General features: G+C 36.1%; 1 protein-coding gene across 3 annotated transcripts; it reads left to right on the top strand.

Moving 5' to 3' along the window:
• The first annotated feature begins 30,834 nt into the window (after nt 1-30,834).
• On the top strand, nt 30,835-135,009 carry ETV1 (ETS variant transcription factor 1). 3 transcript variants are annotated; one of them, XM_064290026.1, is made up of 15 exons: nt 30,835-32,803; nt 32,902-33,098; nt 33,234-33,365; nt 34,141-34,228; nt 35,640-35,687; nt 45,247-45,300; nt 90,053-90,182; nt 92,774-92,962; nt 97,292-97,539; nt 115,354-115,421; nt 116,708; nt 119,730-119,798; nt 122,932-123,101; nt 127,814-127,915; nt 133,296-135,009. In XM_064290026.1, the coding sequence occupies exons 3-15, from the start codon at nt 33,321-33,323 to the stop codon at nt 133,515-133,517; spliced, it is 1,434 nt and encodes a 477-aa protein (XP_064146096.1). In that variant the 5' UTR covers nt 30,835-32,803; nt 32,902-33,098; nt 33,234-33,320; the 3' UTR covers nt 133,518-135,009. The 3 variants fall into 3 exon arrangements, with proteins under 3 accessions (XP_064146096.1, XP_064146097.1, XP_064146098.1); XM_064290027.1 differs by lacking the exons at nt 30,835-32,803; nt 32,902-33,098; nt 33,234-33,365 and adding an exon at nt 33,429-33,695; XM_064290028.1 differs by lacking the exons at nt 30,835-32,803; nt 32,902-33,098; nt 33,234-33,365; nt 34,141-34,228; nt 35,640-35,687 and adding an exon at nt 35,721-36,208.
• The last annotated feature ends 9,170 nt before the right edge of the window (nt 135,010-144,179 follow it).

The raw sequence follows: 144,179 nt of genomic DNA, 5'->3' as shown, positions 1-144,179 counted from the left end.
TCAATGAAAGAGAGGAAGGCCCTCAACAAGATGGATTAACACAGTGGCTGCAACAAAGGGCTCGGGCAAACGATTGTGAGGATGACACAGGACCAGGGAGTGTGTTGTTCTGTTGTACAAAGGATCACTACGAGTTGGAAGTGACTGACTGCACCTAATGACTACAACATGATAAAAACCAAAAAACCAAATCCTTTGCCGTCAGTCAATTTCAACTTATAGCAACACTACAGAACAAAGCAGAACTGCCTCACGGGGTTTCCGAGGAGTGGCTGGTGGATTTGAACTGCTGATCATTTGGTTAGCAGCCAAATGCTTAACCACTGTGCCACTAGGGCCCCACAACATAATAAGAGAAAGTTAAATTGGGGAAAGAAAAGAAAAACTAGAGATGCTATTGTAATATTGACATTTTAAAAGTCTTATACATTTTCCACTAAGTTCTCTCTTACAAAGATAATGTCTGACTCCTACGGCCAAATAGATAAAATTTAGTTAATGGAATCTACTAAGATCCTTCAAGCTAAATGACCTCCACTTCCCTTGTGTTCCCTGGGATGCTGAACAGTTTGTCAATGCTGTGAATGTGTCCTGGTACAGTAATTTGGGAATTCTCTCCTACAAAATTGATGTGCATAGTCAATTCTTTGGAGTGGCCAGAAAATTTTTGCAGGCATGAGAAGTTATTTATTTTCTTAATTTTTCATCTGTTTCATTTTGCAGGACAGAGGAAATAATTTTAAAAGCAAATACTTTATTTTAGAAAATAAGAAAATTCAGATAAGCAAAAGGGAAAAAAAAAAGTATTACTGGTTTTCGTAAAACCAAAAGGTAAACACAATTAAACTTCCTATATATTTCCTTCAAGATACATGTATTTGTAAACATTAAAAATATACATATTTATATTTATGTACACATTTAAAATGTTATAAAACATTACAAATATTTTCACATAAAAATCAACATTTTAATCATCATTCTAAATAAATGGGTATATAATATTCCATTGCATAATTACATCATAACTTGTAAATCAAATTTCAACCTGTGGCTATTTAGTGGGTTCTAATTTTTCCCTATTTAAAAATATGTGAATTCCTATACATGAATAATTTCACACTTGCCCAATTTTTTTCTTAACAAACTCTCACAGGTTTAATACTTAGCCCATATGTGTATATTTTAAAGCTTCTAATACATTTCATCAAATTTTCTGCTCAAATTTTTTGACTAATATATATTTGCTATCACTCTTTTTACTCTTTGTCAGTCTGATATTAGAAAAAATAGTATCACATTGATTTAATATAAATTTAATCTATCTTAAATTTTTTTTGGTGTAAGTTACAAGGTTGTAACTATTTATGTATTTTTTTCTAAATAATTAACCTGTTATCTTAATACCAAATATTGAATTATATTCCCTACTAAGGGCTTCTTCATTATATTCTGAGTTATTACAGGTTCTATTTCTAGATTTTCTCTTCACTTGCAGTTATTTGTGTATTAATTCCATTGCCTAAACCACATTGCATTAATTAATAATGATAGAAAATACATTTTAAATTTTACTCCAAATATTCTTCTTAAGACAATTTTTTGGTCATAATCTTATTTGTTTACTTTTATAGGAAAAATCTAGTTGGGATATTGAATGAAATTGTGCTAAATTTGTAGATTCATTTGAAATGAACCGACATCTTTGCAATATTGAATATTCTCATTAGGAAGATGAAATATCTCTCCATTTATGCAAGCTAATTGCATAAAAAAAGATACAAATTTTCTAAAGCTTTTTCATATAAGTTCTGTCCATTTTTTTTTTAAGTTTACTACAGGGAATCTTATTTTATTTTTTGCTATTAAGAGTAGGATCTTCTTCCTTTTATTTTCAAACTAGTTTTTGATTATACGTAAGAAAATTATTGTTTTCTGTGTATTTATTTTGTGTTTACTTTTTATGCTTATGCATTACTTTTCAACTGTTTCAGTTAGTTCTCTTTGGTTTCCCAGTGAATAATCATATGTTAAGTAAATAATAATTTTGGCACTCTGCTCTCAATCTCTCATTTCTGTAAAAAGTTCCCAGGTTATATCTACCTCATCAAATAATTAAAAGAGTGTACTGGAGTTTAGATCAGAGGCTATTAGCCTAAGTGAGACCTTACGATGTATTTTCTGTCAGGGACGAATGTTCAGCACCTGTGATGAATGCCTTTTAAAAAACTACGGATATTCTGCAACTCGATCATTTGGTGTGTTTTTAAATATATATTCTTTATCATGTATCAATCTTTCTGCTCATCATACTGGGTAAGATTTGATTTTTTCCCAAGTCTTTGGGGATTAACAAAACCCTTGAGAATTTAGACACAAGCAAGCTGGAACCGTACAAATGGAAAAGGAAGCTGAGAAATCAGTGCCCTCAGGTGTACCATATTTAGTTTGTCATAGTGTATGGCACATAGTCGATTCTGAATAAACATAAAGCAAAAGTCACCTCCAAAGGCCTAGGAAAATAATTAGAATTTGATAAATTGACTTTGATTACTAAATCTGAAATTAAAAGAAACACTTCTAACAGCATTGTCTTCACTTCTGAGGGTCGGAGAAAAAAGCCACTACAGGTGGGAACATAACTGATAAGAAAGGCAAATAACTCTACTTCAGTTTAAAGTCACAACATACTACCACCACCTTTTCTTAGGTCACCATCTTGAAGAAAAAAATAAGATAACAAACAACTGTCAGATCTAAAGCTGGAAAATTACAACTGATAGTAGATATCAATTGCTACTCCACCTCATGAAAATTGTTGTTGTACATTTCTTCATAAGTTTTAAGGGGGAAAATTGATTAATAGTTCTCCTAGACCTGTTTTTCCAAGTGGGAAGAATTAACGTGTACTAGGTTGGGTGGACTTCAAATATGGCCCATAACATATTTTACCTCATTTCCTTTTCCTAAAACAACTTAAGCTACTCTTGCTTCCATTATGACAGAGAACATAAACAAAGGAATGGTCCTTCAGTCTAAATAGATATAACGATTTGGGCTTAAGAGAGAGTTAGGAAGAATAAAGTTGTACCTGACTTTTGTCATGTTTTATTGTGGACCATTCCTTTAGACAATTAGTGCATGGGCTTCAAGATCATGAATTTATTTTGAGATGTCAATTTTAAGACAGAAAGGAAAAAAATGTTCAAAGCAATGATAATGTCCCACTTTAAAGTTCTTGTGTTTGTGCTTAAGTGGTATAATAACACATGCTGTAGAAATTTTCTATATTTATTTTAGAATCACTGCTATGTGCATATGTATTATTCTTGGTAGGATGGGCATGTTCATATCTAGGGCATCCCACTATGATGACTGATTATGTTCCAGCTGGTCTTTCTCTACTTAGGAATGGAATTTTTTACTGGAGTAAATTTAATCAGGCAATCTTGTTAAATATGGCACTGGTCCCGATCAGTTGAAACTTTTGAAAAGAGAAAATACAAGAGGAATGACAAAAGCACAGTCTTTAATATCATTAACTTCTCCAGTGTGAGTTTTGAAGTCAAACAGTAGTAGGTGCATCACTTACTAGTTGTATGGATTGAACATGTCCCCCAAAAACATATGTTGAAGTTCTAACCCCTGCTACCTACAAACAAGATCTTGTTTGGAAGTAGGGCCTTTGAAGATACTATCAGTTACATTAACCTGAGATCATACTGGAGCAGATTGAGTCTTAATCCAATATGATATATCCTTTTAATAATATCCTCTTTTATAAAAGGAGAGATGACATACATAGACACAGAGAAGACAGCCACAGGACATCTGAGGCAGAGTTGGACTTATGTAGCAGCTGCAAGCCAAGGAATGCTTGAGGCTGTCAGAGAAGGGAGAGGGTCCGGCAGACATTTTGATTTGTACTTCTAGCCTCCAGGACTGTGAGGCAATAAACTTCTATTCTTATAAGCCGCCTAGTTTGTGGTATTTTTTTTTTTTATGGAAGCCCTAGAAAACTAATACACTAGTTCTATTACTTTTAAAGTGTTGTTTTACTCTGCTAATTCTTGGCTTTCAATAAATTGGGGGATAATATTAATAGCCACATCTTAGGCTTGCTATAAGAATATAATGAGATAATGTATGTATCGACTTGGCCAAGTACACGGCATATAGGAAGTGGGCAACAGATATTTCCTTTTATTATTACTATTATGTTTCCCAAACACTGTCAAAGTGATTTGCAGACCACCTGCATCGTTATCACTTGAGGTATGTATTAAAATAGAAATTTCTGAGTCTCTCTCAACATCTACTGTTTTAAGATTTCCAAGTTTGAAGCCCATAAATCTATATTTTTTTACAAGAATCCCAGGTGATTCTTATGTACATTAAAATTTGAAAACCATTATCCAAATACTTGAATTTCCTGTTTTTAAAATGCAGTTTTCTTATAACCTAGCAGAACCCTAATGACTCCATTTAGTAACTACATTATATTATCTTATCAATACACTGCTTTCCTGGAAGAAAATAAATGTAACTTGCTGGGGTTTTTTGTATAAATGCCCACTCCCACTTCCATCCCAGCTCAATACCATGCAAAAATGCTTCCATCCTGGAGCCATCTTCTCTTAAGTCTTCCACCTCTCTTTTCTCCCTATATATCACTAGTTGGATCTCTTTAAAACACTTATCAGACACTCTTCAAAATTTTTTGGTAATCACTACTACATGATAAAGTCTAAATTCATTGAGAGAGAGAGAGTTATGCAGCAGATTAAAGAGAGAGTCAGAGGAGTGGAGAAAGATGACTGGGAAGGGGCTCAGAAGTACCCAAGAGAGGAAGAGATGGCCTTAACTAGTAAGGAGATGGAAGTCACCAGGACCGTGATTAACAAGAATCCACGCCCCAGTCCTTGTCGAAACCCTAGAAGTCTGGAAGGACCTGGGGGAGGCTGATTGAGTACATGGGACTTCTAAGGAGGTTATTTTTGAGGACTTGGCAAAGATTTCTTTATCTGGCACTACATACCTTTAAAGGTGCCCTGGTGGTGCAGTGGTTAAGCACTTGGCTGTTAATCAAATGTCATCAGTTCAAACCCATCTAGTGGTTCCATGGGAGAAAGAACTGGTGATCTTCTCCTGTAAAAATTACAGCCTGGAAACCCTGTGGGGCAGTTCTACTCTGTCATCTGGGGTAGCTATAAGATGAAATTGACTCAACAGCACACAACAACAACAGCTACCTTCAAGTGGGAGGAGTGCTTGCATATTAAGCCTGTCATTATAGTTGTGCTTAAGGGAGGAGCCAAAGCCTTACTTCATTTTCCAGTCATCCTGTAAAACTCCTGGATCCCTGCGTAGCCTTTGAAAGGGGGTGGATATTGCCAAAATGATTGAGATTGTTATTTCACTAAGCAAGATGAGGCTTGGAGTCAGATACAACTTGATTTAATGAGAGTAAAGATAATATGACATTTCTTGCTCATGAGTTTAGGAACTGAAAATTATAATGGCTGCACGTATTGAGCAATAAAAATGCCTTTTGAAAATAAACTATAAGTGTAATTCTGAATAGTGGAATTAAAATTATTTTCCTCTGCTATAAACATCAAAATGCAAAGTTCAAAGTATATATATCAAATAAACACATATTCCAATACAGTAGAAATAGTATGTTATAATTTGTTAGAATGGATTACTGTAGATAAAAGTTCTCTAGGATTTTTCAGTGCACGGAAAAACTTGAATCTCTCAAATTTATTTTTATGAACCCAAAGGATGAAACTAAAAAAAAAAAAGCATTTTTTAGCACTTATCTGTGCATTCGATAGATGTTCTTCTATGAAACTCAATTATTTCAAGAGACAGTCAGTGAATTTGTCATTCACGACGCAGTGGTGGGCAGAAAGCTCCAGTGTGTCAAGTAGCCACACTCTAGTTCTGATTCTGATCTTAACTCCACGGACTTAGTCAAATCGCTCAACTTCTCTGATTCTCATGATCTGTAAATTTAAAAGATTTTAATGGGGGATTCTAATGCTTCAGCCAACTAGAATATTCTTTCACAGTGATAATTTTTCCAAATTCTTGATTTTCCTAGTCTTTAGCCAAATATCCTAAGAACTGCCATCTTCACTGCCACATGTAAAGGAATGTTGCCTGTTAAGATAGCCTCTACAATGCTTTCTTCATCAGTCAACAATCTCCAAATTCCCTTTTTTTGTCTTCAGAGTTTATTTGAGTTGCACAGCAAAGCAAATCTCAATGTTTCTATGTTAAGCTCACACCAAATATTCACATGATGCCCTCCTGTCTTAGGCTGGGTTCTCCAGAGAAGCAAAACCAATAAAGCGTACAAATATACATGTATAAAAGAGAGAGATTTATATCAAGGAAATGTCCCAAGTCTGTGGGTCAGGAAAGAGGCTTCTCTGGATTCACATAGCCACAGGGCCTGACAAACCCAAGATCGGCAGGCCGGAGAGCAGGGCTGTTGCTCACAAGCTGTGAAGATCAATGAATCCCAAGATCGGCAGGCAAGATCCCAGGCAAGTTGCTAGCTCAAGTCCCAAGAATTGGAGGTCAGGTGAACAGCGCCAGCTGCAGGATACAGAAACAGCAAAAGCCCCCAGCCCTGCCTGAATGTCTGCCCCCACTCAATGCAGTCCATATGCCTGGGGAAACTCCCCTTCAACTGATCGACTGCTTACAGCAGATCCCATCATGGGGGTGATCACGTATCAGATCTCAACAGGGAAGTGATCACAACATGATACGAGTACCAAAACACTGAGAATCATGGGCCAGCCAAGTTGACAGAAAATCTTAACAATCACACCCCCCTAAAATGGTTTATTTCAAAGAAGAAAATCCTCATTCAAAGTCTCTCAAAACCAAACAATACTTCAGCTTAACTAGTAAAGAATGCCTGAGCTCTGTGCCCTTTCAAAATTTATCTGTATGAGATTATATTGACAGCAGCAACTCGAAAAATTAGATAGGAAACTTAGGGGTCAGTGAGCTTATGTTAATGGGGCAAGAACAGCTCAGAAAAGGAGGGTGAGTATGGTTGCACAACTCAAAGAATATAATCAATGTCACTGAAGTGCACATATAGAAGCCGTTGAATTGGTGTAGTTTTGCTGTGTTTATTTTCAACAAGAGCAAAATAAATAAAAATTGTTTAAATATTCAATAGATTTAATAAGCATGTGCTGCCACCGTTGACGCCAGCTACAAAGAATGATATCTGAAAGTGTTTTAGGCAATACCAGCATCTTTTAAATAAGCATCATCCTTTAGTCTATGCATTTTATTCAATTCACTGAAAATAAGGAAATTATATTTGCTTTGTTTATAATTCTTTTAAAGAGATGGCCATTCCTGGAGGCATCTGTGACATGTGTGCCAACTGCTAAGCCAAGACCCATAATACCAAGGGTTATGGAGTGAATTGCGTCCGCCCAAAATATGTGTTGCAAATCCTAATCCCTACATTTGTTGTTGTAAACCCCATTTGGGAAAGGGTTTTCTTTATTATGATAACGAGGCTGTATTAGTGTAGGGTGTGTTTTGAGTCAATATCTTTTGAAGTATAAAAGGAGCAGAGTAGGCAAACAGAAACTGGGGAAGATAGAGAGCAAGGCACATGAAGATCTCTGAGGAACAGAAGCTCAAAAGAAACAAGGCCTTTCCCCAAGAGCCAACAGAGAGACAAAGACTTCTCCAAGAGCTGGCACCCTGAATTCAGACTTCTAGCCTGCTAAATTGTGACAAAACAAATGTCTGTTTACTACAGCCACCTACTATGGTATTTCTGTTATAGCAGCGCTGGAAAACTAAGACGACAAGGTATCAGAATACCTTTTAAATTAAAATTCAGGGATATGTGATGAAAACCATTCCAACAGTTGTATAATCACAACGCACATACTTTTTTTTTTTTTTGCACATTAGCCTTTAGCTGTGGGAATTGTTTGAAAAAATTTAATGAGACTAAAACAAAGGCAGTCACTTGAACTCTGAGTGCTGGAATTTGTCTATGTGCTTTCTGGCCAGGAAAGAAAGCACAGCATTCCATTTTAATGTTGGGAAAACTGAAGCAGAGAGATTATTAAGTGAGTTCCACAAAGTTAAAGAGTAAGCAAAGTTAAGTCTAGAACATAAAGAATTTTGTACCATTTATCTTTCATTTGAAGAAAACATATCATAGTTAAAGTCCGATGAATTAATTCTCACAGTAAAATTTTCTGGGTATGCTTTGAACTTACTCAAGTGCAAGAATATTTAGCCAATAAAATATGTTTTCACCGTTCTCTAAAGAAACAATAATGCAAATAGCTAAAACAATATAGATAGCACCACGGGGTAATGCAGCCTGTCTTAAGAAGCGTCTATAAAGTTTTTACATCTAAATACGAAAAAAATAAATAAATAAATAACATCTTTGGTTTTCTTACCCTCAGAAAATAGCTAAACAGCCATATTTAGGAAATATGGGAAAATACTATGTAAATAGCAAAATATGTCAGAAATCTTTTTTTTCTCTCTCATCTATATATTGAAAAATTTGTATTTACTTATTTATACACAGTTAAATTTACCCTAAAATACCCATGTTTTTAATACCTGGTTTAAAATTCTCAGCACTATCCAGAACTTATGTTCCTATGTTTGATTTCAATTGGGAAGCAAATCCTTGTCATGGTATATAATTCACCCCCTGAGTACATTGGCAGCCATTTCCTAAATCCTGTATACCATACTTTATCAAACAAGAAATGCAAATTTCCCTTCTTTGTAATTCTTCCATTAAAGATATGCCACTTCATTGAATTAGAGACTTTTGTTGAACACAAGCCAGCCATTAGAATGGGATTATGAATAGCAAATACATGTGTACACCCTACCCCCTTTTATTCTTAAAAGGGTGAGAAAATGGAAGAGAGAATTGTGAAACATCTAAGCAGTCCTGATCTTAGACCCAGACAAGAAGATCCTGCACTTTACAGAGCACCACGTGTGATACACATGGAAACACAGAAGCAATGTATTCATGTTGATTTGTACTGTTTATTTTGCTTTTTTTCAGTCACATAAGAAAGTTTTTTTGAAAATCTGGTGTCCTAATAGGAATTACAAAAGAGAACCAGGCCTGAGAGCTCAGTGGTGCATGCCGGAGAGGGCAAAATCACAGTTTTTCTCTGGAAAACACAAGAACAGTGGCAGTGTTTGTTTAAACTGGGCCATGCCAAATGACCCTGAGAGAGTGTCTAGACAGAACAGGTTCCCCAGATGACAACTGAGTTCCCTCTTTCCCGTCTCCTCACACGGTCTTACAGCTGCCTGCCTCAGTGGATGCTTACAGCAGCCTGCCTCGGTGGAAAAAGTGAGATAAAAGATTAGAGAACCTACCTGCTGGGCTACCAGGGAACTCCTTCCTGGGTTGAAGCAGGTCCAGTCTCTGCCTGTGTTCAGCTTCTACCCTGCCCTGCCTAGCTATGGCTCAGGCTGACAGATGGCGGTGCCCAGTTCTTCTGGTCTCCGGGATTCTATCAAGCATGGAATGAAAACTTATGTTGAGCTGTGAGCTTAGCTTAATTTGCTGCTTTTAAATATGCAGGCATGTGCATGAGCCTTCACTTGTATTTTTGTCCCACACCCAGAGAATATCAGGAATGGGCATGCATTTAAATATTGCTTCAGCCATTCTAAGTAATGGCCCTTCATCTGAGATTCTTCTTTAGAACCAATAATATATATAGCAAATGCAAGTAAAACTTGGGCCTAACATTTCTCTCTTGGATCCTCTCCGCTACCCTCTCCCCCTTTATTTTTAGTAATGGCCAAGGTCATAATGCACATTAACAAAGTATTTGTGCTTGTGGGAATTAGAAAGAAGATGGAGAAAAATAACTGTCTTAGTTATCTAGTGCTGCTATAACAGGAATACCACAAGTGGGTGGCTTTAACAAAGAGAGGTTTATTTTCTCACAGTAAAGTAGGCTAAAAGTCCGAATTAAGGGTGTCACGTCCAGGGGAAGGCTTTCTCTGTCAGCTCTGGAGGAAGGTCCTTGTCCTCAATCTTCCCCTGGTCAAGGAGCTTCTCATGCGCAGGGACCCTTGGTCCAAAGGATGCGTTCTACTCCTGGTGCTGCTTTCTTGGTGGTATGAGGTCCCCATTCTCTGCTTGCTTTTCTCTCCTTTTATCTATTGTGAGATAAAAGGTGGTGCAGGCCACATCCCAGGGAAACTCACTTTACTTTGGATCAGAGATGTGACTTGTTAAGGGTGTTACAATCCCACCCTAAATCTCTTTAACATAAAATTACAATAAAAAAATGGAGGATAACCACAGAACACTGGGAATCATGACCCAATCAAGTTGATACACATATTTTTAGGGGGACACAATTCAATTCATGACAATAATTTTCTAATGATAATTTTATTTATTTATTTATTTTCTAATTTATGCTGTAGGATTACCTTTGCTGCCCTGTGTGGCACAATGAGTTAAGCGCTGGGCTCCTAACCAAAAGGCTGGGGATTTGAACCCACCCAGAGGCTTCTCAGAAGAAAGGCTTGGCAATCCACTTCTGAAAGGTCACAACCATGAAAACCCTATGGAGTGCATTTCTACTCTGAAACATATGGGGTCGCCATGAGTTGAAATCGACTCTACAGCAACAAGTTTGGTTTCGTTTACCTTTTTTTTCAGTTTCATATTCCCTTACACACTTTGAATCAAGAGGAGAAAAAGAGACCACTACAGTCTCAACAGCTACAGCTGTCATTTCATTGAGTTGGAACTATGAGGCTACCACCTCTGGAATCCCCAAAAGTGGTGATAAGAAGGGAGAATTAAAGTCACTAAATGGAAACGCTGTTGGCTTAGTGGTTAAAAGTTATGGCTGCTAACCAAAAGGTCGGCAGTTCAAATCCACCAGGCTCTCCTTGTAAACCCTATGGGCAGTTTTACTCTGTCATATAGGGTCACTATGAGTCGGAATCAACTCGATGGCAATGGATTTGGTTTGGTTGGTTTTAAGTACAAAATCGGAGTCCCTGGGTGGTGCAAACATTAATGCACTCAGCTGCTAACTGAAAGGTTGGAAGTTTGAGTCCACCCAGACTCACCTTTGAAGAAAGGTCCGGAGACCTACTTCTGATAAATCAGCCCTTGAAAACGCCGTGGAGCACATTTCTATTCCGAAACACACGGTATCACCATGAATCAGAATAGACTTCATGGCAACTGGTTTAAAGTGCCAAACAACTAGGAGGAAGTTAGAAAGAAATAAAAATAACAGCTGACATTAATTTAGCCACTATTATTAAGTGTATCAGATATACTGTCCTATTTTAAACCAACTATAACCCTGTCAATTAGATGTCATTATTAGCAACATTTCAAAAATGTAGAATCAGGGCTTAGAGAGATTAAGCAACTTGCCCCCCATCCTCAAGATCACATGGCTGTTAAGTTGCAGGACCAAGTTTTGAAATCAGACAATGTGCACCAGGAGTATCTGTCTCCCTTCCCCAACCTAAGACTGCTTAATGCAACTTTTTTTTTTTTTTTTTTTTTTGTCTCCTTTCTACTCAAGAAACTTCTACTGTGACATCAGATATTTCAAAGCAAAGAAATGTGGGAGAAGGTGAATGTGCCAAAATGGATGTAAATGCTTTACAAAAGATTGTTCCAGGGTAAAAACATTACAAAGTTTAGTAAAACGAAAGAAAGGTTTTATTTGGCACACATTCAAAGAGGCAAAAGTAAGAAAATGGACAAGCATCTGCCATAGCCATGTCTGCCTGAGTCCAAGGAATATTATAGAACAGACAAAAATGGGAAAATGGACAGGCATGCTGCTACAGCCATGTCTGCCCCAGTCCAAGGAATATTACAGAATAAGCAAAAGTGGGAAAACAGACTAGCATGTTGCTAGAGACATGTCTGTCTGAGTCCAAGGATTACACAGTAGGTAGGAATAAGAAAACAGACAACCATGCTTGTAGAGCCATGTCTGTCTAAGTCTGAGAAAGGTTCCAGAATCACCTGTATATATTAACATTACAAAATGGGCAAAACCTTTTCACAGATTGGCTAAAAACTGCTGAATCAATGTGATTCTAATTTTTGAATTGTCTTTCTTAATAATCATTGGTACAGTTTTCAATAACAACAGTCAGGAGGGTCTTCATTGGTCCAATAAATCTAAGTGCTGATATAGAAAAAGATAAAAGTGGAAAGTATGTGGGTTATTTGTGCTGTGTTTCATGATTTGTTTATGTGAAAGGTTCCCTAAAAGATGTTTTCCAGATTTTCCTAGCTGTTGTTATTATCTTCTACTTCTACATCTTTGGCCCTAGTGGTTGGTGTGTAAATTTGAATAATAGTCGTTATTAACTGGTCTTCCTTGTAGGCGTATGGATATTATCCTATCACTGACAGTGTTGTATTTCAGGATAGATCTTGAAATGTTCTTTTTGTCAATGAATGCAACACCATTCCTCTTCAAGTTGTCATTCCCTGCATAGTAGACTATATGATTGTCTGATTCAAAATGGCCAATACCAGTACATTTCAGCTCACTAATGCCTAGGGTATCAATGTTTATGCGTTCCATTTCATTTTTGATGATTTCCAATTTTCCTAGATTCATACTTCTTACATTCCAGGTTCCGATTATTAATGAATGTTTGCAGCTGTTTCTTCTCATTTTGAGTCATGCCACATCAGCAAATGAAGGTTCTGAATACTTTACTCCTTCCACGTCTTTAAGGTTGACTCTACTTTGAAGAGGCAGCTCTTCTGCAGTCATCTTTTGAGTGCCTTCCAACCTGGGGGACTCATCTTCTAGCACTATATCAGACAATGTCCCACTGCTATTCATAAGGTTTTCACTGGCTAATGCTTTTCAGAAGTAGACTGCCGGGTCTTTCTTCCTAGTCTGTCTTAGTCTGAAAGCTCAGAGGAAACCTGTCCTCCATGAGTGACCCTGCTGGTTTCCGAATACTGGTGGCATAGCTTCCAGCATCATAGCAACACACAAACCCCCACAGTACAACAAACTGACAGACAGTGTATCAACAGGGAACTGCCAGAAGTTCAGGCCGGTTTCCAAAGAGGAGGTGGGACCAGGGATATCATTGCTGATGTCAGATGGATCCTGGCTGAAAGCAGAGAATGCCAGAAGGAGGTTTACCTCTGTTTTATTGATTACGCAAGGGCATTCAACTGTGTGGATCATAACAAATTACAGATAACATTGCGAAGAGTGGGAATTCCAGAACACTTTATTGTGCTCATAAGGAACCTTTACATAGATCAAGAGGCAGTTGTTTGGACAGAACAAGGGGATACTGATTGGTTTAAAGTCAGGAAAGGTGTGCATCAGGGTGGTATTCCTTCACCATACCTATTCAACCTGTATGTTAAGCAAATAATCTGAGAAGCTGGACTATGTGAAGAAGAACTGGGTATTAGGATTGGAGGAAGACTCATTAACAACCTGCTTTATGCAGATGACACAACCTTGCTTGCTGAAAGTGAAAAGGACTTGAAGCACTTAGTAATGAAGATCAAAGACTACAGCCTTCAGTATGGATTGCACCTCAACATAAAGAAATAAAAAATCCTCACAACTGGACCAATGAGCAACATCATGATAATGAAGATTGAATTTGTCAAGGATTTCATTTTACTTGGATCCACAATCAACAACCATGAAAGCAGCAGTCAAGATATCAAGAGACACATTTTATTAGGTAAATCTGCTGCAAAGGACCTCTTTAAAGTGTGGAAGAGCAAAGATGTCACCCTGAAGACTAAGGTGCGCCTGACCCAAGCCATGGTATTTTCAATCGCATCATATGCATGTGAAAGCTGGACAATGAATAAGGAAGACCGAAGAAGAATCGATGCCTTTGAATTGTGGTGTTGGTGAAGAGTATTGAGTATACCATGGACTGCCAAAAGAATGAACAAATCTGACTTAGAAGAAGTACAACTAGAATGCTCCTTAGAAGCAAGGATGGTGAGAGTGTGCCTTAGATACTTTGGACATGTTGTCAGGAGGGGTCAGTCCCTGGAAAAGGACATCAAGCTTGGCAAAGTACAGGGTCAGCAGAAAGGAGGAAGACCATCAACGAGGTGGATTAACACAGTGGCTGCAACAATGAGCTCAAGCATAACAACGATTGTAAGGATGGCGCTGGACCGGGCAGTGTTTCGTTCTGTTGTGCATAGGGTTGCTATGAGTTGGAACCAACTCCATGGCACCTAACGACAAAAAAAAATGTTGTTTTTATACCTCAGAGCCCAGTTGATGTGTCCTTGTAAGTCCTTGTGAGTCCTTGTGAGTCCAGCTCCTTCTGGGTCACATTTTAAGACAGGGAATAATGGCTCCAATATTATCTCCTAAATCAAGGTAATTCCTTTAATCCTCCTATCAACTCTGTGATATATTTTATTGTCCCCATTTTGCAAATGAGGGAAATTTGCCCAAGGCCACACAGTTGCTAAATAGTGAGAAACTGTTTTAATTCTCCTAGAATCAAGACTTCTGGGTCCATGAAGTTGAGGTGACCAACCGGGCCATTTGCCCTTGGGTGTCCTTTTGAACATTGAGCCTTGGAGAAACTGGTTCCTGGGGATGGGCTTTGAGTCAAACAATGGTCTAGATAAATCGGTAAGACCGCTTTGCCTTGGGAATTGCACTGTTTTGAAAAATTCAGTCAGTTTCAGGAAACAGACTCCAAGTGTCAGACTGAGAACTATGTTTAGGGTAAATCCATAATTGTTTTAATTGTTTTTCGAGACAATGCTGTATGAAAATTCTTCCTGACCACAGGTTGGTTTATCAAGTCTGTTCTACCCTTTTTTTGATGACAATGCCAGTAAGATTTGATATAAGAGTGCATAAGGTTCTCTCATATTCAGAACATTTTTGACTCTCTAGTCAAAATGTTACTCTGATTTGCAAATTGTATATTAGATAACTCATATAGGGTCACTATGAGTCAGAATCGACTCAACGGCACTGGGTTTGGGTTTTTTTTTTTGTTTATGTTAGATAAACTTCAATCAGTTCCTATTATTGGCTTAATATGATTTCTGTTTTAAAGGTAGAGAAGCTGGGATTTGTACCCTTGAGTCTGTGTTCTTAACCAGGGCGTACTTTTCCACTAGGCACATAGGTAAGTGCTGAGGGCCTATTATCATTTTAGGAGTCAACAAAAATGCTTTAATTTAATTTTTTTTAATTCAGAAGAAAAAATGAATAATAATAATAATGAATATATAGTAATGAATCCAGCATGTGTTATATACCCTTCTTCATGCCAATGTGTTCGTAGAGTTCTATTTATTTATTTAGGAGCCCTGGTGCTTGGCTGCTAAACAAAATGTTGATGGTTAAAACCCACCAGCAGCTCTGCGAGAGAAAGATGTGGCAGTCTGGTTCCATAAAGATTTACAGCCTTGGAAACCCTATGGGGCAGCTCTTCTCCATCCTATAAGGTCATTATAAGTCAGAATCAACTTGATGGAAACAGGTTTATTTATTTATTTATTTATTTTTATGGAGCAAGAGGCCCATGTGTCCAGGGCCCAAGAAGTCATGTGTACCTTGTTCTTAACCACTATGTTATGTTTCCCCTCATTAGTAAATAAAATTCATTATCAAACCATTCTTAAATTTAATTGTAGAGATAATTTTCCAAGTTATCTGCTATTATTTAGCATTCTTCCTATTCCCTGTGTAATCTCTATTATCTCTTCCCAACCAAAAGGAATTAAGAAATAGGAGTCCTCCTTACATGCAAATATCACCCATTACTGCTAAATCCCATAATCAGAATCATGAAGGAGAGTGCTGGCAGACAAAATAAACTATTGTTGTCATTAGGCACCCTGGAGTTGGTTCCAACTCATAGGAACCCTAGGTACAGCAGAAGGAAATAGTGTCCAGTCCTGCAACATCCTCAGAAACATTGCTATGTTTGAGCCGATTGTTGCAGTCACTGTGTCAGTCCCTTTCATTGAGGGTCCTCCTCTTTTTCGCTGTCCTTCTGCTTTACCAAGCATGGTGTTTTTCTCCAGGGACTGGTCCCTCCTGATGACATGTCCAAAGTATGTGAAACAAAGTCCCCCTATCGTCTGTTCTAATCAGCATTCAGGCTGTACTTCTTTCAGGACAGATGTGTTCCTTTTTCTGGGAGAATATTCAATATTCTTCACCAACACTGTAATTCAAATGCAGCAATTCTTCTTCAGTCTTCCTTAATAAAACGTACAAAAAGCCACTGTAGACTCCAACTCATAGTGACCCTGTAGGATAGAGTAGAACTGCTCCATAGGGTTTCCAAGGCTGTAAATCTTTACAGGAGCCAACTGTCACATCTTTCTCCCATGGAGTGGCTGGTGTGTTCCAGCCTCCAACTTTTTGGTCAGCAACCTAGGCTTTGAAAAAAAACATAGCGAGGTCAACTGCACAAAGCATAGGGCTGAAAACAAACTTTTTATTTGACCTGAGTAATTTCCTGGAGACCCAGATCTGGGTGTGTGCCTGTGGAGGGAAGGGAGGATGGCATAGGTCCCAAAAGGCTCTGAAAACCAAGAGTCTTTCTAGTTTCGCAAGTAATTTGATGGTGCATTCTGATCTGAACTGACACTAGGCTTTTTTTTTGTAATCTACATTTATTTAATTTTTTTGGTGGACACTTATTTTTACTGTCAAAGTATTACTGTATTAGAGCCCAGGGTACTATTCCAGATCCTTCCGTGTTATGCAATATACTTCCTTCCCACACTGAAAAATTCCAAGGATTTCTAAAAGATCATGAGCCTGTGCTTTGGTTTGGGGGTTCAGGTTAGGTGGAATAGTAGTTTCTTAATTTTAGTTCAGAGTCAAGTGTCAATACAGAAAGATGTTTTCGTAAATCTGAGGCAAAGTGAAGATGGAGTCACTTATGCTAAGCCCCATATCAGCAAACCAAAACTAACTAAGCCCATTTTTGATAAATGTCTGACCTTCCCAGAAGAGGAAACCTAAATGAACTAATTAGGAATTGCCTGCTCAATTTAACCTAGTTCAAAATTTCCCCTTAATCCCAAATAAGGAAAGAAAATGCCCACCAGCCAACACCAAATTACCCTGCTTCCTTCTTGCTGTGTGTCTGTGCCTATAAAACCCTGTAGCTTTGTACAGCTCTTGGAAATTCTTAACTGACTTTCAGACCAGACGCTTCCAAATTCGTGAATTGCAAATAAAATTTATGAGTTCGTACACAAATTTAATCTTGTGGAAATTTTATTTTTACCACTATATGTATCTCTATCTATGTATCTATCTATATACATACAAATCACATACACATGAGTTATGCAATTATTATAAAGTTTAATTTATAGAATTAATTCTATGTGTATGCTCTTTCTTCAACTTTTTGTCATTTTGGTGTCCTTACCTGACAGAATAAAAAGCTATTTGCTTTCTGTTGGCCCTTAAATAAAATTTTTTGAAATTTTGTTAATCCAAACCCTGAGTGAAAGAACCGATGAATTACTCAAGAACTTGAAATTTCTTGTGGAATAAGCAAAGGATACTTCCTGGCATTTTGAATGTGAAACGATTTCACTATTTTCATGAATGGGCTCATCAAGGCTATGGGTGCCTCTCACTAATCACTTAAGGTGCTGCAGAAATAAAAAAACAGAAGTGGAGATGGGAAAAAAAAAAGAAAGGCAGACAGAAATGTGTATCCAACAGTTGTTTCAAATAATGTTAATTAATACCAATTTGCTACAATTCACTAATACAGTTCTGCTATTATAACCTGGTTTTTGTTCGTCGTACCTAATTATAAGAGAATTTTACACATCCACATGGTGATATCGAATCAGTATAATGAACAGCCCTGGCAATAAACTCTCTCAAAATTGCTGCTTTGCTTTTGCTCTAATAATTTACACAAGAATTATACCAGCTATAATTCATAGAGCATTTGACTTTCAAGATGCTCTTTCTGGAGGACAAAAAAATGTTATACGAGCAAATAAATTCAGAAAGTGTAGTGTACTCTTTCTCCCTGCCACCACCACCACCATCATCCTCATCTCAAGGAGGCACCTTCCACACCAAACTACCCACACTGAGGTTTCATTCACAGGGAGGAATAGGATAATAAAGTCTCCAAATAGGTACTAGAGAGTTTTTTTGTTTTGTTCAATTTTTATTTTGTTTTAAATCTGTTTAATTGTGTTCAACCCAGGGTTTCTCAAACTCAGTCTGGAAAAACTCTTTTTCATTTCCAGATGACATCTATTAACATTCTGAGGTAATGTCCTCCCTTACATACTTTGGGAACTTCTGTTCTTCTGATTCTTGTGTAACAACAGTCATCCAGACTAGAGCAATGTAGAAAGCTTTTGAAATCAGTCTTGAGGTACACTGAAGTCAAATAAGCTCAGGTTTGTGACTCTTTTCCTCTGCTTCCCTGCTCTTCGACTTAGAGTAAATCCTTTCGCTCTTTTAGCATCAGTTTATTCAGCTGTAAATGGGCTGCTGTAAATGCCGGCACTAGTACTGCTGTTGAAGTGTTGTCCCAGGATCCAGTGAGAGAATGCATACAGTATATAAAGTGCCCACTGCACCATCTAAGTCAGAGTCTGTCTGTCTAGTTTTCTTTGATTCTGAGTTATGACACCATGTGTTTTAGAGTAGAACTGTGCTCCATAGGGTTTTCATGGCTTTGACCTTTCAGAAGCAGACAGCCAGGTCTTTCTTCCACATTTTGGCTGAGTAGGTTTGAATTGCACAAACTGAGACCTTAGGGCAGATTAGAATTCAATAAGTGTCTTTTTCCTTGTCCTTCTTATCCCACACATATTTGAAATGGACAGTTGAAAATTAACAAAAACCACAACTAATTTTCTTTGTAATCTCCTCCTATCCAAATTTTTATAAACTCCAAGGAAATGGTCTCTTTCACTCCTCTTGGTTTAGTGGGCTACCTGCTATTTCCAAGAATACTGAAAAATATTTTTACATGAGGCTAATTGCAAAACAATAGAATTTTAGAACAAATGTCCTTGAAAATGTGTCTTTAATTTCCATTTAATTTGAACAGACTCATTTGCAGTCCTTATTCATGCAAAGCTCCCATTGACATCATTTAGGTCTAAACTAAATTAACCTGTTGCTGTCGAGTTGATTTTGACTGGCAGTGACTCTCCCTCCAGGACAGAATAGAACTACCATAGCAATCTGCACAGAAGCAGACTGCCTCATATTTCTCCCACTAAGCGGTGGGTGGGTTCCAATAGCTGACCTTTCGTTTAGCAGCCAAGCACTTAACCACTGTACCACCAGGGCTCCTTAAACTAAATTAGGTAATATAAATTATAGAAGCAGGATCACTGAACAGACACAAGAACATTATGTTCATGCTGTGGCTCCACAATTTAAACACCTAGGGAGAAAGAGAGGAACTGAAGAAGAATCAAAATAATAGAATGTTGAGAGGCAGGACATGAAGTGAAAGGATAAATGAAACAAAGTAGAATTTTAAGCCTATCATGCACAGTCAGGAGACAAGATTGACAGAAAGTGTAATAAACTCCATTTTGCCTTGAACTTACCTCTAGATATCATTTTACCTTGAACATAAAAGTATTCATTCAATGTGTACTTACTGAGTTTAGGGTTCCTGGTGGTATACATGGTTAAGCACTTGACTATACCCAGAATCACTTTGAGAGACAGACCTGGTGAGCTGCTTCCAAAAGCTCACAACCCTGAAAACCGTATGGAGCAGTTCTACTCTGCACACAAGTCACCATAATTTGGAATCAAGTCGATGGAAACTAACAAGAGCAGTGAGTGCTTAGTGGGAGACAGTAGTCCCTGGGTCATGCAGATGGTTAATGTGCTCTGCTGCTAACAAAAGATGGACATTCGAGCCCACCCACAGGTGCCTCAGGAGAAAGTCATAGTGATCTATTTCCAAAACATCAGCACTTGAAAACCCTGTGGAGCACAGCTGTACTCTGACCCAGTGAGGTCGCCAGGAGTTGGAGCTCACTCAGTGGCAACAGTTTCATCTTGTTTAAGCAGGAGCCAAGTCCAGCTCCAGGCAAGCTTATAGACAGAATAATGAACAATCAACCCGGATCTACCCTACTTTCATGCAGCTTACATTTGGTGGCTGTGGTGGGGTAGAAGGATCAGGAAGCAAAAACCAGGGGAAAATATGTAAACTTGTATGAAATTTTCAAATAAGCTGAATCTTAGGAAGAAAATAAGACAGATTAATATGCTAATGAGTTAGGGTTAACATGTGAGTGGCCACGGAAGCTCCTCTGAAGAGGCGTTGGCAGTTATTATGTCTCTACTTCTAGTTTACGCTTTTCATTGGCAGGGCCGGATTAAGACATGTGAGGGTCCTAAACACTAATAATCTGTGGTGCCCTTTCCTCTGTTTGCTCACACATTCGAACGGGATATGTGAATTATATATGCATACATGTAGACATGTAGATATTCATATATGTATATATATACACACACATATATATAGCTGGCTCTCCGAGCTGGATTTGCTGGATGAGCAGACATGGATGTACACAAAAGTTCTCCCAAAATGAATCGGAGGCCTGTTATTTATTTATTTAACCTGTCCTTGCCCAGTAACTGCTCACTTTGGATCCAGTTGCATATTGGGTAAATGTACCAAGAGTTAGACTTGACAGCCCACCCCCACCTCTTGTTTTTTAGAAAGAAGTAGTATACCCCCAAGAGACTCACCGAGATAAGTAGTTTTAGTTACATGGGCGAAGACCGTAGGAGACAGATGTCAACAAAGGTGATGAAGTAAGGGGGTCTCATGGTTTAAACAACCTTGCCTGTGGGTGCCCTTGTGACTCTGCGTGAACATCTAGCCAACATATTCTCATGCACTGGAGTTGGTGTCAATTTAGTTTAGTGTCACTGCAGTGCTTGCTTTTCCTTGTGTCCTGTCTGCTTGGCCTCTATGGGTCCTTGCTTTGGATAACTGGTGCTCCTGTTTTGTTGAAGCCCTAAGCATGTGCTTAACTTGTTTATTGGGTAATCTGTCCCTGTTCATTGAAGTGGGTGCACATTATTTATCTCTGTATTGCTAATGTAAAACAATGCCTGGCACACAGTGGATAATGAATGCTGAACAGGGAATTTAATATGAGGAAATAAGTTCAAACTTCAGCATAAGGGATTTAGTTTTTACTTAACATATTACTACCCGAAGACTTTAATTCCCTAAAGGATATTAGAATTTGAACTTCTGGATTCCCTTAGCTTTAGCAGTTTTAAAAATAGGGTGTGTTTACGATACTAGGCATTTGGAAGAAAACTGAGCATTCCAATTAGAATTTAAGAGGTTGGCACAAGTCTTCAAATATTTAGATATTTGATTGTAAACAGGATTTTTCAATTTTAGGTGCAGGGTATTTAGTAGACAGTAACCTTTCATAAAAAGGTTTTTTTGCACAATTTTGTGAATTACTAATTCTTTACTCATTGGACGACTGATCTAAAGTGATATCATTTTAGCTGTAGTACATGATATCAAGTACTTCCTGAAGGAAATGACCAGTTTATTTGTTACTACCGGGGTCTCATAAAAATGTTAGTTCAACAAGGGAGAATGAAGAAAACCAAAGACACAAGAGAATGATTAGTCCAAAGGACTAATGATCCACAACTACCACAGCCTCCACCAGACTGTGTGCAGCACAACTAGGTGGTGCCTGGCTACCACCACTGACTACTCTGACAGGACCTCAATAGAGGGTCCTGGATAGAGCAGGAAAAAAATGTAGAACAAAATTCAAACTCACAAAAAAGACCAGACTTATTAGTCTGATAGAGACAGGAGAAACCCAGAGACTATGGCCCCAGAGAACCCTTTTAACTCAGTACCAAAGTCACTCCTGAAGTTCACCCTTCAGCAAAAGATTAGACAGGCCTATAAAACAAGCAATAACATACTTAGTTCAACCATGTGTATGAGACAAAATGTGCATACCAGCCAAGAGGTATGGATGAGAAGGCAGGAGGGGAGAGGAGAGAAGGAGAAATGGGGAACTCAAGGTCAGAAGGGGAGAGTGTTAATACATGGCAGGGTTGGCAACCAAAGTCACAAAACTATATGTGTATTAATTGTTTAATGAGAAACTATTTTGACCTGTAAACTTTCACCTGAAGCACAGTAAAAAAAAAAAAAAAAAAAAAGTTAGCTCAAGCTGAGAGTTGGACTGAGCAAAGTTTTGTCAGATGAGAATATGATGTTTGGCTCTCTAAGAATCTAACTATACCAGTCGAGCTTTGATTAGAAAAAAATATGGTGTGTTTCTTTACTAATAAGTGATGGTATATTACTTACAAGGTTAGGTCATAAAAGACGGTGGCCTCCATCTTAGACTCTCTCTTTTGAGTCACTTGCACGGGGAAGCCATTTTGTTAGTAGCTCTATGAAGAAATCCACATGGTGAAAAATTGAGCTCTGTGGCCAACAGTTAACAAGAAAATGAGGCTTCTCAACCACCTCATGAGTGAGCTTGGGGGCAGATTTCCCAGTCCCAGATGACTGTAGCCCTAGACAACATCTTGATTAATACCTCAAGAGAAATCCTAAGCCAGAAGCACCAGACTAAGTTCATCCTAGATTCTTGTCTCAAAGGGACAGTGAAAGAACAAATATGGATTAAGTTGCTACATTTTGGGATAGTTTGTTACTCAGCAATAGATAACTAATACAGGTCTTTCAGCATAGACAACTAATACAGGTCTTTCACTGCAGTTAGTATGAGAAAAAATAATCTAAAGTTTTTTTTGACCAGTGGCCAGATATGTAAGGCTGAAGTAAGAAATGTTATTGTTGTTGTATTCAGTCAAGTCAGAGTGACTCTATAAGAGTAGAGCTGTCCCCATAAGGTTTTCTAGGCTGTAAATCTTTATAGGAGCAGATTGCCAGATGCTATTCTCCTGCAGAGTGGCTGGTGGGTTCCAACCACAAACCTTTTGCTTAACAGACAAATGCTTAACAATTGCACCAACAGGGGTCCTTAAACTCATAAATAGCGAGTTCTTATTGATTATGATTCTAGGTGTTGGAAAATAAGAATAGCAGTTATGGTACCTACAAAAGTTAGATGAGCTATTGATGTCCAACTTGTTCTAAAGTTGAATTATCCAGATTTCAAGCACTGATATCCCTTATTATCCAGAATAAGTCAAATAATGAGCTATTTATAATAAATGTTATGGCCTTTCTCTCTATTTTAACTCATAACGTTTATTATTTTAAGTTGTCTGAGTAGATTCTGGTAACAGTCAGTGTGAGACGGTGCGTATGTGTAGGAAACATACCTTTGTTTTACTCCAAATGCAAAGATTATTTTTAGGTCCCATCCATAGGCTTGGCTGTAGTAATAATTGGTTCTGCTTCATGAACGCTTTTCCAATAATGATGCCTTCCTTTATTTACTCAAATGATGTCAAGAGTGTCAGATACAAATCTTAACAATGGTAAGAATTTCATCCATAAGTAACTTATTTTCTGTATGGACCATATTGCTTTCACAATATATTTGATAAACCAATGAGAGTTGATGTCATTTGACACAGTAGAAATGGAGAGTAATTTCAACTTAGACTACTATAAAAGAGAACCAGGAAAAAAATCTGAGTTTTATTTGGAGTGTGTCACACAGATACAAAGAAGATTTGTAGCTCTCTTTGATGTGCTCACATGAAATGCTTGTAGTCAAACGGCTATTTTTAAACTTGAGAAGAAATTCAGGACAAAAGGAACATTTTGAATATAAAAGGGAATTCAGGAAGATCACAAAGAAGTTAAATCACTATTACAAAGTTCAAAGACACATTGCTCTTCAAATACCAAGAAGCTGACTTAAGTATCATTGGTGACCTTTCTTTAGGGGAGACTTTCTGAGGTTCAAGAAAGTGATGGACATGAGGCCATTCTTTTGCCCCCTTTTCAGAAGCTGCTTGATTTTGGACCACTCTTAAGTTTTACTTTCTTGAAACTAATTTGCATGGTGTGCATTCTCATCAAGTATTTTCCCACTCCTTCAACTACTCTTCTGAACTTTTTGAACTCAGTAAAGAGATCTTATTTGTAACATAATTGGTGTTGGCATGCTGTGTTAGGCATCTAGTCAGCTAACAACCAGGCTAGAGAACGGATTCTACTGTGTCAATCTTCTGAGCAGGGTAAGTATTCAAGACCAGGAATCGGCCCCCACATAATGGAAAGCTGGAAAATTGTTTTAAACACAGACAGAAATTCAGGTTGACTATTTCCAGGTGTAAAGGACAGTCCTGAAAGCCATCCTTTTGGTAAATCAGTGGTAGCAGGGCAATGTGGCTGATTCAGAGAAGAGAGGCCTGCTGCCATAATATGTTAGAGAAAAGCTGTAATGGACAAGAACAATTACTTTCATGGAGCATGAACTCTGCTAAACCAAACCAGAAAACACTTTGCCATTGAGTTGATTCCAACTCATAGCGACCCTATAGGACAGAGTAGAACTGCCCCATAGGGTTTCCAAGTAGCAGCTAGTGGTTTCAAATTGCTGACCTTTTGGTTACCAGCTGAGTTCTTAGCTACTGGGTTGCCAGGGCTCCCTGAACTCTGCTAGACAGTTTAAATATATTAGCTTATTTCTTCCTCACAACAATTTTTAAAATAGGTTTTATGTCCATTTTCAAGATGTGGAAACTATGGTTCAGAGAATTTGTGTAATTTAGACCATGTTAGTGCAGCATTCAAAACCATGCTTGTCTGATGTTAAAATCCTATTTCCCCTACATTATGTTTTTGCTGAAGTAAGTTAAGCACAGCTGTTGATTAAAAATAAGAAAATCATGGAGTTTTCTTCTATAGAGATCTCAAGGACATCTAGGGCAAATCCTTCATTTAATAATTTTTTAAAGAGAAGTTACACGGTACAAGCTATGATTCTGAATTATGTACTTCAGTTACTTTGCTATTGGTCACAAAAATATCACATCCTTAGAAATCAGAGAGAATGTGTTTCTGTGTTTACGAAAGAAAGAAAGAAGCCTATACATTAGAGAAATATATTTAGCTCGGTGCAGCATTTAGTTTTCTTTCCAATAATAATTTTCATAGCAAACTTTTATCTAAAGCTTTTTGTACATAGATACCATCCCTTTTTATTGTCCTGACCTGTTTTGTTTCTTTGTTGCAAACAATCATTGCTTACAACATATCTTAGGTTAGTATTTCAAATTTGTTTATGTTTGTAAAGAAAGGCAGTTCAAAAACATGCTATCCAGTCATTACTTCATTCTTCCAATAACATGCATTAAACACATTTTACGTGCTAGAGTGAGTCTCTGGCTGGTGCAAACTTGATGGGCTCAGCTGTTAACAGAACCATTGGAGGTTCAAGTCTACCAGGAGTCACCTCAGAAGAAAGCTTGGCAATCTACTTCTGAAAACCCAGACATTGAAAATCGTTTGGAGCGCAGTTGTTCTCTGAGACACATGGGGTCACCATGGGTCAGAATCGACTTGATAGCAAGTGGTTTTATATGCTAGTAACTAAGGTCAAAATTGTGACCAAGGTCTTAAGGAGTTTATTTAAAAGACACAGTAATAAATAGTTACATGGAAGTTAGAACTATGGGGAATTTCCAGCTTTGAGATCCCACGAGAAGGGGTTTCCCTAAAGTTTCTTTGGGGTTCAGAACTGGGAAAAACAAATGATTTCCAGGAAGACATCACAGGGAGGTACTTTGGGAAGCCAGCCTGGAAATAAGCATTGCTTTCAATGTCTATTACACATAAAAAATTAACTTTATTGTTAGTGCTTCAAATTGTTTTAAATCAAGCTGTAATCCAGGAGAATAAAATTCTAAGTCTAATACGGACCTTTGGGAGCCTTTTTTTGCCTTTTGTTGCTACCTGTCTTTTAGTTTTGAGGAAAGCACAGCAACCACACCTGCAACTCTTACTGTTTTCTAGAAAGCAAGTACAAGAAGTGGAGATTCATGAACTCTGTTGTTTTGCTATTTATTTTAAAGTCACCAATGTCATACCTTTAATTTTAAATGAAATGCAAATGGTCCTCTTTCTAAAGGGAGGTAGAGGATTCATATTTTTTCCTTGCTTGTCGTTTATTCCAAACTTCATGCACCACTCAAAAATTAAGACCCATGACCACTAAGAGATATTGCTGTTATTGTTGTTAGCTGCTGTTGAGTTGGCCCCCAACTCATGGCGAGCCCATGCACCACAGAACAAAACACTCCCCAGCCCTGTGCCATTCCCAGGATGGGTTGCAGATCAGACCCATTGTGATTCATAGAGGTTTCATAGGCTGATTTTTGGAAGTACATCGTCAGACATTTGTTCCTAGTCCATTTTAATGTGAAAAGCTCTGTTGAAACCGAATCAGTATCGTAGCAACATGCAAGCCTCCACTGACAGACTGGCAGTGGCTGTGCGTGCGGGGCATTGACTGGGAATCAAACCTGGGTCTCCCACATGGAAGGTAAGAATTCTACCATTGAACCACCAAGGCCTTGTATCTGGATGTATAGCTGTTTTTTAAAAATGAAAATGTCTTTTGTCTTTAGAAAACTAACCCTAATTTAAACTGATTTATCCCTTTATTAAAAAAAAAATTGCAACTAGGATACGTGCATATAGTAACAAACCATTCCAAGTACTAGAAGAAAAAATTAATAAGCTTTTACTTCCTATCTTCAATCATTCCTACTAAGGTAAAAACTTAACTTATGGTAACAGATGGGTGTGTACCCTTCCATAACTTTTTTTTTTAAATCCTAAAAATGTTCATATTTATAGGTAAATATAGTATCTATTATAAAAAGTATAGGCATATATCATGTGTTTTCAATGGGAGTGATATTGCCCCCAAAGAAAGAAAATTATGTTTTGTGAGGGGGGCATCTTAAATATTACAATGGCTCACTATCATCCAGAAGACTATAAGGCATGAACAAATATACAGTATACTTGTGGTATTAAAATTTAATAGATGAGGACTTTTCAAAAAAACTAATGTCTAAATAGCCCCTTAAAACAAACAAACAAAAACCTGTTGGCTTGAGTAGATTCTGACTCATTGCAACCCTGACGGACAGAGTAGAACTGTCCCATAGAGTTTCTAAGGAGCGGCTGGTAGATCCGAACTGCCAGCCTTTCAGTCAGCAGCTGAGCTCTTAACCACTGCATCACTAGGGCTCTAAGGGTTGAGAAACAACCATATATTTGTGTGTGTGTGTGTGTATACACACTTTTCCCCCCTTTTTAACAAAAACAGGGTAAGAGGTACTATATACCCTGTCTCTTGCTTTTTTCACTTAAGATGCTATGTCACAAGTAAGTCATGGCCAACATACTCAAATGCTTACAGGGGTCACATGGGTAACATAAATGAGAAAAACAGAATGAGAAAGAGTGTGGACCATGGCAAAATTGAGAGAGCCCACGCTTCCTTATAACTCAGCTGTAGATGATGATGTGGGAATTTGGGCCCACCGTTATCATATTCTCTGATTTTCAAGCAATACTGGAAATGTGGATTTTATTAAGTGAAATCTGAATTTTAAATGTTGACAATGAATTCAGCATGAGGGTCAGCATCATGTGGTTCCAGCAAAACATGTCTGCCATTAGCACATGTTGCAGGCCTCCCTTTGGACTTCCAGTAGACGTCCAACCCAGGGTTCCTCAAAGAAAGGTTCCCAGACCAGTGTAACACAATCCTCTAGGACAGGATTACTACATGATGTGCATACTGGGCCCCAGGTCAGGTCTGCTGAATGAGAAACTCTATGGATCCATCCAGGAATCTGGATTCTTAACAAGAAAAAAATTGAGAACCAAGGAGGTAGTATACTTTTTTTAAACAACTATATAATCATAATATGGATTCCCAAGTATCAGAGAATCATACTTTATTAAAACCATCGTTTTATTGATGGCCGTTCAACTTGCTTCCAGATTTTTCCCTCTACAAATACTAGTTCAATAAACATCCTTCTGCATTAAAAAAAAAAAAAAAAAGACTACTTTTTCTAGGATACCAAACTGATAGACTTCTCAAATTAGAAATATTTGGTCTAACTTTAGGATCTACTATTTATTGTAAACTTATTTTTCAAAGATTACAGGAAGTCACTTTCTAACCAGCAATGTATGAGTGCCTGCATCCCAACAGCCACGTCTCTAGGTAATAGAATTTTTTTTTTACCAACTTGATGGGTTAAAAATTCTCTATTTTTTAAATGTACAATATCCTGATTTCTAGCGCAGTTAAGCATTTTCCATCACTTGTTTGGAAGCTGTTTTTATTCCCTCTACTTGAGAGAGTTTGCAGATATTCACTAGCTGACAATTGCAGTGCTGAGAGTGGGAGGCAGGACACTTTCTACAGTGTCAATTTCCCTGATAAAAACCCTTACCTTCTTCCTAGGCCCTGTTCTGCTCCCAAATCCCTGCTTGGCTTCCCACAGGAAGCCTACTAAAGCCATTAATTATTTTTCCTCATTCCTTTAAGGTCTATATTTCTCTTCAGAACTACTTTCACCTGCCAATTTTCCCTTGCTCATTTTGCTATTTAGTAGTGTATCTTCTCCATATCCATTTGATGCAGCGTGTGAAGTAGGCCATTAACAATTTGTCCTACATAGTATTTTAATTTTTTAAAAGTACACAAGTTATTATTTTACTTAATGATCCATACCATTTTGAACAAAATTCATTTGGTTTTAATCATATCAACCATTTAAAACAAGCTGCACCATTTTAGTTTAAATTTTTATTTTTCTGCTGCTTTTAGAAATTCACCTTTTTAATTTAGCAACATGCATTTCAGTATAAACCAAAAACAAACAAACAAACGCAGTGCCCTCAAGTCGATTCCGACTCATAGCAACCCTGTAGAACAGAGTAGAACTGCCCCATAGAGTTTCCAAGGAGCACCTGGAGGATTCGATCTGGCGACCCTTTTGGTTAGCAGCCGTAGCACTTAACCACTGCACCACCAAGGTTTCCCATTTCAGTATGGTGCTATAATAATTGCAGAAAAGCCATTTAATGAATGCTGTTTTACTTTTTTTTGTTTTACTTTATTAAACACCAGCAAAGGAGCTATAAAGATTTAAATAGTTTTTTACACAAGTCAAAAAATTTTCAAACTCATAAATGGACTTTTTTTTTTTTTTCTTTACATTTGGGAAAAACTTTCTCTCAAGAGCTCCTGTTTCAAAACCCAAATGGGATTTCAAAATACAAGTAAAGAAATGTCAAACCTCTTGGCCTCTATTCTGCCATTCAGTGCCTGAAATCCTGCCAAAATGAAATCTTCCATTCAAGAAGGACTGGCATTTACTAAGCTGATTTTTTTTTTAAGACTCATTTTCAAAAGTAGTGGAAACTTTGTGCAACCCTTGACGTTCCCCTCTGTGGAGAGAACAGCTGCCTCTGTAGACATTTTCCACAATCGTTGCATTTTCTGAAAAACAAAACTTGAGCGCTTCCAATGTCTGTAGCCACTGGGTCTGTTGGTTTTCTCCAGTGCCAAGCATTGAAGATAAACAGCCACCAAACTAAAAGCCAGTGTTTCAGAGAGCATCAAGGCACAAAAAGGACAGAAGAGAAAGTGGGAAAGAGAAAGTATGATGGTTCAACCGTTCGCTTGCAAGAATGGCACATTTGTCTCAAAATTTAAAGTTGTTTCAACAAAACTGTGCTGTAGGGGAAGTGACTGCTTATTCACATTTTCAATTAAAAAGTGCATTGGGTTTTTTTTTTGGTAAGATCAAATAGTTAAATGCTATGAGTCTGTTTAAAGAATTCAAAAGGGAAAACACGGAGCTCCGAAGTAAAATCGAAGGATTATCTAAAAGTTTGGGTATGTGGGTCCAGCAGTAGGAGGGTCGGGATGGGGACCTGTGAAGGAAAGTTCTTGATAAATAGATACTAAAACTGCCAGCCGGCTGAAACCTGTAATATTCCTAAAAGAAACTTAAAAAAAAAAAAAAAATAGCAAGGAATTTGTGGGACGAATCAAAGGTAAAAATGAAAATTACAGAACCTTCAGTGAGAAAAAAGAAATCTCTCTACAGTATCGAACTGTTTGCACTTCTAAAAACAATGGCATGACGAAGCAGCAAACTAAACGCTCTCTCCTCACTTTCTTTAATTCTCTTCCTTTGCTCTGGCGCAGTTTTTCTTGTAGGCAATGCACCCCGCAATTGTCCCCTCATGAACCTTCCTTTAATTTTGGACTTAATTTTTTTTCCCCTCTTGTTATGCTCTCAAAGCACTTTTTTTTTTTTTTTTTCCATCTCCTAGAATTTGTTTCGGAATCGGGACATAGAGAGGGAGCGAGGCAGAAATCAAAGTTTTGTGATTTAGGAAACTTGGGCCTTTGTTGTGTTCCCCAGCCACGCCCCCAACCACGTGACCAGGAGAGGCCGGAATTTTGTGAATGGAGCTGAAAGGTGGCTGCGGGGGCGTATGAGGCTCCGCCCCCTTCCCTTAGGCGGCCAATCCTCTAGCGGAGCGCTGAGGGGTCAGCAATAAACAACAATGGGCTGGGAACATACGGTGCGTTATTGGCTGCGAGGAGAACCTCGCGGGGACCTAAGCCGAAGCTCCTCCCTCTCCCGGTTACCCTGGATACGGGTCGGGCTCCAGCAGCAGTGAAGGTCTTTGGAAACTGTTGCTCAGATTACAGTGGGTGAGTTATCCCGGGAGTGCAAGGCGGCGGCACACTCTTGCTATTGGCCTCCCCCCGCCCGCCGCCTGGTTGCACTCGCAGTCAAGTACCCAAGAGCCTTACAGGCCTTTAGCCTCGGGCCAAGCTGCTCCCAGAACCGGTCCCTTGGTGGAGTTAAAGCGCAGTTCCCGCTCAAAATGCTTGTAGGTGCGCAAGTTGTCACAGGCTACTCTGATTTTTGTTCGACTTTCAGTGAATGCACAGTGTGTTCCTTGCTGCCCGTAATTATCGGTTGTTTTCCCAGTAATAAGTGTTTTCTTTCTCTCTCTCTCTTTTTTTTTTGCCTTGACATACACCTTTCCCTTCCCGGTTCCCCCATGGGTCCGGAATTGAGTATTATGTGCTCACACTCCATTTTAAAGCGTCTCCACAACGTTCCATTTAAGGAAGGGAACTTTCAAATAGAAATTGAGAACTGCAGCACGTTTCCCAACTGGCGGAACAGCTGCCGGAAACGTCCTTTGGTCACTAGCTCTGCTCTAGTCGCCACCAGGATTACAAGTCAATGTCAACAACACTAAGCCTCTGGTCCTAGCGACCTTACAGGACAGAGCAGAACTGCCCCAAAGGTTTTCCAAGGCTGTAAATCATAACGGAAGTGGTCTGCCACTTCTTTCTCCAGCAGAGAGGCTGGGGGGTTCCAACCACTGCCTTTTTGGTTAGCAGCCCAGCCGGAATTCACTCGTTGGCAGTGGGTTTGGTTTAAGCCCCTGGACCCATCCCCTCGGCCTCCCAGCCCTTGATGGGTCGTGACTCTTTACTGCTCCAAGCCCCGTAGGAGGGGAACGGCAAGTGGCTCCAGATATGTAGCCCTCACTTTTCAACGTCCTAGCCATTGTCCTTCAAACCCAAGCCCCCTCACGGCTCTTCCCCCAGCTCCGGGCTCCGGCTGTTTAAAGAGCTCGAGAGGAAGTGAAAGCATCAAGTACAGTAAGTGACACCCTCGCCTCCGTGTATACATAACAAAAGCTCAGGAAACGTGCTGGTCGCCTGGATATCCAAGCCACCCCATTCTCTCTCCTGTTCGTCCCCACCTCCACAGTGGGCTGAAAGCACCTTTCTCCAAGGCACACGTAGGTACATATTTGATTTTTATACACTTTTCATCACCTAGATTGCCCTATAGCCCCCCCTCCCTGGTTCTCCCTACGCGCTTCTCACTTCCTCTCCTAATAAGCATTTCCTCTGCTTCTCCCAGAAGCTTTCGCCATAAGATACTTTATTTTTCTGTCTCACCAACGACAGGATCTAGTCTTTCTTAAGAATAGCTCTTACAAAAATTACCTCAATAAGCCATAATGCTGGTAGTGGTAGGAGGGTGTTGAAAAAAGGGAAAATAACTTGGGCTAAAAGCTTAGTGGGAACGCGGCTAGGGAGCGAAGTGGGCTCCTCGTCAGGTCAAGAGTAGGGAGTCTGGAGATCTTGGGGGGGTTGAGAGAGGTTTTTGGATCGAGCCTCAAAGTATTTACACCTGAAGAGAACAAAAGTGCTTTAAGAAAATCTGCCCAGTAGGGCACCAACACACCAGTAACGAGAACTGACGACAAGATACACTTGGCAGCAGTGTCCCCGGGCGTCTTAGCAATAAGCTGCAGATAGGAGGGGAGCCGATTCCCACCGGCTTTTCCAGGCTGCGAATTCCGCACATCCCGGCCTGGCATCGGCTCCGGCAGAGGGGCGCACGAGACCCGCGAGAGGGGGCAGCCAGCCGCCTGATTGACAACCCGAAATCTGATCTTGTGAAAGAGACGCGGAGCCAATGGGAGGCAGCGATCCATCAGTTTGGATTGGAGGCCCCTGGAGGAGAAGTAGAGGAAAAACCACTGAATTGAGCTCTGTCAGAGGCGCTTTCAGCTTCCAAGGGGGAAGTGCTGGGCAATAATTAATGTTTTTATTAAATTTGGAGGGAATTTTTTGCAGCCGTTCGCCTAGCGTGGCCTTCAGGTGGGTCTTTCCAACAACTTTTTATGTCTCTCCAGATAATTGCATGGTTGTGGGTTGCAAAAACTATCCTTACGAAAGAGGTGTCTCCGTCTCTTTAGTCCCGTTAGGTGCAAAGCAAGTCTCGTTGATCGCCATTGCTAGTTTTGCACACGTTTGCGAATCAGCGCTGCCCGGGGTACACTGACCGCGCAGGGAAACATCGAGAGTGTAAATAAATGCATCGCCTCTTGTTCGGATTTTTGCTACTGCCGAAAATATGTAAATTGTGAACTCTCTTGGCTCTCTTTGGATCCAGGTGAAGGAGGCGGTGTAGGGAGGGTTATTTTTGTGAATGGGACTGTCGGAGGGTAATTAGCTATGCAAATTCAAGAGCTTCATTCATGATTTTTTTTTTTTTTTTAAGCCTAAAAGCCATCTTGTTCCCCTCTAGGTTGATAGAAGTCCAGATCCCGAGGAAATCTCCAGCTAAATGCTCAAAATATAAAATACTCAGCTGAGATTTGCGAAGAGCAGCAGAATGGATGGATTTTATGACCAGCAAGTGCCTTACATGGTCACCAATGTGAGTGATCAGTTCGAAAGTTGCTGTTTATAAACTTGACTCCGGAGGGGGGAGGGCGGGAGGGATGGGGGAGGGAGAGGATGAGAAGGGGGTTGGGATTGCAGATACTTTATCTGCTTTGTTGCCACTGTAGGGCGACTCTGCTTCTAGAAGCCCAATCTTCAAAATGAGCTTACCTTTCAGTGATTTGGATAAGGCATAGTTTTGTTTTTAAGACCCCTTTTTCTGATTAAAGTGTCCAAGATGAGTGGAAGAGGAGATGGAGGGCAGCAGCAGCTGCTGCACTCAAAGTTTCTGGCTGGGTTTGTCTGCCACATTGAAAAGAATGAAGTTGAGACAAATGCTGACACTTTTTGTTTACATGGGGTGTTTTTGTTTCTTTTTGCAGTGACTTTCTTAGTTTTCCAATTTCTCCACTCTCTTTTAGCTGCCTTTTTTTGTGGGTACCTGAGAAACTAATATTCACTGTGTTTTGATCCAGCCTAAAAACGACTTTAAGTGAAATGGCTTGATATTGTTTTGATGCTGAGATGCCATGAATATATGACTGATAAATAGCAGAGTGTTAGGATCGGCATAGGGCAGCAACTCTCCCTTGGCTGTTGAAGTGTCAACACTGTCATGAATGCAGAAAATGAATATTAGAATTGATACTACGGAATTTATTTTTATTGAGAGAGAGGACCCAGCAGACTTTCATGTTATTTATGCATGTTTTTTGTGTGTGACATCTGAAGTTTACATTCTTTTAAAGGATTTTATCTTTCCCTTTTAGAGTCAGCGTGGGAGACATTGTAACGAGAAACCAACAAATGTCAGGAAAAGAAAATTCATTAACAGAGATCTGGCTCATGATTCCGAAGGTGAGGTTTGATTTTGGGCTGAATTCCCCTTCTTTATCTCTTCCCCTCACCCTCCTAAAGAAGAGGAATGCTTCAATCTTATCTTAAAAAATAGTAAACTTTGAAATTACTGAATTTACCTAATACTTATATTTGGAGCAATTTACATAACGTGGCAGTTTGCATTGGAGAATGTTTTGTGGTCTTGTCACAGAACTAATGAAAATAGGTAAATAAAAATTAGAAGTGACATCCTTCTTTTAGTCATTCTTTTATGTTTAAATACACTTGTCCATCTGACATATAACTAATATGATACACTAAGGTAGGAATTCTAGAGTAGTCAACACAAGGGACACATGAAGCAGCTATGTGCACTGTGTACACTGCTGGATTTTTTTTCTTCCTACATTATGCAATTGTTTGATTTCTCATCCCCTTTACATTAAAATCATATACTATTATCAAAATTTCCAGGAAAGATTTTAATGACTGTAACGTGGAATCAGAATACTTTAATTTTAGGCCTTAAAAGTGTTCACTGAATCATAATGAAGGCCTAATTAATAATTACATTACCTAATTGAGAAGTTAGGCTACAGATTCTTTTCATGAACTATTGGTAGGAGGTCAACATATTATAAATGATTTCAGTCATATGGGGCATTCATAATAAACTTAATGTATTTACATCTAGTTATCAAAGTCCAGTTTTCAATTTAGATTAGATATGCTGAATTATGAGACTTCTTCAAACCCTTATACTTATTGAACACCTCCCTACCCCCCAAAAACAGAACAGAATGCACAGTTTTGGACTCGGTAATTCACAAATGCCAGGGAATTATTTCTCTCTGATTTTGTAAATCTTTTAAGGTACAAATTTTCCTCAAAAAAAACTTTTATTTAAAAGGTGTCCCTTTTAGTATTATGGTATTAAATCTGACAACATATAGTACTTTGAGGGTTATCTCAAGTACTGTTGTATCATTTATATAAGATTCAGAAGGTATAAATAAAATGCTTTTCAGCCTTTCTATTCTTTCTCTCACCACTGTTTTAGCAAGAGTTGAATACATTTGGGAAAGACTCCCAGGGATAGACACACCTTCACCACAGCCTTTTTTGTGAATCCTACTATGTGTGTGTTTGATGTTCCTAAGCTTGTTTATTCTTTCCTGGGGGCGGGGGGAGGAAGACTATTATTATTTAGTGTTTCGACTATAAGAACTTCTTAAAAACATTGCTTATTAGGCATAAAAAATGTGCAGGATTGTTGAGATATGATTCCTATTTTTTTGTTATATTGACCTCCCCACAAGTCAAATTGACATTTAATACCAATTTTACGACGATGAACATTTCTATTTAATGAAGCCTTAAAGGTTTGCAAATCTTATGTTTTGTCCTTCGACTTTTTTTTTTTTTTTAGAACTCTTTCAAGATCTAAGTCAATTACAAGAAACATGGCTTGCAGAAGGTAAGGCAAAAAATTGCTGTAAATGGGGAGAAAACAACTCTAGAAGGGGAAAAAAAAAAAAAAATCCTGAACTTGCCGTCTTAATGTTCAGCCCAATTAATTGAGCTCTAAAAGAGCCACCTCATGTGTCATGCATACATTAGAGCCTCTGATGAGTTTGTCTTTGGGGACTCTGGGGCTGCACTACCCAGTGTCATCACAAATTACCAGGAGAAATTGCTTCCAGCTCACAATCACATCTGCTTTTGGCAAGAACTAATGCACCAAGACTTCAAGTTCTAAGCCTCTGTTCAGATTTTAATTGCAATTGATCAGGTTTATATTATTGTACCTCGAGAGACCTCCTAGAGCCAGAACCCGGCTTGCTGCTTCCTTTAGAGCAGCGCATATCATTATTTGTGTTCTGGTGGAGGACTTCTCTGATGGCAGAAATTAGTTTCTCTGGGTTCATCAGGACGGGATGCTTCAAGATTTAAGTGCAAGTGTCTTCTTTCCACCTTGTTCACAACACAGAACGTTAGGTGTGTATCTTATACTTAGAAAATCTATGCATTTAAAGTAAATCTTTGGGGGATTTGACGATTTTAAAAATGTTTTCTACTTGTTACTATACATGTGATGTTTGTTGAAATTGACCTTTGCTATTTCGTCACTTTTATTGGGATTTATTGACTATAGCAAGGAGACATTTAAAGACACTGCTTTGATTTTGGATTATTTTTTGATAAAATTTTGCATTTAATCTCTTATTCTTTGATTGTGTGAAACTTCATTTTATAGGAACAATGAGATATTGCTTCAGTAAAGCTTTATAGAACTTCAGAAATGCCTAATGTTGAAGGATCTTGTGATCATTCATAATTTGAAATTTTTATCTTGCATTTGGTATAATGAATGTGAAATTTCAATTTTATCCTGTGATGTGTTTTGTTGGAAACAGAAAGAAAATTATAGATATTTAAGCCTGTAGTATGATTGTATTATTTTTGTCTTCACATTGTATGAGAAACACACAATTTCTTGAACAGATTTTGAAGATGGTGAGGAGAGAAAGGGTCTCTTTAAGTTGAACCCAAGTACTGCTGCAGGTACTTGGAGGCTGACTGACTTGTTTTATCCGGTGGTCTTGCAAACAGTTGATCCAGTTGCTGTTAGTATGTAAAATAAGTTTCTTTGTTTTGCTGGTATTCCACTTCTCCAAAGAGCTCTTGCAATCTTTATGAATCTTTTAAGTTAAATAGATTTCCTGGTATTCTTTTGAAAGGGCAATTGTTTTTGTGTGTTAATGAAAGGTAAGTATTTATGAAAGTTTTAGTTACATTTAAAGGTCATTTTTCGTGTCTCTGTAAATGAAACTTATTGCAATAGATTACTTATTATTGCAACATAAGCCATACATTCAACCGTAACTTTTTCAAGAAAAAAAACTCCATAGAGGTTCTTATGTTGATTTGTTTCTATTAATTTTGTAAAGTTGAAGGTTGTGAGGTCATTAAATTTATGAGGAAATTTATTCCCTTGTCCAAAAGAACTTAAAATATCTATTTTAACTGTTCTGGAAGGTTTGTTGCTCCTTAAGATTTTAAAATCTCATTGATTCCAAGTCAGTGCACTTGCTGGCAGATTTTGAACGTGCATAGCAATTCTGTTACTGGAATTTTAAAATGTAGAATCTGTGACAGACTCTTAACATTTTATAATCACTTTCAGTACCTTTTTTTTTTTTTTTTACTTTTGTCTTGTTTTGTTTCTTGTAGCTTGAATAAGTGGCTTGAATAATCTGTCCAAGTTTATCTTTTAAAGCTCTTCACTGAATATTCTTACTAATGATTTCTTAACATTCCTGTAAATCAAATCTGAAGATTTAGCTTTATAGAAAATAAACCTAGAAAATGACCGATGTATTTGAGGAACATGGACTTTTTCTTAGAAAAGAATGCATAAACTTAATAAGTTCAGGAATGAATCCTCAGAGTGTTTTATTAAATACCCAGGTGAGCTACTATTCACAAACTAAGGATACTATTGCATTTAGAAGAATTTAAATATTTATCAGAATAGTTTCATGTATTCAATCATGATATAAGCAAAAGTTGTTAACATGTTTTTTTTTCACCTAATAGTGAGAAGAGTTTTTTAAACCATTGATTAATAGACTTCACATTTATTTTTGTTTGATTAATTAAACACAATTTAAGTATTTTGCATTAAAGTTTTAACTTGACTTATTCCATGACTTGACTAATTAGTTAAAATGAGATCTCAAAAATCATTCTACTTTATTTATAGCTAGATTTGTTCATTTATGTCCTTCTGAACATCCAAAAATTAGAACATTGCCAAATTGGCAGACTGACACCGTTTACATATTTCTTTTCTTAATGACTTGTAGCCAAGAAAGTGACCATGGAATTTTAAGGCATCTTGACCCTTTTAAAAAAGATCTTTGTCAATTAACCAAGTTTCTCTCATGAGTTAGAATCCCAGTGGGAAATTAAACAGGTCTAAAAATCGTTTTTATTTTTTTTTTTAAATCGTAGTAGACATGAGTCAAGTTACTTGTAATGTGTTATATAAAAAGCATGCTTTTAAAAAACAATCATAGTCTCTAAATACATGGGATATGATGTATCTTAGCACACTTAATCTGTTCTTTCCTTTAAGAATTTTTCTAAGTTAGACCCAAAACTCAACATATGGATTAGTAACTGGGTAAATTAGTATGGGTTATGAAATATGAATTTACTTCTAAGAGGAAGTTCGGGTAGATTAGGCAGGATTATGTGAGGGTGAGGATGAAACCAGCATTTTTAAGTTTACTAAAATCATCTCTAAATACACTTCCATGCTCCCCCCAAAAATAATTTCTGTATAGGGATCAAAAATATGTTTGTGAGGAATGTAACTTTATATTAATACCACTTTCCGTATAACACTGCAGTTGAAAGGTCTTTAACATATATATCACAATTTAAAATAATCACATCTTCTTCTGAATTTAAGAAAATTAAAGCACTAGTATTTTCAGCAACTATAGCAGTAGTTAAAAAAAAAAAATCAGAATGTCTATTTTATATTTGCTCCAGAGGTACTTCATATTGTAATTTTGCTATGTACAATTCCTTATGGATTATTTATCTTTTGAACAAGATTGCTACTGACAGAAAGGCAATTGCAATTATTTGATCCCATCAAATAATGAGTTCAAATATCAATCTTATCAATATCATGGTAATGTCTTATTCTTTAACAACCTGTTTTAAGTTATGCCTTAGGGACTGATGTCCTAGAAATTCACAGTTAAAACTGAATCTTTTGTGTGAGTGGAACAGAAAGAGAAGGATGCAAACTTGAATTAAAAAAAAAAAAAAAAAAAAACTTGCTTACTAAAGCTTACCTACTAACACAATTTAAAGAAAATAATAAACTTCAGTATATACACAATGCAATCACCTAGCTACTTCTGAGGGTAGTTTTTGGTGTTGGTCCAGAAGTTCTTGAGGTGGCCTTTCCTTAGTAATATTAAAGAAAAAAGTCAGCGGATATTCGCTACCATCAGGGTAAAATCTTTTTCAAGCACTTTGCATTAGTGAAGTTTTATGCTCCCACCATGCATCCAAGTCAAAGTTTTATCTCCAAGAACAACCTTTCCACACCAAAGGTTGTTACCTCCTGGAGATACCTTTTTTTTTTTTTTGGTTTTATGTGACCATCAAATAGTTGGGTTGACTTAAAAGTAGAAATGCCATTATTATCATCTCAATTTGCTTTGATGGCTGATTCCAAATTCATATCCCAAATAATTTTTATGAAGTTCCTTAAATAATATGTGCTATTGTTATTTGCTGTACAGAATGTCACCCATGATATATTGTAGTTATAATGTACTCATTTTTGTATATCAAAGATTGTACTTTTTTTTTTAATGGCACATACAATTAGATAAGTGTTCACGAACTTTTTTTTTTTTTCTCCTGTGACACAGAGGGTGTTTTTTGGGGTGACACAGAAAGGAATAAAGGCTTTCAAAGCTACACTATTTTATTTGGTTTACATAAAAAAAGGAATTACAAATTAAGCATTAAATTACAGAAGCCCCAAAATTTCTTAGCGTAGAGCAAGGGTCATTTGATTTGTGTGTTTGCGTGTGTGTGTGTGTGTGTGTGTGTTTGTGTGTGTAGTGAAGGGGCTACCACCCTCTTTCTGTTGCATCAGGAAGTACTTTAAAATACAAAAGAATGACTTCTTAATTGCACTCGATTTAAAGATAGCAGGTAGAGTAAATGTATTTTATATCTAAGTATTCATTGGACTTGTAGAAAGGTTTTCTTATCTAGGATCTATATGTAAAAAAGAAAAGTGCTTTAAAAAAGAAGAAACATTGAATCTGGTGTTGCATACGTAGTATAGTTTTTCTCAAAGCGTTCTCGTAAATGTTAATGAGTGTTGCTGAGCTTTTCTCGTTCAGTTACAGGAAACCTGTAATTTTTGCATTTCATAATATGTCTTTATTCCATTTGACCTGTGCACAATTTTGTAATAATAATAAAATGACAATATTGTCAATACCTCTGTAGCATTAGACAAAATATTTGTCTAGAAACACCTACTTGGATGTGAACTATCCTTCAAATTTTCAAGTCACTGCTGGTCAATTTAGAGTTAAGAAATGAAGCTGAGTTGACACACAAGACATTTAAAACTTACCCTTTTCTTTCATTTACTTTTAGAATATATAGAAACCGTGTCTTTATCAAATATTAAAGATGTTTCTGTCATGGGGAAATAGCCCCCATTTTTGTGTGTGTTTAAGTATGTTTATACTTCTTGCATTAATTAATGCTTATACATCGGTACAATGATTTTAATGTTAAAAGCGGATGTGGTATAAAACCAGGCTTAGTGGACTTATGATTATTTTGTTCCATGGCCTGAAGCTTTATTTTAGGATTAAACAGAATACCACTGTTCAAAGGCTGATTTTCTTACTGTTTCATTTAAAAAAACATTTTAAATTTCTTCAGAGAAGCTGATTTTCTAACCCTTTGAATCAAAGTGGAATGCTATACCATTCAGCAAAAGTCCATTATAATCTTATGATAAAGAAAATTTGAATAATAGAGAAGAAAAAGAAAACATTTCTTTAATGACTTTTCCTCTTACTTCCTTTCCTTCTTTCTTTCTTTCCCCGCCCCCGCCCCCTTTCCTTCCCTCTTACTTCTATATATTCAACTTTCTTGACAAGGTACCCTATAAAGCAGGATGGGTTATCTACCACATCATCTATCTATCTGTGTATCTATCTATCTATCTATCTATCTATCTATCTATCTATCTATCTATCTATCTATCTATCTATCTATCTATCTATCTATCTATCTATCTATCAATCATCTATCTGTCTATCTATCATCTGTCTATCTACCTAAACAGTAAATTTTTGTAAGCGGGTAATTTCTCTAAATATCTTCCTTAATGGGTTCGAGCTGTATTTGAGACAGAGCAATAAAACTGGTGTGTTTATATTGCAAGTTCAAGTTTACTTGCTTTAGCTCTTCGGAAGGGTGTGACATGAAAAGATTTGCGGTTGGGCCACATGGCTCATGCTGGACTGTGTTTTTGTGAATGGAGGCAGAACTCCAGAACTGCCTGCTTGTCTTGAGGAATTGCTGAGAAGATCAGCTGTCTCATTCACGGGCAGAAAGAATGACTCATACATCTTCCGCCTTGTTTGGCTCCAGGTCATTGTTGCAGTGGATAGAACTGGTTTTAATTAAATATTAACCCCTTTTATACTTGACATTTGTTTTATTTGCAATTTTTCATTTTTTTTCCTAGCTTTAAAAAAGAAAACCTCACAGGCCCCTAGTTTGTGAGAAAAAGAGGTTTTTACTTGCCTGCACCCAGCCCTGTAAAATATTAAATGTTCACCTTAAGTAACGATTACTAATTTGAAAGCTAAAAAAAAGCAGGCTTAAAATAAAAGCAAGCTATATTTAAAAATTGCCCAGTTCTACTCCCCAAAAAATGTTAGTGAAAAAAAGATATGAAAATTAAAAATGAGGCTTGAGAATCCTGTGACATGTATATCACAATTAATATTTTTATGGATTTCTTTCCCATGATATGTAGTAAAAACAAAACAAAAAAACCCAGAAAACCAAAAAATCCTTTGGATAATAATCTAGGTAAAGCAAATAGCTGAGTACAGATACTACCCTTTTAAAGCCAAGATCCAGAGACTTGATGGCAACTTGTCTATTAATGTGCAATGAATTGATAGAGCTGCTCCAGCTATTACCAATAAAATCCACATGCTTAATCTTCTTGAAAGCCTTTTATTGGTCTTTTGGTATATACTTTACCCCCTTGTCCTTCTTTTCCTCTTTAATTGCTTAGTGGGAGGAAAAGGTTTTCATTTCTAAAGGTGCTCATTTCAAGCATAGTTTTACAACACAGTAGTGAAAAAAAATTTCTTTTCGGTTGACTTCTACTGTTAATTTTCAACTTTGGAGTTGGTATGGCTTGCCACAGATTTTCAGGCCGCTGTAGTCTGCTGCTTCACGGAATTATTGTCCATTGATGAAAAAAAGGAAATGTATGATACAAGTGTGGCAATAGTTTGTCATATTTTCCTTGCCTAGATCCAACTTATGTTTTTAGTTAACTGCTTTCCTTTTAGTCTAACTTGAAATTAGAGGTATACTTAAGCCTTTGTCTATTTAAATAGTATGCCGCTTCATTTGGTCTATTCAGTTTTTTTAAGATTAGCTTCTGTGAAAATGTGAGTCATATGTTTTTTGGTAAAATTCTGTAATATGTTCAGACATAAGTGTGAAGTATTTATTCAGTATGTTAAGGATTTAGAACAGAAATAGCAATTCTTATTCTTACTCTTTTTACGAATTGTTGGTATGCAGCTATTTTCTTTATATTTGTGAGGTATAACTTCTAGATTCTTTGGCTTCTAAAGTTTTGCCTTTTTTTCCACACATATCCCAGCACACGCCACACATCCATCAGTGATTTTTATGCTTTCTTGCAGTGATATATATTGTGGAATTCCAAATTTGTCTTGTAATAGTAAAAAAAAAAATCTGGCCTTTAGGACATTCATACCAGCATATTCAGTTACAAATATATTTTTGTTACTCACCAGCTATTTTTAAACTATTCCTGTAAAGGATATTACATTTTTATTAGATTCTTGTAAATGTTGGCCTTTTAAAAGTATAGTAATTGCTGTGGCTGATAATTTTGCATCTCAATATTTATATCTGTTTAGCTGTTAAGTTAGAGAAGAACCAAAACTTGTGTAGGTATGATGGAAAAAAAAAAAAAAGTGCAGACTTTGATTCTGTTTGTCCATTGCTGCTTATTAAATATATAAAACCATTTTTGTAATTTTTTAATGTGAAAATTTATTGTAAAGGGTACCACAAGGTCCCTGGGTGGCACAAACAGTACTACTCCGTTTATTTATAAATCTAAGAAAAACTCAATACAATGTCAAAAATTACATTGTGTTATTAATTTCTAAGAAAATGCTAATGCATGAATTTTAGCTATTATTTTTATTCCCTTCCATATAGTTCATTAGAAGTGAAGACTTTAATTTTGTGTTATAATGATTGAAGTATTTTCTTTTTTTTGTAAGTTGAAAGAAAGGGATTGATAGTGGAGGACCGGAAAAAAGAACATACGTAACATTTGTTGAGTACCTGTCATTGTGTCTGACATTGTGTTTAGCCTGTTTTATTTAATCCTCACAGAAAAACTTGCATTATCACTATTAAACTTGTGAGTAAAATTAAGTTCAGTGAACGTAAATAACTTGCCCAAAGTTAAATAACCAGCAAGTGGTGAAATTATGATTTGAAGTTTGCCAGACTTGATAAGTTTTTACCCACAGTATCAGTGGAATAGGATGAGGAAAAAAATCTCCTTATACTAAGTAAAAAAAAAAACCAAACCCAGTGCCATCGAGTTGATCCTGACTCATAGCAACCCTATAGGACAGAGTAGAACTGCCCCATAGAGTTTCCAAGGACCTACTATAGGCTCATTAAATAGACATGAGTTATAACTTGAAAATGTTCTTAATTTGTTTGGTTTTATTGGGTGGCAGGACGTGGAGTGTGTCTTTAATAAGCTTAAGTTTTGATGTGTAGGAAAAAGTTGTTAAAAAACAGTTGAAAGTCAAACTGCATATAATAGACAATCCGATATGAAATCATTAGATACTTACATTCTGTTAGTAATATAGCATAAATAGTATTCAGCCACATAGTTCTGATTTTTGAAATACTTTTTTTTATTATATAAACAACAACAAAACAAGCTAATCCTATGTGTGCTATATTCAGTAAGCTAATTCCTTTTTATATAGTTTTTTTTAACCCTGTCAGTTGCCTATCTGAAACGTTTTTAAGACACAATTTTAAAAAGAATTCTCATACAGAATAGGCCCATTTTGGGGGGTGGGGTTAACTGACATCCATTTTACTATAACTTGATTGGGTAAAAAAGTTTTAGTACAATACAATGCTAGAAAATTAATACTAATCAGATGAAAGCTGAAGCTAATTAGGATGATAACGTGTTTTTACATATTAAAAGTAACCTAACATTGATTTTATGTAGTTTTTGTGTGCTTATATGGTGTGTGCATGCAAAAACTCACTTTAGTAATATTATGTCAATTAGGTTTTTGTGAGGCCTCAATCAACCATGATGAAAACATTTCAGAGTGAAAAATCTCACTTCTGTTTTGATTGCAGCCGAATGCATTAAGTCCTGCTATTTTTTTTTTTTATTCAGTACTTTTCCTTTACTGAAAATAGGGAAGTCATTTGACATTAGAACTGATGAAGTAAAGATATTCTTTTTATTAGTGCTGAATTGTCACCAGGAAAATATTTTGCATGACAAGATGCAGTTTATTAGTTATTATTTTTATTGTATTTGGCCATAATCACTGAAAACAGTTTTTATTTTAAAAACTTTGTAGAGTATTTCAGTCAAATTTAGAGAAAATGTTTTTAGTTACAGTAGTCTAATTTGCAGTACGAAAAGCAGACATTTCTAAAGAAGCAGAGGGGTGTGTGTGATAACTGCGCGTCATTTAAAATAATCATGTAGGTAATTTAGATGAACTGCTTAAGCACTGGCAGTGGGTGAATTGAAGTATCTTTTTGCTCCATTCTTGCTAAAAGAAACCCTGCAGCTAGTAGAAATCTTGTAGCTTCCTTTTTTTTTTTTTTTAATTTTGTGTATTCCTTTTATTTCTAACTGGTAGGTGAAATTCAGAGGGACTATGACTACCACTGTTATATTTTACACACGTACACGAAGGCACATTTTCTGCCATCAGTGATCCCCTTTATTTCTCTTTCCAAGAATTGCTGTCAATACCATTTTAAACAGGAACTCATTGCCAAATAATCGTAGGTTTGATCTCAACCGACCAAGATCTTACTTGAGATTCCTTATTCCTTAACAGTTTCTCTCTTAATCTTAAAAAAAAAAAAAAAAATTTTTTTTTTTTTTCTTTCTTCAGCTCAGGTACCTGACAATGACGAGCAGTTCGTACCAGACTATCAGGCTGAAAGTTGTAAGTACAGTATAACTCGTCTCTTGTATTTGTCTTTCTGTTTTGCTTTTTAGTTGATTTTCACCTCTAGTGTCTGTTTTTTGCGTTGTGCCAGTGCCTTTTTTGCCTACAGTCATGGGTGACTTTATTTGGCAGAGTCTGACATCAGCAGAATCCCTATATGGTATTAGCCAAGCTCTAAATAGTAGCCAAGGAAAACTGATCTGATTAAAAGATGATCCTGTTCTCTATATTTGGTAAATATCCCTGGGGAGGAAACAGAGTGTAGACCATGAGTGTGTGAGTGTTTACTTCCAGTTTGCCATGATGTTTACAAGGAAAATCTGGATGCTGTTGGGGGACATGGTGTGGTGCTGCTTTGCTGTCAGTAGTTAAAATCCATGTGACATTATTTATTGTATAACCTGTAAATGATCCTGGACCCAACATTATTTGGCTTATTGTACTATTTTACATTAAATCACAAACTGTCACCTGCTTTAATTTTTAGCCTTGAATTTTCTGTTTCTCAGTTGTATTAACCCAAAGGGAAGTACCCACTGGCTTCTCTTAAGGTCCCTTCAGCGTTCCTTTCCCTGAGCCTTGCTCCAGGTCCTAACTATCACAGAATGCATGATAAGTGATTCACAGGGTACTCACTCGCCCTTAATTGCAGAGTGAGTGTTTTGCCTGTACAAACATGGTTGCTTCAGGGTTTGCTTCTGATATTTATGCTTTGCCATTCTACCAACTAAGTGCAGCTATTGACCTCAGTTGCAAATAGTGAAGAAAAATATATAAATGCCATCTTGATTGTAAAACTGGCTTAATACATTTTTGCTCATTTAGCAACTTTGGAAACTCTTAACTGGTTCATTTTCTCAGACCATCGATGAGTTTCACAGAAGGCAACAAGAGATGCTTAATGTATTACAGCTTATCAAACCCATGTTTTCTCACCTTAACATCTTAAATCTAATACAAATTCATTACTTCGAGTAACAGATATTTGAAAGCAATGTTTTCTTCTTTGATATTTGGTGTCTTAAATTTCCCAGGTTTCAAGGGGAGTGTGGTTTCTTCCAGATTCTGTCCCATGTTACATGTTTTAGTTCAGCTCGATATTTGATTTGGGAAGGGAATTTCATTTACTCTTTGATGTTTGAATACAGTTTTTTGATACACACTTTCAAGAAATCTATTTAGCAATGATATAGACCTTAATTAGAGACTCTTAGAATCTCTCACAGAAGGAAGATGGCTATGCAAGGCCTCGCCTTCTTGATTAAAGAGTGGGAAGAGAATGGTCACATTTCCAATGTTGTCCTTTCTGCGCAGCACTTGCGTTCTTTCTAAAAGCTAAACCTGTCATTTGAGTGGGAGAATTAGTCTAGCTCAGTCATTTTACATCTGAAGAAACTGTTAACAATTCCAGTGCTATGCAAATGGCAGGGTAAAATAAACTACCTAAAGGTAATTTTGTACTCCTTTTTTTTTTTTTTTTTTCCTTATTTGACCTCTTTTCAGCTTTTCTTATTCTTGACCATTTCATCTTGAAATCTCTCTTCTCTTGGTCACAGTGAACTGATTTTTTTCCTTACCCTTTTACTTCTTTGATTACTCCCTCTCACTGCACTCCCGTTCTCTTCATGTGTGTCTTCTTTCACCAGGATTACGTTCCCAAACTTTTCCTCTTTACTTACATGCTCTATACCAGTGAAATTTCTATGACGATGTAAATGCCCTCTCTCTGTCCCATCTGTTACAGTGATTACTAACTGCATTGGCCTTTGAGCATTTGAAATGTAGCTAGTAGAACCGAAGGGCTATTGACTACTGTATTAGTCAGTGCAGCTGTATACAGTGATGTTTCCTGCATTGCCCTTTCCAGTTGGGTCTCCCCTCTGCAGCTGTCTCTTGGACATCTTCAGCTGGACCACCGCAGGGTTTATGTATAAATTAGAAAAAGACAACACCCTCCCTGGTCTGAGCCCCTCAGCCTCAGCTGTGCATCGTGTAAAACAGCATTTATACGACAACCCTGAGCTTCAACATGGCGCTCTGCAAACAAGGCATGCTTAGCAAGTCCAATGCCGAAGTCATTAGTTTTCCTGACCAACGTTTCTCTTTTCTTCTTGCTGCCTTTCTAAGTTAATGGCATCATCGTTAAAGCCTAAAACCTGAGATTTAATCTTAATCTCATTCAGTTCTCTACCATATACTTCCAGTTACTTACCAAATTATTGGTTCTGTCTTTAAAAAATACCTTATTTTCATCACCTCTGCTCCATCTTTGTATTCTTATCACATTCTATCTTGACTGAATTTATGAATCAGCCTTTTGATTGCTGTTCTTGCCTTCAGTTTCCCTCCTTCCTTTCTACCCTCTCCAGTGGCACTGGGCACTAATGCAAAGCTACCTGACCATGTTCATTTTCTCCTTAAGCTTCCTTTAGGACAAAGTCCTAATTCTTCAGCTGTGCAGAAAACTGTACTATAACCTGGGCCTTGCCTACCTTTTCAGCTTTAACTCTTGTCATTCTAGCACCTTCCCATTTTCTGTGCTTTAGCCATTCTAAATTACTTGCAATTCTTCAAGCTGATTGAGCTCTTTTGTGCTTCTTTGATGTTGCACACCTTCATTTTATGCTCACCTCTGCTTTGCAGCCTGGTGAATCTCCTACTCCAGACTCAGCTTACATTTTATGTCACTGGAGTCTTTCTTGACCCTTTCTTGCCACCTCTACCCTGAAGAGTTAGTTGGAGTCCTAATTTCCTTCTTAAGGTTGAAGCATATAAAATCATGCCTTAAAACAATACACATAAATATGCAATACACACACACACACACACACACATACACACAGAGCCCTGGTGGTGCAGTGATTAAGTGCTTGACTGCTAACTGGAAGGTCTGTGGTTCAAATCTACTAGCCACTCTGTGGTAGAAAGATGTGGCAGTTTGCCTCCATGTAGATTAAAAAAAAAAAGTCGATTCTGATTCATAGTGACCGTATAAGACAGAGTAGAACTGCCCCATAGGGTTTCCAAGGAGTGGCTAGTGGATTTGAACTGCTGACCTTTTGGTTAGCAGCTGACTGCTTAACCACTGCACTATCAGGGCTCCTCCATAAAGATTAATCCCTCTGGGGCAGTTCTACTCTGTCCTGCAGGGTTTCTATGAGTTAAAATTGACTTGATGACAGTGGGTTTAGTTTGATTTTACATATATACATAGTCTCATTCTGGAGAAAACATGCTAAAACCATGAAAATTTAACCAAACATTTCCAGAATGATAAAGTTTTTATTTTACTTAAATTACTGAAAAATTAGGAATCCCTGGGTGGTGCAAATGGTTAAGCACTCGACTACTCTTCGAAAGATTGTAGGTTTGAGCCCACCCAGAGAGGCCTCAGGAGACAGGCCTTGTGATATGCTCCTTAGAGAACTCAAAGAGTGTTTAGAAAGCCGTATGGAGCAGTGCTACTCTGGACACATGGGGTTGCCATAAGTTGAAATTGACTCAAGGGGAACTAACTACGGTGAAAATTTTAAAATATGGCTTTAAGACTTGCGAATAAAGCACCCTAATTATAAAGGAAATCTATAAACAAAGGTAAAAATAAACTTGAAATAGCCTAATAAAAAAAATGGAAGGGTGCTTTATCTCAGGTTTTCACAGACATAAAGGACTACTGCTCAGGTGATGGCGACCAGCTAATTTCAGTGTTCACTGAGGAAAGAGCAAGAGGAAAGTGGTTTAAAAAAAAGGAATAGGATATTTATGTGGATTTGATTCTAAGGAGCATTTCTGAATGGAGAGGGTTCTCAAATACTGGGACTGAGAGGTTGTGTTGTCTTCTATGTGCATTTTACAAATGTTGGTTTCTAATCTGTCTGGGGATGCTTAGTGTGTCAGAGGGATACTATCTCGAGACATAGAAAGAAACTCCATCCCCCCGTGTGACCCTTCTATAAATTCTATGAAGTTCTTTTTTTTCAAATGTGAATAATTGGAGTTCCTTACATACATCAATCAAATAAGATGCTTCTTTTTTTTTTTTTTCCTTTAGCCCTTATGTAAATGCAGGTTGGGGGAATGAACAGCAAAATTCTGTCCAACATTGAATTCCAGAATATACATTTGACTGTAAAGTGTATAAACATATGCATATGAGTAGAGAACCCAACATTAAAAAAATTGTGAAAAATGAGATTAAACCACAATACTTGAGTATTTTCTAAAAATTGTCCTGAACATACTTTGCCTTTATTTACAAAATATTTCAAATGGGAATATGGAATCCAATGACGTTACACTATAACTTGCTAACCTTTGAAGGATGCTAAGCTTAGAAGCAACCAAAACCCCTTGCCATCCAGTCGATTCTGACTCATAGTGACACTATAGGAGAGATTAGAACTACCCCATAGGGTTTCCAAAGAGTGAGCGGTGGATTTGAACTGCGAACCTTTTGGTTAGCAGCTGAGCCCTTAACCACTGCACCACCAACTGTAGACATTAAAAACAAATGAAAACAAGCAAACCAATAAAAAACTCCTTAAAGGTATATCTTAAGAAATGAGTGAAGGCTAAAAAAAATGACTACATAGTTCTAATGGTTGTTGTGTCTTACAAAGAAATCTTTTCATAACTTAGACACCGCTGAAAACAAATATAGAATTATTTTTGGATGCAACTTAGTCCAGAGAATTGTATTTCTTAGAGAATTCAAAGTGTATTTAGAATATAGATGAGCCTTATCTTTCCAAATAGATACAAGTATGTTTATAAACAGAATTTTTGTAAATTATGTATTATGAATTTAATTATATCATTAATCTTATATTTTAAATCATATACTTTAAATTAAATAGCTAATCTTTTTAAATCTACCACCTTCCATTTTCTTCTTCGTTATAAAATTATGTATTATTTTTATAACCAGTTTGTTTTCATTTGGTTTACACCGGTACATTTCAGTCTTTACATTGATTCACAGGATTAATGATGTTGACATTTACATTTCACTTTCTCTCAGAAAACTCCCAGGGGTGTGCCAGGGTTATTCAAAATTCCCAGCAGGATAGATTCTTATAACTGTACTCCTTTCTCTAAACATTCAAGAAAGCACACTGGAATGCAGGTCAATTAGAATGATGTTGTTATGTTAAAGAAATATAACCTTGACTCCTCTCTAATATATTTATGAAAGTAATCTTTTGCAAACTTCTATATTTTAACTGATATTTGTAATACAATCCAAGTGACTTGTCTCAAAATAATCAAGACAAACTACTGTGCGTGTGGGGGGGGGGGTGGAACTCAACTATTTAAAGCCACTATTACTTGGGAAACACCTTCTTCAAGTAAATTTTTTTTTTTTTTTTTTTTAAGTACAGTACTTTGACTATCCTTTTGCAATGAAGTGGGGGAAGAATAAACCTTAACAGATTACTATTACAAACCTGGTTTGTAAAAAACAAGTGAGACAGGTCTATGCAGATCTGACTGAATAATTTATTTTATGTCAACATACTGTGCTTGTCCAGGATAGGAAAGTTAAATATATGATTTTCATTTTGTGCTTTTCTGCCTTTCTACTAAGCTACCTTATTGTATTTTGTTTTTCCACACATCAAGTGAGTACTTCATAAAGCTTTACTTTTTATTATTCATTTTGAAAACTTTACTGCCTGATTACATTTTTGGGTATGACTGGCCAAGAAGATTTTGTTTTCTTTCATTCCTCTGTCTGCTTTTACTAGAAGGAGAGCACACACTCGGAGGAATTCCATTTCTAGGATTTGAGAATATGAATATGCTACTTAGCTTTTTTTTTTTTTTTTTGAGGCTTATTTAAACACATAATTAGACTCAAACTATCCATTTCTAGAATGGATAGTCTCATGTTTTTCTTATATCTAAGCAACAGTTAGCTCTTGAAAGTTCTAAGTTTCCTTGTGTGTATGTGTGTGCTTTGTGGTTGTCGTTGGTTTGTTTGTTGCTTTGTTTTTTGCTTTTCTAGTTTTTACAGTTTAAATATTTTATCAAAGTAATACATTCAAAGAGTAGGAAAAAACAAAAACACAAAATCATTCCATATTCCTGCAGCTCTGCATTTCAAAGTCCTACTCCCTAGAAACAATCATTTTTTTAGTTGTCCCACATACTAAATAGCATGCTTGTACTGCAGTTTCTTGATTCATCGATTTTATACTATCTGTTGACCTACTAAGGCAGATAAACTCTCTGGATAAGTTTTAATTATTTTGCTGCTCGTACTCAGCTGTGTAAGTAGTCCAGGTGACTCAAGTGGTTTGCAATCGGCTACTAACCGAAAGGTTAGTGGATCAAGCCCACCCAGTGGCTCTGTGGAAGAAAAGGCCTGGCAATCTGCTTCCATAAAGTTTACAACCAAGAAAACCTTACTCTGTAACATGTGGGGTCGAAATGAGTCAGAGGCTGACCTGAGAGCAGCTCACAACAGTAACAACAACAACAATCAGCTATATAATTCTACTTGAATTCAGTAATCTTTTTATTTGCACTTGTGTATGAATAAGAATCATTTAGGGAAGTTCATTCGAATACAGCTGCATGTGCCCTGTCCTGAGAGAGTCTGACTCAGACATTTGCCTATGCTGTCATTTACTTGTTTGTAAAAAGAGCACTGTCAGTCTTTTGCAATCAAGTTATAAGATGGAACCTGCTATTCATACACATATACAACTAATTACATAATAGATAAGTTCCTGAAAACTTTTATAGAAATAATATATTGTCATTTTATTATTTAAAATATACTAGAGAATTAAAAACTAAAGTGCATAAAGAAGTGATATTTTTAGATTAAAAAAAAAAAAAAAAAAAAACCTGTTGCTGTCAAGTTGATTCTGACTCCTAGCGACCCTATAGGACAGAATAGAACTGCCCCATAGAGTTTCCAAGGAGCACCTGGTGGATTCGAACTTCTGACCGTTTGGTTAGCAGCTCTAGCTCTTAACCACTACACCACCAGAGTTTCCATTTTTTTTAGATAATTTCTGAGTTTTTATAATCTATGCTAGAGTTATTCGTATTTTTAATTCTGAAGACTACTTTATTACTTATTTTCTTTCACATTTAGGTGTGAGAAAGTTATCCCTGGTTGTAGATCCCTGTCATACTACAATCAGTTCTAATTTAAGAGGGCACCTAATAAGTTCTGAATGTTCACAGACATTTGTAACCCCACCTTGTTCAGATGCTTCCAAGGTATTTCTTGTCATCAGATGTTCTACTCTTACGTTGATAGCACTGCATACCTGCCCTATGCCTGTCACATTTTAGAACCCAGCAGCCACTTTTTCAGCAAGATGAAAGTTTAGTTTGATGTTTGATTATTTCGCAGAGAATACATTTCTGAACTCAAAATAGCAATTGTTTGGAAAATAGCTCCATCTTGCAAGAGTTTACGTTTCAGATAACCTCACAGAAACCCATCAATTTCAGTAAAAGAAGCAAGAGCTAAATCATAGACTTTGGGCATGTCACTTAACCTTTATTTACCTATCTGTAAGATGACAGGGAACCAAATAATCTCTCAAGTTCAGGCCACATATGATTCTGTGACACGTTTTACATACTCAAGGAGTAAGAAAGGATAACATCTAAATAAGGTGAGTGCTTATCTGAATTTAAAAGTGGGCATTAGAAAAAGCATAATTAATAGGAAAATACTATGTAAATAAGAATTTCTATAAAGAGTTACGAAGCCCTGGTGGCACAGAGCTTCGTGATAATTTATGGCTGTTAATCAAAAGGTCAGCTGTTTGAATCCGTCAGCCACTTCTTGGAAACTCTACTCTGTCCTATAGGGTCACTATGAGTCGGAATCAACTGGATGGCAACGGGTTTAAAGTATTATATACATATCTGCAAAATGTATCAGCCTTAATTTTAGTAAAGTCTGGTTTAGTAGATCCTTTTCAAAAATTTTGGTTTTACCATAGGTCACTCTTCCTAAGGTAGGTATTTTAGATTTAATGCCAAAGAAACTAAAAACAAACAGACAAAATCAAAACAAAACCTACCCCCAAAACAAACAACAACAAAAATACTTTTTTTGTTCCATTATTGCTGAAAATTAAAAGTATATATTTCAACCCAAGCCTTTAGCTTTTCCTTTCCCAATTGACCCATTTAACCTTCTTTAATTTTGCCTTTAGTATAGCAACATGTCCTAGAACTTGACTTGAGAAAGATACTCAAAGGAAGTATGTCAGTAAACATTCCCCATTCACCCTATAATTAGCAACAAATTAATTTGAGGCGAGTGATCTATGCCATCTTCAGTTGAACTTTGCTCAATATTAAATGAGTACATTGTTATGCAGTGACTGGACTTAATAGTTGAGAACCAAACACCATTTGTTGATCAATCCAGGTAAGGGTTGAGAGTGGAAGATTAATTACAGAACCAAATATTACCATCTTTGTTCCATTATTTTTAACAAATATACTTACATATGGTGATGCATAAGAAAGCTGACACAGCAGTTTGCCGAAGTAATCATGAAAAGAAGTATCTTTTTAGGGGGGCCACCAGTTCTTTGTTGTTGTTGGTTGTCATCGAGCCAGTTCAGCCTCATGGTGACCCCATGTGTGCAGAGTAAAACTATTTCACAGGGTTTTTAAGGTTATGACCTTTTAGAAGCAAGTGGCCAGGCCTGTCTTCTGAGGCGCCTGTGGGTGGGTTTGACTGCCAACTTTTTGGCTAGTGCAGTAGTTGAGCATTTAACTATTTGTGCCACCCAGGGACTCCTCAGCGTGTCAGAGAAAATGTACATTTCATGAAATCAAATATAGTACACAGGGACCTTTCGTCATAATTGTATGTTAGTGTTACACGTTTTTATTTGTATCATTTTTTATATTTTATTTTCTTTTATAATATTGAACGTCTACTTAAGATGCACAATGCATGCTTGCTTTTGTTTGTTATTGAATTTCCTCCTAATGAGAAATTGTGCTGTGTCTTACTAAGTAAAAATGGTTGGTTTGTTTTTGTTGGTTTTTTAGAATCTAATGAATTATACTCCAACCAGAACTAGTTGCATGTGGCAGTAGCTGAGGGTGATGTTAACTCAAGAACTCAGTTATTGACAATATATCATGAATGGCTATATTGAAAATTCTGCTCATACAATGTCTGATTGAGCTTTAAGATAAGAAAAAGTACTTTTCTTTAATGGTTTTGTATGCTGTCTTTTGCATCTTATTTAAATCTAGGGTTTAGCAAGAAAGTTCATTTTGCTGTATTAAAATATTCAGAGGTTTGTTTCACAGTTACTCCTAGTTATTGGCTTTACAATTCTGTTACGAATAATTTTTAGATCCTTCAGTAGGTCTTTCACTTGTGATAGTCCCTTTATATATCTCTTATTATGGAGAAATCTTATAAACATAAACTCATATTTCTGCTCATAAAACTGGAATGATCATACCCTTAAAAATGAGAACCATATCCATTGTCTTAATTTTTATGATTTTAAACATGAATAATAAACCTTAACAGTGCAGCAGTTTACTTCATATTTTACTTATGAGATTTTAATTTAGCTTTTTTATTGAATACGCATGTTTATGCAGTTGTATGGTTTTATTAAGCATGCTAAGTAGATTTTTAAGACCCTAAAGGTTTGTTCATTCGGCAAATATATTTTGAGCCCGATTACATACCATACACTGTTCCAGGTACTGGTGATATAAAAAAAAAAAAAAAAAAATTTTTTTTTTTTTATATAGTGGTGGGCAAACCAGAAAAATATGTATTTTATTTTTGCATGGAGCTTATATTTTTCTACATGGCTCACCGTCAGTGTCTGTGTTTGCATCTTTAGCCTATGGCAATATTCCTGTGATGGGGGACTAAGAAACATGGCTTACAGTTTTTTGAAAACAATGTACTCCAATATTAGTTATTATTATATCCACCCCTATTTAATTTTAATGTGAATAGAAGGTGTAATGTCTAAGTATATCGAAGTCCTGATTTAAAACAAAATGAAACAATACAGCAAATAGCCCTAATGTCTCTGTCATAGGACTGCCTCAAAGAAATAGCCATTCGCACCATCTTGGTGTGAGTAAGTCTGGACCAATTTCCTCTGGCACGTAACACTTTCTTTCAACCATTGGCCTTTGTACGTTAGTTCATACTATTGTCCAGATCTGATTGGTTGATGCCTGGGCTTTGTGGTTTGTTAAATATGTTGAATATCATACCTGATTTCAATAACTGATGTGTCCTGGGTATTTTGATGATGGAATGCAAAACATTTATACATATACACATATATGACCATTCCTTTGAGTGTGTGGAGCCCTGGTGGCTCAGTGGTGAAGAGCTTGGCTGCTAATCAAAAGGTTGGTGGTTTGAATCTACTAGCTGCTCTTTGGAAATCCTATGGGACAGTTCTACTCTGTCTTATAGTGTTGCTATGAGTCAGAATCAATTCAACAGCAATGGGGTTTGTTCATTTCTTTTCTTTTTTTTTTTTTGGTTTTTGAGTGTGTGTGTGTTTTGCATGTGTGTGAGAGACATATATAGGTAATTTCTGCTTAGCTTTCTCCGTAAATACGTGAGACAATCTCAAATTCAAAAATTGGAAACAAACTCAGGATATTTCCAATAACGCTATGTCTCTATCAGTATTCCTCAACCCAGTTAAAATTGTAAGCATTCACTCAGTTAAAGAATACATGAAGTCCTCTTTGACTTATCGCTTATTCCCTCATATCCAATTTTATTGATTTACTTCCAAAATGTTCCTAGAATATCTCTCCTCTTTTTTAATTCTCTTGATGCTGCCCTCATTCAGACACTTCAAATCCTCACCCAACATAGTTTTATCACTTTTGAACTGATCTCCTTGATGCCTGTCTCCTCCTACACCAAATCCAACCCATTCTTTGTTAATCTTAGATACAGTTTATTCATGTCGTTACGTTACCACCGTTTAAATCGTCAGTGATTGCCTATTGTCTACATAAAAACCCAGTGATACAGCATTCTAATCTGGGCCCATCCAACTTATTTTTAGGCCCCTTTTATCACAGCATGCCCGTGGGTTATCTATTTTCCTGCCATTCCAGGCTATGTTTTATGTCTTATTCACAACATATGTGTTTATACTTATACACTGTTGCTTAGGGTGCTCTTTGACCTACTCTGCTTTTGAGATCTTACTCGTTCTTTAAGATTCAGTTCAGGTGTCACTCCTTGATCACCCTAGTCAGAATTAACAACTCCTATGTGTTCATAGGAAAACCCTGGTGGTGCAGTGTTTAGGAGCTACGGCTGCTAACCAAAATGTCAGCAGTTCGAATTCACCAGGCCCTCCTTGGAAACCCTGTGGGGCAGTTCTACTCTGTCCTTTAGGGTCCCTTTGAGTCAGAATTGACTTGACTCCGATGGGTTTTTGGTATGTGTTCATATGAGTCGGAATCAACTTGATGGCAATGGATTTGGTTTTGGAGTTTATGTGTTCATAAGTGCTTTGTATACACCCCAGGTTTAATACTATTTCACCTGACTTTTAGAGGAAGGACCATGTCCTGTTCATCTTTGTGTAATTTTTACTTTGTAAGGGCTCAATGAGTATTGAATTTCATTGAATGGAAATCTTCTTATGTACTTAACACTTAGAAACATTTAAATATATGTATTATATATATATGTATATACACAAGGGAAACCCTGGTGGTGTAGTGGTTAAGTGCTATGACTGCTAACCAAATGCTTGGCAGTTCAAATACACCAGGTGCTCCTTGGAAACCCTGCGGGGCAGCTCTAGTCTGTCCTATAGGGTTGCTATGAGTTGGAATCAACTCAACGACAACGGGTTTTGGTTTTTTTTTTTTTTTTAATATACCCAAGTGGCTTAAGTTGTTACAATGGAATGCAAATATCTGATTTTATTTTCCTGTGTTTCATTTGTCTTTGCAGGATAATGGAACACTGCTCGCATTTATATAACATTAAAGTTAAGCCTCAGTTATCAGATTAAGCTCTCTAATGAATATTATTTGGTAGTCAAATGTAGCAATATGTTCCTCTGTTTAGCACAAATACTCTGAAATAACTTGGTATTGTTCCCTTTTATATAAAGACAAACCTAGAGCATAGAATAATCAAATAACTAATGCTTGTGATGATTAAAACCACACAGCTCAGGTCCCCAGCTCATGAGTGTATATCTGTAGAGAACTTCCTTCTCTGATAGCCAGAACTCAAGACACGTAAAGATTTCAAAATTGTTGATACTCTGAAAAAAATCTACATAGCTAACAAAGAATGTTCTTTATATAGGACATTGATATTATATGAAAATTCTTCTCATCAAGGTATGGTAGATAGAAAGGGACCAACTAAACCTCCTAACAGGAAACACCCAGGAAAGAAGTATTGTGAACTCATTTGAGCTCATAGATGTGGGAAAACAAGATGGGAGGACTTTGTATTTGGGAACTCTTTCAGTTCTCACCTAGACTACAGTGCTTGCAGTTCTCTGCCTCCAAGCTTTTCTCTTATTTATGCAGATTTTAGGAATGCTTACGATAACATCCTATATTTTCATGTTATTTACGCACAGATTTTGACCTCAGAAATGTTTCAGTTGTAACATATTCTCCTCCGTTTGGACAATGGAGGCAGTAGTAGTAGTTAGTGGCAGCAGAGTTAGAGCAGTACTACTAGTAGTCCTGGAATTCCCAAAGTAGTAGTAAACCCAGTCATAGAATTCCCACAGCTGCAGCTTGAAAGACATGATAGTTAACAAGATCAACACCCTTATTTAAAAAAAAGAAACACTGAAACTGAAGAAGGTTATTGACTCTCCGTGGTTTTAAGAGAATAGTGATTTTATGCCCTTAATTGTATGTGGGCAGAAGAGCAAATAAGAACAATATGAACTTTTACTTATTAGTATCTTTTTCTTTATCGAATTCTGTGTTTGTGACTGTGGAGTAGGAAATATTTGTTCACCCCCCTCCCACACACACACTTATTTTGATAAAGAAGGTATTTTTCAACTCTTATACCAAATTCGGAGAAATAGTTCTTTGTAGGATGAAAGAAAGACTTCAATTCAATATGTCCTTATTGAGCACCACTATGTTCCAGGCACCGTGTCAATTAATTTATCATATTTACTCATAATTCCTGGTTTACTGTTATTTAGGTTTTTCACATTAAATTATTATCAAGATCTAAAGACCAGGACAAAATTCTGGATATATTGAAGTTTAGTCCTAAATAATGACACTCTTAAATTTCTTTCCAACCACAGAGATGCCAAGAAAAGTCTATCAAATACCATTGAGGCCATAGAACTCTGTTAAAAATGACTCATTCCTACCAAGATGTATGGATGGTATTGAAGTAAGCCTCTCAATAGTGTTAATTTTTCCTTTGAAATTGTGGTCATGCTGTGAAGTGGAATGTTATTGCTGTTTGAGGTTGCTTTTCTACATCCTCATAGACACAATAGCCTTATTATGTTGATTTGGTTTGACTGTTTAGTCCTTGGCACTGGGGCCCAAATGTCAGGTGACCCAGTTGTCTCAACTCATGGTTCTGTAGGGAAAGCCAAGTAACTGGGTGTCACTGCTCTGTTTTTCTGGATGTTTTTGCCTTCCTGAGCCTCTCCATGTTCTTGTTTTCTTCCAGGATCATCAAACCCTATTTTCCTTTCTGAAAGCTCTACTTTCATTTACTGTTTTATTGCAGATTAAAGGCTTATGCATTAGAAGGTTATCAGCTAATCAATAAACTTCAGTCATCCCATTTCGTGATAAAGCTGTCCCATTGATCAAAGTGGAACGTTAGGCCTTTTGCTTTTAAATGGCAATTTCTGAAGGCTCGGGTAATGTGCTTATGGTATGTGGAGCTCTATCCTCTTATATACATTTAGAGGTAGCCATATGCATTTATGTGTGTGTGATATACACATAAGCAGACCTGTAGATACAAATGGCTCCATCTGTATTTTATTTAAAATTCCTCATTTTCGCTCTTCTAAAAAACTGTGTTAATTTTAATTGTCAGCAAACCTCTCAAAATGTGTGTGTATGTATTTTTAAATTATACTCTTCTTGCCTGTTATAATGTATGACCTTTTTTTTAGGTCTGATATTAAAATGTCTCCTAACCCCCTAATTTCAATGATTGTGCACATAGTAAAATACACACAAATGCTGTGATTACAAAATTGGAAAAGAATGTGCTCTTATTTTCATATTAATATAAAGGTAAATGGATAATAGTTTTAGGATTTTAAAATTTGACATCTTATTTTCATAAAATATACCTTGTCGTTTTGATTACATCCCCACCATTATTATTTTTTTTTTTTACAAAGAAAAATAAGTGAGGCCAACAAGCATTCATAGTACCAACTGTTTTGCTAGCTGGTGTGTGGTGGGAGATAACTAAAATACTGGCAATAACACTAATCTCCTTTATTTAGCAATTTCGAGTTTTTACGTCATTTCTATATCCCACATCCCATTTGCTTCTTAAAGTGACCCTGGATTATTGGCAGAGCAGAAAAGGCTCAGAAAGATTTAGTGTGGTTCCCAAAGTCTCATAGGTAGTGAATGACAGAACCAAGACCCATCTTGTAACATATTCTCTTGTATTCTTTTCAGCAAAATATGCTACCCTGTCATTCCTTGTATTGCTATGATTAAATGAGTGAATAAAATGCACATGTTTTTGTCCACGTGCATGTATGTATACATAAATATACATGTTTGTATAATACAATAAATCCAGGAAAAATGAAAACCTGTCAGAAAAGTTTCTTATTGTTATAGCATTCTCCAATATGCTTATAACCCATATAATCTATAATTTACAACACTGTGTATGAAATAATACGTATATGGAAAACAAGGGTGGAGTAGACAGCCCCCTGTTCCCTATCACTCTATGAAAATCTTCATCCTCGTGCTTTGAATTGGAGAAGTGTGGTTAAGTCCTATGTATACATAAGCCTTCAGCTTCAGGAATCCTGAATGTTTGCTTAACAAAATAATGATGCTCCCAAAAGAGCTTTTTAAAATTTTGGTTTGGCACACTGTTTATCTTTGGACAGTGTATAATCAGGCCCAAAACATTTGCAATATAATGCTGTAATTAATTGAAAATCACATTTGGCATTTTGTCTGTGTTACCTTTTTTTTAGTATTCATGTCATTTAGAGTATTGATGCTACTATAGATACTAAAGCTGTACAATATAACCGTGGTGTGATTCATTCAGGCAACTCAGTATATCTTACTGCCTAAGAGCAAGGCATTGGCTCCAAGGCACTTGAGTTTAAATCCCATGTCTCTGACTTACTAGATATGTGACCTGAAACAAGCTACTTTACTTAAGGTCATTGTATCTCAGTGTTCTCCTAGGGTGACTTGAATTTAAAGGAGTACATATGTGTGTGCATAACATTGTGTATGTTTACATGAAATAATAAGTAATATGTATTTATGGCATATAGTAAGCATTATAAGATCTTATTTTGTATATGCCAAAAATATGAAATATATACAATGCATAATGTATATTATGACACGTTACAAATATATCCATTTCTGATCAACTTATCTTTATGTGTTGATTTGTTTTTTTATTCTTTATTTTTACCATAATAAAAAATTACATGTGTAACTATAGCTGTGTGTATGCATACTATGAAATAGTCCTAAGAACAACTTCATCTTTTACTGCTGATTACATTAAGTCATTCAGGGCACATCCACAGTGATAATGTCAGAAGAAACTCAGAAGTGTTGTTTTTCCAAACCTGTTGTAACTTTGACTATAGGGATACATAAATGTTGAGCTGGAAACATTCTGGTACTTGCAATATAGGCCCAGTTATAAGATCAGTGAGTAAGTTATGTTTAAGATTATGAGTTATGAATTCTGGTTGATCAAGGACGTTCTAATTGGTGAGTCTAGCAAAACTGCATCTTCAATGTTTTTGTTGATTTTGAAGTTGATGTAGTCACTGAAACGGAAAAAAGTGTTGATTTTTTAATTAAGATGCAACCTTTACAATGCAAAGCAGTAATAATTGTAGTGTTCATTCAGCCTGAAGAAAAAAATTTGCTAGTAAAATAGCAATAATCAAAATGAGAACTACATTAAAAGGGGGCTAATTTTATGATCATGTTTGTTTAAATAATAAAAATGAATCCGCAGGACCCTTGCCGAATTGCTGCCTGCGATGAAGTGGTGTTCAACTTTAGATATGGCTTTCTTGAAGTCGATTTAAAAGTAATTGGCTGCTTAAATTGTGAATGACCAAAGCTCATCCTTATGAAATAGCTGCTCCTCCAGTGAATCAATTATTAGGCAGTGGCTGGACTTGTACAAGACCAGATGTGTTTGATTTGAAGCATTTTACAAATACCAGTATAATTATTCTTCTATGATGAAAGAGTCATATTATTTTCAGCTTGCAGGGAAAATCAGCAATCACAAGAAAACAAACTGGAATTTAAGTGTTTCAACAATTGGATATTAAAATTACAAAGAATAGATTCTAGTTTTATTTGAAAACAAAAAAAGGAACATCCTAACATCAGACTCTTGTTCAGAACTGATGTAAAGATCTTAAAGTAGCTTTTAGCTCAAAGGCTACTTGTGGGCTTTGGAGTCCCACATGCTTGAGTTCAAATCTTATTTTTATAATTTACTATGTTTGTGTTCTTGGACAAGTAACAGCCTCATAAGTAAAAGTGGAAAGTAAAAGGGTTGGTATGATGTTTAAATGTGATAATTTATGTCACGATTTTGTCATGTAGCTTAGTATTTAATAACTAAGTAGCTTTATAGAAGTCCCTATAAATATCTATTTAATACATGAACTGTTTGGAGGCTGTAGATTTAATAAGCAGTAATAAAGACTCAGAATAGTAATGCCAATTATACAGTTAAAAACAAAACAAAATAAAACAAGAGTGATGGCATTTGATTGATCTATCAATGAAGGAGTTTGGCTGTTGTGTGATTCCTGCTGCCAAATGCTTGTGGAATACCTTACCTAGATATATGGGATGAATAGGTTGTTCTCCAAAAAGTAAATCATCAGCCTCCTCTCCGTTACAGTCTACTACCAACTCAAAAGAAGGGAATACGACAGATGCAGCAACATACACATCACAAATTCATGAAAGGCCCTCATCTTTCTCTAGTTCGTGTGGTTGGTTTGGTTGTCTATGCACAGTGCTATAAGTATTTTCTTTAAGAAAGATAAATACTGTATACATGACTCACAATTGAAAAAAAAAAAAAAGATTTTATAGGCCAAAATATTTTTAAACCGTTCTTTAATCTGACAGTCATCCCATCTTGGAAATTATATGAGTTACTTACATAGTTATAATGCCAAGATGAAGGTAAACAGGTATTTATTTATTTACATAGGATAAAGTACTTATGCATTAAAAAAAATATGTTAAAAAATGATTCCTTTCTCCAAAAAGCCTATTGGGAAGAACAGGGGGTAACCTTACATACTGGGGATGGTTAAGGTGCAGTAGAGTAGGGAGTTAACATAGCAGCTATGAGTGCAAGTCCTGAGTCCTATTAGACACGAGACCCCCGTGTACTACTTTCTAGCTGAGCGACTGTGGTAAGTTACTTAATCTAATTCCATTTCCTCATCTTCCAGAGGATCTCACAATAATAAGGATGCCATAGGTGTGTAATGAGAATAAAAGGTGTGTAGTGAGAATAAAAGGTGTGTAATGAGAATAAAATAAGTCAGGACATTGTCACTAATGATTTTATTATATTACTAAGAATATGATAATGTTACATGGTGAAAAATTAAATGAGTTTTATAGACAGTAAGTTGTGTAGTTTTTTTTTCCAAAATTATTTTTAAGTAAGAGATCAACATAGACTAGAAGAGTTGAGAAAGACTTTATAGAGAAAATGGAACCTAGAACTAGAAACCTAGACCCCTAAAATATTGGACATAAAGGAACCTAGAGATCAGGCACCCAATCTCTATTCGGTGCATAATAATACTTCACAGTTGCAGAGTGTTCGCTATGTGCTGGGTATTCTTTCAAGCACTTTACATGTGCTTTAATGCATCCAGTTTTTACAACAATGGTGTTTAGTTTATTATTATCTTCCTTTTTTTTTTTTTTTTTGGTGAGAAAATTGTGGCACGGAGTAGCTGAATGATTTGTTGCTTGTCACAGAGCTACTAAGTTGCAGACAACAGGCTGCAGAGTTTACACCCCTAACCCTTATGGTACACTGCCTCTCAGACAGAGCTGTGTGTCCAAACTAAATCATCAGGAGCAGGGGTGGATTATCTAGCAAGCAAGGTATGCACAGGCTTACAGTAAGCAAGGTTTGCACAGATTTAATTGTGTTTACTTACTAATCTGCAATGCACAATTTCCCATGAGTTTCACCACATCTCTGATGTGGTAAAAAATAGGTGAAATTATGCACTACAGGTTAGTAAGTAAGCACAAGTAAGCCCATGCATACCTTGTTTATTGGGTAACCCATCCCTGAGAGTTTGCCCAAGGTGACAGTAGTTAGTGACAGAAATGGAACTTAATCCTAACCCTTGGGTACCCACCTGATTTTCAGTATATCTGTGCTTACCACACATTGATTGGCTTTTCAAGGTTTGTATAATTTACCCAGTGATGAAGTGAGGGCCTGTTAGCATGAAGACCGGGTGTTAATTTCTCTGATGTAGAAATGAACATTTTCTTTCCTTAGAGAGAAGGCAACAGTGTTTGGAGATAGAGGTGTGCATTGGGAAGGCATGGGTGTGAGGGCTGATAGGTCAACTAAGTCAAATCATGTGGGTCAGCAAAAGTCAGTATGTCTGGAGTTTTTCCTAAGAACAAATGGGCCAGCATGAGAATGAAATTCTATGTCTCGTTATAGGGTATGGGAAAACAGAGCAGAAGAAGAGCAAAAGAGCTTAATAGGTTTTGCTGTGAACATACTTTAGCATATAGGTACACTTGTAGTTAACCATATTTAGAACAAATATATACTCAGGGTAATGCGTGTTTATCAGAAATTTTATTATATGTCAGTGGAATCTAATGTGATTATTCAAAGAAATATCACTGGCTAAGAATTTAGGCAAGTATTTTAATGGATGAGAAGAATCAGGCTTTATCGAACTTAATCTTTATCCCTATACACATTCTCAATTTACAAAGCTCTTAGTTACTTCAAAGGGACGGGGAGGACAATGCAAACCAGGCCTATTATGTTTGTGATCACATGACTGTTTTGCAGGTGGTATCCATGTGTTTCTCAAAGCTCATCTTTTCTCCTCACACACTTGGAAGGAGAGCAGAGTGCTCTTTCATGTTCATATTTTTCTAGTTTCTTGGAACTATCAATTACAAAGGAGAACTGTATAAATCTTCTTTGTGTTTATAAGTGCTAATATAAGCTGCTGAATATATCAGCTGGCTACAGCATTTGATGCCCTTAATAGCCACTATACACGGGTTACAGCAGATGCATTGGTACAGCTCTGTGTTCTAAAGAATTAGATTATAATTCAGGAAATAAAGTAAAAAAAGAAATCCATTCTACACACGAGTCTCTGACATTGGGTTATGCTGGTAAAGCCATTATGTGGCTTGAAAAAATGCTGTTTATTTTCACTGACTGTCATCCTCTGGGCACTGAATTATAGAAAAACGATTACCTCTATAATTAATTTGTGATCTATAGCACACATTATAAATCTGTTCATTTACATGGTTATGCTGTTAACTTCTAAGAGTCGCAAAAGTTTAAATAGATACCGTGTTTAAATAGTTAACATTTCAAATAAATATAGTTTTCACAGTTTAAAGGAAGGCACTTAAATGGTGTGTTTCAATAGGCTACCTCATTTAAGAAGAGACATATTTTATAAATCTTACTGATAATCATATCTTAAATTTTACAAACTCAAAAAGATTAGTAACACCAGTATTTATTTAAGGTATAATTTCTGTGAAAATAAAATCATATGCGCAATTCATTTCCCAGTTACTGCACCTGTATATTATCAACAACGTAAGACTTAATTTGTGGAAGGATTAGTAATGATTTGCTATGTACTTTACAGTTGATATAGAATGCTCTGCCTGAGATAGAAGTAAAAAGATTTGTAATCTTGAACTATTTCTGATAACACCTGTACACCACTGCTACCTAGTTATGATCTACATTTTATGTTTAATGTGGTAATCTAATTTCCTCCTATTTAGCAAGTCAAATTTATATATCTATATGTCTCTATCTATCTGGAAACCCTGGTGGCATAGTAGTTAAGAGCTACAGCTGCTAACCAAAAGGTCAGCAGTTCGAATCCACCAGGCGTTCCTTGGAAACCCTATAAGGCAGCTCTACTCTATCCTATAGGGTCACTATGATTCGAAATCAACTTGATGGCAATGGGATTTTATATATATATATATAAAACAAACCACGCAGACATTAGAATGTTGTCATGACACTAAGTAGCCAAATTTAGTAACAGGTGAGATGTCTTGGTTCCCATCAGATAAGGCTTGGTTCTTGAAGGATCAGAATGATGTTATTATATGGCGTTTTCTCCTGTAATGTAACCTCAAGGATGAGCTTTGAGATAGTGTAATAGGAAGGCTCTAGAATAATAAGAAACAGAAATCCTTTAAACTAGCACCTGAGAAGTTGCCTCAACAACTCTGTAAGTATAATAAAAAATTAAAGATAACTTTCTACCCATTTAAGAAGCCCTTCTGGATGGCTGTAAGTAGAGTGGAAATTAGTAAAATTTCTTAGATTAGAAATGAATGTAATTAATGAATAGTGATATAATACTTGATTTTACATTTTCAGCTATTCTAACAATTGTCTATCACTAGATTATATCAAGGAGTCCTTAGGTGGCACAAATAAATTATTAGGTGCTGGACTGCTAACTGAAAGGTTGGTGGTTCAAACCCACCCAGAGGTGCCTTGGAAGTAGGGCGAGTTGCTTCTGAAAGGCCACGCTATGAGCAGTTCTACTCTGGATACTTGAGGTTGCCATGAGTTGAAATCCACTGGACAGCAACAAACAACAATAAAAACAGATCATACCAACTAAGTAAAATATACTTGGAATTTACTTTATATAAATACATCTTATTATAAATTTGGCTGCAGGGTATAGTAATCAGGAGATTCAATATGCTTTATATTCACGATTCAAGCACTTCTCAGTAATTTTTCATATTGAAGATTGTAAAGATGGACAAGGTTAATTTCTTAAACCGCTTATGAAACACTGTAATCTGACTTGATTCATTTATGACTCATGACTCCCAATTGGATCCCAATGAAAAATTAAAGATTGTTTCTGTTAAAAAAAAAAAAAAAACTGAATCTAAAGTGTAACACATTTTTAAAAAAGAAAGCTTATATTCAAAGGAAGCAAACCATTAAAAAATGAGTATATAAGAAGTCAGAAAACTTATAAAATGCTAGTTTAATTCTAAAACTCTTCATTCCAGTAAGTTTTCTTGGGATTATATCCTTTAGCTATGAAATGTGACCTGTGTATTCACTGATCATTTATATTTGGTTCCTGCAATACTTGCAAAGTAAATGCAGTTCTGTCCGTTCCTTATATCTTACATGGTATCTCTTGACTATTTATTTCATGGTCCTACCCAAGGTTCTCTTGCTTGGTTTCCTTTATCTGCTTTTGGCTTGTTTGGTACTTGCTTTACTGGTGAAGACTGGGCTTTTGTCTCTAGAGGCTATTTATAATTAACTATTTCTCATGTCATTTTTTGTGCTACAGATATTTTTAAGTTAATATTTATTGTTAGGAATTGACAAAAGGCTTGACTGACATCTGGTTGTACTGATGGAATTGCCACAGCTCAGGAACCAAACACTACTATTCAGCTGTGAGTCTTGTCAAGAAAGTCTCAGATTTTTATAAGGAAGTTTGCTTACATCAATATTTCCTGCTATCTGAAGAATAAAATATATTTTTGAAATGTTTCTACATAATAAAGATGCCTTTTTTTTTTTTTCTTGTGCAATGGATATTTTGAGGTTGAAAATGTGTTCCCAAAATTAATTTTTTTTTATTTTTCTATCTCACACATCTGCCTATTCCTTTTAGGATTCTTAATCTGATCTAAGGTTGCTGGGTGGCTCAAATGGTTTGCTCTAGGCTACTAACTGAAAGGTTGGCAGTTCAAACCCACCCAGGCATGCTGCGGGGGAAAAAAGGCCTGGTGATCTGCTTCCATAAGGTTACAGTCAAGAAAACCCTAAGGAGTAGTTCTACTCTGTAGCACATGAGGTGGCCAGGAGTTGGAATCAACTTGATGCAATGGATTTGGTTTTTGTTTAATTTGATATAGCTAAATGATGCTTGTTCAAGATGGGTGAAATACTTTGGGTAAAAGCTTTTCTGTAAGAGTAGTGATTTCTTATGGAAATTGCTTTAATATAGACTGAATTAAATATTACAAGGTATTTTTAAAAGAAAATTCCAAAAATTTATTTCAGGGTGGAAGTGATAAAAATGTTGTGCCAAATGAGTAGTTGGTTTAAATAAAATTTGTTCATAGACTTTACCCTAGTTAGTATTAACAGCTGTAACAATTGAGGCCAGGTGACAGATAATTTCTAAGAAGGTGTTTATTGTCAGGAAAATTGCAAAGTTTCCTTTGTAATTACTCTATCTTTGTTATTTTGGCAGCCTGTAAAGTTTTATTGGCATTTACTGAAAGGTACTTTTTTTGGCCCTCGCCAGCTGGCTTTCTTTTTTGGGCAAACTTTCCTAGCTCTGGTATTCAGAACATATTTTCAACTTTGATTGTCTACCAATGGGGTTTTTTTGAACAAGGAGCCAAGTGGCTAATAATGTCTGAATTGATCTCAATCATGCCTTCAGTAAGGTGACATCAGAATACTGCAGGTGTACTTCAACCTTTTGAGGTTTGCTTCCTACTTATCCAGTATATTATTTTGGTGCAAAAGTGGTCAATTTAAAACCATGCAAATTACAGGCTCTTTTCACGCACAGACTGGAGGAAAAGTGTGTGAAATTATAAATCAAAAGTGAAGATTTACTAACCGTAAAGTAAATGGAATTTTCCAAGCAGTAAAGGTCCACCAAATTGAAATTGAAGATTCCTTTCAAGGGGTAAATATAAAAACTAGTAATGCACACACATTTAAAAAATAGAACAATAAGCAATAACAGAATCTTTATTAAATTCATGGATATAGATTTGGAGTCTCAGTTGCCTTAGTGATGGTTCTCCACCCTGAGGGCTGTGTATTGTTTTTAACCCTGGACTTACTCTAAGACTTTCCCAGGTTATGCTAATGGCATTCTCAGACCCTGCTCTAGTTCTGAAGACCACAGTAATGAATTGATTTAAGCAAGTGTTTGCATCACTAATATCTTATTTCATTGCTCTAAAAATAATGCAGGTGAAAATGGTTGCGTTTTATTTCATAAAAGCTTACTTGACTACTTACTGTTAGTAAAACTTTTGAATCTCGTTTATAAACTACTGATCCTATAAACTCTTTTTAGGAATCTTATTCCAGTGTGATGACAGGCATATTGGTATTCGGCAGGCTTCTGTGGGAAAGCAACATTATCTTAATGTTTTGTATCTTAATATGGCCCATCAAGTAATTAATGTAAACCTTTGATTTGGAGCAGCCCTGTTTGTAAATTTAAAGAAAGGAAAGTTAAAGATCATGTTTAATTTTTAAGTAATATATCTTTAAATGCTACCACCTGCTTTGGGTATTGTGTCTTATCTGCATTCTTTTTTGTATCAGTGGATTTCAAAGAATAGATTGAGCCCTTTTTTTTCTTCCCCTGAACCATTTGTTAGAAATTCACATAGATACTCTACAGAGCGTAGCACTCTGGGATTTATTCTGGAGTGCCGGCGAAGAGGCAGTGCTGGATAGAAGGGAGCCCATCTTTTATATGTCCTTCCTGTAGCAGGAATTTGTTTTCATGTTCACTCAGTAGCTGGGACAGAACACCCTTAGTGTCAGGGCATTCTGCAGGGGCCCTCCTGTCATAGCACCTCTGCAGAACTTCTTAATGCTGGACTCAGAAACACCAGGAAGTGCTGGGATCTCCAAGTCTCTACTCAGCCAAGTATAATAGCAAATACTGTCCGGCCTTTTCCAAATAAATATTGTTGGTTATTTGAAAGAAATTACAGAATTACTGGGAGGAGAAGAAATTTTTATTTTTGGAACTTTGCAGGGCTTAAAGACTGCCCAAATGAATCCACAGTGGGACAGTTTCTGCAGAAGAGGTGTTTTCCATATTCATAAAGATCATAATTAGGTGATTCATTCAGTAGAGCACTTTTTAGGAGTCATGAAATTTGGTGGGCATTTGGGTGTGAATTTGATTCAGAACTTCATTTCAATTTATTAGATCTGTTTCTCAAATAGCTGCAGCTTGTTCAGGTTTTATTCCTGCCAGTTGGATCTGAAGTACTGTATGTTTGGGCTCACTGTAGAGAATTTGTTTCCAAAAAAATGGTGTCGTGCTGCTTTCCATCTACTGGACCAGTAGGGGTAAGAAGATCTGATTTGAAGCCAATGCAAAATGCAGAACTGATTAGATTTGGACTGTTCGTACATTAGGCCTTCCTCTCCCTTAGCTTACCCTTTCCAGATGGAAGAACCGTTTTCCTCCCGAGACACTTTCTTCTGGCAATTAGACGGTGAAGGTGAGGATTGTTTAGTACCACCTCCACTGAAATACTATTATGTTAAGTTTGTATTTCAAAATTTAGGGGAATGAATCAACACATTCTGCATTTGGTGTTTTTATTTTTCAATTAATGATGCTTTTAAAATTAGGAAGACAACTTTCTGTGTTTCGATTGTGCTTTTTGTTTTATTACTATAGCATCTCACTTTCCCACATCACCTGGAAAGTAGGTGGTCCATGTAATTGAATTTAAGGGAGACTTGAAATACCTTTTTTTTAAATCCTTTTTTTCTTAAATTGTGCATTAGGTATAATTTGCATAGCAAATTAGATTTCCATTCTATAGTTTGTACGTAAATAGTTTCATGACCTTGGTTTTATTCCCCACAGTGTGTCAGCCCCTTCCTCATTTCCACCTTGGTTCCCCAGTATCTTTCCTTCCGATTTTCTACCTTCCTGCCTTCTTATCTTTGCTCGTGGTCAAATATTGCCCTTTTAATCTAACATAGTTGTTCTAAGGAGCATGTTTCTCTTGGATGTTATTGTTTATTTTATGGGCTTGTCTGTTGTTTGGCTGGAAGATGGTCGCTGGGAATGGCTTCAGTTCCAGGTGAGAAGGGTTTCATGGGGCCATAGTCTCAAGGGTTCCTACAGTCTCTTTCAGGCTAGTTAAGTCTGATTTATTTTGTGAATTTGATTTTTTTGTTCTGCATTTTTTCTCCTGCTCTGTCTGGGACCCTCTGTGGTGATCCCAGTCAGAGTGATCGGTGGTGGCAGCCAGGCACCATCTAGTTCTTCTGGTCTTGGAGTTGTGTAGGCTGTGGTTCATGTGGTTTGTTAGAAAAAAAAAAAAAAGTTAGTGCTTTGGACTAATTGCTCCCTTGAGTCTTTGGTTTTCTTCTCTCTCCTTGCTCCAAATGAGAAGAGACCACTAGTTGTATCTTAGATGGTTGCTCACAAGCTTTTAAGACCCTAGACACTACTCACCAAAATGGGATGCAGAACACCATCTTTATGAACTATGTTGTGTCAGTTGATGTAGATATCCCCCAAGTCTATGGTCCTTTGCATTGGAGCCTAGGAACTTCCTCCCACGAGGTGTTTGGTTATAAAAAAAAAAAAAAAAAAGGTGTGCTGTATTGTCTGTATTAATATATGAGGAGCACTCACAGTCATGTATGTAGAAATATCTACCACCAAACCTGTATCTGCTGTTGGGTGTGCTCCCTTACACCCTCCCACACCCTCTTGGCATATCTATCTACCTATGTATCCATTCCTAAATTGTTGTTTGTTAATAATATTGTTTGCATGCTTATCTATGCTATAGCAGTTACCATAAACCAAACCAATGCCCATTGCCATTGAGTCTCTTCTTACTGATATTGACCCTATAGGACAAAGTAGAACTGCCCCAAATGGTTTCCAAGAAGTAGCTGGTGGATTTGAACTGCTGATTTTGGTTAGCAGCCAAGCTCTTAACTACTCCACAGCCAGGGCTCCACAGCTACCATAAACCCAGTGCCATTGAGTCAATTCCGACTCATAGCAACCCTACAGGACAGAGTAGAATTGCCCCATAGAGTTTCCAAGGAATGCCTGGTGGATTCGAACAGCCAACCCTTTGGTTAGCAGCCATACCACTTAACCACTATGCCACCAGGGTTTCCACAGCTACCGTTGTTGTCCTTTATTTTTGCGTTCCTCTCATTGTCCTCTCTTGCTGTGGTCATGCTTTGCGGACTTTTCCGATATTGTGTATTGCCTTTCCTTTCACCAATATTAACACATGCTTTCTATCTATTTGGTAATTTTCCCTCCCTGTCCCTTCCATCCCTGGTAACCATCAAAGAATGCTTTTTTTTTTTTTTTTTTTTTCTCTGTGTGTAAACTATTTGCTGTTACTTTATAATAGTGGTCTCATGCAATATTTGCCCTTTTGTGATTGACTTATTTCACTCAGCATAATGTCCTCCGAATTCATCCATGTTGTGAGCTGTTTTGTGGTTTCATCATTATTCTTTATCTTTGCATTGTATTCCATTGTGTGTATATACCCCAGTTTGTTAATCCATTCATCTGTTGATGGGCACTTAGATTGTTTCCATCTTTTTTGCTATTGTGAATAATGCTGCAATGAACATGGATATGCATGTCTATTTGTGTCGCAGCTCTTATTTCATTAGGCTATATACCTGGGCGTGGGCTTGGTGGATCATATGGTATTTCTATTTCTAGCTTTTTGAGGACGAACCATACCATTTTCCATAGTGGCTGTATCATTTTACATTCCCCCCAGCAGTGTATAAGAGCTCCAATCTCCCCACATTGAAATAGGTTTTAAAGCATCAAGTGTTTTAAAATGTTAACTATATTGTATGTACATCTTTCTAACATGCAATATGTACCCTCCTTTCTTAAATACAGTATATTGCACATGATTTCGCTTTTTCATGACTATTAAGAGTCATCATTGTGAATGTCAGTTATACCACTTTGCTAAAATGTGGTAATGGCCTCCATTATTATTGAGATCTGTGCCCTTATTACTAAATGGCCTTTGAATGGCATGGTCTCTGACTCCTTGTATCATATTTTACCATTTTATCAACAGACTGACTACCGGCAATCCTTGGAACTCCTTCGCATGTAGATAGTCCTTACATGGTATCTGTCTTTTGTGTATGCGTGTCTCTGTGTCTACTCTGCTCTTTTTTTTTTTTAAGAAACCTAATATTAAATTTAGATTTTTATGGGATGATTACCTAGCCTAGCACCTTCCTTTTGAGGAATAGGAATATAGGCCCAGAGAGGTTGCCCAATTTGCCCATGGTCATGCTAGATACAGAATGGAACTAGATACAGATTATTCATTGCCGTTGAGTCAGTGACCCTTAGGCTTCCATAGGGTTTCTAAGGAGTGGCTGGTGGATTTGAACTGCTGACCTTGTGGTTGGCAGCTGTGCTGTCAACCACTGTGCCACCAGGGCTCCAGATAGAGATTATTTGACTCCTAATACAGTGCTCATTCTTCCGGATCGCACATTTTGTTTTTTGCTCTGTCAGGGCACCTTACCCTAACAGATTCTTAATTTTTTCATCTTTAGTGTGTGGTTGACTATAATATGAAGAGAGATTGGAAACAAGATGATATTTAAAAAAGCAGTAAAGTATCAGTCTGATGTCTGGAAGTCGTATTCCTGCCACAGGTCACTTTACTTCCTTGGATCTCTGTTATCATCTGTAAAGGGAAGTGGCTGGGCTAATAATAGTAATAACTAACATTTACTGAGTACTTTTTTTTTTTTTTTTACCATGTACCAGCTACTATTCTTAAGTTTTCACATGTTTTACCTCATTTAATTTTCACACACACCCTATGAGGAAAGCCTGCAATAAACTCCATCTTAAGAAAGGGGAAACTGAGTCAGGTAGAGATAACCTAGCTTAACAGAAGTCTTTTAGCTAGTAAGTGGCCAAGCCAATATTCGCTCTCCATAGTGTTAACCACTCTGCTATTATGTTTCTGGATGATGTATGTGCTCTCTTCTAGCTATCACGTCCGACAATTCTTGGCTTGAATGATAACAGCACCCAAAACTAACATTATTGAGCACTTAGTACACATTTTACACATTGTCTTAGTTTGTTAGTGATGCTATAAAAGAAATACCAAGACTGGGTGGCTTTAAAGAACAGAAATTTATTTTCTCATAGTTCTGGAGGCTAAAAGTTAAAATCAGGCTCTTGGTCATATTGATTACCTCTGTGGGTCTTTCTCCTACTTTCAGGTAACCACCGGCAATCCTTGGCACTCCTTTGCTTGTAGACAGTCATCATATGTTGCCTGTCTTCCCCTTGTATGTGTGTCTCTGTGTCTATTCTTTTTTTTTTTTTTTTTAAAGAAACCATCTAGTATATGTGCTGCCAAAGCAAGTACTATAAGACACTACTTAGAAGTGATAAGGTTTAGGACCCACTCTACTCTAGCATGACCTCATTTATATGGCAAACAACAACAATAGACTATTTCCAAATAGGGTCATATTTACAGGTATAGGGGTTAAGACTTAAATAACCTTTTGGGGAACACAATTCAATCCATAACACATATCGTGTTTCATTTAACCCTATCAACAACTCCATGAGGCAGGTGTTATTATCATCCCCATTTTATAGATGGGGAAACTGAATTAGAGAGAGGTAAAGTGGCTTACCCAGTCTTACAGCTAGTAAGTGGCAGTGCCAAGATTTGAACCCAGGTAGGCTTAGGTGTCTACTATCTTTGCCAGTATGTCATATTGTCTGAGAATGAGTACTTGAGTACATAAGTCACAAGTGTAATGTAAGTTTTATAATACTTATTTTCACCAATTGGATGTGATGTGTGTGTGCACGTGTGTGCACACTCACTAACACTTTTCTTAGTTATGTTTTGAATAAGAGATAGGAAAATCACATGTCAAGCTGATAAATGAATGAAGTGAGTTTAGCGCAAGAGATAAAGGGGAACGAAGTGGTAGGGAATGTGGGGACTGTGACCAATGGGGAAACCCAGATTCCGGCCAAATGAGCAACTGATAGTACATTCAGCCAACTTCTGCCTTGCTTATCAGGCTGGAAAGTGGACCAAGTGTTGTTGGATGTTCTGGTTTTTCTAGAGACAGAAGTCTGGATTTTTGAATATGACATCTGCTGATTCTTAAATGTTCACAAGAAATTGAAGTTATTTGACAGCTCTCTGTGAACCAGACAAATGGTTGGCAACCTCTGGTTTAGATCATCAGAGCTAGTGGATAAGTGACCTTCAGATGAGCGAGAGTCATCTGTGTCTTTATATCACCGATACTCTTTGATGAGTTGAAATTGACTGGATGTCAATAGTTTTTCTTGTTTGATTCTTTGAAGAGGTGAGAGACAAAACCAAAGCCAGAATACTTGTCCATCCTATCCATTAAGATTTCATATTGGTACTATGCCCTGTAGAGAAAGTTGAATTATTAAGAGAACTTTTAAGAAATAACTGTACTGTGAGGCTATAACATCACCAGAAGGCACTACGTGATAGACTGTGAGGAGTCCTGGATTCTGGTTTCAGCTCTCCCTTTCACCACTAATTTTCAAGTTTGCAAAAGCCTTATCCTGGGTGAGAATGAGTTGCAAGATTACCTCCAGGACCCTTCCAAACTACTTGCTATCCTTTATTCAGAGAGGCACTTGGCAATACAATTGGGAGGTTCCTGCAATACAGTGTGCAGTTGCTGTTATAGGAATTTGGTATTAGGGAAAAAAACAAAACAAAACAACAAAGTTTGATATTTTATTCTGCAGGTGCTGAGAATCTCCTTACTCTAGGGAGCAAGGTGGGGGCAGATTGATGACAGTTGGCCTCACCCCAATGAAGAAAGCTCCTCTTCTATCTGTTTCACCTACGAGGCTTGCACTCGTGGTTCTGTTAATACAAAGGTTATTGAGATTAAAACGAATACTAGCTCAGTCCCTAAAACTTGATTATATCTAATGTCCTCTTCAACTCAAAAGATCTGTGATTGCTAACAAGGGACAAGAGTCTCTCTTACTTTGCTCTCGCCGTTGCTGCTAATCAGCAACTTAGGTATTGCCAATGTAACAGCGTTAAGGGCAAACTAAGTACGGGATCTCTCCCAGTGATATCCTCCTTTAAAAACTTTGTGTCATCTCTTTTATAACCGCTCTACTTAAAAGAATATTATTTAAGAAAAAAATAAATATCACCTTGCTGTGCTATGGTGTAAATTCCTGTCTCGGAAATATTATAGGTGAACGTATTTCCAGATGCTGCAAATAAATGGAAAATCATGAAAACTTGAATCAGGGTCCCTGCCCTTAAATGTGTTTCAGTTTGCATTTTGATAGCAGTTTAGAAATGTTATCGCTTGTTTTGTCACAGACATAATTCACATCTTTCTTCAGGCACTGTAAACAAGAGAAATGGTTTAATGGCCCCATAAAGGCACTCTGCTGATAGCTGAGATTAGGCCCTTTAGTAATGGATGTTGGTGTGTGAATGTGTGAGTGTTATGTGTACACAGTGGGGGTAGGGAGGGCTTAGAGAAGAATCTTTGAGGCTCTGATGCAGCTGAAGTGCCTGCTGCTTTTCTGTGCATCTTGGAAGATGGATTTACAGAGGATGTGACACTATTGTCTTTATTTGTACCCTTTGCTTCTAGAATTTAACTGAGTACTAATTGAGGTCATTGCCATCCATTTGTCACCTGAAATTGAAGTGATATTAACCTAAAGTGAATGTTTTTCATCTAGTGAGTATATTCCTACACTACATATATTTGTATAAAAGGCTGCATGCATTTTTCATGCCATGCTTGTATCTGGTCTTAAATAATCTAATTTATGTACACCACTTATTTTCTCCCCCTTTTACAGATTTTTTTTTTTTTTTTAAATCACTGCTAATGCTAAGTGAAAATTTTTTTACAAGCACTTTTGTGTCCACAGCATGATTTGTTTTGACTTTCTCAGGTGTATTTTTTAAAGAGGGGTAAAAAATTCCCCATGTTATACATCACCCTGGTCTAAGTAAATGCCTTGAAGTTCCTCAAAGCACATAAATTTGCAGTGTTTTAGCGTCTCAGAATCATGTCATTTTTCATAGCTAGTTTGTATATATCCTGTAAATTGGTGACACAAGGTTATACACTTTTGGTTTTGAGAGTTAGAGTAAACAAAGGGTTAATAGAGCCAAGTTAAATGTTTTGCTGACTAGTTTAGCAGTAATCTATCACTAGCTGGTATCATTGTGTCATCCACCTACTTTTATGTTTTCTTTCTCCTTTTTCACTGTAGACCATATTCTAGAACACAGATCAGCAAACCTTTCCTATCAAAAATCAGAGAGTAAATATTTTAGGCCAGACCCCTGTCACAACTACTCAACTCTTTCACTCTGCCATAGTAGCAAAAAGCAACCAGGGATCCTAAACATATGGGCAGGACACTGTACCAATAAAACTTCGTTTCCAGCTGGTTGGCTGGATTTTTGGCCCGTGAACTGCAATTTGTCCACATCAACCCCTATTCTAGAACAAGAAGGAATCCCTGGGTGGTGCAAACAATTAATGTGCTTCCCAGCTAACTGGAAGTTTGGGGGTTCAAGTCTACACAGGTGCACCTCAGAAGAAAGGCCTGGTGATTTAGTTCTGAAAAATCAGCCGTTGAAAACCCTATGGAGCACATTTCTACTCAAACACACTTGGGGTCACCATAAGTTGGAATTAACTCGGTGGCAATGGGCTTTTTTTCTTTTCTTCTTCTTCTTCTTTTGAGTCCCACCCAAAAACCAAAAGAAAGTGTTTGGAAGACCAAAAATCTCAACAACAAAATAAGCAGACTTTTGCAGCAGTTTTTCAACACTCTGTATTCTTAGCTAGTTTCCTTCTGAAACTGTAGATTTGATTCCAACACATAATTCCATTTAGAGAAGTAATTAAAAGTGTGTTGTTTTTCTTTTCCCAGTGTAATTATTTTGTACTTATAGAAATTGCTACTCTATTTCATTCCTACCATCTGGGTTGGAACGAAAGCAAAGTGAAGGGTCAGAGCCAAGACAACTCTTCACGGTATTTACATTCATTGTCCACATGTAAAAAGGAAGACCCTTGCATTACTTGTGACATTTTGGTTATCGAAGTCTATGGAAAACTTTAGAAGTTGGATAGCAATGTTTTTTTCTTCAGTGGAATATGAGTGGTGTGAATTTTTAAATGCCTTTGGTCACAGTAATAAATTGAAAAAAGGCAGAACTCCTAAAAGCAGCTCGATTGTTTTGAGAAGTGTTTTCATTTAGATACAAGTGCCAAGAATATATTACTAAGGTCACGTATACAGTTATATGTATTGCCTGTATATGAGTTAATCAAACTTAAAGGATCCTGGCTAGTGTATTTATTTAAGAAAAACACTTTTTAAAAACCTAAATAAAGCTCTAATTAGTCTTATATGGAGGGGGTAGCAGTGGTTCAGTGGTAGAATTCTCCCCTTCAGTGCAGGAGACACAGGTTTGCATCCCAGCGAATGCATCTCAAGAACAGGCACCACCCATCTGTGGAAGCTTGTGTGTTGTTGATTCTGAGCAGGTTTCAGCAGAGCTTCCAGACTAAGAGAGACAAGAAGAAAGGCCTGGCAACGTACTTCTGAAAATCAGCCAGTGGGTCACAACTGTCTGATCCTGTTGTACGTGGGGTTGCCATGAGAGCTTCTAACAACAATAACAATAGATTATATGAACTCTTGATGGTAAGGATGGAGCTTACTGTTCATTTTCATTTCATAGCTCCATAATCTCTCCCCCTCTTCAGCACCTGGTATAGTATCTAGGACATTGTGGTTTGAGTAAGTTAATTATTGAAATATTGAGTGGTAAAGAAACATGATATGATGTTGTAGTGGTGCTCGTGTAAGAAGGATATTGTAAGTTGTGTATAAATAAATTTGAATTATATGCTCAAGGGTTCAAGAGTTGCGTCCAAAAGCCCAGAGTTCTAATTCTTAATCTGTTCTAAATTAGTCCTTGGCCTTTAGTTAGGCATGGCACTTACCTTCATTATGCCTTTTTTTTTTAATTCATCTGCAAATAGGAATGATAATAAATGTCCTTCTCTTGAATGATGTGAAGTTCCTTTCAAAACAGTAAAATATTATGCAAATTTAAGGGTTTTTAAAAATGGCATAGCTAGTGTCTTCCATCAGAACTCTAAACTCAACCAGTGTTTGATAAATTGACACCTACAGATAAACATATTATCTTTCTTAAATTTACAAGAGGTCATTATCTTCATGATAGAAATAGAAACAGAAACTCACTTCATGGCTTCCGTTGTTTGTTTTCTAGATTATCATTAATCAGTCCGTTATAAAAAACATCATCTGTTTTCAATTTAACAATACATGTAATGCACCAATGTCATGACTGTTTAGGAAATTATTCTCCTATGAGCAAATATGAAATTCATTATATCCATGTATATTTTAGATGTTCCAATGTAATTTTTTAATTATGTGTCTATCCTCACCTAAAGATCTGTCCTATACCAGCACTGTTGAATTTGGAAAGCTGTGGGCCTTTCTATGCTCCAGTAGAACGGGGGCAAGGTCGAGCCTCAGTTCTGAAATGCAGGCAGAAAAAAGAATGGAAGCAAGATGATGTCGCATAGTTCAAAGTTCTAAAGTGAAAACAATTACTAATTTAACTAATATTTGACAATGACTACCATAACCCCAAGTAAACTTTTGAAGTAAGAAGTGGTTAAGTTTATTTTGGAAGTGCATTTTTGAAAGTCCTGGTATTTTGGAGCTCTTAAATTTAACCATTAGAAGAACTCAGTCATCATTAGTCATCCTTAAGAAGTAGTTTTAAAGGTCAAGCCTCTGTTAAGGAAAAAATGCAAGGCACATCTCTTGAATGTTCTTTATGCTTCTCCTCCCAAAGATCTGATTATCTGGAGGAGTTGTGGGTTATAAAAGTTTGCATGGAAAACGTGTCTGAGGAATGCCTGAGGTCGACTGCAGATTTCATAGCTGAATTATCTGAACTGTCTGAAGTCAGGGATAAAGATCTAATGTAATATCATTTGGTGCCATCAGTTCATTGTAAATGAAATGAAGGAGTTAACTCACTTGATTTGATACACTTGAAGAAGGAAAGATTCACTTTAATTAAAACTACAAGCAATGCAGATGCCTGTAGCTTTCTGTTCCAGACCCAGCGAGGATGGTAGAGTAAGCGAAATGAAATGTACCTAGCAGCCTCAGCAGCGAGCTGGAGCCGTGTTCAGCGAAAGTAATTTAATTAGTGTTGATCATGACTCCAGATGATGGTGATTTGATAAGGAATAATTTAGTACTTAACAGCCTTTTACATGCACCAACTCCATGTGGGAAGGTAAAGCAAATTGCCCAAAATGAATGTGCTGCTTTCACTAGCGCCTGTGCCAGTGAGCTGGAAAACTGCCTGTTAGCAGACGCTCAGGCTCTCAGCTCTGTGATGAAATACCCAATACATTCTCAGCTGAGCCCTCTCTGGTGGGAGCCTCTATCTCACCCTTTTTAAAGAACAAATAAGAGAAGTGATTTTTTTGCAGCAGAGAATCTCCAGGTAGCAAGAAAGCTAAAAGTAAGGAAAATAAAATAGGAGGTGGTGCTTGTATAAAATGTCGATGGTCTTCAAGTTGGCTTCTTCTTTCCCTAAACACACAGCAATATGTATGTATACTGTACATATGCGTGGTGACACAGTGGTTAAGAGCTCAGCTGGTGATCAAAAGGTCAGCAGTTCAAATCCACCGGCTGCTCCTTGGAAACCCTATGGGGTAGTTCTGCTCTATCCTGTAGTGTCACTATGAATTGGAACTGACTCGACAGCAACGGGTTTTATATATATGTATAATTTTAGCCATCTTGTTTTGTTTTTAAATTCATTTGGGGTCTGGGTATCTATGCTTTTTCACAAGTTCACTGGGTAATTTGATGATCATTCGGGTTTGGGGATTCTGTGTTTAGGAATCAACTTGCCTCTGATAGCACTTTAGGAACTCCTATGCCTTTTCTTCTCAGGTCGTTTTAGGGAGCTCATGAGGCCAGTTTGAAAGCAGTAGAGCTCCAGTGTATTTCACTAAGATGAGTTGTGCCTTTCACTTCTAGGTCTGTGCTAGTGAATGTCTTGATAGGAGGCTGCTGTCATGCTAGCCAGCATTCTTGACAGTGCCCCAGACTTGCCACACTTTCCCCTGACCCATCTGAAATAATTTCTCCTATGAAGTTGTGAAACCATTGCCTTTGAGTGGATTCTGACTCATAGTGACCCTGTGTAGTAGCACGTTCTCAGATGTTTCTGCTGGACCATGAAGATAATGAGTAACTCGTTGCCCCTGAGGTGATTCCAAGTCATGGAGACCCCATGTGTTGCAGAGTAGAACTGCTGTCCATAGGATTTTCAAGACTGACCTTTCAGAAGCAGATCTCCAGGGTTTCGTTTCTTCTGAGACAACTCTAGGTGGGTTCGAACCACCAAAGTTTTCCAAGTGCTTAACCACTTCATCATTTGCGACACCCAGGGAGTCCTACCCTGAGGCTAGACTTGTTCAGATATCTCAATTTGGGTAACATTAACTTATTCAGATTTCTTTTAACCTTTTTCTTGAGCTAAAACATATATTCATTATAGTACAAAGATCTTAAAAGTGTACACCCTGATGAATTTTACATATGCGTATATCCATAGAACTACCATCCAGAATAAAATGTAAAACATTTCCAGTACTGTAGAAGGTTACTACTGTCTTTTTCCAGTCAATAACACTCCTACCCTCCAACAAAAGGGGGTTCTCTCATTCTCAATCAGTTTTTGTCTCTCTTTTTTTTCCCTTCCCTTTTTTTTTTAATCAAATAGTGAAATTAATTAGGTAAAAGTAACCATGAGAGCTGCAAAATGGTTAAGAGCTGCAAAATGGTTAAGAGCTGCAAAATGGTTAAGAGCTCAAGCTCTGAAGGCAGGCTCATCTCCTCCACTCACCAGCTGTGTGATTTGAGCTTCTTACTTAACCTCTCTGATACTCATGTATTCTCATTTGTGCTTCTTAGATTTGTTGTGACTATTATTATTACTATTATTTTATTGCTAGAGAGCAAATTAGTTTCTCATTACACAATTTGTGCACATATTGTTTTACGATGTTGGTTGCCAACTCTGGGACCTATTAACACCCTCCCCTTCTCAACCTTGGGTTCCCAATTACCAGCTTTTCTGTCCCTTCCTTCCTTCTTGTCCTTGCTGGGGAGGGGAAGGTGCCCATTAAGTCTCATTTTGTTTTGTGGGCTTGTGTAATTTTTGGCTGAAGGGCGAACCTCAGGAGTGACTTCAGTATTAAAAGGGTGCCCAAGGACCATACTCTCGGGGTTTCTCCAGTCTCTGTCAGACCAGTAAGTCTGATTTTTTGTGTGTGTGTGAGTTAGAATTTTGTTCTACATTTATCTCCAGCTCTGTCTGGGACCCTCTATTATGATCCTTGTCAGAGCAGTTGGTGGTGGTAGCCCGGCACCATCTAGTTGTGCTGGACTCTGTCTTGTGGAGGCTGTGGTAATTGTGTAGTTTCTTCTGTTCTAGACATTCATGTACATGCAATCATATACTACATACCATCGTATTTGGCTTCTTTTACTCAACTTTAGGTCTGTGACATTCATCTACGTTTTTGCGTATGTCTGTAGTTTGTTTTTATTCCTGCGTGGTATTCTGTTGTACAAACACACCACAATTTATCTATTCTGCTGCTGATTAACGTTAGAAGTTTTCTGTTTGGGGGCAATTATGAATAAAGCTAATATGAACATTCTTATCCGTGTCTTTTAATAAACGTATGCACTCATTTCTCGTGGATATATACAAAAGAGTATAATTGTTGGGCCACAAGGTCAATTTATACTGAGCATTGGTGCACACTCATGAAAAGTTTTCCAAAGTGGTTACACCAATTTATACTCTCAGCAGCACATATGAAAGTTCCTGGCTTCATAACATTCACCAAAACTTGGTAATCTCAATCCTTTGTAGTTTAGCCATTCCAGTAGGTATATAGTGATACCTCGTATGGTTTTATGTGCAGTTTCATGATGAATAAAGATATTAAATAACCTTTTCATGTGTGTGTTTGTTTTGCCATTTGGATATCCTCTTTAATGAGGTGCCTGGTCAAGTCTTTTTGCCAGTTTTTAATTGATTCTTTTGTCTTATTATTAGGCAAAAATTTTATTACATTCAATATGAGTTCTTTGTCAGATATTTCTATTGCAAATATCTTCTCCCAGTCTGTGGCTTACTTTTCACTGTTGCCGTTGTGTCTTTTGATGAAGAGAAATTCTCAATTTCAATGACGCGTTATTTTTTGTTTTTGTTGTTTTATGGCTAGTGCTTTTGTGCCACTCACCTTTTCAATATTTTTTTTTTTCTACTCTGAGGTCCCAAAGACTTTAAAAATGCAGTAACTTTGTAGTATGTGAAATATAGGATTGCAGAATAGTCTCTGGTATGCCTGATCTTTTGATAAACCTGACAAATTTTCAGTCATAGTAAATATATACGTACTAGTTTCTAGGGTCTTGTCAAAAATTATTTCTATAAATTAGGTCTGACCTCTTAGGTGTAATATGATTTGTTACTCCTTTGAATGACAAATTAAATTCCTTATAATTTGTCACTGGTGGTGCTTTTTGGTTAAAGCACTCAGCTGCTAACCAAAAGGTCAGAAGTTCAAACCCACCGGCCACTCTGTGGGACAACGACGACGTGGCAATCTGCCTCTGTAAAGATTTACAGCCTTGGAAACCCTATGAGGCAGTTCTGCTCTGTCGCATAGGGTTGCTATGAGTCAGGATCAACTCAAGGACAGTGGGTTTTTTTTTTGTTTGTTTTATATGTTGCCACTGCTTTTTCTTAAGAAAAATTGTAACTCCAATACTCAATTCAAAGTGCTATAACTCAAGTATGCACGTTTTGCTGCATATGTTCAAAGAAGTAACAAATAGTAACAAATACTAAAAACTACTTGTTAAAAAAAACAAATATACCATTAATGTATTACAAAGATTATATCGTATGATATTTCTCATTCAAAGGAGTAGTAAACATATGCACACACATACATATATATAGTAGGTTATTTTCTTATAGAGTAGTACTTTAAATCCTTTTTTTCACCTTTAAAAAATTTCATTGTGGAAAATTTAGGGCTACATAAAAGTAAGGAGAATATGCTACTACTAATACTAATAAATAATATAATGAACTATCAACTAACATTTTCTATTCTTGCTATTTTAAAGAAAATTTCAGATATCCTATTTTTATATCTCTACATTATGAATCTCTAACATTAAACCATTTTTTTTTGTACAATGACCATGCTATTATCATAATTAACAAAATTAACAATTCTTTAAATTGTTCCTTAAAATACCTACTCCATATTCAAATGTTTTATTGGACTCAAAATTGTCTTTCTATAGGTGGTATGTTCAAATAAGGATCCAAGTAAGTTCTCATGTTATAATTGATTTTTTCAATATTCGTTTTTTTAATTTGAAGTCTTTATAAGAAATACAGAAAAGTATAAATATACATGTACTTACCACCCAGAAATAAGAATTATTAATGTTTTATCCTATGGCCTTTGTATTTTTTAAATTTTATTTATCTTGTTGTTGTTGTTGAGAATATATACAGCAAAACACACCAATTTGACCGTTTCTACATGTACCATTTAGTGATATTGATTACATTCTTTGAGTTTCTTTTTTGAGTTGTTCCTCCCCTGTTAACATAAATTCACTGTGCCCTAAGGTTCCTATGTAATCTTTCAAGTTGCTGTTGTCAATTTGATCCCATATAGATTGTTCTTAAAAAAGCATATAATGCACAAGGCAGTAGTTAAACTAAACTATTGTTTGGTTGTAAGAAGACTCAGGGAATATTTTTGGTTTAAGGTTTAAAGATTGTCTCAGGGCAGTAGTTTCCGGGGTTCATCCAACCTTTATGGCTCCAGGAAGCCCGGAGTCCATTTGAAGTTGAAATTCTGTTCTGCATTTTCCCCCTTTTGATCAGAATTCTTCCATATCCTCTTTCTATTCCTGAGGCTCTTTTTTGCTCCAGGTGAATAGAGACCAGTTGTTGTGTCTTGGATGTTTGCTTGCAAGCTTTTAAGACCCCAGGCACTACACAATGACCTAGAAGGTAGAATAAAGCACTACATAAGTTATTATGCCAGTTAATTGAGACGGCCTGTGAAAACATGACCCTGAACTTCCAAACCAAGAAACCAAATCTCATAAGGATTTTGGTAAGCAGCCTCAGCAGCTACTCTTTTTTTTTTTTTGTCATTATAAATATGTCTATCACACTTTTGCCAATTAAACTGTTTACAGATGTAGAACTTACTGAGAGCAATGATACAGCAATGCACAGTTGTGCAGCCTTACACTTATTAATCAATGTAATATCTCCATCATCATTAACCGCCTCCCCCCCCCCCCACTTTTCTCCTCCCTCCTGCCCCTGGTAACCACTAAGAAACTTTGTTCTCTATACAGTTGCTTTTTATTGTCTTTTTATATACCAAAAACCAAACCTGTTGCCATTGGGTTGATTCTGACTCATAGTGACTCTATAGGACAGAGTTGAACTACCCCGTAGAGTTTCCAAGAAGCACCTGGTGGATTCAAACTGCCGATCTTTTGGTTAGCAGCCATAGCACTTAACCACTATGCCAACAGGGTTTCCTCTTTTTATATAAGTGGGGTAGTATAATATTTGTCCTTTTATAATTGATTTATTTCATTCAACATAATGTCTTCCAGCTCCGTCTATATTGAAGCATGTTATCAAGACTTCATTTCTTCTACTGGTTGAATAGTATTCCATTGTATGTATGTACTACATTTTGTTTGCCCATTCATCTGTCAATGGGCATTTAGGTTGTTTCTACCTTTTGGCTATTGTGAATAGTGCTGCAGTGAACACTAGTGTACAAGTCTCTGTTTTCAAGTCTTTTGGATTATATATATATATATATATAGTTCTATTTTTAGTTTCCTGAGGAACTGACACACTATTTTTTACAGTGGCTGTACCATTTTGCATTTCCCCCAGCGATAGGTAAGGGTTCCAATTTCCCTACATCCTCACCAACATTTTTTTTTTTTTTTTTTATCTTAGCCATCCTAATGGGAATGAAATGATATCTCACTGTGGTTTTGGTCTGCATCTCTTTGATGGCTAATGATGCTGAGCATCTTTTCATTGTTTGGTGGCAGTTTGAAGTGTCTTCTTTAGTGAAATGTACATTCAAGTCCTCAGCCCATTTTATGATTGCGTTACTTGTCTTTTTGTTGTTAAGTTGTCAAAAAGCTTTATATATATTTTGGTTATGGGATTCTTGTTGGATGTATGGTTTCTGAAGACATTCTCCCAGTCAGCTTGTCTTTTCACTTTTTGGTAAAGTCCTTTTGATGAACAAAAGTTTTTAGTTTTTATGAGGTCCCATTTATTTTTTTTGTCTTTTGCTGTTTGTATTTTTGCTATTAGATAATCCATTGTTAAAACCTAGGCTCAATGGTATTGTCCCTGCATTTTCTTGTAAGAATTTTATGGTTTTAGTTTGCACATTTCGGTCTTTAATCAATTTTGAATTTGTTTTCATGTATGGTGTGAGGCACGGATCCTGTTTCATTTTCTACACGTGGAAATCCAGTTTTCCTAGCATCATTTATTGAAGTGACTCTTCTTTTCCCATCAAATGGACTTAGCACCCTTGTCAAAAATCAGTTGACCATTGATGTATAGGTTTACTTCTGGACTCTCGATTCTATTCCATTGGTCTATGTTTCTATTGTTATACCAGTACCAGGCTGTTTTGATTACTGTAGCTGTTTAATATGTTTTAAAATCAGGAAGTGTGGGTTCCCCTATTTTATTCTTCTCTTTCAGCATTGCTTTAGCTATTCAGGGCTTCTTGCCATTCCATATAAAGTCAAGGGTTGGTTTTTCTATTTCTGTAAAGAAGACTGTTGGAATTTTGATAGGGATGGTGTTAAATCTATGGATTGCTTTGGGTGATACTGACGTTTTAACAATATTGTCTTCCAATCCATGAACATGGAACATCTTTCCACACACTTATGTCCTTCTTAATCTGTTTCAGCAGTGTTTTATAGTTTTCATTATATAAGTCCTTCACATCCCTGCTTATATTTATTTTTAGGTATTTTATTCTCTTAGATACTATTATAAATGGAGTTATTTCCTAATTTCCCTTTCAGATTTCTCACTGCTGGTGTATAGAAACCCAACTGATTTTTGTTTGTTGACTTTGTACCCTGCAACTTTGCTAAATTCCTCTATTATCTCTAGAGTGTTTTTGTGGACACTTTGGAATTTTCTATATATTGGATCGTATCATCTGTGAATAGAGATAATTTTACTTTTTCTTTTCCAATCTGGATACCTTTTATTTCTTTTTCTTGTCTTATTTCTCTTGCTAGGATTTCTAATACAATGTTGAATAGAAACAGTGAGAGCAGGCACCCTTGTCTTGTTTCTGATTTCAAGGAAAAAGCTGTCAGTCCCTCTATTAAGCATAATGTTGGCTGTTGGCTTTTCATATACACCCTGAATCATGTGGAGGAATTTCTCTTCAATTCCAAACTTCTTTAGGGTCTTCATCATGAAAGGTGCTGGATTTTATCAAATGCTTTTTCTACATTCATAGAGATGATCATGTGGTTGTTTTCCTCTGTTTTATTGATGTTTTGTATTACATTGTTTTTCTAACATTGAACCATTCCCTCATTCCTGGAATAAATCCCACTTGGTCATGGTGTATGAATATTTTAATTTGCTATTGGATTCTGTTCACTAGTATTTTTGTTGAGGATTTTTGCATCTTAAGAGATATTGACCTGTAGTTTTCTTTTCTTGTGGTGTCTTTGTCTGGTTTTGGTATCAAGCTTATGTTTGCTTTATGTAATGAATTAGGGAGCATTCCTTCCTTCACTATCTTTTGGAAGATTTTAAACAGTACTAGTGTCAATTCTTCTCTAAATATTTGTAGAATTCTCCAGTGAGGCCATCTGGTCCAGTACTTTCTTTTTTGGAGGTTTAGATCACTGATTTTATCTCTTCATTTTTTATAGGTCTATTGAGACTTTATTTCCTCTCGAGTCAGTTTGTGTAGGTTGTATGCTTCTGAGAATTTGTCCATTTCACCTAGGTTATCCAGTTTGTTGCCATCTAGTTGTTCATAATATTCTGTCATAATCCTCCTTATTTCTATTGGGTCAGTTGTAATGTCCCTGCTTTCATTTTTTATTTTGGTTGTTTGCATCTTTTCTCTTCCTTCTCTTGTCAGTCTAGCTAAAGGTTTATAATAGATTCTTAAGGTTCTTAATCCTCTGTATCTAAATGGTTAATAAATTATTGCTTTCTAACTTGGTAAATGTATATGAGTACCCCTGACTTATGGATATATATATATACACATGTAATTTTCTTCCTCTCTTGTTCCTATTCCTTTTCACCCTATTTTGGATAATCATAGTAAGCATGTGTGCACATACACACACACACATATTATATTGTGATAACATTTCAAATAGACCACCCAGTGTGATTATTTTATTATTATTATTAAGCTTTTCCTACGTGGTATTGTTAGTTGTTGTGTAGTTGATTCTGACTCATGGTGACCCCATGTGTAGAGTAAAACTGCTCCATAGGATTTTCAAGGCTGTGACCTTTTGGAAGCAGACTGCCTGGCCTGTCTTCCAAAGTGCCCCTGGGTGAGTTCAAACTGCCAACTTTTTGGCTAGTAGCTGAGTGCTTAACTGTTTGCACCACCCAGCTGCCTAAGTTTTTCTTAAAAATATCAAATTTAAGTGAAGTTTGTTTATTTCTTTCTCAAATTTGTTTTCTAGAATGTTTCAGATGGTTTTTGAATACCACTGAACATTTCTATTACAATTTTGTACTTACACAAATAAATAAAAATTTTCCTAATGCTTGGTAGCTCTTTGTACCAAATTTTTATATTGAAAATTATATATGGTATATAAGCTAATATAAGATTATAATGCTGTAATATTATGATCAAGAGTAAATAGCATCATAAACCACTAAGTTTCTTTTGTCATATATTCCTTTATAGAACACAGACATTTTGTGTTTTAATTCCAGTGTTTACAGGTGTTAGAATATCCAAAACTTATGTTTTTCCTTAGTTCATTCTTTGATTAGTCAGACTTGTACATATTGTATATAAAAAAACCTACTCTTACACCTATTTTCCCATTATCTTTTTTTATTTTTATCAATTTTCTATTTATACTAAAACTTGAATTATTCTGATGGATGTGTGTGTGGTTTTTTGTCAGTTTCATATAAAATAATAAAATGCATATAGGATGTTATTTTATTTATTAATTTTAAAGCTATGGTTTGCCCAGAAGGTATACATATTTTTTCTATTCTTCATGTTTTCTGGTACAAAAAAAAAAAAATTATAACCTTTGTATTATACTAAGCATTGAATAAATTAATATAAACACAATCGTACATTAAATCATATGAGAAAGAAGACAAGGTCATTTCATATAAAATAATCATTTTATGATAGATAACAGGTTATAAATAAATTTCACATATTTCATCTGTACAGTTCTGGTAATGGGCAGGTACACTTACCCCTACAGATGAGCATTATGCTCAAAGATGTTGAGTTTTTGACCAAAGTATTTTCAGTTACTACTGGATTTGTAACCTATTTTTGTTTACCTCATACTCCATTTGTCATTTCCATTAAACCATTACCATTGGTGCCTTTGTGTTATTTTCCTTTCAATAATGGCAAAAATTATATTGAAGGCTATAGCTAATTCTTGAACAATCAGTTATGTTTTTAGTCATTGGAAATCTTTCTGAAATGTTTTCAGAATTTACTTTCTGAAAATTGAGGGCCTAGCATTGATAATGTTAGCTAAACATTTCATAAATTATTGGTTTTACTTTAAGTAATGAGAAAGAATTCAAACATGCATTTTGTTATACAATAAAAGCAGAAAAGGAGTATACGTAGGTTTTCCAGTTTATTTTCTTCCACTGAAATACAATAAATGTGGTTTTTCTTATATGTGTAAGTCAATATTAAATATGCTAGTGGCTTTTTAAACAAGAGCTGTCGTTGTTGTTGTTGTTACGTGCTATCAAGTCGGTTCTGACTCATACCAATCCTACAGAACAGAGTAGAATAGCCCGATAGCATTTTCAAGGAGCAGCTGGTGGATTTGAACTGCCGAACTTTTGGTTAGCAGCCGAGCTCTTAATCACATACACTTAATTTGTAACTGCATATAACTTATGAGGCTATTTTTGGTTTGTTTTCTAGTGGCTTTTCATGGCCTACCACTGAAAATCAAGAAAGAACCCCACAGTCCATGTTCAGAACTTGGCTCTGCCTGCAGTCAAGAGCAGCCCTTTAAATTCAGCTATGGAGAAAAGTGCCTGTACAATGTCAGGTAAAGCAACAAGGTGTATGCATATAGAATGGTGGTTCTTATTGAAACAAAAGTTCAAGATAATATAAAATCTCAAGTCCTAATTTATGAGTTACGACTTCAGCATATAAGAGGCTAATTGGGTAATGCATTTAGCAGAACTCTGAAGAATCATTTACCATTTGATCACACACTTTTAGAGTCATTTTAAAGCAATAATTTTTATCCAAATCGTTAGTCGTTTTTCTACTGTAGTGATGCATCTTGGGTTTGAAAAGACGGTCTTATTTGGCATTAGCTTTCAGAAGTTCACATTAGAATGAATGCATTACGCACTTTAGATAGAGAGTTTGTAGAAAAATGAAACATTTGGCAGGTCTCAGCAGTACATTAGTTACCTGACAGGCTTTACAGATGATCTATAAGATGCATTCATGGACAATTGCAATAAAACTAGAATTTTATAAGGCTTAGCAGAGGCTATTATCTATTAAAAAGCCAGTTGTTCCCTCTGATGATAATAAAGGGTGGAGCAGTGAAAGTACATTGTTCATTTGTTAGAAAATTTGATAACATATATGTTCATTAAAAACTCTTCACAGTAAATTGCATTCTGTTACTTTTCGTATTGGCCTCTAATTGCATAAGGAAAAACTTGGCACTGTGTAGTGAATATTATTACTCTCAACCACTGCAGAAACTTAGTTCTTAAAAGGAGGCATTTTAGAATCTTATAAAAATTATTATAAATATTTGCACTGCTTTATAAGACATACCAATTCTGTTCAGAATACATTATTATCCAAAGAGGTCTTCCACTCTTTGTAAGTTTACTATGTACACTCTTTATATCCAAGGCTAGAGACTTCAAGCAGCATAGGTTTTTGCAGTCTCATGGCAGCTGACCAATACTCGGATATTCTATTACTATTTGTTCTTGCAAACTTGTCTTTTATATCTGTTTTTCTAGGAGGTTCACCAGGGCCTGAAATTATGAGCCAGCTCAGTTGAAATTGCAAAGCTTTTATAAAAAAAAAAAAAAGATCTTTTCCAGAAGCTAACTATTAAAGCATACTGAGATAATATTGGTTAATCTGAGTTATTTTATAGTTCAGTTTTATTTTTGTATTTTCTCCTTAAAAATACTATGTATACACAGCATTATTTTTAATCAATGAACCGCTTAGAGATGGAATTGTCCTTGCATATCAGTGTTGCTCATAAGTGTGACTGTGAAATCACTGTTTTATATTATGTATTTGGCATCCGTAAAATATTACCAGTAGAGGAATTACTTGGATGTTTTGAGTCTCTTCTTAGGATCATAATTCCCACAGTGATATATGATGTATGCAAATAAATTCTGATACTGTCATCACTAGGCAAACAATATAATTTAATACAACAATTCATGGGGAAAAAATTATGCTAGGGCAGAAAGTATATCCTGCTTTCTTCTTTTTTCATTGGGAGTGAAATAGGTGAAACATTTTTAAAAGAAGTGGGCTTAATTTAGAAATAATGGTAAAGAGCTTAGGTAGAACCAAGCATGCTGACTTTGTTTTACAGCTACTGTAGACTTCTGCAGCACATACTCCTTCATTTCTATGAAGTGGTTTTGCACTTTTGATCATGATGCAAGAGAATAAATTCTTTTATGTCAATTAAAAAATAAATATCCCTTTTTTGAAGGAAAATATGTGTATTCATGAATGCCTTTTACTTTAAAAGAATGTATATTTTAACCTAGAAATTTTCTTTTTGCTTAGAAATTTAACTAAAATTTGTTTCTAGTAAAATCCTTTATAGATTTATAAAAGTTAGTTATATTATTCTCGAAAGCTACACAGAGGAAAGTTATTTAAATTAATAATATATATAAAAACAAGCTTACCTGTTTTATTCTTTTGTAATGATGAATATTTAAGAGCTAGGCTATGATAAGATTTTATTCTTAACATTTTTTGTAGCCATTGTTTTATTCTGAGAAGATTCAAATTTATCAGATATATTTTAATTTGCCTCATTAATCCTCATTATTTCACATGAGGAAGTTAATGCTAAGCATCCTTTAATAGATAAATAAAATGAAAATGAGTCAAAACCATTGCTTCATAGAGTTCTGCCACAAATAAAGGCAAGCCAGGTATGGGCTACATTTTATTAAATGGATGTTAGTTCTTGGTCTAAAATCTTACATCATATAGAAGAATTGTAATGCCAGGAATATTTAAAGATCTAGGAAAGCTCTGTCGAACTTGTTAAGGAGGTATGTCAGGGGTAGGTGGAAGTAGTACCACTGCTTTCGTTGACAGTGCTTTCCCTATGCCAATTTGTTTGTATACATAGTAAAAAAAAAAAAAAAAAAAAAATCCAAAGCTTTATTCATATTGTTACCAGGTTACATATGAACTATGCTATTTTTGTTTAAGGGTGTGGTGATTTTGAAGTTTACATGCTCTAGAATTAAGAAGAAAAACATATATTCAAATTTCCTTATGACTTAAGCTAAAAGTATCTTCTTTTCTCCTTGAATTGGAAATAAAAATTTTTAGTTTTTTAAAATGGTTCCAGAGAAATAAATGTTCTATTTTCTTTTGTTCCTTGGGCAGTGCCTATGATCAGAAGCCACAAGTGGGAATGAGGCCCTCCAATCCCCCAACACCATCCAGCACTCCAGTGTCCCCACTGCATCATGCATCTCCAAACTCAACTCACACTCCTAAACCTGACCGGGCCTTCCCAGCTCACCTCACTCCATCGCAGTCCATACAAGATAGCAGCTACCCCATGGACCACAGGTAAACTGCAGATGCCGTTTTTTAAAATTGCTTTTAGCACTCTTGGAAGAAATTACTATTACCACTTCTGAAGACCTCACAGTAGATTTAAGGTGAATATACCAATTTTGCACATCTATGCAAAATATATTTAGTAAGAGCTTGCTCTATCTGTAGTTATAAATAATTTGCGGAGAAGGTCATTTATAAACATTCCTTTTGTAAACATTTAAATTTGTTGCTAAAGTGGAAAATTAATCTATATACTGACATTTGAACATTTCCCTTTCACTTTGCTTGAATTAAATTTCTTCACTTAAACTTTAAATAAGATCATACCATTTTTATGAGCATATGTGTGTACTTGTTCTATAAAGTTAGGAGACTAATTTTAGTAGGTGGCTTATGGAATTAGGTTCTTTACTTGAGATTGAATGGTTTAGCTATATATAATTTTGCAGAATAGAATGTATTTGATTAAAATATTTACCATCTTTTGCAAGCGATGAATATTAAATGCCCATAGATGTGTGAACTGGATACTGAGAATATAAAGTTAAATGTTTGAGTCTCAGTTAGTGTCACTTAAAGGACCAAGACAAGAACTAGAGTGGGGAGTTAGGGGGGATGCTGAGATTGGTAATTCTTGATTCCTAGAGACAAAGAAATTTATATTTAAACAAAATATTAAAGGACCTTTAGAAATTCTTAGACATTGCTTTAATATACTATTTAATGCTCAGGTTGGTCATGTACAGTCTCCCTCCTTCTCTCCTCTACCAGGTACTTACATATAAGCAGTATTGAGCTGGTAATTATCTAACAACAGGCTCTCTGGTTTGTAGCATTTGCCAGGACTGTGATGTAGAAGCTGCCCCTGTGGTCAAGTACAAGCCATCAGTGTGATGCTGTTGATTGTGATGTTGGAAAGAGATGTGCGACAGCACACTGCTATGTAGTATTTCCTCTGTAAAAGTATAATGGACATAAATAACTTCAAGAACATAATAGCAAAATGTAGTAAAATAGTTATTTTACAGAGTGATAAATTTTGAGGTTTTTTTTTTTTAATTTTGTGCTTTAAGTGAAAGTTTACAAATCAAGTCAGTCTCTCATACAAAATTTATAAACACTTTGTTGTTTACTCCTAATTGCTTTCCCCCTAATGAGACAGCACACTCCTTCCCTCCACTCTCTCTTTTCATGTCCATTCAGCCAGCTTCTGGACCCCTCCGCCCTCCCATCTCCCCTCCAGACAGGAGATGCCAACATAGTCTTATGTGTCTACTTGATCCAAGAAGCTCACTCTTCGCCAGTATCATTTTCTTTCCCATTGTCTGGTCCAATCCCTGTCTGAAGAGTTGGTTTTGGGGATGGTTCCTGTCTTGGGCTAGCAGAAGGTCTGGAGACCATGATCTCTGGGGTCCTTCTAGTCTCAGTCAGACCGTTAAGTCTGGTAAATTTTGAGTTTTTAATGCCTTTGTTTTTAATGTACTTTATTTAACTGTAAATCTTTGTAATTTAATTTTTAATAATGGCTGTGTTAACAGTCGGCTCAAAAAATTTCTGAAAATTTAACAATCTACTCTCAAAAACCAGTGCAAACCAGCTCTGACTAAAACACCACTGTAAAAATAACTTAGCCAAAGGAATCCTTTAGGTCAGCACAGGAAAGCAGAAGATATGCCACTGGCGCCTTTCTGAAAATTTGGGAACACTCAAACATAGTTTTTATAGATTATTTGATGGGACTTACTCTCCAAGTCAGTGACTTTTTTTGGTATGAAGGCATAAGATAAAAGCATTCTTTCCAACATGAAACTAAGTCATATCTTTTCTGACTTTGTTTCCATCACTAACTCCTCTGGTGCTTTAGTTATTAAATGCTTACCATTCTCTTTCCCTTCTCACCCTGTAGAGTTGAGACCTTGTCAGAGTGTAATGGTATGCTGCGCATCTGTGTAAACAGTTTTGTAAATACAGATGAAAGAATTCTTATTGCAGGGTGGGCCCTTTAAACAGAAGCACATTGTGCAGGACTAAAAGGGGAGGGGGGGAGAATATGAACAACAACAAAAAAAAACAAATTTTATTTTGCCAACTTCTGGCAACTTCCCAGAGTTCTCGATAACCAAGTCTCTCACACTTCAAAGGAATGCCAGAATTGTAGACTGCGTAGTTTGCTTTCTGTGTAGAAGGAGATTGCCTACCGAACAAGCAGTGTGCCTGCTTTTAGGTAACCTAACTTGAGATGCTTTAGCCAAATCCATTTTAATTTCTCTACTTGAAGTCGAATATTTGAGACTGAGAACAGCCGGTCCGGAACTTCAAGAGGGAAGCTCAGGGTCTTTTCCCACTGCCCCCAGCTGAGTTTTGAGGACAGTACCAGCTGGCCAATGCTAGGAAAATCTCTGAAGCCTTATGTTTCTGAGGAGGATTTCTTGGAGGGCCCTGGCCAACAAATGACAGTACCTCAGTTATAAATGGCAAATTTGGTCTGGGAACAAATCCTTTCCCAAATAGCCACCTCCAACTCAGGCACCCCACCTAATCTGGGAATGCTTTGTAGCCAACTGGCCTGCACCCTGCTTCCTTTCCTCAGGCTCACTCTCCTCCTTAGGTCAGCCCTTTGGCACCTTTTCCTAAACCCACTATGCAGGAACCCTGTCTCTTTTTCTCACTGTTTCCCACCACTTACACCCTTAATCTCTCATCAACTCTCAATACCATTATCTCTCTTGCAGAAGCTTCATGAATCATTTTCTCTTTACCATAGGCCAGGGGTTCATGAAAATTGCATCAAAAACATGCAGCTTCCTATGAAGCATGTGTGTTTGGTTTATAAATGGTCCCCAGCAAGTACCAATTGGAATCAGGTCGAGTTGTAAAAACAAATGGCTTGATTCCTTACAAAGCTTTCAGTGCAAGTATTATTAACTTCCTTTTAAGGCTTCACAAGTGAGCTGGTTTCTTATTTTAACTTCAAGTTACAATTTTCTGATTCACTCCTTGACAGTTCTTAATGATAATTTCTGTTTCTTTTTTTGGCTAATGAAATAAGCAAGAGAAGGGAAATGAATGCAGTGCCAGTCAGCCTCACTGTTTTGCAGCATCCAAGTTTTTAAGTTTATTTCTGCAGGTGTAGGTGGAATTTCAGCGCTTTACATGGCAGCCAGTGAGTGTAGAATTAAATCACAGGATGGAACGTTCTTAGAAATCCTGAAACAATTGCTTTGCCACTCTTTTAGTTTTTACCTTATTTTCATTTACCATTACAAAATTTCCGAACTAAAGTCTAAGCAATGATTTTAGTGGGCGGGAGGTGGTGGTTCAAAGGCCTATGTTTGCTTATAGAAATGTTGGATAGGTTATTTTTAAGCACTCCTGGGGCATTTTTGAGCACTTTTAAATCTTTAATTAATCCACATCTTTGTGGTGGGTCAATGATATTACGGATGAGAAACACAGAACGATTATGTGATTAGCTAGTTGTTAAACAGTTTAACCAAGAACAAAGCAAGGAGACTCACTCTCAGGCTTCTGCCAAGGCCTCAGAACTTCATGACCTAACAACATGACTTGCCCCAAATCTATGCAATGTGTAAATGTTATTTTCATCTTTGGGAGTCTGTTGTATATTTTATGCTTATTTTTATCAAGCTGCTCTTTTGTTTGATGCTACTGGAAGCCAGTATGTTTTGTTGCTGTTTAAAGGTAAAGAAGTGGTCTTTTTAAAGCCACCTTCTATTTCAGCCACTATAATATCCAGTTTTATTTCTCACTAGAAGGTAGTGTTAATTAGGACAGTATTGAGGAATTAGAGTCCTGTCCATTTCAGAAGAGTCAAGGATCCCTCTCTTGATCCCTCAGTAACTGATGGTAACTGAAGGGAAACCAATAAGTAGGTTTTTGTTTGGTTGTTTTATTGTTTATTGCTTAGTTTGGTTAAGAGAATTAAAAGATAGAATTTGAGACCAAATCCTTTCTGTTTTCCCTGGTTTTTATTATATGACAATAATTAAGACACTTTTAATGTGGATATTATATAAACAATCCAATTTATTTAAAATTGGGCATTTTAGCAATTAGGGTATATACTTCCCCAAAAGAGTGTACCCTATCTTTACACGAGTATATCTTTAACTTATTGTGATGGACTACTACAAGGGACATTATGATTAAAAAGTGCAGTGCTTCTGAACCAGGAAAAGAAATCTAGCCTTTGTTAAAGATTTACATTTTGGGTCAGCTGGTGTCATGTTCATTAATTAAGCAGTTAAATCCATACCAGGATATTAAAGAATAGTTCTTGTTACCATCTTATCTGAAACACACTCTCTTATTTTCCAGATTTCGCCGCCAGCTTTCTGAACCCTGTAATTCCTTTCCCCCTTTGCCGACAATGCCAAGGGAAGGACGTCCTATGTACCAACGCCAGATGTCTGAGCCAAACATCCCCTTCCCACCTCAAGGCTTTAAGCAGGAGTACCATGACCCAGTGTATGAACACAACCCCATGGTTGGCAGTGCGGCCAGCCAAAGCTTCCCCGCTCCTCTGATGATTAAACAGGAACCCAGAGATTTTGCGTATGATTCAGGTAGGTCCATGCTTTGCTGGAATGACATCTAAATCTTCTTTTCACCTCCCTTAATTACTTTGGTTAGTGTTGGCGTCATCCTGGGTGGTTCCTGACCATCTTTTGTTGGATCTTTATGATTTTATCTTTTATTTGAATTTTTCACTATCATGTGATGTGTTGAACTATCAAACCACTTTGACATGAGCTGGTGGTTTAAATAATGTCTAGAAATAAAATCAGTCTGAAGAAAAGCACAGTTTGCAAAATTATGCATGCTGTCAGCCTAAGAATGTAAATTTTAAGTCTTTTCTTGGTTCTGTGGTTATTTTTATTTTGCTCCTGCACTGCTGTTTAATAACTATGTTTACAGAAAAAAGTATTCCTCTAGCTGGGTAAATTATTGCTTATATCTTTATTTTTTGTTCTTTTTTTTTTTTTTTTTTCTTTATGGGTGGTAAGGATTCCAAAGACCTAAAAGTAGAGATGCCTATATATTAGGAGAGGAATAACAAAATACAGATTTATGGTTTGCTTATAGAGTTTTTATCTATAGAGCTTAGCTTTGGTCTCACTGAGCCAGAAAGATTCCACAAAATGGTGTCTCAAGGTAGGGAAGGGGGTTCACTGAAAGTCAGGAGGGCTTGAATTCTATTCCAGTTGTTACCACCAACTTTGCCAATATTTGGGTTGAGACCTTGAGGTCTCAGAAGAACTGCTTAGCCCATGTATACTGACTTTCTCCTGTTTTAAACTGGGAAATCAGGATATCTGCTTTTACACATCTCAAGTATTTTTAAGATGTATGAAATAAAAACTAACGTTTATAAGAAGGCAGCACATATCCTTCAAATAGCATTTTTATTAACGTTATTATAATTGTGTGGTGAATTGATGGTTGTGGTCCTGGAAATTTTTGAGAGCAAGTAATTTTGTCAGGATGCAAAGTTATGGATGTTCTTTATGAAGGAACTATTGCTTCCCCATTAGTGACTCTGCTGAGTTTTTCTATCACTTGAGGAAAGAAAACTGTCTCCAGTTCTTGAGTTTCCAACATGCATAAAATTACTTGCTTTATTATGAACTGCCCTTGAAGCTTAGCAAGAGGGGGTTCTTTACCTTGAGCCCTGAAATTTAGAAAGAATCCCTCTGGACATCTTTTGGTTATACCCCTCCTCACTGGGCAAGAAATCCTATGAGCTAAGGGGAATTACCTATTCATAGTCCATGCTTCCACTTCTGGGAAGCACAGAAGCTACCCAGGACCCAAAGATTCTCTGTCCGCTGGACCTGAGTCCACTTCCAGGGCCTGAGCAAGTCCATCCCAAGTCCATTTTCCTGAGAGCAGAGTACACTGCTGGTGTATTGGCTTCTAGGTCCAAGGGAGTGGCCAAGGGGCAGTTATTTGTCAGGGAGGGGGGTGAGAACAGAGTTTGGATGTGCGGAGGTGCCCACTCATGTGCTTGTGTGTGAGACCTCTACAGTAAAGTACAATGTTGGGTTGAGGGGTAAGAAAAGGGGTGATCTGGGGGCTGAGGACTGGGGGCTGGATCACTCTATACCATCCTATTCCAGCACTAATCTTAGAAATGTCTCCAAATTCTAAATTTGACTTGGCTTTCTAGGTTATTTTGATGGTGTATTTTTAAGGATGGAAGAGAGAATATATTTTCTTTAACAGTTTATTTAGCTGATTTATAATCTTAAAAATTCAATCATGTGGTAAGAGAGCCTTTGTTTGAATTTTTGCTCCAGGTCCTTTAAATTTGGGGACTGACCTGAAATATCCCATACTGGTATCAGTTTAGAACACTTTATAAATAAATTACAGTATATTTCCATAAATTAAGAACCCAACAATACAATTGGCTTTATTACAAATGGAATGAATTTCTCTCTGCAAGTTGCAAATCCTGGTTAACTGATATTATCCTCATTCCTCAAAGCACATTTTAATGCTGCTACAGTTTTTGTTTTTGATTCATCATAATCTCAAGAAACTTTATACAGAAATCATAAAAAAACAGTACAAATAACTGATTAAAAAAGACTTATGTAACATAACAGTTTAGAAGTTCCTTCATGTGTTCTAGACATGTTTCTATATGTAAATCTCCCAAAGAGTAACATTGAAACTGTTTTCTTAATTCTGTGGTTTGCTCCATATGTATTTTCTCCTCATATTTATATTACATACATATAAAGTTATATGTAACATGATATTGAGAATGTGTAACTTTTCATGAGGACATATGAACCACATGGGAAAGATATTGAAAGATTTCAATGAGGGCAATGAACAGGAGCTGGTGCCGTAAGATTTAATCACATTATTTGTGGATCTCACATACGTAGAGACACAGATTCAGTCACTATCTGACCCTCTGAAGCGTAGATTTAGTCACTTGTAATCATCAAAAATACAGTCCTGTATCTTATTTTAAAAGCATATGGGGCATCTGTTTCATGATGTCTGGCAAATGACTTGTAACATCCTTTCAAATATTAAAAACAAAACAAAAAACTGTTGCCGTCGAGTCTATTCCATCTCACAGTGACCCTATGGGACAGAGTAGAACTGCTCCATAGGATTTCTAAGGCTGTAATCTTTATGGAAGCAGACTGCCACGTCTTTCTCCCAAGGAACAGTTGGTGGATTTGAACCACTGACTCTTCAGTTAGTAACTGAGCGTTTAACCACTGTGCCAGCAGGGCTCCTTTTTTAATATTAAAGAAGCTGTTAATTTTGTCACTTTTCTCTCTCTAAATTGTATTTCAAATTGTTCAAGTTGTACACTACCTCTGAATTCTAATTTCACTACTGCTGATAATATATGGTTCTGTTTTACTTAAATAGTTCAATAGCAAAGTTGTGTCTTCTGGAAGCAGTTTAAAAGCAATGTAGTAACAGTGTAATCAGGGTCTATGAAAAATTAATCTGTGGGTATCAAAATGTATTTTACTGCCCACAGAATTGCTGCAATTAAGTTGACGCATCTGTATATGTCATACATTGCAGTCAACAAGTAGGATTTCTATAGATTTTGTTCTGTTGTCATCCATTCTCTCATCCTTGCTGAAAATTTTTTTTTTTTTTTTTTTTTGCTGAGAGCATGTTAAATAACCTCTTAGGAAATCTAGCATATTTATCACTGAATCATTGATTTCTTTTTTCACCTGTTGAGGTTGAACAAATAGCACACGGAAGTTACCTTCTGTCTGGTTTAATAGTAACGCAGAAAACTATTTTGCAGGTCAGTTTCAGTTTCGTGAGCATCTGTGATCCAAAGGTTGGCCTTTCAGGAGGCCTTCAGAGCTCTTTGTTGCTTAATTCAATATACCATAAATGTTATGAAAATAAAAGAAGCTTCATAAGTGAAAAGGCAGCATGATTGTGCTCTAATAGAACTTGACATTAATTATGACATGGGAAATGGAAGGACTATTAGTTATAATTATAATTACAGGAATGTACTTTCAACCGCCGAATATTTAAGATAAAAAATGCAAAATATTATGTTAGTAGAGTAGAAATTTTTATTCAGGAGAGAAGAAAAACTCAGATCAGAAGACATGGAGGGTAAAAAATTAATATTTAAGGGTCAATTATGATAAAACAGCACAATGTGATAATCATTATCATATTGTGATACTGAGTTCTACAATGTCTGATATGATACATGCCTTATTGTCATTTTCCTTCTCTTTTTCTTGGGCTTAGTAGTGCTGCACAAAGCAGTACATGAGATTTTTGTTTGTTCGTTTTCCCTCAATCCAACATGGCCTTTTCTTGATGCTTTGGCCAACTGACCACATAGAAAGGATTAAATATGCATTGAGTGTTCCATTCGGAGTGCCTTATGCAGTGTCCCATATCTCTAATCAGACAGAATAAGTATATTTTAAAACAAATCAACCTTTTTAGAGTTGAAGAAGAGAAATGTCCAGATTAATCACAGCAGTCCAATAAGCATGGAGAGTGCTAAAGAATGACATTATAGTGTCATACATTGCAAGCCGAAGTGACTTTCTATTAGTTTGCATATAGAGTTGCCTTAGAGGAGGAAGAAACAGTTACTACCTTGCTTGGTGGGATTCGGGATCATCCCAGAAGAGTGCTTGCAGTCCCAACAGCAGTGCATTGTTCCTTTGCACCTTGCGGTGTATTAAAAATTTTAACCTAGATGTTGGTTGGAGGAATAATCTATTAATTATTTGGAAACCCTAGTGGCGTAGTGGTTAAGTGCTATGGCTGGTATTTTTAGCCCTCGAGGTCTGTTCTGTTATTATTCTAATTAGTTTAACAGGCCTTCTTGGCCAAACGGTAGTTTAATGGAAGAGCTGAGAATGAGGAAAGGGAAAGAAGTTTCAGAAACAAGAAGGCTGCTTAGATGAGAAAATGGAAAAATTGCATACCTCGGTGGAAGAGGGAAAAAGGTTAGACAGAGTAGGAGAGGAGAAATTTTGATGTCATGCTTTTGTTGTAGAAAATGTTTTACTTTTAAATGTTTTTTAGGGGACTTCTGCTGGTACTGAAGAGGCCTTCTTTCTTGTAACTCTGTAACACTTATCTGGGGGCAAATGTTGTTAGCACTATTTTAAACTGGGAAATTGAAACAAATAGATGTTATATCAAATTATAAAGCTTCAGACTCAGGAGAGCTCTTGGAGGCCACCTGGTTGAAATCCCTTTGCCCTGTCTCCATTTTACAGATAAGATACCTGAGGTTTAATACAAGTTAAGTAATTTACCATTGTTTACACAGACATTTTAAGAAACAGCTAAAACTAGAACCAAGATTTTCTGATTTAGTTTAATGCACAGCTCCTATATTCTCTTCATCTATTGTTCACAATAAAGGAGGGACGGCATATTTTAAACTATAATTTGTTATGTATATTATTGATCCTTTATTCCAATTTCTAGACTAATTATTTTTCTCTGGTTTTTAAAGGCTTTGCATGATCCAAGGTAACAACAGCATCTGTGTTAAGACGGCAGGTGCGCATTCCTAATTCAGGGAAGTACTTTTACCTTAGATAATGCAAGGTTTTATTCCTATTATGTGTTCACTGCTGTGAGGTGGGAGCATGTAGGCCCTCAAATGATACAGATGATTAAAGTCAAAGAAATGACTTTTAATAATAGTTCTTCTGGAAAAGACTAAATAATAATTAGAAAGATAAATGGCAAATTCATGGCCCCTCCAGCTCTTAAGTTTTTTGATTACATAAACTTTGAGTTTGTCCGAGCCTTCTTATTGGGCTTTGCTCTTTCTTTCTTAAATCCTTGATAGCTTGACGGCTGGCAATTTAACTAGAACAGTGGTTTTCAAACTTTTGCCAACTGAATCAGTTTTTTCCACAAGAAAGATTATAAGGGACGGCAATATATAAAATAAATGTAAGCAAAGCTGTTTAGGAGGAATAAAAAAAAAAAAAAAAAACCACTGCCATAGAGTCAATTCCCACTCATTAGTAACCCTATAGGAAGAATAAGGTGGGGCTTTTCTATCCTTCCTTTGAAATACATCCCTTCTTCACCCCACCAGCCCCTCCCAAATTTTCCATATAGTTCTTTACCACCTTAGGGCCTTGATGAAGGCCATCAGAAAAACTTGTAAACTTCCTTCAAACCAAAAACCCATTGCCATCCAGTCGATTCTGACTCGTAGCGATCCTAGAGGACAGAGTAGAACTGCCCCATAGAGTTTCCAAGGAGCACCTGGTGGATTTGAACTGCTGACCTTTTGGTTAGCAGCGATAGCACTTAACCACTACGCCACCAAGGTTTCCTAAACTTCTTTAGTATGTAGAAAAATTATATGTAGGCAGAGAAATGAGGAAACCAATACTGAAAAAAAAAAAAAAAATCCTTACCTCATGTTAAATATGTTAAAGCTAGGAATATGTTTAACTTACATCTCGCGCACTCGCACAGGCCAAAGCTGGGTTTCCGTCAAGAGAACTAAAATGTCTCAGGTTTCTGGTACGACAAGAGAGGAAGATTTTTATTTGTAAATGTCATTCTGTGTTTTATTGTGTTGGTAGATACTCCTGCTAATCAAATAGCAGAGAATAATGGTGAAGTAATTCCTAATGCTGCTTTCAGTAAGCCTTGTTGGGGCTTCCCTTATAAAGTTTTTAATATGGCATCAAAATGCACGTTACAGAGAGGAAATTGTTGCATAACAGAGCCAGAAGGACATGATTAGTTTCTGTGCCCATCTTGAATGATATAAATATAAATAAATGGTGCTTTATATGTTTGGGGATAATGCGTCAATGCCTCAGACAACTGACTAAACTTACACAAAAAAATTTTTTTTTTTTAAATCACCAAATTCAGAAGCCTGTTCTATACTTTGCTCTGAATGATGGTGTTATGGATTGAATTGTGTCCTGTCCCCCCCAAAATATGTGTTTTAAATTCTAACCCCTGTACCTGTGATTATAGACTCATTTGGGAATGGGCTTTCTTTCATATGTTAACGAGGCCAGATTAAGTTGTGTTTTTAGTCAATCTCTTTTGAGATACAGAAGAGTAGATTAAGCAAGCCAGGAGGTAAGCACAAGAAAAAAAAAAAAAAAAGAGGTGAATATACAAACCACAGGATCTCCAAGGAACCTAGGAATGGAAACAGAAAACAAACAAGGACGTTCCCCAAGAGCAGGCGGAGAGAGAGAGCCTTTCCCTAGAGCTGGCACCCTGAATTTGGACTTCTAGCCTCCTAAACTGTGAGAAGATAAATTCTGTTTGTTAATACACCCACTTGTGGTATTTCTGTCATAGTAGCACTAGACAGCTAAGACAAATGGGTTATAGGATTTCCTATCATCTCCCTACCTGGCTGTGTCAAGTATTTCTATCTTGAATCCTAAATTATGGTGGTAACTTTATTTATTCTCCCCAATTTTATCTGCTAGATATTAGAAATTGGAAGTTAAATATTATATTGTTATAAAAACCCAGTGCCTTTGAGTCAATTCCGACTCATAGCTACCCTATAGGACAGAGTAGAACCACCCCACAGAATTTCCAAAAAGCGCCTGGCGGATTTGAACTGCCGACCCTTTGGTTCACAGCCGTAGCGCTTAAGCACTACACCAGCAGGGTTGCCTTTAAATTGTTATAATGCCATTTTTTTTAAAAAAAAAGCCCATTGCCATTGAGTTGATTCCTACTCATAGTGAAACTTATAGGACAGAGTAGAACTGCCCCATAGGGTTTCCAAGGAGCACTTGGTGGATTTGAACTGCCGACCTTTTGGTTAGCAGTCATAGCTCTTAACCCATGAGGGTTTTCTATAATGCCACAGTAGGAAATTATTATAGGTTTAAAACAAAGAACTGGGCAATTACTATGTTTGGTCTCATCTCCTCATACAGGCGTGATAATGATCCCTTCAGACAACCATTACAGACACAGAGGGATTGTTGACTGTGACTGTTTCCCCCCATATGGTTTCAGGTCACTGGAAGAAAGAAATGTTTTCTTCTCTCTAGAGTCAAAAACCAAGTTATAGGTGGCTGATTAACACTGTTCAGTACTGGACTGACTTTTCACAAATTATTTTCACTGTTGCTCATAAACAGTTTGTATTTTTTCCTAAAACTCTAGGTATTTTTAAACATTACCATCTTTAGTAATTTGCAGTGCAGTAATGATTATGGTTCCATGAACTTTGGCTTTTTGTACCTGCTATTTAACACTCCCAAAGACCAAGCGTTGGCCCTATGCCATTAACTAAGCATTATTCGCTCATGGCCATACTTGCTTCTGGAGTACGGCAGCTCATTTTTTCCCAGCCAAACTCTAAAACTATTGCTTAAAGAAATCCAAGTGGACAATCATATGGAAATTTAAAGGAATGAGCTATTGATTCTTCAGAAAATGTTAACATCCTATCTATTTCTCTGACATCCAAAGATAATTTTCTTTTACTCATCCAGTGATTTGTGGACTAGTAGATCACTTAATCTCTGATTTTTAGGTACTTCAATTATGAAAAGTGACAGTGATGTCTACCTAATTGATTTTGTTATTGTACTAGAGTCCATGGAATGGCCTCACAATTTGGCTTTGCTTTTTATTGCTTAGCATATCTCACTTGAGTTTTCCTCATTCATTTCTGGGTTAAAATAGCAAATCTCCCAAACCATCACTCTGGCCCATGGTATCAGTTTTTCTAAGAAATACTTAAATATGTTCTAAATCTACAGTTACAGTAAGTGGCATTGGCTAGTGATTTGATTTGAGAATTGAGACTACAGTCTGGATTTACTCTTTATGCATTAACACAGGTCAAATGGACAGGGACTGCATTTTGAGTCAGTAATGGAAGGCTGAAGGCTGTCTTAAACCAATCATATCAGTTTTACCCATGACTGATTGATCCCTAGGGGCAGAGCCTTGTAAGTACTTCTTTTACGTGAATGGACTCTATAGAGTCTGGAGTTTCATTCATAAAATGGAGACTGAGAGGAAACACACATACATACACACACACACACACACATACATACACATTGGAATGTCCCTTTATACAGAGCTGAAGTGTGTAGTGTTCCATCAGCTGCCGCTTTTGCCAGTTGACTGGAAGTAATGATTAATGCTCATTGGTCCTGCCTGCATGTAACCCGACACTATTTATGGCCTTCCAGTGTTCCTAATGTATAGTGAATGAGAAGACAACATTCTCAAATCAGAAACATAAACAGGAACTGGTGGGTCTGAATTCCATTCAAATATGTCATTTCAGCCACACAGTGTTTGTCCAACTTGGATTTTACAGTCAGGAAAGGGGGAAGGGAAGGACAATCTGCTTGTGAGCTGTACTAGCTTGAAAAGCAGAGCTTAGAAGGGATGGAGGGGGAGAAGGGTTTTACAGTGTGGGATTTTTAGTTTCTTTTTAAAGAAAATAACCAGAACTGCTTATTGCAAGTGGGTGAGCTTTTTATATGTGGAACTAAGATTTAAAATTAAATGAGACAGTTTAAAAGATGTACATTTGGCTATCTCCCAGTGGTGCATGTGTGTGTCTATGTTTCACACTTGGGCAGAAAAGAGGGAAAATAAATATTACTTAGTTTTTAAGTATATGCGTAAGTGTATGTTTGTACATTTGGAATATTGCTATACAATTTTGAGGGGCTTAAAGGACTTCTGAAAAGGAGCCCTGGTGATGCAGTTGTTAAAGCACTCAGCTGTTAGCCAAAAGGCTGACAGTTGGAAACCACCAGCCACTCCTCAGGAGAAAGATGTAGCAGTCTGCTTCTGTGAATATTATAGCCTTGGAAACTCTATGGGGCAGATCTGCTCTGTCCTATAAGGTTGCTATGAGTTGGAATCGACTCAATGGCAGTGGGTTTGATTTTTTTTTTAAAAAGGACTGCTGTACTTAAAGGAGTCAATTATTTTAATAGTTTAGAGGAAAAGTTGTTTTTATTTTTTAATGAAATATTTTTCACCCAAGATGTGAATTACTTAATTGAAACCATTTCCAAAGATTTTTTTGTTAGATTAAACCGGTGATTATTGTTTTTATCATGTGTGTGTGTTTGTGACTTTTCTACTTAATTGTTTCCAATAGATTATAGTCTGGGAAATTTTACAGCAGTAGATAATTCAAATATAAGTATCAAAAACAAAACCAAACAGAATGTGAAGCGTGTGTCATTGTGACTTAAGTATTCTCTTTAACCTAGAAAGGTGTCTTTGAACTCCTCATTCTGGTGACTCTTTTTCAGTGTCTGGGTCTCCACAGTTCATGGCTTTATTCACACGATATATTTTTATTTATTCTTAAAAAAACCAAAACCTCTGACGTCAAGTCAATTCTGACCCATAGTGACCCTATAGGATAGTGTAGAGCTGCCCCATAGGGTTTCCAAGGAGTGGGTGGTGGATTCAAATTTGTGACCTTTTGGTTAGCAGATAAGCTCTTAACCACTGTGCCACCAGGGCTCCTGTTTATTCTTAGCATCAAAAAATAAACCTATGTACCCTGTATGACTCTGGGAGCATACGGAACCCCAGGTTTGACATTTATTTACTATCTGTATCATTTTTAAGGATTAAACATGATTTTGTTTGTAAAGTTATTTATATAGTATCTGGCACATATTAGGGGTCTAGGCAATAGTGAAGGATTTCAGTTGGCATGGTGGTGTTTTGATTTCTAGAGATTTCCTGCAAGATTGCTAGTTCTTTGATAAGATGGCATTATTATTATTTCTAGTATTCAAAAATATACTATTTGGGTCTAGAGAATAAGACAAAGTAAGGGAGGTATTCTTATTTTACAATAATATTCGTATTGAGCAAGGTCAACAATATACTGTACTATTATGCTGTTTTGCCATAGGAAAAGAAAGTCATATTGAACTTCTTACTAGTATTATTCATATTGAAAGTAAATAGTACAAATGATGTGAACATATTGGTGATTCCAGGAAAAATGAAAGTAAGAGAACAAAGAAATCTATGTTGTATTTATTTCAGATCATCTAGATTCCAGAAGAGGAACAGTCCAGGATTTAAGCTCAGCATTAAAACCTCTACCTTGTTTAGAATTTTTTTGTGACCCATTTTGACAGCTAATTGCATCCTTTCTCGTGTTTTCTTTTAAACCTCTGTTCATTGTCAGAGTGCAGTAATGTCTAATAAATAGTTGAAGATGCAATTGTGATTATGTTTCCTATCATTTCAACTTTATTTTTAGCTATGGCTTAATAAAACCATCACAGGCTTGTAAAACTTGTAAAATTCTGAGCCTAGTAGATTATATATACCATTCTTGATTCGATCTGGTCATTATTTATGTGGGATAAAGTCCAAAGAAAACCCAGATGCTTAGAAAATTTTGTGATTTTATAGGTAAATTTCTATACTGCTATTTGACATTATGTAGCCTTTAAGTTTCAAAAAATCTGAATCCAGTTAGCTGCATTACTAAATTTGTTTTATGTTTTTAAAGATTTTCAGTGTGCTATTAAATGATTATACATTTAACAGTTTATTCAGCAAAATCTTAATGAGTATATTCTATATGACAAACACTACGCTAGTCACATAAAGCTAAAAATACTCCTCTCCCTGTTCTCAAAGCCTATTGACAATAGAATTGGTACATCTGAGCTGCGGTAGAAGAAATCTCTCTGCAGGTTTTACGTTATTTAAAATCATGGTTTACTGAAAAATGTAAGGACACAGATTCTATCTAAGTGTGAATGAGATAACTAAATTCATCACTCACTTCTTAAGGTTTCAACCAACTCCAACTTTTTTGCCTTCTTTACAGGAACTATGTTCAGAAACTAAGATGTTCTACTCATATCATGCTTTTGTAACGGACAACAACTAGGTCTCATAAAACTTGACTTTTTTGACATCACAGTTGCTTTCTTAAGTGGATTCAGACATACTAATGCTGGGCCTTATTTTTAGAGTTACATTTGTTCTGTAAAAGAGTGATTTTATGGGAGTGAAAAATTCCCTCACATTAGCATCTTTTCCAGGAAAGTTTACAAAATATAGTTTTCTCAGTCAGCTACACCAGGTCTATTCATGTGACAAGTAAAAAAGCAGAGTAAAAAAAACAATAATAATAGTAACAATTAAAAAAAAAAAGGCAGACTAATGGGATGCTCCACTAGGATGTATGTTTGCATTTAAGGACGTCTTCATAAGGGTGATGCTATTTGTGTGCTCTAGAGAACCTTTGGAAACCCTGGTGGCGTAGTGGTTAAGTTAGTGGTTAAGTGCTACGGGTGCTACACAAAAGGTCGGCGGTTCAAATCTGCCAGGCACTCCTTGGAAACTCTATCGGGCAGTTCTACTCTGTCCTATAGGGTCACTATGAGTTGTAATCAACTCGATGGCAGTGGGTTTTTAGAGAAACTTTGGATTTTACACAAAAACTTTGAGATTGTTAGGAAATGAGAAGAAACAAAACATAAAGTGGTCAAGTTTAGCAGAGATAAAAACTTAGCAAAGTTTGTCATATACTCCTCTTCCTTGAATAATATTGATGTTACTTGACTCTTAATACAATTTAACATTTCCAGATTTCTTTGAAAAATTAATTAGAACTCCTAGGTATACATTGAAATACATACATGTTCATACCTGTGTAGATTTTTCCTGATAACTTCAGATGTATGTTTACCCACACATTTTGGCTTCAGATATTTAATTTTCTATTTTTAAATTTTTTACCATCATCAATAAACAATATACAAGATTATATGGACTTGATTTTCTCACATCACCTCCACAAAGAGTCAAGTGTACAATCAATTCATCTTTGCATTGCACACTAATATGAAAACAAAACCACATGAAAAAAGTCTAAGATTGAACTTATTCCTATTTGCCTGTGATTTCTCATTTACTCTTCAAGGCATGAATGCTTAATTATCATTCTGATTATATCATTGCTGTAGGAATTATTTTTTTATAGGAATTTAACCAGAAGCATCAAATGAATAAGATATATCTTTTCACTTGTTCAGAGTTTACGGCATGAGATAATTTCAGGTTTGCCCATTAGCCATTTGCTAACAAAGTAATTTCAACAGCCTTTGTAGCAATGTCTCAGACAGCCATGGCAAATATTTCCCGTATGTTCTGGCCCATGTCCGTCTTAGAACTTTAGGCAAACCATGCCCCGAAGGGGAATTTTCATTATGTACTACTGGGCAGCAAATATGCAAATGAGAGCAGTGCCTAGCAGTATTATATGTGCAAAGTTAGAGTTGCACTTTGTGGTCAAAACTTTGGTAAAGCTTCCCAAACCCGTATCAGGTTTCCCAACACAGCTTTAAAATGCAAGTCAAGACAGAGAAATAAACTTTAAAAAAAAAAAAAAATTGATGTTTTGCCTGCGTGTCATAATTTGAAAGCTTTAGTAATGTTACTAAAGGTGAAGGTTAGTCAAAACAGATAGTTTGGGGTGTTTATCGTTATTTTTATTTTTTAAATTTCCCCGACGTTGACCAGTACATTGAAATGACAACAGTGCTTTGCTGCTTTGAATTTTTGCAGCATATTAGATCAGCTTTCATCACCATGAACTCATCTGTGACAAATTATAGGCTGTTTAGCTTCTGCAAGCTGATTTCTCCCAATACTAATGTCATGTTACAGAGTTCTTTGATTTTCAAGTTCCAAACTAAGTAAAAATCCTTTGTCCTGAATTAAATTTACACAATTGAATTTACAGATTGAATTTAAAACTTTTTAAGCCAAACATCAGGGTATAACACTGTAGAAGGCATCTCAGTAGTCAAAAAGAGATACTCCCAAATATTTTGAAAATATAATGAGAATCTGTCTTAAACCTTATTTTAAGTAGTTTATTATGAATTTTGAATCAGTATATTTAAGTATTATTAATAGTCTTGTGAAGAACAATGAAGAGTAAGTACACCTATGAATAACAAACTAGCAACATCAATGGATATATGATTTAAAAACAGCAGGAATAACTTACTTAGTGATATAATTAATCACCCCCTTAAGTACTATGGTACACTTGATTTTAAATACTTGTGAGGTTCACTTAAAAAGTAGATTATGTTCTTAATAGTACTATAGATTGAATTCTTACTGTGTGCAGGTATTGTGTAAAATGTTTCACATGCCTAAACCCGTTGCCATTGAGTGGATTCTAACTCAGAGTGACTTTATAGGCAGAGGCGGATTATCCAATAGGCAAAGTAAGCACTGTGCTTACCAGATCATCTGTAGTGAACAATTCCACGTTTTTTCAGCACATCAAAGACTCTGCTTCTAGGTATGCTGGCATCTATCTCTTCCCCAACCCCACAGCACCTTCCTGTAGAATCAAAGCCCCTTTTCAAATTCACAATCCCTGACAGGGAAAGATGACTCAGTGAGGAGGGTAAGCACGAGTTTACTTGTGCTTACTTACTAATCAATTTCAAGTGAAATTGTTCACATATGATCTGGTAAGCAAGGTAAGCACTGTGTTTACTTTGCCTATTGGATAATCTGCCCTTGCCTATAGGACAGAGTAGAACTGCCCCATGGGGTTTCCAAGGCTGTCATCTTTAAGGAAGCAGACTGTTACATCTTTCTCCCGCTGAGCTGCTGGTGGGTTTGAACTGCCAACCTTTTGGTTAGCAGCACAGCACTTAACCACTGTGCCACCAGGGCTCCTTTTCACTTGCTCTACGCCATATGAATCTTCCCGTCGACCCTTTTAAAGATATTAATACTATTATTCCTGTTTTATGGAGGAGATTGAGAGTTAGAACTGTTAAATAACTCACCCAATGTCATACTCCCAGGAAGTGCCAGAACTGAGACCCCAAAACCAAGTCTATGAGATAACAAGGTGCACGTTTGTAACAAGTATGCTATACTAATGATCCTAAAATGATAACATATGGACCCATACTAAAAAAAAAAAAAAAATTTTTTTTTTCATACTAGGGCAGTGCAAATATGCCGTCATCTTAACATTTGTGCATTGTTGAACCACAGCTTCTTATTCTAAGTTTTATTTTATGAAAAAAAGAAATGAATATATATGCAATGCTTCCATTCTCAGCCACAAAATATTTGCCTTTGAAGTCTCCTCTTAGCCATTTTGGATCTTAGTTGAGCATTTAGCAAAAGTTAAAATGTAATGCCAAACTTCATTGGTTGGATTTTTTATTAGATAAGGTAGAAATGAAAGCAGCAGGCAATTTAATTAGCAGTAATTTTTCTGGGCAAGTCATTACTTTGATGAACTTCAGAGCAATGTTTATGGCTCCTAATTAACCATGTTAGTCATTTGATTGAATAATCACTTTGGAAATGTTTCTACAATTTGATTAGAGTCTGACCCACTCTGATCATCATAAATTAACTGATATCACTTTAGAATAACATGACTTTAGTTACTTTATGGGAATAAGCTCCTCTTAGCTGTATTTTTTCAGGCTTCTATGGACCGTATAAAAAACACCAGTCTTAAAGATAGACTGAATTTAAACAATGCTAGCAACTGTGTCTCAATTTCAAGAGCTAGATGTTAGTTTTATTTACTCTGGGGTGTAATAAAAAGTATTAGGAATTGGCAAAAACACAATTATATTCTCATATGTCTTTTTGTCTAATTTGCTTTTCAGTAATTTTTTTTTTTTTTTGGACACATATCACAACTTGGGCCTTTGGAAATCTAATGGAAATTCTGGCTTTCCCCTTAGTATAAATCATTAACTTGTCATAAGCTTTAAATCAGAATTTTTAAACATTATAGATTAAGAGACTGAAGAATATTACAAAGCACAGCAATAAATAACAAATCAGCCATCTCAATAGATCAAGAGTATTTGTGGAATCAACAATCAAGTCCTATCTTCAATGTCAAATGTCTAGTTTTTCAGGATTTTGCTAATTTTTATTATAGTAGAACACTTATATGGTGTTCCTTCAAGTTCGAATAGTGAGTTTCTGAGAAATGCCTGCATTTCCTCTCTCTCTTCTTTTCCTCCTTCTTCAACCCCTGGGGAGGAAAGACTTACATTTAGTCACACTTATACGTAATAGAGTTTAGCTTATGTGTTTTCCTCTAGCTGCCTCCAGAGCCAGCCAGCTGTTTTTACAGCCGTACTCCAGCTGTGTAGCAGTCAGTAAAAGTATTTTGTGGCAAGGTGTCAACATTGGTACAACAAAATGCTTGCCTCCAAGCAGCTGCTGACCTGATGGCAGAGTCATTAACACTGTCCCTTCCAAGCCCAGCTGCTTTGAGGGACCTGATGCCTGGCAATAAATCAAAGTAACATTAAAAACTAGCTTGAAGTACAATTAGTCAAAAAGTTCAGATTAAATGCATTGCTAACTATTTGGTAACTGAATATCAACTACATTGAAACCCTATTATAATGCCAATATCAAGAAATAGGTTAACTCTGCCTTTTGTTGAGTCAGAATCAGATACTATGCAGCACTTTATATAAAGAGGGCATGGTGTGGTAAAATGTTTGAGAAGGGAGCTTTATAGTATCTTCAACTTGTAAACTATTGATCGCAACATACTTTCAAATATTGTTGATATTATGGTTTGTCATTACGATATATTTTTAAAATAAAGCCACAAAAGATACAATTTTCCCCTCTGTGAAGGTTTCACTTTGATAATGGTGAAAACTGAAAAAAAAAAAACCAAAGTGGCAAAGTAGATTCAAATGATAAACAGATGTTAGGAAATTCTGCACTCTGCTATATGTCTGCATTGTAAATTCTGTTAAATGCTTCCTATTTGGGTTGACATGCATCACTAGGCAAATTAAAAAAAAAAAAAAACTGCAGATTTTAAGAGGGAACATTCTAGACCAATTAAGAGCTATATCTGTGCTGAATGAACACTGCTAATTGTCTATTATAGCAAGAAAGTTTATCGACAGTCACAAAGAGACAAAGGTTTTTAGATTCTAATTCATTTAAATGTCCTTTTTCACTTGTTCAGAGGTCCTTTGCCTATTAAAAGTGGTAGAAAAGAGGGCATGATCCTATATTAAATAGCATGTTTGTCATATACATTTCATAAATTTATGTTTGTATGTGCTGTTTAAAAAAATCTTAGTAATACATTCTCATGTAGAATTGACTTGATCACATTTATCTACAAATTCCTACAGAACCTATGTATGTTACATGCAGGATTGGGCATTTATGTGGGATCTGAAATTTATAAAATTTGGGGAATCATCTTAAAAAAGAAGGTGAACATGCAAATAAAACTGGATACAGGCCTCAGAAGGGACCCCTGCAAGTGGAGGGCGGGCCCTGAAGGTTAAGCTTAACTGGATTCATCATGAACTACTCCTCCCCCCGCCCCCGCCCCACTGTGTGGTTATGCAGGTGAACCTTTATATTCAGAACCAAGGAATATGGGGACTGTAATAGATTTTTGAGAACATTTGACCCCGACCCTTTATTTTATGGAAACATAGGCTCAAAATGCTTTGTGCAAAGTGAAATAGCTTAATTAGTAGTAAATCAAGGACTTGAATTTTCACCTTTTGTCTCTTAATCCATTATTTCTTTCTTTTCCTCCTTATCTAAACTACCAAACCCATTAGATACACAGCCATCACTATGACTCAAGTTTAACCATTAACCAAGTTTATTTTCTCAATGAAGAGCTGACTTGGGCACATAGGCAAGGCCTTACTCTTAGGGTAATAACTATGTGTGAAATTGTTGCATTTCTGATTTATAGCCTCATTGGTTTTGAAGATGATCTATTTGCTTCACCAAACAAAAAGCCTGTCATGCTTTTATCTGGAGACGGAGCAGGGAGGAGCGAGGGCGAAAAAGCAGTCACCTAAAAAAGGCTAGAGCAATTTTAAGAGCCTTAGCTATTTTTGTCTTTTCCTTTTGCCTAACAATCTCTGTCTCGTGTTCATGAAATAAACTATGAATGAATCTTTGGTTAATTTTTCTTTTTAGACAGAATGCCAAAAGGTATATACATTTATTCCGTAATTGTCATGAAGCATTATTATAAATCAGGATACTCTTTGTTGCTAGGACACGATCACACTCATGAGGGGTTGTTATTCGAGCTAACCTTTTTAGCAAGGTTGACTTGGATAATACTTTGAATTCAGGTACCTGTTCAAGAGATTCAGCGCTCACCACGGTACGCTTCTCATTCTTCCATTTCTTGTGTGAGCCATGCCTGAAATGTTAACTATGTGTTGACAGGTTCCCCTCTTGGGGACTTGTGTCAGTTTCTGTTACGTTCCTATTTGTGATAACAGCACATTTTCAGCTCCAGATGCCTCTTTGACCAATGTTGTTTCCTTTTTCAGAAGTGCCTAGCTGCCACTCCATTTATATGCGGCAAGAAGGTTTTCTGGCTCATCCCAGCAGAACAGAAGTTAAGTTTTCTATTATTGAAATTTTTTGTAAATACCTTTCAAAATGATCAGTGCTCACAGAATGAGGTCTCTAAATTAATCATAATAGTCTATAGGAAAAATCATTATGTTCCCTAAATCATGATTTTAAAACTTTATCTTTTTAAAGTAAAAGGAAGATTTTTCATGTCATGATACCCTGTATTTGGTTGTTAACATGAGTCATACTCTCATAAACAGCTGAAAAGTAGATTTCTGTGTTCTTTCTTGCCAATAACCACATCCTTTTAAAATAGAACATATGCTTTATAGATTAGTCCACCTTTCTGGGCTCTACTGAAGTGTATTTTCGAGGAATATTCAGTTTTACCCTACAGACCTAAGTCATAGTTTTGAAATAAACAGTAAATGTATAAATGAGCTCATCTTTAAAGATCCTGGATTTTACATTTTTGGATAAGTAATTCTTAGGAATGGGATTTCACATAAGAGGCCTAGGGAAGTTTTTATTGTGGATGTGTTTGTGGTAACCAAGGAGGGAAAACTTTTCTCTAATGGAATTTGATACCTGCAAAGGAATGGATAAGAATGATTTCATCTGGGTATAATCCCTATTAAAGTATTTCTGGAAACATGTGCATAGTTCTTGACCTAAACACTGTTTTTTCAGTAAGACTGACTTATATGCATCCTACTAGGTTAGGTCTAATGCTGATTATGTTGTATAAATGGTATTAACACATGTAAATCCCGGTATTTAAAGGATAGTGGGGGCTCAGTGGTTAAAAGTTCCTCTGCTAACCAGAAAGTTGGCAGTTTGAATCCACCAGCAGCTCCTTGGAAACCCTGTGGGGCAGTTCTACTCTGTCCTCTAGGATTACTATGTGTCAGAATCAACTCAAGGTCAATGGGTTTGGTTTTTGCTTTATAATGAGATGGTACATCTAAATGCTTGAGATTAAAAGTCTTATACAAATGCTTTGCAATTATTGTTGTAGTTATTGTTAATAAATTATACCTATTATAGAGACCTATACATTTGAGAAATAAAACTGTGACTAAATTATATGAAATTGCTTCCTGTTGATTAAAGATAATAACAATTAGATTAAGGCCCAAAATCAAGGCAGTTAGGAGAAAATGATTGTGAAACACTGTCAATTTTTGTATTTTTCAGTGGACTTAGTTATGTTACAGCAAAAAAAGGAAAGTGTTTTTTTTTTTTTTTTTCCCCTCACTATCTTGGCTATTGAAGATGAAAACATGAGAAGAATTGCCTAGGTAAATATTTCTACAAGGAAGTAAGGGTGTAAAACAAATCTGTTTCAGATCATCAGGGTAATAATGTAAGATAAATATCCATAATTCACATTGATTTCCCTATCTTCTTTTTGAAAAAGAAACTTGCAAGAAACTGGAAAAGGAGATGATACATGTCTTAGTTATCTAGTGCTGCTATGGCAGAAAAGCCACAAGTGGGTGGCTGTAACAGAAATTTATTTTCTCACAGTTAGGAAGTTAGAAGTCTGAATTCAGTGTGCTAGCTCTAGGGGAAGGCTTTCTGTCTCTGCTGGCTCTGGAGGAAGGTCCTTGTCTCTCTTGAGCTGCTGCTCCTGGGCAATCTTCCTGTGTCTTACCATCCCTCTTCCCCCATCTCTGCTTTGCTCATTTGCTTAATCTTTTTTATATATCAAAAGAGATTGACTCAAGATACACCCTACACTAATAACACTAATAGTGCCTCATTAATACAACAAAGACAACCCATTCCCAAATGGGGTTATAACCACAGGCATAATGCATTGCTATCAAGTCGATTTTGATGCATAGGGACCAGGATTTAGAACACAAATTTTGGGGGGACAAAACTCAATCCATAACAATACATTATGAATCCTAGGTTTGCCAGTGCTTGCGTGAGCTCTGTGCTTGGATTAATAATAATGTGAATAAAAATAGCTAGCCCTTATATACCACTGTGTTCTGTTGTTGTTGTTAGGTGCCATCGAGTCAGTTCCAGCTCATAGTGACACTATATACAACACAACGAAACACTGCTTCATCTTGGACCATCCTCACATTCATTATTATACTTGAGCCCATTGTTGCAGCCACTGTGTCAATCCATCTCGCCAAGGGTCTTCTTCTTTTTCACTGACCCTTTACTTTACCAAGCATGATGTCCTTCTTCAGGGATTGATCTCTCCAGTTAACATGTCCAAATTATGTGAGATGAAGTCTTGCCATCCTTCCTTCTAAAGAGCATTCTGGTTGTACTTCTTCCAAGACAGATTTGTTCCTTCTTCTGGCAGCCCATGGTATAGTCAGTATTCTTCGCCAATATCATAGTTCGAAGGCATCAATTCTTCTTCAGTCTTCCCTATTCATTGTCCAGCTTTCCCAAGCATATGAGGGAAGCGCTTGAAAACACCATGGCTTGGGGTCAGGCACACCTTAGTCCTTAAAGTGACATCCTTGCTTTTCAACACTTTAAAGAGGTCTTTTGCAGGTTTGCCCAATGCAATGTGTCCTTTGATTCCTTGACTGCTGCTTCCATGGGTGTTGATTATGGATCCAAGTAAAATGAAATCCTTGCAACTTCAATGTTTTCTTCATTTATCCTGATGTTGCATATTGGTCCAGTTGTGAGGGTTTTTCTTTTGTTCATGTTGAGATGTAATCCACACTGAAGGCTGTAGTCTTAAATCTTTGTTAGTAAGTGCTTCAAGTCCACTTCACTTTTAGCAAGCAAGGTTGTGTCATCTACATATTAATGTTGTTAATGAGTCTTCCTCCAGTCATCATGCTGTGTTCTTCTTCATATAGTCCAGTTTTTCAGAGTATTTACTGAGCATACAGATTGAATGAGTATGATGAAAGGATACAAACCTGTCACACATCTTTCTTGACTTTAAGCCATACGATATCCCCTTGTATTGTTTGAATGACTGCCTCTTGGTCTATGTACAGGTTCCTCATGAGCACAATTAAATGTTCTGGAATTTCCATTCTTCAAAATGTTATCTATAATTTTTTTGTGGTCCACACCATCAATAAAACACAGGTAAACATCTTTCTGGTATTCTCTGCTTTCAGACAAGATCCATCTGATATCAGCAATGATATCCTTTGTCCCACCTCCTCTTCAGAATCCAGCCTGAATTTCTAAAAGTTCCCTGTCGATGTACTGCTGCAGCTGCTTCTGAATGATCTTCAGCAAAAATTTACTTGTGTGTGATATTAATGATATTGTTCAATAATTTCCATATGTTGTTGGACCACCTTTCTCTGGAATGGGTACAAATATGGAACTCTTCCAGTCAGTTGGCCAGGTAGCTTTCTTCCAAATTTCTTGGCGTAGATGAGTGAGCACCTCCAGGACTGCATATATTTGTTGGAACACCTCAATTGATATTCTATCAATTCCTGGAGCCTTGATTTTCACCAATACCTTCAGTGTAGCTTGGACTTCTTCCTTAAGTACCATCGGCTCTTGATTATATGCTACCTGCTGAAATAGTTGAATGTCAGTCAATTCTTTTTGGTACAGTGACTCTGTGTATTCCTTCCATCTTCTTTTGATGCTTCGTCATTTAATATTTTATTAAATATAGAATCAATAAATATTGTTTCAATATTGCAATTGAGGCTTGGATTTTTTCTTCAATTCTTTCAGCTTGAGAAATGCCCAAATGTGTTTTTCCCTTTTGGCTTTCTAACTCCTGGTCTTTGCACATGTCATTATAATACTTAACTTCGTTTTCTCAAGCCACCCTTTGAAATCTGTTCAGCTCTTTTACTTCATCATTTCTCCCTTTCTCTTTAGCTACTCAACATTCAAGAGCAAATTTCAGAGTCTCACCTGACAACCGTTTTGGTCTTTTCTTTCTTTCCTGTCTTTTTAATGTCCTTTTGCTTCCTTTATGTTTGATGCTCTTGGTGTCATTCCACAACTCATCTGGTCTTTGGTCATTAGTGTTCAGTGCATCAAATCAATGCTTGAGATGGTCTCTAAATTCAACTGGGATATACTCAAGGTTGTACTTTAGCTCTTGTGGACTTGTCCTTATTTTCTTCAACTTCAACTAGGCACTATTTTAAACTTGCATTCATCCTCACAACAAATCTATAAGGTAGATGCTGTTATTATCATCTCCATTTTATAGGTGAGAAAACTGAGCCATGAAGAGGTTAAATAACATTTCCAGAGTCACCAAGTTGAGAAGTGGCAGAGCCATTTTTTACGAGAATTTTTGTGGTAATGGTTGTATTTTGTTTGTGAGCTTCATTTTGATTATGAATAAATGTGTCCCATTTTCTCCCTACAGGTTGTATGTTTGAAAAGGGCCCCAGGCAATTTTATGATGACACCTGTGTTGTCCCAGAGAAATTCGATGGTAGGTTTTGCATTGTGCTTCAAGTTTGATTTTTGTAAGAGGGAATGGACAGATCATCTGTGCCTCTCCTGAAAACAGCTGACATTTCTACTTAAAGATTTCTACACACATCATTTAGCATGTTCTGAATTATAGCTAACCTTCACTTCTTACAAATTTTCTTTTTCCTCTCCCACTAAGGTTTTTTTTTTTTTTTTTTTCCTCTTTCTTTTGCTCTGTATGAGATCCATTCTTGTGGATATATATTCAAAGAGCGTTCTTCTTGTTGAGATTTGTGTGGAATAAGAGCAGGCTTTCCATAGCTCTGATGAGCACACGTAGCTTGTTATTTGAGATTTATTGAAAACTGATCCTGTAATTAACAAAGCAGAGCCGAAAGCATGCTACTGTGGTGCACTGATGACTAATGCAGCCTCCTTGCTTTTATTGTTCATGAAAAGATGCATTATGGAACACAAGAACAATATTGCTGCCCATTTAGTTATTGTTTTTTAGTCCTCCTTTTTTTCCTCCCTTTCTGGGAAGATGTACATTACTAATGTGGCATTACTTTGTAATTGCTTAAAAGGGAGTTAGGGAAAGCATTACCTTTTAATATCACTCACTGTTGCAATGAAAAGATCCCAGATCTTAGAAAGGGGCATCAAGTTAGATAGAACCTCCTCTTCTTGACAAGGGTGGCAGAAGTTGGCATCTATGAGGAAGCCAGGGTAAAAAGTGAACAGTTAATTCATTTAGTGGTTCTTCAGAGTGGTCTCTATTTCCTGCTTTGATTGTTTAACAGGAAATGAGCAGGGCCCTATGATTAGCTGATTGCACAAACTTCGGGGATCATGGCTGTAATGACTTGGGAGCTCTCAGAAGTTTTAATTGCCATTATTTAAACACAAAATACTTGCATGGATTGCTTTTTAATCCCTAATTAGTTGCTTGAAGACTACTATATGTTCTCCAGCTTCTTGCTATTCTTACACTTCTCAGAAGAGATGGTAAGTCTCGAGAAGATCCGCTTCTTTAGCCTCCCTTTAAATTGCTAACTGTATTTTCAAGGTCTCGAGGTTAAAACCCAATATGGGTCACTTTTGCGGCCTTGCGCTACAATAGATGTTAGTTTTACACTTTGGGTTTCAGAGGTGTGAACTGTGCTATTTAGCACCATTAGCAGAGCATCACAATTCTTGAAATATAGTTTTTTTTTCTTGAGGTTAAGCATAAAGCCTCTACTTCTTGGAGTGGCCTTTATCAGTTTGTTTTATTCTTAGTAAGCTTTACATGTTAAGAAATTTCGAAGATTAGGAAGGGCATGTAAGGAAGAAAAATATCTGAAAACAATAGGATTGGGATGATATCGAACAGGTTAATGTCACCTAATGTTTAGGGACACTGTCTTGATCATTTGTTCACTTTCTTTTAAATACTGTTCAATTTTATACTAAGAAAATTTTTTTTGGAAGATAGTATATGTCTCATACTTTGCAAGGAATGGAGAACAAGAAAAATGACAAACAAGGGGTTAACTTTTCATTGTATGTGGCCAGTGTGATCAGTCACATTTATAGGCAGAACCAATCTATAGACTATAAAATTCGACAGTGTTTCACTCTATCTGCATAATTACTCAGTTACTCTCATTAAAATGGAAAAAAATAGGTGAATCTCAGAAGGAAATCTGTGATAAATAATACATTGAAATCAATACGAAGAGACCAAAAACAACATAATGATTTTTAGGAGCTATTGTTTGAATAATTTTATATTTTTCGGTTTGGGTTTTGAAAGAGTTGTTCCTTTCTGTAATTGTTTTAAGAGGAATATTTCTCTCTACTGATCAAAACAAGTTTTTAAAAGCATGTGATTTTAGTCTATTTTATAATTTACACTTAGTGTAAATAGTTTATCTTGAAAATATACTGTTTGAATTGTTTCTTTAGTGTTGAAGAGAAGTTCATGGATCAACAATGGTGTACTTGTAGGGCCCTGTGTACTCAATCCTCGTTGTAACCAGTTCCACATATTTTTTAGGTGGTTGGCTGGGAGGTAGAAGTAAATAATCAGTAGTCACGGAACTGAATATGTTTTGGTAAAACCAAGATAACTGACCAAATTTAAAACAGAAGCATTGCAACACTAACACCTTTAACGATGTACTCTATTTAAGAGATTTTTATGCTATATATGAATACTGAATTAAATGTAATGCAAACCCTTCTTACTGAAAAATACAGATTTTTAAACCAGACTTTTAGAAAAATAATAGCAAGTTAAATTCAATGAGTGAAATACAAGAGAAAAATAAAAATGAGAAAGAATTTTCATTTGCTGCCAGTTGAGAAAGTGATAGCACTCTTATAAAAAGATAGTAGGATGGTAACCTTCCCCACTCAAAAAAAAAAAAGTGGATTTTTTGCCACCAAGTTGATTCTGATTCATGGTGACCCCATACGTGTCAGAGAAGAACTATGGTCCGTGTAATTACCTGAGAGATTTTCCTAATTTACATAAAATTAGAATACTTAGCTTTGTTGTTGTTGTTAGGTGCCGTGGAGTCGTTTCTGACTCATAGCGACCCTATGCGCAACTTAGTTTTAGATGCTATTAAATTTTCCTTGAAATATTGGCATTACAATTTTCAGTAGTTTGTCACGGGCTGGTCAATGAACTGGTTACAAATTCTAGTTTGCATAATTTTAATTTGTACAAATAAAATTTCCATAGTTTAAATGATTACCCTCTCTTCAGTGTTGCTGAATAAAATGAAAAGAAATAGAATTAACCATAAAATAAAAAAGTACGATTAGATAAAATGATTTTTAAAGAAATCAATGAAAAAAAAAAAGTTATACAAAATTTTGTAATTAAATGACATCCATGGATTTATTCTGTACCAGTGTGTGCTTACATTGACCTCTATATATTTATTATGTGCAGTTGGCTGTAAGTTTATACAAACTGCTGGTTTACATTCAGACTTTTAACTATTTTAAATATGTATTTAATGGTTACATTATATTACATAAAAAAATAGAAACTCATAAAGTCGTGGTTTAACCATTTTAGTGATTGAGTTAATGTAAATTTTATGTAAATGACATGATATTGTTAATAATAGAAACTTAAAAAATTTTTAACTTAGGGGACATCAAACAAGAGCCAGGAATGTATCGGGAAGGACCCACATACCAGCGACGGGGATCCCTTCAGCTCTGGCAGTTTTTGGTAGCTCTTCTGGATGACCCTTCAAATTCCCACTTCATTGCCTGGACTGGTAGAGGCATGGAATTTAAACTGATTGAGCCTGAAGAGGTTGGTTTAATAAATTTTAATTAGAAAAATGAAATATGTTATAAAATAAACTGATATGTTTTATTAATATTGTAAAAATGTATTTTTTAAAATAAACTTAGGGGAACGTGTTCAATTAAATTAGAAAAAAAAAAACCCTCAAATATATCCACATTTAAAATCACAAATGATTTTAGTGTTGTGTGCTTGCTCCAGCTGAATTCTATCCTATAAAATTGATGTGGAAAAAAAAATCAACCAGGGCATCATTAGCAGAAACTTTTACTCAAGAACGTAGGGATTCTCTTGAGGAGACTCCAATGGAGCATCTGAATTGGGGAAGGAGGGCTGGATGCTTTATGGAACTTGAGCAATGGGGGAAAAGTCTGCTGAAGTGCAGCTAATTTCTGGAATGGAGAAATTGTTCTTGTGAATTAACAGCCATTATTTGGACAATCTGGATTTTATCAAAAGGGTTGGAAAGGAACTTTTAAGAACCAAAGTCATGTGCAAGAGGAGATAGGGGAGGAATTGTTGTGGATAACAATGACATGCAAGAACTCTGGTGGAAATTTTTCAGCCCTTAAGCGTCTCTTAGAGGACAGAAGACTGGTAGAAGTATTGTTTCCCTTCGATTGTTAGTGAAATCTGTTTCACGTCACCTGGCTGAGTACACGCTACCGTAAGATAGGTATGAAGTTTACAGTGTTGCCATAGTACCCAGTGCCATAGTAGTCAATATCTAAATAAGAGGACACGGGATAAATAGAGATACTATGGACAAAAGGAACATACACACAAATGGAGTAGTTACATGAAGAATTTCTAATTTCAGTTATTCTTACCAGCACTAGTTTTAGGCTTAAAAAAAAAAAAAAAGGCTACTATTATTACTGTAGCATAACCCATAAATAGCATTTTGGACTTCCATAGAAAGTGACAGACATATGTAACCTTTGTGTCTTATTAAAGATATTTTCTTTGCTGTTACTAAAAATTGACTTCACTATATATTAGCCTAGAAAGCAAAGGAAGATATTTATCTAATGTGCTTATGATTAGCTATAGGATCTAAACACCTCAGTGAGGGTGAAAAATTCAGTAAGCTCTCCAGCTATTTTTGAATCCAGAGTGATTTGTCACATATAGACTGGACATCAATGGTCTAGAATTTGAAAGGTGTGGGCTAAATGTTTGGGTGTTTGAATTTTGTAGCGTGTCTAAAGCTTAATTTGGCTGTCAAAGGAAATTAGTTTTTATGTAGACATACTTAAATGATGTAAGTGAAAGAACTGCAAAAATGTGAAGCATTAACAAATGAGACTGGAAACACTTAACATAAAAGTAATTTGAAAGCCCTTTAATGTGATGGGAATATGTACTCTTTACCTCATGAAAGGTGTTAATAGTCACTACAAGAATTGGTTCATGCTAGAACTAAGTACATCCAATAGGAATTTCTACCTGTAAATAAGTTATTTTCCCCCACCTGTAATGAAAATAAGCCGAGCAGAAACAGATTTTAAAAGTTGGCATGTATTTGTTCAGATTAGGGAATTAATGAATTACATCAGTAATTCTTGATCCACTCAGAAGAGCAAAAATTCTTTTGCAAGTGATTAAGTTACTTATGGTTCTTTATATAGCAACTGTTCACTTTTATGATGATCAAGTTTGAATAAGTAGAATAAGAAACTTGACCAGATAACCATTAAATCTCTTCCAATTCTGAATTTCTATGATTTGTAAAAACAGGAAAAAAATACAATTACAAACTGACATTCAGACAGCTTTTCTATAATAGACTCATAAAGTAAAAAAGGGCTGGGTAATTCACAGTCAATAGACCATTTCCAAATAGTAACTAACTCAAAGAGAATTATGCACTAAGCACTAAATGCCTCCTAAGGCCTGTTCAAACTGAAACATCCCATTTCTGATTGCTTCATGGCTCACTGTTGCAGTTGGTTCCATCAGGCAAGGATCGTGCTATTTTGTTTAAATTTCTTTCTTGGAAAGCGTTTGTGAAATTTCTTTAGCCCATGTGGCCCACAGTCTCTCTCTTTGCTCTATTGCAAAACAGCTCTTTAGGTGTTCTTTGTCAGTACAATTCATGAAAGATGCTTCTGAAGCCATTCTTCTGTTGGAATTACTCAGTGGTTCCCTTTCTTTGAACCGCATCTTGGGGTTTAGAATGATACTGAATGAAACTCCAAGCCTGCTCTGATTTTCTGCACAGTGTGTTTGGGTAACTCTAGCAAACACATAATCTTTGACCCCTCTCTCTCTCTCTTTTTGGAGGACATTTGAGTTAAAGAGACATTATTTTGGAATTAATCATAGATACTAGGGAATTGTTCCAGGGAACAGTTACCAACATAGTAATGCTTCTGTAGGAGTCCCTGTAAATGTCTTTTCATGATATTCAAGTATGTTGAGCTGAAAGAGTTTCCGAGAAGTCTTCAAGAAGTCTTAAATGGCAGTTTCAAGGTTCACTGTTGCATGTTCAGTAGTAAGCTTAAAAATAAGTTCAACGATCCTTGATCTAGTACATGTTCCCATTCATTTGCTAATAGAGGTGAACGACATAGTGCCATTATCTTTCAGTCTTCCTGCTAATGGCCTGTTTTTCATTTGAAGGAGTATTATTAGGAATTGTTACCATCTTTCCCACTCCTTGTTGAGAACTGTGACTTGGCTTTTAGTATTGTTGGATATAGTGGTGATTGGCAGGTCATATGTGAGGGTGGAATCGACTTTCTTCGTTGATTGGTGCCTAGCCTGGGAACTATTGATCTTACTTGCTAATTTTAAAGTTCACTCTTGTCTGCATCACATAGACATATCATGTTGGTAGATCCCCTTTTCCCCAACTTTATGAAATATACTGAAACAATTCTAAGAATAATCTTTATTGATTTAAAATGACTATTAATATCCACAGTGCCAAGAATTAAGAGACATCATAAGAGTCAAACTCTATGTTTTTGGTATTAATAAAAAGATCTTCTTTCCCTCCCCAGAGACTTCCGTAATTTTGCCTTAAAGTTTTTTGCAAGTATTATATTTTCTAGATGCATCCTGGTGAGCTTCCAGAAAAGGAGCATTTATAAATGAATAAGTATTCAGAAATGGTTGTTTAATTTAAGGAGATGTTAATAATTCATTTTTACATCCCCTCCAGGTTCACCTGCTGCTCAGCTGCCATGTCTTTTAAAGGTTCACTGACGTCCATTGTTAGATTTTTTAAAAGACGTTTTACTTAAAAAGTATTGCTTTCATTTCTTATTGTCACCCTCTCATTTCACTATTGCTCAGGACATTTACATTAAAATGTGGTTTGTCTTTTGAAAATTAGGATATACCTGCCACGTTGACTGTCTGCTTGGATATGTACTCGTTTCTTTCATATAACTTCTCACTACTCTTAGAAAAAAATATACTGATGCATAACACGATGGCACCGGGTACTGGGTTTTATAACACTTAATTTTTTTATAATTACGTTGTATTTCATTCAGAAAATACAAATTAGTGAGAGAGAAAATAGCAAGGGACAGTATTGTAAAACAGGAAAAAAACTTAGAGACCGATTGTTACTAATACAGTGGAGAGAGAGGGTGACCTCTCTAAAAAGCATTTTCTTTTTGTGTTTGTGACAAAACAACTTGGAATTTCATGGAAATGAATGAACACACTAACCCTATTAGATAATGCTCTCTTGGGGTTGCTGAGGTTTGCATGGCAGCTGCAGTTTCTGCTCAGACTAATAAAAAGTGAAAATTAATGAGAACGTGACTTTCGCTGGGTAGCAAAAGCAGGCTACACTATTCTGTATAATGCTTCAGCCAGCTGATGGTGATGGTGAGGTGGAGATATACAAGAAGGCCTTTTTGTTGTATATTTTAGGAATAAATGCCTGAAATCAGGAAGGTTTTCTTAAAGCTCTGTTAAAGAACTGTTTTCCAGATGAGTTGCTGCTCCAAAGTCACATAATAAAAGCTCTGAGACTTTTCACCAAACAACAAAGTGGACATTCTGCTTTAGAGATTTTTGTTTGTAGACTCATGGTGACCTTTTTCACTTCCTTCTTATTTTTAGCATCCAGTTACCGTTCTCTAGATGAATGCCTAATTCCCCAGTTTAGTATTGGCTATATTTTTATTCTGATGCTGCTTCAGGCAATACAATTATTCGCAGTTCTGTTTATTAATTGTATACTGTTTCTCTGCTACATACAATGTGCCACTTGTTCACTCTTCTATATAGTGTTGAGCGAGATCCCTTTCTCTTTGATTTGTCATAACTTCAATAAAACATCTCTACAAACAGAATCTCTAAGCTGCTCTTGATCTATAGTTTTCATCTGAAACACTGGGAAGGAAAAAACAGACATTGTATCTCAATCAGAATGGAAAATTTGCCTCCTTCTGGTGAATCGCAGACTGTTCATTCCTGTTGTAAACACATTCCCTTATTTCCATTTAATTTTGTGTCCAAACAATAGTGACAAAGAATTCTATTGTGATATATCAGAGTGATCACTGCATGCCTGGTTTAAAAGGCAAACCAGGGCACAGGAAATTCAGATCACGATAGCTTTTGCTTCTTTATTTGTGTCTTTAATTTGGATATGTTTGGGGCCATTTGGAAGTAATTAATTAATTAATTTTATGAAACATGTTAATAAGCTAACACCTAACTTTACAATATAATTCTGTTTTTGCTGGCAGGTGGCCCGGCGTTGGGGCATTCAGAAAAATAGGCCAGCTATGAACTATGATAAACTTAGCCGTTCGCTCCGCTATTATTATGAGAAGGGAATCATGCAAAAGGTGAGAAGCTAATATGGCATTAAAATTCATTGAAATGTTGCGCATTAATCTGCACATCATACTTTAAAAGTCACGTATTGTTGCATTGTGGAAGCAAGGTTTTCACTCATTTTAGCAAATGCTTACCTCTTGGTTTTGGTATTACAAGCCTTCCTATTTATAAATTCATGGACATGGTAGACAAATGTGTAACAATATTGCATACAAAATAATAGGCTTCTGAAATTCCTACTTTGCTGCTATGGTAAAAAACAGGTGTTTCAGTACTCAAATTGCATCTGTGTATCTCCAGAAGAAGTTGTAATTCTCTGACACTCTCCATAATTCTATAATTTTCAAACAATTTTGTTTATAGATTCCAATGAAAATGAATAATCTTCTCTACTAACTAAATTATTGCTTGTTTTTTCTTTTCTGATTCTTAAAAACTTATATATGTGTGTGTCGTTACATCTCTCAGCCTTACAAGTATATTCAAATCTAATTTCCTTGAGTGGGAGCCATGTTTATGATTTATCAGTTGTGAACATTATAGTTTTGTTATGCATCCTTTGTTGGTTTTGGTGGGTATGGATAGCATTAGGTACTACCGTGTAGCATTTTTTTTTTATGTTACCATAGTTATGCCACTAGGAAGTTGACTAGTTGCTGCACGAAGTGTCATACAACAGAGGGGGACTGCACCCTTGGGTTTCCTAGACCTTACTTAGGGTATCAGTGCTTTGGAATTTGCCAGCTTGGAAGTTAGAACTTTCAAGATTCTTAAAGATAAGAATGGTTAGAGTCTCAATTGCTTCCTCTTTCCCTGAATCTCACCTTCAAAATACTTAACTATCTACTCACTTTTTCTGCCTTCTTCATCTCACCCTGGGGTCATTTTTAATTCCTCCCTTTCCATCATCCCACCATACCCATTTGTAGCAACATCCTTTCAAATTCATCCTATTCCTTTTGTTTTCACCAACATCTCTCTAATTAGTGTCAGCCGGGCTGTCAATGGTTTTCTTGGGCAATGTTGCACAGTAGTAAAAAGTAGTAAAAGGTAATGCCATTTTGATTTAGGCTTGAATGCCAGCTTCTCACTTGAGCACTCTTCTAAACATATTCTTCTCCTACTAAGTGGTGATATATCTTACCTCATAAAATTGTTGTGACTATTTAATGAAATAATTCGCTTGAGACACTTTGTACCTGACACAATAAAAGTCTTCAATAAATGGTAGCTGTTAATTTCTCTCATACACTAACACTAGAGTAAGCCAAGGCACGTTTGGCTTATGTGTCTTGATCATTTAAGTCCTTATTAAAAATCGTGTAATGTCCCCTCCCTATTATCTAGAGAATGAAATTAAAACTTCATTCAAGTTTCTGCTTTTATACCTAATGGATTTTCAAAACCTGTATGAAAGTAGAAAGTGTGGAGTTTGGAGAGTAGGTAGAGGTGCCAGTTAAAGCTCCATTCACTGAGAGATAAAAATTATTATAAGATCTCTAATTACACCTCAGCTTTTAGACATGGTATTTGACAGGGTATACCAAGGCTGTGGAGCCCTGGTGGCTCAGTGGTTAAAGCAATCAACTGCCAACTGAAAGGTTGAGGGTCCATGGGAGAAGGATGTAGCAATCTGCTTCCATAGAGATTTACAGCCTTTAAAACCCTGAGCTGGAATCAACTTTATGCAGTGGGTTTAAGTTTTGATCCAGGTTATGGAGCCCTAGCAGCACAGTGGTTAAGATCTCAGCTGGAATTGACTCGATGGCAACGGGTCTGGTTTTTCATCCAGGTTATCACGCTCAGTTTTAAGAGTGTTCAAGTATGCTCAAGCTTATGCTTCTTATTACCAGTATCACCACTAGTAATAACTCTTCCATGTTGCCATTTTTTTCTTCTTTTAATATATTAATAAGACAAAATGCTATGAAATAATCATATAATGGCAAGGATACTGAAACAGATAAAAATGTTGCTGCTCAAATTTTTCTCTGTTAAGTTGTAACTGCCAATAGAAACTATTTATAACTATTTGTCAGCTAATATAAAGCAAAATCAAACCCATTGCTGTCAGATCAATTCCAACTCACAGCAATGCTATAGAACAGAGTAGAACTGCCCCAGAGGGTTTCCAAAGCTGTAATCTTGATGGAAGCAAATTGTCACATCTTCCTCCTGCAGATCTGCTGGTGAGTTTGAACCCCCAGCCTTTTGGTTAGTACTACTTTAACTACTGAACAACCAGGGTTCCTTCACAGATAAGACAGGAAAGTAAAAAAAGGTGTATTATAGTCCTTTTGGGATGTCACCGTATAATGAAAGAAAGGACAGATCATTTGAGGGTCAAACATGCAAAAGTTGAAGCCTATTTGTGAGTAGGAGAACAATCAAGGCCCCTTATACTTTTTACAGCCGTATTTACTCCTCTTGCTCACTTGTGTTGACAGCCTATTTGCTATTCCTTGATACACCTATGACTCTCAGGGTTTTACTCACACTGTTTCCTCTTTCTGTTAAAATGTGCACCTTTCTAATGGTCAAGAAAATTCTACTATAGTTATTTAGAAGAAAACTATGCAGTTCTTTAAGACCAAACAAACAAAAAACTATATGATATGAAATTATATACTTCAACCTGAGGGGAAAAATATATATAGGACCACATTTGTGGATTAATTTAAAACTATATGTGTGTGTGTATGTGGTGTTCATAAAAGAAAATTAAAAGAATAGAAAGGAAAAACAAACCAACTTGGTCCAAACATGTAAAAAAATAAAGAAGCGCTGGTAATTAATTTCAGTACTTATGACAGAAATAAACTCTGGGTTCATGCTTGTTATACCTCATAGAGCACATGTGTGTGTAATCCTATTTAAAAATTTTAAAATGCCTAAAAACATATATACCAATATTGTAGTAGTGATTATTTCTGTATGATGTGATTATAGACCATTATTTCTTATTGCTTCATCCATAATTTTTAATTTCCCCCCAGTTTTCCTGTATTACTTCTGAAAGTTTTTGAAAGTTATAAATAAATAAATATCCAGTCTCCCAAGCTACAGCTCAAAAGCCACCTCCTTGCTTATTTCTGTAAATCAGACCTCCCCTGCAAAATTCCTGATTTTTTAATCTCAGCATTGTGATTTGAGTATACTTAATGTACAGCATTACAGTGGTTAAGTGCTATGGTTGTTAACTGGAAGGTCAGCAGTTCGAATCCACTAGCTGCTCCTTGGAAACCCTATTGGGTAGTTCTGCTCTGTCCTATAGGGTCGTTGTGAGTCAGAATCAACTCTACCTCAAGGGGTTAATTGCATTATTAATAATGAAATGCAGACATCATTTCCTTTGCTTCGTTATCAACCCTTGTTCTAACACCAGTAGCATTTAACAACACAGTCCTATAAGCGTAGTAGTAGCCTTACAATTGCTTATTCAAAAGAAAAACAGAGAGAAGCAGTAAGTAAAGGCAGAGTCTTTAAATTTTATAACCTTGATTGCATGTTATATATTTTAAATCCCCATGGTGGTTTTCTTCTTTTTTTTTTTTTTTTTAACAGGTTTTATGGTGAAAAGTTGTTCATTTATGACAGCATTTCTGATTATAACCAATAGGTGCAGGCCAGACAAAAAGTTCAGTAGCCTAAAGAACATGCCTTTTCTCTGCAGCTCCAAACAAAACACTGCAGGTTATAAAATGCTCAGTGATATGACGGCCATTTATTTTATTTTATTTTTTTCTGAGAAAGCTTTGAACAAAGGAAAAAAGCAAAACTAGAATTTGTTATCTCAGCTTTGTTTCTGATATTGCCTAATTTTACTTTTATGGTCATTTCAACCTTTAAGAACTTAATTTCCTTTGTATAAAGACTAAAGTAAATAAACTTATGTCAGGCTCCTCTGTATACTGTGCTCTGTGCTAGAAAACTTTTCTGTAAATCTCACAACAGTCTTTCCAAATTACAAAGAAAGGAACTGAGGGGCCGCTTAAGAAACATGTTCAAGTTCATACAAACTACTAAGTGTTGATGGTTTTCAAACCTAGGAATATTCAGATTATTTGGTTTCTTTAAAATAAAAAAAATAAAAAAATTTTTTTTTTTTTTTTTTATAGTTCCACTTAATTAAATCTGGGACAAAAAATCTTGTAAATCTGAGTCCAGAGCAGCAATGTTCTTTGATCGTTGTTCCTTTTTTCACACATACATGGATAGTTTATAAACCAAGATGTGGTTTGTCCCTGACATCACAAATCAACTACAGTGCCTTTTTGATACACAGGAACACAGAGGTGTTGAGTAATTTTCACTGTTCTACGTTACCAAACGCTACACACAAAAAAGTTACTGTCCAAATTAATACAAAGAACTGTATTTGTCCACCCAACCCCCTGAGTGTTTGAGAACTTCGGCATTGTCTATTAACCAGGCATATTTGGCTCACTCTTATTGTTTAAATTTTCTTAGAGAACCATTACTCTTCAAAATTTAAGTTTGAGTTATGTCATTCCCTACAAAGTAGGTTACTTCTCCTTTACTTCAGGCAGTTGTCACATTTCTTTTTCTCATTTCCTCCCTATGCATTGTATATTTTAAATTCCTTTCACTTTTTTTTACACCTCTTCCTTCAATTTGACACTTTACACACATCCTTAACTTCTAATGCATCTTGCCTTCATTTTTAAAAGTGATGTACCCAGGATAATGCTGTTGTCTTGATTCATCTTTCATTTAAATAAGGCTATGTATTTTTTTTTTTTTTTTTTGACAAGAATACACAGTACAAAACAAAACAAAAACACCCACCAGTTCACCCTGTGAATCACTGGTCTAGTCTTATTAGGAATAAACCACATTTTTCCTTTAGGGCTTGGAAGTTTAGTTTTTCCTATAATTTCAGAAGGTTGTATTAAGAGAGAGACACTACAGCATGAAAGATACACTTTAATTTTTTACCTTTAAGAATGGAGAAAACATTTCAGTGTGAGATGCCTGCATTAAATTATTGATTTTTTAAAATAACACTGTATGTGGTTTGCCTTTATGTTAAAACCAACTGCTGAACTTTTCAGCTGTATCTGAAATGAATGTAATTATTTCCCAAGGTCAATATAAAAGCATATTTCTTTGCAGTATTCTTTTTACTGTTTTCTCTATTGAGCCATAGTTCATTTTACAAAATAAGGACTTTTTTTTTTTGCTTTTATATGTATCTGTTAATTTTTTTTTGTTAATTTAGTAGGCTAATAATTTATTGCTTTTCTTTTTCCTTATGTTACCCATCCTCTCTGGTATATTAAACCATGTTTTTGTTTTTCTCTTCGCCATCCTTCACCATCTTGGGATGATGAGGATGGCTTTTTTTCTTTTCCATGTTATCATCAGGTGGCTGGAGAGAGATACGTCTACAAATTTGTGTGTGATCCAGAAGCCCTTTTCTCCATGGCCTTTCCAGATAACCAGCGCCCTCTGCTGAAGACGGACATGGAACGTCACATCAACGAAGAGGACACGGTGCCTCTGTCCCACTTTGATGAGAGCATGGCCTACATGCCAGAAGGCGGCTGCTGCAATCCCCACCCCTACAATGAAGGCTATGTGTATTAACACAAGTGACAGTCAAGCAGGGCTTCTCCCCTTTGCAAGATGCAGAGAATCGCTGAATTCTCTTCAATCTTTGTTTTATTTTTGTTGTTGTTGTTTGTATTTTATTTTTAAAGAATAATACAAAAAAGGGGCTTTTCCTGTTGCATTATTCTATGGTCTGCCATGGACTGCGCACTTTATTTGAGGGTGGGTGGGAGTAATCTAAACATTTATTCTGTGTAACAGGAAGATAATGGGTTAATGGGTGGGGGGTTTGGGGATTACTTTTTACTTAGGCTTGGGATGGGGTCTTACAGGTTTTAAGTATAAAGCTATATCATGTCTGTTTGATTTCATAACAGCATAAGATAATGTTCATTTTCTCTGGGTATCTATGGTACAGTTAATTCACATTGTGTAAATATCCACTTGGAGACTGTTTACCGAGTGATATGCCTTGAGCATCCCCCTCCTGTCCTTTCTGAGTCTCTGCAGGTGTACAAAAGAAACATCTACTGTAAATGGCAGTTCAGTTGTTAAAAATGACTGTTTTTGCACCTCTTGTAAAAAGATATTTAGAGATTGCATTTGCGGTTTTTTTTGTTCTGCTTTATATATGACTTGCAGAGGAAAACCACAAAATGAATAATTCTCTCTGAAGTTTGATAATCACGGTGACTGCAAATGAGGGGCACAATTTTGGACTCTGGCTCCAAACTGAGTCTCAGGCCAGTAGCATTACACGTATCTGGTGCCACCTTGCCATTTAGATACAAATCATACTGTCTTTTAAATATTTTGAAGCCCATTTCAGTTAAATAATGACATGTTATGGTCCTTTGGGATCTCATTTAAATGTTAAATCTGGGATTACAATGAAGCAAAAAATATCTGTCTCCTTTCACTTCCTTCAGTACATAAATACATTATTTAATCAGTAAGAATTAACTGTACTAAATCACATATTATGCTGTTCTAGATACAGCAGGCACTCCTTAAGAAAAATATCCAATACACTAAATAGGTACTATAGTAATTTTTAGACATGGTACCCGTTGTTATGCATTTAGACCTTTTACTGCTGTGTTATGTTGGTAACATATATAAATACTAGATAATGCTAATGCTTCTGCTGCTGTCTTTTCTGTAATATTCTCTTTCATGCTGAATTTACTATGACCATTTATAAGCAATGCAGTTAACTACAGATAGCATTTCAGGACAAAATAGATGACTCAAACCATTTATTGCTTAAAAAATAGCTTACGCCATGCTATGCTATAAGCAGCTTTTGCGCACATTGACAAATGAAGAGTAAGCTTCAGCTTGCTAAGGGAAACTGTGGAAACTTTTGTAACTTTTGGTGAAATGGAAAATTATTTACAAAACTGTCGAAGAATATGATGAAGTTGCTGTATGACATAGTGCTGGCACTGATATTATCCGTCATCTTGTTTTAGACACTCATGTAAATGTGATTGGATTGTTTGAAAGAAGAATTTAAAGATTTAAAGTTTCTTGTTTTTGTTTTGCTTTTGGAGAAAATATTGAAAGCAGGGCGTGTGATTCCATTCACTTTGAAAAAACATTAAGGAAATGATGTTGCTCAATAGCCTGCTAAAAGATTCAAGGGAGAAACATGAATTTGTTCAATCCATGGATATTCCAGAGGAATAATTTTTTTTCAGATTCTTTAACAAAATGTTAAAAAAAAAAAATCTTAACCACAGAACCAAAATAAATCTATAAGAGCATTTCATGAAAAGTATAGCAAAGATTACTTAACGATGACCCCTCAGCTACCGGTTTTCCAACATCACAGCTTAATTCTCTAAATAGAACAGTTACTGGGAACTTCCCATACCAAAATCTATTCTATTCATATTTAGTCTTCTTAAAAACATATTATAATTGCAACATATTTATTTAACATATGTGATTTCAGTGATTGTTCTACATACGTATCATATGTCATCAGGCTCATTATGGGTTAAATAACTATGCCTTAAAAACCAGAAGTTTTGTTTTCTTTTTCACTATGCTTATGTGGCCATTACAGCACTTAAAAACAGTTTTTAAAATATTCAGCTAATGTTTTATTAGAAAGAGAATTGAGATACTTGGATAAGTTGAAGGAACAAAATTTAAGTGAGTCAGTAAAATAAGGTCTAAATGAAAATTATATTGAGGATATTTTTCTTTTGTTTTCTGTTTTTTTTTATGTTTTAATTCTAGCCTGCCAGTGGGAAGCAATGGGGCCATGCGTTACGTTAAGGAATCAAAGGGAGAACTGGTATTAATAATATAGTATTTAAAAACAAATGACATATTTCACTGTTTAATGTAGTGACTCACTGAACTGAGTAGTAATTGGCCAATATTAAGTATTTTTCAAATACGTGATAAACTCCTGGACACTCTTGGAAAATGTTTCTTAATTTTTTGTTTTGTTTTGTTTTTTCAGATTCTGTTTTTATTCTACTTTTTCTTTGGTTGTGCTTTTATTTTTAAGTAGATTAATAAATCTGGCAGCTGATTTCTGCAAAATCCTTGTGTTTTGAATTTCTAATTGAATTGGCTAATCAAATGTAGAAATCAATTAATGATATAATGTCTTCCTTCAACTTGATAAAAGAAACTAAAACATCTCTACTAGTGGTTTCTGCCTTTTGGTGATGACATGCTAATACCCAACAAACTTATTCCGGCAAATAATGTTACATCCTAAATAGCTAATGGAAATGATTCTGTTTAAGTTATGCCTACGAAAAAGATAAAAATCCACAATGCTGACAGTGCAGAGTAGTTTTCTCAAATGATAGAAATATCTTAGAAGTCATTTAATTAAACCTCCTTTTTACAGATTTTATTAGTTTCCAGTTGCTGCTGTAACAAATTGCCACCAATTTAGTGGCTTAAAACAACAGAAATATATCTTCATATAGTTTTGTAGGTCAGAAGTACAAAACAGCTTTAAGAGTCTTAAAAGGCTAAAATCCACATGTCAGCAGGTTTGATTCCTTCTGGAGACTCCAGGGGAGAATTCAGTTCTTGCCTCTTCCACTTTTAGAGGTTGCCAGCATTCCTTGGCCCCTGGCTGCATTCCTCCAATCTATGCTGGTCCCGTCCCCTTCTCTTCTGTAGTCATATCTCCTTCTGCCTTTTTCTTATATGGACACATACATGTGGTTACGTTGAACAATCCAGAATAATCTCCCCACCTCAAGATATTTAACACATCTGCAAATTCCTTTTTGATAAATTTTGAATGATAAAACTATCATTCATAGGTTCTGGGAATGAGGACGTGTATTTTTGTGTGTGTATGGAAGGGTGACATTATTCAGCCTACCACATGGATGAAGGCACTGTGTACCAAAAATATTAAGTGACTTACCAATGGATAAAAAGAGTTATTGAGGAACCTGGGATTAGAAATCACTGAAGGTTTTTTTTAATTTATTTACCATTGAGGTATTCTTTCTCATCTTACTCCACATAAATGGTACTGAAAGCATGTTGTATTAAAGTTTGTCCATTCTCTCCAGGCAAACACTATGTAATACTAGAAAAAATAAATAAATAAGAGTAATGGCACACTTAATTCTGTTGTTCGAGACAGATTATAATTTTTATAGTAAATTTCTTTTGGTGCTAGTATGGGATGTTATTATGTGATCTTAACCTTTGTAAGTGGTTACCATACTTTTACACAAAGAATATGCACTTTCTACGTTTTTTGCAACAGGCAAAAAAAAAAAAAAAAAAAAAATTGGCATAACAGCACTTTAGAAGGCGCATGTTATTTGGGTAAAAACGGTACTATTTATTACATAAGATCAATACACAGAATCTATCTGTTACTTAAGAGGATAATTCTAAGATATGAGTCAATTTATCTTTATTATGATGACAAGGAAAGAAATATATTGCACAGTCCTTAAGAGCTATGGCTGCAAACCAAAAGGTCAGCAGTTCAAATCTACCAGCTTCTCCTTGGAAACCCTGTGGGTCACAGTGAGTCAGAATTGACTTGATGGCAAAGGGTACTAGAAACCCTGGTGGCATATGATTAAGTGCTACAGCTGCTAACCAAAAGGCTGGCAGTTCAAATCACCAGGCACTCATGGGAAACTATGGGGCAGTTCTACTCTGTCCTATAGGGTCACTGAGTCAGAATCAACTTGACGACAGCAGGTTTTTCTTATGGGCACTACAGAATTTTGGTCAGATCATAGAAGTTTTTAACATCAGCTGCTTGGTATATCATGAAACATTTCAAGAGCTTATAATGAGAAAACATCATAGAAGAGTAGACCATTTGAATGTTTATCACTTGGAATATTAAAAGAGAAAAATGAAAACTAAGAACTTAGTGAGCTATTTTCCTGTTGTAGTTTGATATGAAAAAGGGAGAAAATAGACTTGTAAAAAAACATAGAAATTGGCTAAAAAGAATGGCAGGAGGAAGCTAAAGACAAATGTAAACACTGAGCAGTTGTGGTAAGAATTGCATAAAGACCAAGTTTAAATTAGGTATTAGTTTTGGGCATAATACTTCAGAATATGGCCCAGTTTACTCAGTACTCAACTTTTAGGGCTTGATTTTTTTTTTTTTTTTTACTGTGAGACCAATTTAGAAAGACTTACTAAAAAAAAAATTTATAGAAATGTATGGTTTAAGAAGAGGTTTTGATTAGAATAGTGGCTGCCTCTATTAAAATATGATGATTTTATTCAGTTAAAAATTTATATAGAGTAATTATGGTTTATAATTTCATATGTAAGGTAGTTTTTTTTTTTGTTTTTTTCTCCTATAGAATCCAGTATTCTTCTTTACTTCCATTCTAAAATTATACTTATGTTTCTGTGAGGAAGAAATTTTTAATTCACTTTTGTTGTATTAAAATTATACTTAAGGTTTGAGAAAATTTGATTTGAAATTCATGTGATTATGACAAGTTAAATATGCTCGAACTTGAAATCTAAAATAAAAGCCAGAAACTGGGAACATTGAACTGTCCTGATCACTCTGAAAAGGAGGCACATCTGCAGCTGAACAATATTGTCTAAATTTTTGAGTGGCTTTACTTGTCTCAATCATTTTAATCATTTAATTTATGACCAAGGCAAATGAGTAGTGTCTACACTGCTTTATGACTTCCACTTACTATTCTCTTGCTGGCTAACATAGGTCCCAGGGCACCTGATAAATCTTAGTTCTTCAATGTTCTAAACCTTTAAATACATTATTGCCCTTAATCTCCTCAACAACTATATCCGGAAGAAATTTTGAGGAGAGAAGTATCTAAATTATTTGCATGACTTCCGTGGGCCAGAAACCATGACTGTATGACTTGTTGCTGCCTCTTTCATTGATTGAAGCTGAGGCTAGTGGCAAAACCAAAATGTCACTGTCTCAAGATGTCATGTGATCACAGGCAAATTCGTGAACCCTATTTTTTCCTGCAACCTGAACCTAGCTTATTTAACTGATTTAAATTTCTAATGACTTCAAAATGTATGTAACAATGGCTCATGTTCCTAAAGCATTAAAAAAAAAAAAAAAAAAAAGCATAGTCTTATTTAAAACATTCTCCTTTTTACACTTAAAAAATATTTCTTATAGAAAAAAAACTAAAAAAGAAATTAAGGAATATTTAAACCACAGTAACAATAAATCACGAAGTTTTTAAAACAGAAAAGAACCTTCCACGGGAGAAGGGTAGGGCTCAACGATCCCAGACCAAACAGATCTTCTCGTCAAATTCTTCGGAAAGTTGCGAACACTTCCCCCAGGATTTATTCCACTAGATTTCACTTCTGAAAGTAATTTAAAGTGCTCAGAAAACTGTTAGGGCGGAGTACTTTTGGAATCACATGATTCAGAAGAAGAAACAAATGATTTTTAAAGTAGAAAGAAATGAAACCATAGAACGTATAAAGATTCTTTTGATTAAAAAAAAAGTGTCACATTGCTGAACAGGGGATTATGATACATACATTTTAATTTTTTGGATAACCAGCAAAACAGTTTGTTCCCATAAAGAGTTTGACGTGCATCATCTTACTTTTTCTTCCCACCAACCCTGCCAATTAAACCCACATATTAAATGTTGAGTATAGCCTTTAAACTGCAGAATGCTATATACTATTTTCAATGACCTCAGCTATAATTTTTTCTTTATTCTTAAAAAATTTCTTAAATAATAAATTTTGAAAAACAAAAGATTATTTTTTATTCTTAAACCAACTATTCTTAAAAGTACTCCAGGAAGTGCTTTGTTACGCATTAGAAATGTTTTCTTTAAAAGGCAACTTTATGCTTTTTAATGAATTTTTTTTAATATAGTTCCTTTATTAATAGATTGGCCTTCTTGATTTTATACTGTAGTTTAAGAGTTTTATTAACAACAACAAAAAAAAAAAAAGTTGAGCATTGTGTGTAAACTATTTCTGTATAAAAAACCCAACCCACTGCCGTAGAGTCTATTCCGACTCATAGAGACCCTATAGGACAGAGTAGAACTGCCCTACAGAGTTTCCAAGGAGCACCTGGCAGATTTGAACTGCCAGCCTCTTGGTTAGCAGCTGTAGCACTTAACCACTAAGCCACCAGGGTTTCCAAACCAAACCCAGTACCTTCAAGTCGATTTCGACTCATAGCAACCCTATAGGACAGGGTAGAACTGCCTCATAGAGTTTCCAAGGAGCGTCTGGCAGATTCGAACTGCCGACCCTTTGGTTAGAAGCCATAGCACTTAAATACTAGGCCAGTATAGCCCCAATAATTTTAGGGAAAGAAGTTCACTTAAATAGCCACCTTACTGGGAAATTGGCTATCTGAAAACATCTCACTAGTATAAATGTAGGTTTACAAATGAAAACAGCCCCTTAAAACAAGCCACATCAAACAATAAACTGATTTTTTGTACGGTATTTCTTTAGTTTGAAAGGACATCTTTGATAACGCATCATAAAGACACAAACATTAATAAACCGATTATGCTTTAAATCTTTAAGACAGTGATAATAATTTCATATAACTTTTTTTTTAAGGAAAAAATTACAAAACAGAAACATATGCTAGATTTAGTAAACAAACCAAACCCATTGCTGTTAAGCCCATTCTGACTCATAGAGACCCTGTAGGACAGAGTAGAACTGCCTTATAGGGTTTCTAAGGCTGTAACCTTTATGGAAGCAGACTGCCACGTCTTTCCCTGTGGGAGTGCCTGGTGTGTTAGAAACAAACAACCTTATGTTAACAGCTGAGCACTTTAACCACTGCACCACCAGGGCTCAGATTTAATAACAGTACTTAATGAATGTGAAATTAGGCTAACAAGAAAAACTGAGCCTCCCATCACCACCCTTTCACCACATTTTTAGTCTAAACCCTAAGAGCTTCCTAAATTAAAATGAAAAATTTTCTATGACATTCCAAATCTCTTATAAATTTCTTTCAAAATCTTTTCTCGAAATATGATATTTAGCTATATATAGATGAAGGTGTCTTGTTTAGAATCATTCACTAGAGATTAAATAGGCTTTATTTTTGAAAAACCAGTATCTAAAAAGACACCATTTAAAAATTTTTTCCCAAATACGTAATACCAGATCCAAAAAGGATATGTTCCAAATTTGCTTGGTGTTGTTGACTTGTTTGTTTCATGAAGAGCTTGTTCTGCAGGTGTAAGAAGTACATATTAAAAACAATCAAAAAAATTAGCCATTCAAGTTATTTTATATGTTTACCTCTGAAATTCAGTATCAAGAAAATTATGAAACAGAATCAACTAAAAAAAAAAACTTCCTTCCCACAATTTTGCTGTCTATTTATTTTCACAAGAATTGTGATTATGTAGAAACCCTGAGGCAGTGTTTCTATAACTCAAACAAAGAGAAATATGAAAAAAAAATATTTGGATAATTTAGACCCCAAAGGAGAAAAACATTACACACTGATTCACTGAATGAATATTAATTCATATTACAACAGATTTTTGATTATTCATTTTAATTTGTTCTATATTGGGAAATCTAATGTTTCAAACTCTCAAAAATCTCCAGATATGAATCTTCTACAAATTAACATTGACAACTGTTATAAAATCAAATGACTGTGTATTCGCTGGGACCAAATGAAGCGCTCTGCCCCACAGAGAGTCTCTATAGAAGATGCACTAGTTTTATAAAAAGCTATCCTTGCCCTCAGACAAGGTTCCTAGGTGGTACAAACAGTTTTGAGTTTAACCGCCAACCTAAAGGAGCCCTGGTGGTGCAGTGGTTAAGAACTATGGTTCTAACCAAAAGGGCGGCAGTTTGAATCTCCTTGGAAACCCTACAGGGCAATTCTACTCCTCCCTTTAGGGTCTCTGTGAGTCAGAATCGACTTGAAAGCAACAAGTTTTGGCCAACCTAAAGGCTGGTAAAAAAAAAAAAAAAAAAAAATTTTTTTTTTTTCTTTTAAAGGCTGGTGGTTTGAACCCACCCAGTGGTACCACTGAAGAAAAGGCCTGGTGATCTGTTTGCATTAAGATTACAGCCAAGAAAACTGAATGGAGCAGTTCTACTCTGTAATATTGTGGTTGCCATGAGTCAGAATTGACTTGGCAACAACAGCCCTCAAACTAAATAAAACTAAACTGTATGAATTTAGCATACACTTAGACAACTATATGATGTGGTATATCATTTAGTCTTGAAATGATGTGGTTTAGACTCTAAGCAAAGGGAATGTGATAAAAACAAAAAACATAGCCTTAAGAATTGTAATGGCCGTGAGAAGCAGGGATGCTTTTATTCAAATAATGAACACTTAAGTGCAATCATGCCTTAATGACACATTTAGTTAATCACTAAATGTAAGTCTATATGACATAGTGCAGTAGGGTTTCGTTAAAATTTAACTAAAAATCAAGGCAAGACAGACTGCTCATTCATTAACTTCTAGACTGCCTTAATCCTGAACGTCTTGATTAAAAACATTTATCAAATGCCCACTTGCTGCGTAGGGGTACACATTGCAATTCCTCATTGTTGTGAAGGATTCGTTATATTAGTTGCTATTTGCTGGTTCTAAGCAACAAAATCTAATTGGATAGGAGCCTTTCAATGTCAAGAAGTCATGATTTGTGGACGCCATAGCTATCTCGGTACATACCTTAACAACAGGCCTCCTGCCCCACCCCTACCACTGATGATCATAAATGGCAATAGATGAGGCACAATATCCTTTTAACAATGAGTGACTCCAGTTTTGCGATCTGCTTATTTATTATAGTGACTATATTATAGCAGAAAACTCATAAATTGGTACCTGCCATAGATTTGTACGAGTTTGCAGGGACATTCCCTGTTTGCCTGGGCCAATCTGGGTTCATACCTGTTGTCCCAGCATGTTATTAACAGTTTACTCTGGAAGTTGTCCTTATTTGTAAGGTAAAATCTCTCTTTTCCTGCCTCCTAGCTTTGACATCCCAAATCAGTAAACCTGGCTGAAATGCCCTGTTTGAACTCAGTTGTGGGAAGACTTTTTGTGATTGAATTATCACGCCATCCCTCCAGGGAAGATACCCCTGACAGGGAAGCTTTTCTGTATCCCATAAAATTAACCTTTTGTTTTTTCCCTATTGTATCTGGTGGCTTACAGCATGAATTTCATTTATTATATTCCCATATCTTCTATTTTATTATTTGAGGGATTATAGAAGTTTATAGCAATTAGGGGCATAAATATCTGGTTTTTGTGAGGCTGAATGGATAGATTTTAAGGACTAGGAATGTTAGATATGTCCTCATGAAATGAGCAACAAGATGTCTCTACCTGCTTTAGGGAGAAAAGGAGCTTAATGGAAAGATAATGAGCAGATGACAATACTGATGAAAATGATGAAGAACTTAGCTAAAAAAAAAAAAAAAAGGCAGAAAAAATTAGGAAAAAAATTTTGATCTATTCAGTTCACCACTGCTGAAATCAATGAACATCAACTATCTTTCCATTCTTTCATGGCTTCACTCGAGATTCAGGTCCAGGAGAGACAAGTCCAAAAGTATTTCCTTGATTTGCATTCCCATTCCTCATCTGGAAAAAGACATAGAGTCTTGATTTACAATCTCATTAAGTCCTTGAACAATGAGTGAGAAGTAATTACCCCAAGTAATTGGCAACTTAAAATGAAGTAGAACTATCTGCTGGGTGTCCTGTCTTTCTCAAAAACACTAAAAATATTATCACCATACATCTTTGGATTGAGAAAATGGCTGAATATAGAACGCCCTTTTTGTCTTTCTAGTTCCTTTAAGAATATTTGAATTCCTATAGAATTTTAAAGTCTGCTGATGAGATATATGTGTATAAAAGCAGTGATTAGCAAGAGCCAGGAATATCGGCCAAGTTCTTGAAGAGTACAGTCTAAGAGAAATAATGACAGGAACAAAACAATATACGTATGAAAAACCCAAACCAGCTGTGCTTGAGTCAATTCTAACTCATAACGACACTATGGGACAGAGTAGAACTGTTCTACATGGTTTCCAAGGAGTGGCTGGTGAATTCCAACTGTCAATCTTTTGATTAACAGCTGAGCCCTTAACCAATTAGCTACCAGGGCTCCAATGTACATATTGGATAGTTTATTAAATTACAGTCAAGTGCAAGTATCCATAAAAATAAACCAT

Source organism: Loxodonta africana, chromosome 8 (assembly GCF_030014295.1).
Source record: "Loxodonta africana isolate mLoxAfr1 chromosome 8, mLoxAfr1.hap2, whole genome shotgun sequence".
Taxonomy (NCBI): Eukaryota; Metazoa; Chordata; class Mammalia; order Proboscidea; family Elephantidae; genus Loxodonta; species Loxodonta africana.
The sequence above is the reverse complement of the archived record's forward strand: the minus strand, read 5'-3'. Positions and strand labels throughout refer to the sequence as shown.

Bases quoted from the DNA above. Each gene is read 5' to 3' on its own strand.
- ETV1 (XM_064290027.1), top strand. From the start codon at position 33,609: ATGAGTGGAAGAGGAGATGGAGGGCAGCAGCAGCTGCTGCACTCAAAG. The intron at 45,301-90,052 runs GTAAGTACAGTA...TTTGTTTTCTAG, and splicing joins AGACTATCAGGCTGAAAGTT to TGGCTTTTCATGGCCTACCA. The intron at 97,540-115,353 runs GTAGGTCCATGC...TTCCTTTTTCAG, and splicing joins AGATTTTGCGTATGATTCAG to AAGTGCCTAGCTGCCACTCC.